The sequence below is a fragment of the Bos indicus x Bos taurus genome, chromosome 10, assembly GCF_003369695.1.
Source record: "Bos indicus x Bos taurus breed Angus x Brahman F1 hybrid chromosome 10, Bos_hybrid_MaternalHap_v2.0, whole genome shotgun sequence".
NCBI lineage: Eukaryota > Metazoa > Chordata > Mammalia > Artiodactyla > Bovidae > Bos > Bos indicus x Bos taurus.
The window spans coordinates 37,849,508-37,993,686 of NC_040085.1; the positions used below are offsets into that span (position 1 = coordinate 37,849,508).

The following is a 144,179-nucleotide window of genomic DNA, read 5'->3' on the forward strand; positions in this document are numbered from 1 at the left end:
AGATAAATAGTGAACAACAGCAGGACAAGACATCTCTCCCCAGTTGCTATCAGTAGTAATTAAAACTAAAAATTATATCAAGTGAAAACAAAATAAAGATGGGGTGAAAAAAGTCCTCTAGGTAAATGGCTTTTCCAGCCATTTTTGATTTTTTTTTTCTTGAATCATCACCTTATTTGATTATCTCTACATTTTAAAAAGATCCCCAGAGCTGCCCTTGAGGTTAAGCACATTGTTTACACCACTGGGCCAGTTGACAGGTGCCCTGTCTTAAGGGGAGGCGAGGAGGGGGTTGGGAACAAGGAGAAAAAGCTACAAGCTGTAGCCTCTGACCCAAGGCAACATGGCTTTTCAACCCTGGGGAGACTCCCTCAGTGACTGATTAAGGGCTATGTTAGAAATGTTCAGAGAACAGAGGAAGAATTCAGTCCAGTTTAGTCTCTCCCCACTGAGCCAGAAGGGTCTCCAGTGCCTCTCCCTCCCACAAGCCAAGTCTCACCTTACATGCCCTGTTTCTTCTCATGTTAGATGCAGCTTGCCTGCAGATGCCTGAAGAACCACCCTCAGTGGGCATTGCAGGACTCTCACCATGCCTCCGTCAGCTGGAACCACATCACAGCTTGGATGTTATGGGAAAAGCAACCGCATTCATTGAGGTCCACCTCACAGCCCTCAGATGACAGAAGCAGCAGTTCCGAGGCACCGCCTCCTGTTCACCAGGAATCAATTCCAAGCCCAGCAACAATGTCCTGCAGGCAATTCTGCATACCTGCAGTGGCTGGAGTAATAGACAACCCGCTGTCCATGTGAGTGGCTTCTCCTGGTGGACCGCAGACCAGGTCTTGAGCCAGGTTATTCCCTTTGTAGGAGTCTGTGATGTGCTGGGGTTGAAATTTGCAGAGGATGGGGCAAATAGCCAGTGGGGGTATGCTGAGGTGGTGGTAGCCTCTGAAAACCCGGTCCACAAAATTATTGGAAACTCTTTCCAGAAAAGTACTTAATGGAGAAAAAGTGGACGTGGGGTTAGCCACCTGGCAGACCTGTCATAATTTGAGGCAGAGGCTCAGAATGTGAATGTGTTTAAGTCTCAAGAGTGGAAATAGGTATAAAGGACTAACACAGTATTCTAGTAATTCTTCTGATGGCCATACATTGAGAACCTTGTACTCACACCTGCCTAAAAGGATAAGCCCTGCCATGTGCTGCCTGACTTCAATCGCTCTCCTCCAGTCCTTCACCTGATGAGTCTGGTCTCAGGCCCAATTCTATCCCTACCGCCTCTCTCCTCAACATTTGGAGTCTTCCTCTTCCTTCTGGCATCTCCCACGAGCATCTCCTGCCCCTCCATTACCTCCTTTTGTAGCTATACTTCTCCCTGGGCCATTCCACCTGCCCTTTACCTCAATCCAGCCTTATTTCCTTCACCAAATGCTACAGTAGGGCCTCCATCAGATATTTACATGAAGGCCTTTGACCCCTCTATCCACCTTGGCAGACAAGGTTTAGGCTTTCGACCCTCAATGGTGAATGAAGCTGAATTTGGAGAGATCATGAAGCAAACCAGAGCAATGCCAACTTCAAAGTGATTTCTGGAGCTGGCACAGGGGACTCCAGTGACTCGACTGAGATGCTGCACACAGCTATTGCTGTTATCAAACAGTCTCAGGTCACCAGTGATGAGTGTTGCTATGTCCTCATCTCCCTTAAGTGGTTCATGGCACTGAAGCCAAGTCCTACAGTGTGGGTGCCAGCAGGAGCTCTTCCAGAAAAAGACATCTGTTCTGGGAGAAATCGTCTAGCTAGTCCCAAGAGAGCAGCAGGACAGCAGGAGGCATCAGGACCTGCTTCTTAATAAGGATCAGCATGATGGTTATTTCCAAGAAAGGAACCAGGAGCACGAGAGACACCAGAATAGAGAATGGGGCTGCACCTCGGAGAAAGGAGTCTGGCTGGAAGCATTTTTGTTTTTTTTTAATGGACTTGTATCGCTTCACCTTCATCAGGCATGTTTTGTGGATGCACCTGAGAATTTCAAAGCCCTGGATTCCTCTAAGTGGGAAGAAATACTCCCCTCCATCTTCCTAGAGAAGAGAAGCTCCTCTTTGCCAACAGAGGACACAAGGCTTCACCTGAGGTAGATGGACGATGATTCTTGTCCTTTTCAAGATTAATCCCACCTTCCATCATTGCCATCAGACTTTTTAATTGAAGCATAGTTGATTTACAATGATGTGTTAGTTTCAGGTGTATGGAAAAGTGATTGAGTTACACATATACACATATTCTTTTACAGATTCTTTTTCATGATATATTATCATAAGATATTGAATATATTGATAGTTCCCTGCGCTATACAGTATGTCCTTATGGTTTGTCTATTTTATTTATACTGGTGTATATCTGTTAATCTCAATCTCTGACTTTATCCCTCCCCCAACTCCGTTTCCCCTTCGGTAACCATACATTTGTTTTCTATATCTGTGAATCTATTTCTGCTTTGTAAATAAATTCATTTGTATCATTTTTTTGGGTTCCACAAATAAGTGATATCATATGATAATTTGTCCTTTTCTGTCTGACTTACTTCACTTAGTATGATCATTTCTAGGTACATCCATGCTGCTTCTTTTTTACGGCTGAGTAATATTCCATTATATATATATATATATATATATACACATACATACACACACACACACACATACACACACCACATCTTCTTTATCAGTTTATCTGTTAATGAAAATTTAGGTTGTTTAGAGTTACCATCTGACCCAGCAAGCTCACTTCTTGACACATAACTGGAAAAGATAAATCTCTTTTTACAAAAGATACAAGACCCTAATATTCAGAGCAGCATTATTTACAATAGTCAAGACATGGATATCACCAGATTTTAATAATTTGGGTCAGGTCTCTGCATAGCCCAAGCAGTACTGTGGCAGCAACAGACATCTTTCTTACTGGAAGAACTTCAGGATCTCACTAAAATGTACTGACAGGAACATGTGTGGGAGTGGATCTTGAGTGTGTTGGATTGAGGGAGGTAGAGTATGAAGGGGAGCATGGTATAGGGAGCATTTATCAACCCAGGACCACCGTCCCAGGGCTCAAGATCTAATTTCCTGGCAAGGACACTTAATAGGTTGCTGGCTGGGTTCTTTGTTGGTTGGACAGAAAAAATAGCTTACAACAAATGAGGCAGAGGTGCCACAGCTGCCTGGGTGAAGTGTGGAGAGAAAAGTCAGAGGGCTTGTTAGCACTGGTTTATGACAGGACACCGAGACCCTAACCAGTGACTGTGTTCCCTAGGAAGAGGGTCCAGAAGACAGCCCCACGACTGAGGCAACAAGGAACACACTAGCGAGAGAGGCAGTGGAAGAGGCAGCAACGAAAAGTCAAGGCACTGTCCTCCGTAGGCCTAACTGAACCCCTGGCTCATCTGGCTCCAGCGCAGACCTCGGCAGGGGACCCTGGAGCTGGTCAGTGGACAGTCCCTCTGAGTGACATGTCTCACCTCAGGCACATGCCTGGCCATCTCTCTGCTTTCTGCCTTGGGACTTTCTCCAAAGTCTGCTTGGTCCACATGGACGTGATGTAGAAGTGTGGGAGTGTTAACGCCTTAGGGGAGGAACTTTGGAGAATGAGGAACACGCAGTGAGTGAATGACCCCTGCCCCCCGCCACACTGTCCTTCAGTGGGACAATCCTGGGACACACTGGCCACAGTTCCTCTGAGGACCTGTGATGAGACAAGTCCCTGATGTCCACAGCGGTAAAAACTCTCCCTGTATTGACCTCAAATACAGGCTGCTCTAATGTCAAAAAGTCACCGTGTATTATTCTTTCTCGTATTCTGTCTCCTTCTCTCAGCAGCCACACTACTGCTCCTTGGGGCCACCTCCCAATTCAACTCGACACCCCAGCCTGTGTCTCATGCTTTGTTTTCCGGGGAGCCCTATCTAAGGTTCTTCTTCTGTGCTTAAACTTGGGAACCAGTTAGCATATTATTATTATGTTGAAACATCCTCATTTGGAAAACATATCCCAGCTTAGCATTAACTGATTATTGGTGATACTGCCAATCTAAGAGCTACATTTCACTTTCTCCACTCCAAGTTCATTTAGGGGAGAAGCAGTGTTTTTCCCATACCCCTCACGCTGTCCTTGATGGCAAAGCCAGGTAAAGCTCACAATACATTATGTGTGAGCAAAGAGGCAGAACTACTGTATTTTATAAAGAGCAGTTATTATTAAAAGCAATAAGTGAGCCTAATTAGGTCCAGCACATCTGAAAGTAATTGCATTGCCTCCTGTAAGCATTTTAGTGTGTCCAAGTGCTTAGCCTTAATTCTCCACACTAACTCTCACTGATTGTTTGCTCTGCCATTTGCTAAGACCTGCCTTTCCTAAGTTATCATCGCTATTTATTCTGAATCTGTATTTTCAATCTGTAAAACATTAGATGGCTCTGCTTCCACCTTTATCAGGAAAAAGAATCTTTCCTGATTTAGATCCCAGATCTTGAAATGTTCTCTCTCTGGCAGACCCCAAGCCTCACCACTGCAATTTGAAAAGCTTCCAGAATCCCATTTCCTTCACAGATTTCCCTCTGAGGAACATAATATTGCACTGGCTCCAGCCTCTGGAAACCTGGAATTACCCAGAACCTCTCTTTCCTGAACTCCCCAAGCGGCCCTCAGCACCTGGCAGGCACTGAGACCCAGATGGGTTGTTAGATGCTCCTTTGTCTTCAGTGTCATGGTTTTTAAACTAGAAATTCCTTGACATCAAGAATAACATTTTTGTAACTCAGTTCCTAGTACAAGGTCATGAACCGTGAAACACAATACAGTCTTTTTTTAATGAAGGTAGAGTCAAGGGTAAGTTCAGGGAACACAAAAGAAAAAATTAATATCTAGCAAGTGAACAACATTTTGATCGGGTTAATATTAGAAGGCTCAGTGAGTTGGTTCACAGAGCTATAATATAGTTCTTAATACTTAGAAGCCTAAAGTAATTTAAAAACAGACAGAAATAAGTTGTATGTGCTGGAGAGAACGGCGTCACAGAGCCAACACATTCCTATATAATTCTGAGTGTTCTCTATGGTATAAAGACAATATAGTAACAGCCTGGATGCATCATTATCATTGTGTACGTTTGTGTCTTACAGCCCTAAAGGGTATAAGGAAAATTATAGAACCAGAGAGGAGCTAAGTCCACTAATCGAATATTTAAGAAATATTAAGTATGGATGGAAAGATGGGATTATCTCATTCAACTCCCTGATTTTATACGTTGGTATTGTCAGAAGGATACAGGCCCAGCAATGAGCCTTTGGTATCCTTCTAACATGAATGCGGGAAGAAAGCTTGTTGATTCTCCTCATCTGCAGGTTTATCAGGAAGCCAGGAAAGGCTTTTAGGGATCTATATAGAAAGGAAAAAAAAAAACACCAAACTGTAAACTAAAGCTTTATGAACACATACATTCATCATAGGCTGTTTATAATAGCTGGGAAATTAGAAATTACCTGAATTCGAATAGTAAGGTAAGAGTGAAGTAAATCATAAGATAATGTACAATGGAATATTGTGTAGATATTAAAAGTGTTTCATAAAAAAATTAATACCATGGGAAAGAGCAGGATACTAAATTTATATAGAGAGTATTATCTCACCTGTGTAGATATCAATGCCTGGATAGAAAAAAATACAGACAAAAGCATCCAAAATGGTAACTCTGGATAGCGTGTATCTTTGGATGCTGGGATGCTGGTGATTTTAATTTTTTAAAATAATGTTCTGTACTTTTCATAATGATTTTCTAACGGGAAAAATTTTTTAAGCAGGAACACGTAAAATTATTTAAAATATATTAGTTAATATAAACTATAAATTTTTACATGAAAGATAGTTTTCAATATCTCTGCATCAATCTTTTAAAAAATTTCTTATTGGAGTATAGTTGCTTTACAATATTGTGGTAGTTTCTGCTGTAGCAAAGTGGATCAGCTGTATGTATATACATAACCCCTCTTTTTTAGATTTCCTTCCCATTTAGGTCACCACAGAGCACTGAGTAGAATTCCCTGTGCTATACACTAGGTCTTCATTAGTTATATATTCTGTATCAGTCTTCGAATAAGAGAGGGTACATGTAGGGAGAAGCAAGACTTTTTCTCATAGTATCATGCTGCTGTGGGTAGTTCTGACATGCAAAATACAAAGAGAAGTAACATCACAAAATTTTACAGTGAATTTGTGACTCCGATAAGAAAACTATTAAAGTTCTAGATTTGGGTGTTTTGTTTTGTTACTCTAGGCACAGCTTCAGGTTTTCTTGATTTTGTTTTGGGTGATAGTGTAAAATCAAGGTCATTGTGAGTTCAAGTCCTCCAAGAAGTAGATGTCAAGATGGGGTAAGATGAGGTACAAGAGAGGTGCAAGAGAGGGTAACAGCTGTAAGCACAAATGGAGAGAGAGCAGGAGAAGGGAGAGAGAGCTTTCAGATGGAAGCAAAGTCTGACTCTCGTGGAAAGAGAATGGGTAGGAAGGTTGGGTGGTAAAAGTCTCAGACTGGGTGTGGCTCCCAAAGAGGTTCAGCCAAGCCAATGGGAAGTTCTCAAACTAAGTTAGCCATTGAAGTTGTCTTTGGATGAAGCACAAGCTGGACTCAAGATTGCCGGAAGAAATATTAATAAACTCAGATATGCAAAAGACACCACCCTTATGGCAGAAAGTGAAAAGGAACCAAAGAGCCTCTTGATGAAGGTGAAAGAAGAGAGTGAAAAAACTGGTTTAAAACTCAACATTCAAAAAACTAAGATCATGGCATCTGGTCCCATTACTTCATGGCAAATAGATGAGGAAAAAATGGAAACAGTGAAAGACATTATTTTCTTGGGCTCCAAAATCACTGTGGACAGTGATTACAGCCATAAAATTAAAAGATTCTTGCTCCTTGGAAGAAAAGCTATGACAAACATAGACAGCATATTAAAAAGCAGAGACATCACTTTGCTGACAAAGGTCCATAAAGTCAAAGCTTTGGTTTTGCCAGTAGTCATGTATGGATGTGAGAGTTGGACCAAAAATAAGGCTGACTGTTGAATAATTGATGCTTTTGAACTATGGCATTAAAGAAGACTCTTGCGAGTCCCTTGGACTGCAAGGAGATCAAACCAGTCAATCCTAAAGGAAATCAACCCTGAATATTCATTGGAAGGACTGATGCTGAAGCTAAAGCTCCGATACTTTGGCCAACTGATGCAAAGAGCCGACTCATTGGAAAAGTCCCTGATGCTGGGAAAGATAGAAAGCAGAATAAGAAGTGGGTAACAGAGGACAAGATGGTTGAATGGCATTACTTACTCAATGGACATGAATTTGGACAAGCTTTGGGAGATGGTGATGGACAGAGAAGCCTGGTGTGCTGTAGTCTGTGGGGTCACAAAGAGTTGGATATGACTGAGCGACTGAACAACAACGTGTTTCTTAGGAACAGAACACATTTGATCTTCATCATGTTCATTCAGTCACTAGAAGCAGCCTGTGGGAATTGTGGTGGTGGTGGTTTAGCCACTAAGTCATGTCCAACTCTTGCAACTCCATGGACTGTAGCCCAATAGGCTCCTCTGCCCATGGGATTTCCCAAGCAAAGAATACTGGAGTAGGTTGCCATTTCCTTCTCCAGTGGGAATTGTGACCTTGGCACAAATGCAGTGGTACATTCAGAGGGGCAGCTAGTAGGGCAATAGTCAACTATGCTCATCACAGCAGATATCTGAGCAGCACAAGTTCGGGGCCACCACAGTCATTAAGATGCACTTAGAAGATGCACAGTCATTAAGAAGGAATAGTTCCCTAAGTCTTTAAACACAGAATGAGTGACCATGATGTTTTCTTTAAGTTCATCACTATAAACAGATGTGCCAAGAGGCATTTGTGGGCTTTTAATGACTATTACTTTCTAAGTGCCTCACAGATATAGAAATACTGTGTTTATATTCAACTTCTCTAGATGAACTTTGGTTGGGTACAAGCAGCTCATCTATTCTGCTTTACCTGTGGCTTTGTTTTTGCTAATTCCCTATTTCAGGTAAATATAATAAAGATAATAATATATTGTAAATGAAACACCAATTCAGAACATTTCACAGCATTTCCTTTGGAAATATTGGCTCAACGGAGACTATAATTACTGGAAAGCAGAAATGCAATGCTGTCATACAAACTGAAGTGTTTCTACTATATCTCAGAGGCATTTAATCAATTCAGCCAAAGCAATCAACAAAACCAGTTGTTTATTGTTGGAATTCCAAATCACCTAATGAAAAACTGGGTTTCTTCAGATTTAATTGACTAGATGTTGAACTGCTGTGACAACATAAATCAGCATGCCCAAATGGTCTTAAGGTGGCAAGATGGCAGAAAATGCACTATAGCTGATATTAATGAGTAAAACTCCTTCCAATTATTTTACACTTGAAACAAAACACTATTGCATTGTAAAATGGTCAAAGTAGCCAGGAAGTGTGAATGATGTAATAAGTGTTTATTAATTTTAAAAATCCCCTTGCTATGATAACTGAGAGGTAATTGTATATTAAATCTTTGTCTCTGGGATCTTCTTTACCAGCGTGCCTTTGCATTTCTGGGACAGAACAATTCCTATATGCCCTGCTCATGCTATGAGTTCAATGACAAGTTCAATGACTACTTTTTTGTTTGTTTTCTTTTATCGTGGTAAGAATATTTCATATGAGATATACCCTCTTAATAAAACATTCTCATTGACTATAGTTAAAGTGTCGATCTCTAGAGCTTATTCATCTTGTTTAACTACGACTTTATGCCCATAGATTAGTAAGTCTCTATTTCTCCTTCTTCCCATTCCCTAGAAACCACCATTCTATTCTTGGATTCTATTAATTTGATTACTTTTGATACCTCATACAAGCAGATTCATGCAATATTTATCTTCTATGACTGGCTTATTTTACTTAGCATAATGTCCTCCATGTTGTCACATATTGCAGAATTTCCTTCTTTTTTAAGGCTGAATTCAATTATATGTATATACCATATTTTCTTTATCCTTTCATTTGTCAATGGATATTTAGGTTGTTTCCATATCTTGGCTATTGTGAATAGTGCTGCTCACCCATAAGTTCTAATAGGTCTTTGAGATTCTGATTTCAGTTCTTTTGGATAAACACACAGAAATGGGGCTTCTGGTTTATACAGTAGCTCTATTTTTAATTTTTTGAGTTATCTCCATGAAATGGGGGCTGCACCATTTTACATTCCTACCAACAGTGTGCAAGGGTTAAAGTTTGTCTACATCCTTGTCAAAACATGTTGTCTTCATAATAGCCATCCTAAATATATGAAGTGAAATCTCCCTGTGGTTTTGATTTTCATTTCCCTGATGTGTAATGTCATCGAGCATTTTTTCATACACCTGTTGGCCATTTACATGTCTTCTCTATGAGAAAGGTCTATTCAACTCCTTAGCTTATTTTTAAAATTGGTATATTAGGAATTTTTTCTATTGAATTGTAGGAGTTCCTTACATTTTTTGGAGAGTAACCACTTATCAGATATGTAGTTTGTAAATATTTTTTCCTATTCCATACATTGTCTTTCTGTTGGTGGTTTGGGGTGTACAGAAGATTTTCAGTTTGATGTAGTCCCACTTGTCTATTTTCATTTTTGTTGCCTGTGCTTTTGATGTCATATTTATGGAGCATTGCATAGACCAATGTCATGAAACTTTTCCTATATGTCTTTTCCTAGGAATTTTATAGTTTCAGGTCTTTCATTGGAGTCTGTATTCCATGTTGAGCTGATTTTTGTGTGGTATAAGAGTCCAATTTCATTCTTTTGTCTGTAGATATCCAGTTTTCCCAGCACCAATTGTTGAAGAGACTAACCTTTCCCTATTCTGTATTTTTGGTGTTCTTGTTGAAGATCAGTTGGCCATATATGTGTGGATTTATTTCTGGGATCTCTATTCTGTTTCGTTAGTCCATAGGTCTGTCTTTATACTGGTACTACATTGTTTTGATTATGATAGTTTTGTAATATATTTTAAAACCAGCAAGTGTGATGGCATGAATTTTGTTCCATTTCAAGATTAATTTGACTCTTTATGGTCTTTTATGCACCCACGTGAGTTTTAGAATTGCTTTTCTATCTCTGTAAAACATGTCAATGGAATTTTGATAGTGATTTCTTTGAATTTGTAGATTGCTCTGGATAACATGAGGATTTTAACATAATTACATCTTTTAATCCATGAACATAGAGTGACTCTCAATTTGTGTCTTCTTTCATTTATTTCATCAATGTTTTGTAGTTTCACTATACAAATAATTTCCTTCATTAAATTTATTTCTAAATATTTGTTTTTGGTGCTGTTGTAAATGAAATTTTTTTCTTAATTTCCTTTTCAGATTGATTATTATTAGTGTATGGAAACATAACTGAATTTTGTATGTTAATTTTACATCCTGCAACTTAACTGAATTAGTTTATTAATTCTAAGAGTCTTCTTGTGGAATCTTTAGGGTTTTCTACATATAAGGTTGCCGGGAGCCGGCATATTGCATATTGAGTGCATATTGCATATTGAGTGCAGCACTTTCCACAGCATCATCTTTCAGGATCTAGAATAGCTCAACTGGAATTCTGTCACTGCCGGTAGCCAGTGTGAGGAACTCCGCCCATGACAAAGGTCATGAGGAAGGAGGCTTGGCATACGCAAAGGCGGGATTGAGCTTCAGGAGTCCCCCTGGAAATTCTCGAGCATATACCCCCAAAACCAGAGTCTGCCTACTTTCTGCTTTGTGCTTTCACCTACACCTCTGACTTTACGGGGGGCTGTCCCCCACTACCTCTCTCTGAAAAAAGAGTTAGCTTACAGTTCCAGTTAATAATTCCTGGGTGTGACAGTGTTTAACCTACAAACTCCTTTGGAAATCCTCTAGCCTGCCTGAATAGGTTTTTCCGGCCACATGTGATTGTTCAGAGCCTCCCAACTGTGAGAGGCAGGAGATGTTCTAAACTGTCTAAACACAGATTCTTTTGAGTAGTTAAAAGATTGATTAGAAATTGTATTGGTGAAGGGATTTTCACTTGTTGGGCCAATGTTTGCTGCTAAGTTTCCATATCCCTTACCTGCTGTGTCCCTGGCAGTGTATTGATTAATATAATTGGTGTAAGTAGTAGCTTTAATGTTTGTAACCTGGGACCCTTGAGTTAATTCTTTTTCTTGTTATAGCCCACCACACCTTTGCTCCGTAGGAATGCAACTTTATCTAATGCTTTTGGAGGGTGGCTCCTGACCAATCACCTTTAGAGAAAAATAAGTTTTCTGAAGCAAAGGTCTTAAAATGTTAACAGGCCTCCGGGCCAGAAGATGATGCAAATCACCTAAGCTTTTGATATGATAAGTTTGCAGGAAGAAAGCCTGGCTTGCTGCATGACTCTACCCCTTCCCCCATTATCCTCTATGCATAATTTAAGGTATAAAAACTACTTTGGAAAATAAAGTGCGGGCCTTGTTCACCGAAACTTGGTCTCACCATGTCGTTCTTTCTCTTACCTTCTGGCTGAATTATTCAGCCTCTTTTCTCCACTGAATTTCCTCACTGAGCTATCCTTATTTCAGCCTCTTTTCTCCACTGAATTTCCTCACTGAGCTATCCTCATTCTATTACTCTTTATATCCTTAATTAACGTTTAATTAAGCAATTGTTTCCTGATCTTCGCCTACGCCGTCTCTCCTTCGAATACCCTGGATCAGCCGGGGCTGGTCCCCGGCATAAGGTCATGTCATCTGCAAATTGGGACAGTTAAACTTCTTCCTTCCTGATTTGCATGTGTTTTATTTCTTTCTCTTGTCTAATTGCTCTGGCTAAAACTTTTAGTACTATATTGAACAGAAGTGTCAAGAGTGTACATCCTTGCCTTATTCCTTATTTTAGAGGAAAACCTTTCAGTTTTTCACCATTAAGTATGATGTTTAAATGTGGCTTTTCATATTTGGTCTTTATTTCAGTGACTACTTCTTGATCTGATTTGTGTTACTCTAGGATTCTAAAGGAAATCAACCCTGAATATTCATTGGACGGACTGATCCTGAAGCTCAAGCTCCAGTACTTTGGCCACCTGATGCAAAGAGCCAACACATAGGAAAAGACTCTGATGCTGGGAACAATTGAAGGCAGGAGGAGAAGGGGATAACAGAGGACGAGATGATTGGATGACATCACCGACTCAATGGACAAGAGTTTGAGCAAGCTCCAGGAGTTCGTGAAGGATAGGGAAATCTGGCATGCATTTCATGGGGTCGCAGAGTCGGACATGACTAAGCAACTGAACAACAAAAACTCTATGAAAAGAAGGAAGGAACCAGACCATTTCTGTCTGTGATTCACTTTCAAAGTGTGGTTCCTGGACCCAGCAACATCAGCATGTGCCCAGGAACTCATCAAAATGCAAATCCTCAGGCCCACCCCAGACTTACTGAATCTGAAACTTTGAGAGTGGGGCCAGTAATTTGTGTTCCAACAAGCCATCTGGGTGATTACAATGCATGCTTGGAGGATGTCTGACTAACACCATTTCCCATGGTGTAGTATTCAGATAAGTATCAAAGACATATTAACATGTGTTATGCAACAGAAGATTCCTTATTTGAATAAGGTTGGGAAATCTGGGGCTAAAAAGGTTAAGTAGAGCCCATGGGCCGTGCCCCTCACAGAAGTCCCTACAGGTCACTCCTCCAGACCTGCCACTGTGTACATGTGCCTATTTATGCCCCACAAATAGCGCATCCCTTGTTCTTTCTCCAAGAGCCCAGTTCCCCATCTCTCTTAGCCACACACACACACACACACACACAGAGAGAGAGAGAGAGAGAGAGAGAGAGAGAGAGAGAGAGATCCCTTTCCCTTGCTTCAAAGCCCAACTTTCTTTTTTCCACCCCAGTATGACAGACAGGAAGGAATCTCAGTGTGGACTGATGCCCCACTCCCTGCACTGCAAGGCACTCACAATAACAGTCAATATATTAACCAAAGTGTAGATTGTGGTGCCTGCACGTAGTCGTGTCTAACTTTTGCAATCCTGTGAACTGTAGCCCGCAGGCTCCTCTGTCCATGGGATTTTTCAGGCAAGGATACTGGAGTGGGTTGCTATTTCCTCTTTCAGGGGATCTTCCCAACCCAGGGATCGAAACTGCATTGGCCTGCATCTCCTGCATTGCAGGTGGATTCTTTACCAGCTAAGCCATTGGGGAAGCCTAAAGTGTAGGTTGTTCAGTCCTAAATAACTATTCTTTGGGGACACATTCAGTGCAGTTCAAATATATATTTAGAAAAAAGACACTTTTTTACTGAAAGGACACAGTCTTGCTAAGGACATATCCAATTCCTATTTCTAAACTGAATGAAAATATTTCAGTCTGAGGCATCTATATTTGTATTATTTCAGTGGTTCAGGGCTTGCTTTTCCAAAATTAATCTGGGATTATTTGCTTTACATCTATCCACAATGCAAAATGCTTGCCTGCAGAATAGCTTCTGTTTCCATTTTAATATGCACAAATTAGTTATGAACCCCGAAATAGTTTTCAGTTTGGGCAACCTAAAATTCAAAATTTACCTCTAGCAACAGGAAGAAACTGCAGGCAACTTAAATTACTGGTTTTTCTCTGAAATTGTGGCTACTCAGTAGGACTAAAGGAGAGAGTCCAAATTACTTTTTCATCTACTAAAAAAACTAAAATACCCCAAAGCTTTAAAATTTTACTTTGTTACATTGTTGGGTCATCATTGTAAGCCAAAGAACAGGAGAACAAGCATGCAGAAAAAGGGACTACTCCAGCCTCTAAAAAAAACAATATTGCATTTCTTGCCTGCTTTTGCATCAATCAAGAAATATCCCCACAGGATGCGCTAACTACAAATGTCTAGTGGTGATGTGTGGAAGAAATCTTCCAAAGCCTGGATCTTGAAGAAAGCGGATAAAATCTGGGCAACACAGAACTTGGAGATTAACTCAAGTGTGATTTGAGATTCAAAACCTCTGAAAGGAACATGCCAGATCATGCCAAGTTGCTCACGCCTGCTCATAATGAGACCAATTTGGTTCTGAAGGAGAAAAGGCGTTAATATAAGGGTTGCTGGCAGGGCAAACAATAGATGACGTCTCATCCCATTATATCCTATAATAAGTGTGTGTCATCCTAGCCTTTCCTCTAGTTCCTCTGACTCAAATTCATGCATTGTTAAAAACTTATTAAAATGCATTGAATCAGAGCTCGGTAGACAACAAAAATAGAGGGAGTTTTTGATGCCAAGCCAAATAATTTTGGCTTTTCTTCCCAATGTTCATGTAAACAAACTGCCAAACACCCATACATATGAATGGAAAATTATTCATGAAAGGGGATGTTGACTGAAATTCTCAGATGAGATACGACAGGGAACTAACTAACGCACTGACATGTTGTCTGTGGAGGGCTGTTCCTTCACTTAGTGTCATATCTCATGAGCAGATATTTCACTTCACACTGTCCACCATTAAACACAAAACTCATGTGTAAATTACACTTATTAAAATTCAAGTCTTTCTAAGTAAAAATATAAAGACTTTCCCAAGTCCTGATTCTTCTTTCTCTATGAGAGAAAAAAAGAGAAAGATGTGTGGAATAATTGTTCTGAAAGTTTGGAGGTCAGATCTTAGAAACTGATCACTGATAAACCAATCACATCTATTTCACATGGAGCAACAAAAACTCCCACGGGAGTTTGATGACCCGGAATCTAGCAAGATGACAGCAGTAAAAACATAACTAGATTTTGTGCTAAATAAATATATGCTAACAGTTGTGTTTTCATTGGATGAGGGGTTATAGATTCTAATTAACTTTTGAAGCAAGTCAGGAAATAAAACTTTAGTTGCTGAAGAGACTTCTAAATGCCTCCCATCGTCCACCCTCCCCATTTTCTACAGTCATAGAATTTGAAGCTGGGCACATGGTTTTCCCCTTGTGGCTCAGGTGATAAATATCCCCCTGCAGTGCGGGAGACCTGGGTTCCATCTCTGGGTTGGGAAGATCCCCTGGAGAAGGGAAAGGCTATCCACTCCAGTATTCTGGCCTGGAGAATTCCATGGACTGTATAGTCCTCGGGGTCGCAGAGTTAAACACAACTGAGTGACTTTCACTTTCACAGGGTCTCCCAGTTTGTCTACATATCCCAGGCTCCCTTATAAGCCAGGTGTGACCTATGGCAAATTTCTAATCAAAAAGCAGGGAGAAGTGATTTGTGCATCTTCAGAGCTGTGCCCTTAAAGAAAAGGGGCATGCTCTCCACTTCCTGTGCCCCCTCTCCACTGGCTGAAGTGTGGATGAGCATGTAGGTTCAGGTGAGGGCAACACCTTAGTCACCAGGACTAACAAGATAGAATCCTGGGTCCTCAAACTGTGGTGTTGCCCAAGCAGCCCCTGACTGCTCATATACAATTAGAGAAATAAAACTATCTTGTTTTGCGCTTTCCTGGTGGCTCAGACAGTAAAGAATCTTCCTCCAGTGTGGAGACCTGGGTTCGATCCCTGGGTCAGGAAGATCCCGTGGAGAAGGGAATGGTATTCATTTCAATAGTCTTGCCTGGAAAAATCCCATGGACAGAGGAGCCTGGTGGGCTGCAATCCATGGGGTCACAAAGAGTCAGACAACTCTGACTGAGTGACTAACACACAACACAACACATTTATATGATCTTTCACAGAAGTTAAATGTATATTCTAATAAACGCAAACTATGTTTGTTAATAATGAAGAATGTAGAACTTCCAATCCTCTACAAACAGGGTTAGTAAATTTCAGGCACAGGCCAAGTCTGGCCTGCTGCTTGTTTTGTAAACAAAGTTTTATTGAAACACAGCCAGGTTTATTCATTTGGGTATTGTCTCTGGCTGCTTCACACTCTAACATCAGAATTGAGGAGCTGTGACAGAGACCATATGGCCGACAGGGACTAAAGTATCTATTATCTGGTCCATAACAGAAAAATTATCCTTGATATAGAGGGAAAGAAAAAGAAGACTTCATTCAGAATAAGTCAAGAAAGAGGGACAAACAAATCAAATAGAAAAACATGAAAAGAGAATTTATAAAGTCAAAAATATGACTAAATATACTGGTGGTTAAAATAAATGTGAGTGGGCTAAAGTCCTCCACTAAATATGTTAACATTTGTCAGGTAAGACAATGAGTCAAGCCTAGAATTGTTACAGAATTTGGGGCATTTAAATAAAGAGTGGGAGAATATCAAAAGAGCAACAACAGAAGAGATCTGGTGTGGGTAAAATCTTCCCCGGAAAGGGAGGACTTGACTTTCAAGAAATTGTACAAAATTCCAGGTAGCTGTTAGGAATCTGACTATGAGAATCAGAAATCAATTCAGCTAAGAAGGAAGAGTCCAAGAGAAGGCAGCCTTGGGCCAAAGAGCACATGATGAAACATCCTCAGAGCCACGTGGTTATAGGAGAGGTAGGGGTGGCCTACAGGCTTCCCAGGTGGCGCTAGTGGTAAAGAACCTGACTGCCAGTGCAGGAGACATAAGAGACCTGGGTTTGATCCCTGGGTCCGGAAGATCCCCTGGAGAAAGGAATGGCAAACCACTCCCCAGGACATTGGGAATCCAGTGGACAGAGGACCGTGGCAGGCTATACAAGTCCATGGGGTCACAAAGAGTAGGACATGACTATAGCGACTTAGCAAACACAGGTGACCTAAAAGTAGAGTCCACCAAAGAACACATGCCAAATTCAACTGAATGGGTCCAAGTGCTTGTAAGTCATCTGATTAGTATATACTGTAGACTCTACCATTCCCTTACATTTAATACAAAACTGTATGCTTCAGTATCTTATGGATACTGAGAAGGATATTAGAGAATTATAGAGAAGGACCCATGATTCCAGTGATAAGTAAAGGAGAAACGTCCATTCTCTGGTTCTGTGAGGAAGCCCTCGGTCTTTGAGCTTCTCTGAGCTTGTTCCACTTTTGTGCTGCCGGAAGGAACATGCCAGCATTCTTGTCACTCACTCCCGTCTGCCATGCCTTCTTTCTGGGGCCGCTTGGCCGGACTTCCTTCTAATGCCAGCACCTGTTATGATGTCATCTCCCCGGCCTGAACCACTTCTACCAGAAAAGATTACACAAACTCCCCAATTATCCACAGAACTAAATAAGAGGATGCTGACATGAGCTGAGCAGCTGCTGAGGAAGGCATAGTGAGGGGGATGGGGATGCAGAGATGAGACTTCACCTCCTCTCTTATGTCCCTGTTAGAGCAAAACTCTTCAAATCCAGTGCCAGGGTGAAATTTTTTCTGGGGTGTTAGAGGTTATACTTTGAGGAAATGGTCTTATTATCAGTTCATTCAATATGTCCTAAGTGTCACCTGTATGTAAGCTATTGTGTTTGGTACTGGGGATCGAAACATGGATAAAAAGTGTCCCCTGTCTTTGATGAATCTACATCTAACGGAGAGAAAAAAAAAACTTCAAGGGTAAAATGTATTTTGACTGTAATATGTTTTATTGCACTACCTTGGTAGCTTCACTGAGTCTTACTTTGAGGTTATAACCTTAGATTTTATCAAAGGTCAATATTATAAAATGGTTCTGGGGTGAATGATTTTGTATCTTTTCATAAATTACTGTTGAAAAAAGTTCATTCCTCTGTTTCTTACATAGAAGTATCTCTTTTAAGAATTTAGTATCAGAAAAATATCTTCTGACAAACTGGTATCTTTTTACAGGGGTCTCCTGCATTGCAGGCAGACGCTTTTACTGTCTGAGCCACCAGGGAAGCCCCTGATAACTATATAATGAATCATAATTTAAAAACTCATTTGACTTCGAGAAACTTGTAGTTCAATCAATGTTTAAGCATAGTCTATGATTGGGGCATGTTTATTTTTTCTTTTCTGTGGCCTCTATATTAATGGTCTTAGGATAAATGTCTTTTTTAAAATTATGGACCACATAATGTTTTCCTAGAAGCAAACAGAATATAAAATACGACTTTGATTAGAACATCTTATTCCTCCCAGAAGTATAAGTAATTTCCTAGAATCAGATGGAAGCAAATGACAACACAAAGCAGGGGTTATTATGATACTCTGGGACAGGAAATAGCCTTGGAGTAGATTATTTTGGTTGGGTGGTCTTTCGGAGTCCACTGAAGATCACTCTCAGGGCACAGCTTTTACAGGCCTACCCGTTGGCCTGGCCAGGGGTCTCTATCTGTTTTGACTGTGTTAGGAAGACAGAATTTGGTGAAAATCTCCTAGAAGCTTGGATAGTTATTCAAGATAAACATGAAAAGTATGTCATTTTATAATCTTGTCTAGCCTGGAAGGTTATGCAGGCTAGACCCCATAAGAAGAGGGGAAAGGAGGACTTATCAACAAATACCCTGGATATAAATATTCAAACCTAGTTTTCATTGGTCTAAATGTTATTTCTGTATCTAAAATGATGCCCTGAGGGAAAAAAAATCAGGGCAACTAGGGCATGCCTGTGAACACCTGGGACTTTATAAGCGTTCTAGGTCTAACTAAAGGTTCTGTTTCTTTATTCACCCACCCACCTCCCAACCTAATTCCTGGCTGGTTCCCACTTAACTTAGAAGAAAATCTGCACTTAAAAAGCACCTTCACTTTGGATCTCCTTTACATGATGTAAAATGGCCTCTTTTAGGATTTAATTCTTGCACAGCTGGACAAGCAAGGGGTGGGGCGTGATGCAGGTTGCCACAGAAACTGCTGTTGGTGCTAGGATTCTTTATACTTTGCTCCTAAAAATAAGATGTAAAATGTACCGAGGGTGTGATTAGCGCAGCACAGAAGGGAATTTCTAAAAGGAGAGCCAAACCTCCCGCCCCCACGGGAACGGGGGTGTCTTCATAGCTGGAGGCCAGGACAGAAAACTGGGAACAGATGCCCAACATGGTTCTTCCCTCAAAAGGTGCAGGGAAAGACAAATGGTAAAACTGGCTTTTGAAGAAGAAAACAGTCCTCAATCAGGCATAATTCATATAAATTTCAAGGTTGAGATGTCCTGAGATTACCCAGGAAATAAATAGAACTGTTCTCTGTAAGCTACATAAAAGCTATAGAGCTGCACATAAAAGCCAAGAAACAGGGTGAGACATTGTAGTCTGGTGTCTTGCCCAGAAGAAGATGCTGTCACATGCGACCTTTGTCAGGTGGTCCCCCAGTCAGCTTGGACACGTTCAGTGATCTTTACTTCCTTTGGAGACATCTGACAACTGGACTTCTCTCTCTAAATGTTGTTGCACTCTGCCTTTCTGTAACTTCCACCCATTTGCTTTTGTTTACCTTCTGCAGCAACCAAGAAGTCAGCTGCCACTTTTTTTTTTTTTTGTCTTCATATGATAATTCTTCATTTACTACTAAATGGAGCAATCAGCCCAATGGTCCACTCACAGCTAAGGTAGGCTGACTAAGCTGACAAATCAGTCCACTTCATAGATCTTGGTGCAAAATGAAATGTCATTAAAACTAGCAACTCATGGTCACATACAGAAAATGTGTATGTGTTTCTAAGCACATTCAACAGCTACGACGGGCCAGGCACCAGGCTAAGTGCACATATCATCTCATTTCATCCAGTTATACGAGGTAAGTAGCTTTATCATCCCTGCTTCATAGAGAAAATCCAGTTTAGTCTGAATGGCAGCAGCCTCATGGGTGTGTGCAGAGTAGAGTGGAGGGCACAGACTTCAGAGTCAGAGGGGGTTGAGCTTGAACACAGTTCCTCCACTTGCTATATTTGTAATATCCTGGAGAAGTTATGTAACCTCTTTAAACTGGGTTGCTCATCTTTGAAAACTAGGATAATAAAATGTCATGACTTAGTAAATGGAAAGAAAATTATATGCTTAAAATGTTAAGCACACAGTGGGGGCTCAATAAACCCTAGTTTTCCTTTCTTTCCCCTGCAATCCTGGAGGTCTCTACTACTGTGGTACAGAAGGGCTGTCAATCAAAAGTCACCATATACAATCAAGCCTGGAGAAGCAGCCTGTATAGGTATTCAATCGTCAGACTGAGCAAATGAACCATTAGATGACTAAATCCTTTGTAAGCAGAACATCGTGAAATGATATGAGCTGTTAACATATAAGAACTACCTCCCTCAAATAGATGATAGAGAGATCTCATTGACTAATAAAATGGAGGGAAAAATAAATATGTACATACTATCAAGGCAAAGGCTTAAATGGTTTTTATGCTTGGTCCAAAATACCCTGTTGTGACTGCTATTTCTCATCTTTCTGTCTTTCTCAGTCTTCCCTGTGCTGTGTCTGTTGTTTATATCCCTAGAGGGACAGAGAGCTGGTGCCTGGGCTCAAAGCTCCTTGGTCCTTCTGTCCTCACTTTATTCCTTCCCGGCTGGACCCCATGAAAAGCCTGTTCAGTGAGACTTAGACTCCTTCTCTCATGATCACTTCCTTGGACCCCAACTCTAGAGACAGTGTCACAAACCTCCTACTCCCCTGATGGACTCATTTCCCTGTTAATAAGAGGATAAGGGAAGCCTGGGATAGAAAGTCCCCCTCCTGACCTTCAAGGGAACCTAATAAATGTAAATTCTCAGGGATGACAATATCAGTTAGGACCTTGCTATTTTTATGTAAGTGTGAAATTTGTCTAAATAAAAAGACATTTAAAATTTGAAATTTACACATCATTCTATTGTAGACAGACTGGGTTAAATCCTAATTCTAACACCTTGAGTGTAGCCTTGGGTCAACTGCTTCATCTATCTAGGCTTCAATGTCTTCACATAAAAAAAAATGAGTCTAATGCTAGCAAAATGTATACAGTGTTTAAATAGTACCTTTAAGCCAGGAACTGTTCTAAGCTCAGGTTGAAAATATGTATATCTAATCCTTGTGATTACTAAAGCCAGAGTTGCTGTGATAAAGAGCCACAATGATGCAGAAGCTTAAAAAATAAAGACACTATGATGGTTAATTTTATGTGTTGATTGAGTTAAGGGATGTTCACAAACATTATTTCTAGGTGTGTCTATCAGAGTGTTTCTAGAAGAGATTAACATTTGAATCAATAGACTGAATAAAGAAAATCTGACCTCCCCAATATGGGTGTGCATCATCTAATCCTTTGAGGGCAAATTCTGTACAGGGAAAATTCTTTCCTTCCCTTCTTGAACTGGAATGTTTGTCTTCTGCCCTCCCACACAGCAGCCCATAATTCTCAGCTCCTGTACTTATACCAGTGTGATCCCTCATCACCTCTCATCTCCCAGCCCCTATTCTAAGGTCTTCAGATTTGGACAGAATTACTGCAAACTGGTTCTCTGCTTTGCAAACAGTGAAACTGAGCATTCTGCAGAACCCTCCTGGGTATGAAAGCCCTGCTATGTCCCCCATTTCTTGCTAATAGAAAAAGGCTTTACTTTTGGAACTTACTGATAATTAATGATGAAATTTTGTAAAGAAATGAAAAGCTAATTCACCTACAAATAATGATATTAGTACAGAAAACTATTACACGCTAGTGCATTTCCTGTATGCCTTCTCTGGCCCTTCAGTGCCAAGTCTTTTACACTATACATATCTACAGTCTTAATTCTTTGGGGCATCATTGTCATGTAGGATCATCTTGAACTATTCATATTTATGGAGAAAAGTCTGAAAGCCATTCACATGATACTACAGCCTTCCTCCTCAGAGTCTTGCTAATATCTAATCAGATCAGATCAGATCAGTCACTCAGTCACGTCCGACTCTTTGCAACCCCATGAATCGCAGCACGCCAGGCCTCCTTGTCCATCACCAACTCCTGGAGTTCACCCAGACTCACGTCCATAGAGTCAGTGATGCCATTCAGCCATCTCATCCTCTGTCATCCCCTTCTCCTCTTGCCCCCAATCCCTCCCAGCATCAGAGTCTTTTCCAGTGAGTCAACTCTTCTCATGAGGTGGCCAAAGTACTGGAGTTTCAGCTTTAGCATCATTCCTTCCAAAGAAATCCCAGGGCTGATCTCCTTCAGAATGGACTGGTTGGATCTCCTTGCAGTCCAAGGGACTCTCAAGAGTCTTCTCCAACACCACAGTTCAAAAGCATCAATTCGGCACTCAGCTTTCTTCACAGTCCAACTCTCACATCCATACATGACCACAGGAAAAACCACAGCCTTGACTAGACGAACCTCTGTTGGCAAAGTAATGTCTCTGCTTTTGAATATGCTGTCTAGGTTGGTCATAGCTTTCCTTCCAAGGAGTAAGCGTCTTTTAATTTCATGGCTGCAGTCACCATCTGCAGTGATTTTGGAGCCCAGAAAAATAAAGTCTGACACTGTTTCCACTGTTTCCTCATCTAGTTCCCATAAAGTGATGGGACTGGATGCCATGATCTTCGTTTTCTGAATGTTGAGCTTTAAGCCAACTTTTTCACTCTCCACTTTCACTTTCATCAAGAGGCTTTTGAGTTCCTCTTCACTTTCTGCCATAAGGGTGGTGTCATCTGCATATCTGAGGTTATTGATATTTCTCCTGGCAATCTTGATTCCAGCTTGTGTTTCTTCCAGTCCAGCATTTCTCATGATGTACTCTGCATATAAGTTAAATAAACAGGGTGACAATATACAACCTTGACGTACTCCTTTTCCTATTTGGAACCAGTCTGTTGTTCCATGTCCAGTTCTAACTCTTGCTTCCTGACCTGCATACAAATTTCTCAAGAGGCAGATCAGGTGGTCTGGTATTCCCATCTCTTTCAGAATTTTCCACAGTTTATTGTGATCCACACAGTCAAAGGCTTTGGCATAGTCAAGAAAGCAGAAATAGATGTTTTTCTGAAACTCTCTTGCTTTTTCCATGATCCAGCAGATGTTGGCAATTTGATCTCTGGTTCCTCTGCCTTTTCTAAAACCAGCTTGAACATCAGGAAGTTCACGGTTCACATATTGCTGAAGCCTGGCTTGGAGAATTTTGATAGGCAACAAATTGTTAAAAAGGCAATAAGGAAAAAAAGATAAAAAGGTTTTAATCGCCCAGGTCTTCCCTGAGTTCCAAAGAACAGACACAAGTACTTACTAATTAGGGAAGTGAGGGAATGCAAGCAAAAATAAGAACAATCAAGCAAGAAAAGCAATGAGAGTTCAAACAATTTCAGCAATAAAGCAGAATCACAGGACCCCTAGTTTCTCCTCAAGGGATATCTATAACAACCTGAAACATATCTTTGAATTGTTCTGCAGAAATGAAGACCTCTACCCAGGTGGATGGTAGTGAGTACATACCGACCATGAGCATGTAGACTTCAGACTGCTTGGGAGCATAAGGATGATGATTAAGACACCTAAAACACACCAGTTACCTCACCACCAACCAACCAGAAGAAAGTCTACAAGTTTATCATGCATGCTGCAACCCTCACTCCTAATGTTGCCTTTAAAAGTCTTGCCCTGAAAGTAGCTGGGGATTTTGCATCTTTTGATCATAAGCTTCCCATTCTCCTTGCTTGGCATCTGTAATAAATGCTGCCTTTCCTTCACCACATCCTGGTGTCAGAAGACTGGCTTTGCTGTGTGGCAGGTAAATGGACCCATGCTTGGTTCAGTAACAATAGCATTTGTCAGTCTCCATAATTGTGTGAGCCAATCCCCACAGGAAATTTCCTTTAACATATCTCTCTCTCTATGTATGTATGTATGTATCTTTCTGTCAGTCTATATATCTGTATCTCCTACTGGCTCTGTTTCTCTAGAGAACCTTGACTGATACAGACACTGATTTCTCTTACAACACTGCAATGATAGTAGAATGGTTGTTGTGCTCTGCAGAGTCACCCATGAACCCAGGTGAGCAGGATGGCCCATCCTCAACCTTAAATTTCACCATCACCTTTCATCACCTGTAATCACCATTTTCAAACAAGAGTAAAGGGAATAAAGAGTATAAGTCCAGAATAAGGAATTTCTTTTTAACCCAGTAAAGCCAGGGTAGTGCACATTGTTTCTGCTCTCATTCCAATGGTTAACACTTAGTGACATAACTGCATTGAGTTATTTCTAAGGGAGGTTGAACATATAATCTTTAGTTGATTGACCATGTGTCCAAAAAGGAGAGAATGGATGTAGGAAAATAATCAGGACTCTCCACAATAAAACCCTATATGATAGTCATATTATTATCTCCATTTTACAGATAAAAAATCTGAGGCACAGAGAAGTTAAGTAATCTGTCTAGTGAAACAAAGTTAACAACGGTGGGGCCGTGATTTGAACCCCAGGCAGTGTGGCTCCAAAGGGTATGCTCTTACCTGAAATACTCATCTGCCTTCTCAGAGTCTGCTGTACATTGCGGTCCTTTACTTTTTTTTTTCTTTCCACTGTACTGCATAAACTCCTTGAGGAAAAGATTCCATTCATCTTTAAATTTCCTGCACTGTAGCTTTGCATATTTTAAAGGGTATGTCAGCTAGTTTTTAGTTGCAAGCCACAGTTTCAAACCCTAGCTTGTTTAAGCAGAAAAGAAATGTAGCAAGTGATTTTGGTAGCACAAAGCCCCTTCCAAGGGACCAGATAATCAGCTCTGAGTTACATAGCTAAGAATGAAACAGGAGGGAAAGCGGGCAGGATACAACCTTTAAAAGAATGACATAGCTGTTGAGGATACCACATAAACTTCCTGTAGACCTTGAGCCTCTTTATATGCTCATTGTGATACATTGCTACTGCTGCTAAGTCACTTCAGTCGTGTCCGACTCTGTGCGACCCCATAGACGGCAGCCCACCAGGCTCCCCTGTCCCTGGGATTCTCCAGGCAAGAACACTGGAGTGGGTTGCCATTTCCTTCTCCAATGCATGAAAGTGAAAAGTGAAAGGGAAGTCGCTCAGTCGTGTCCAACTCTTAGGGACCCCGTGGACTGCAGCCTACCAGGCTCCTCCATCCATGGGATTTTCGAGGCAAGAGAACTGGAGTGGGGTGCCATTGCCTTCTCTGTGTGATACATTAGCATATGCTAAATAACATATTCACAGGCACCCTGACAGTTCTGAGGCTGACCATAAAAGGTTAAAAAGTGGACATTTTTCTCAGATTCCTGGAAATCTCTTCCCCTTTCCCTGAAATAGATGGAATAATCCTCCCACTCAGTAGCCTATGAAATTACCCAGCCCATAAAAACTAACCACCCCTTATTTCAGGGCCGCTCTTGCTTTCTGATATGGACCGCATGGCCTATATTTGTATCTCTCTCAATAAATCTACTTCTAACCTATCACTTTGCCTCTCACTGAATTCCCTTTATGCGGAGACATAAAAAACCTGATTTTCATTAAGTCCTAAGACCAGATGTGTGATCTCAATTAGAAGGCAGTGAGTCTCAGCCCACGGGTTCAAGTCCCAAACCAAGTTTTGGCCGGGTTCAAGCCCCATCTGAGGTGTCCAGTCTCAGGTGTGTATGTGTGTGCTCAGTTGCCAGTTGTGTCCTACTCTTTGCGACCCATGGACTGTAGCCCACCAGGCTCCTCTGACCATGGGATTTCCCAGGCAAGAATACTGGAGGGGGTTGCCATTCCCTACTGCAGGGTTCTTCCCAACCCAGGGATTGCACCTGTGTCTCCCCCATCTCCTGCATCGGCAGGCAAGTTTTTACCACTGTGCCACCTGGAAAGCCCCTGTGGTCTCAGGTTGTTCAGTCATTCAGTCATGTCTAACTTTGCAACCCCATGACTGCAGCATGCCAGGCTTCCCTGTCCTTCACTATCTCCCTGAGTTTGCTCAAACTCATGTGCATTGAGTCAGTGATGCCATTCAACCATCTCATCCTCTGTCACCCCCTTCTCCTCTTACCTTCAATCTTTTCCAGCACTGGGGTCTTGTCCAGTAAGTCAGCTCTTTGCATCAGGTGGCAAAAGTATTGCCACCTTGGCATCAGGTGGCCAAGTTGTGGTCTCAGGAGCAACATGTAATCCTAACACAGGATGGTCCTGTGGCATCACCAGGTGGAGGCAAGACCACAGGCCCTGGAAAACAAGCTGTAGCTTGCAGCTGAACCTCAGTTCTGGCTGCCACTGGAAGTCCATGTCTTTGTAATTTACTTTCCCTGGAATGAATCTGTGTAGCACTAGCTCAGGTGGTCACCAGTTTCTGAACTGAGGTGTTGCATGAATGTGTCTGGTTAGGGTGGCCTCTATCACATGCTGGTGCCTAGTTACATGGGAGGTGGGAAAGAGTTTCTGGTTTCTGTCATGAGAAGGACAGGACTCAAAAGATGAAGAATTTCCCAGCGTAGGAAGGGTGATCCAGGAATAGGGTATCCCAAAATATATCAACTCTCTACCCCATGGGGGCTTAAATAAAGTGTCTCTTGCCTTCTAAATTTCTTAAATCCTTTCTTGCCTGAGAAGTAGAGTGCCTGAAACACTGAAATGACTTTCCTGAGGCTTCTTAAGAAGAAATGTTTAGAATTCAAAGAAAGCTCTGAACTTTTAAAATCTAGAGTTTTCAGACATTGATTTAGTAGGTCTCCTAGTCCATTTAGCTGCTATAGGAAGTAATGAGCAACTTAAATGATGCCAGTGTGTTTAGATGGACTTCATTCTCTTCCATGTCTGCCTCATCTCACCATTTTTTTTTTAAAGCACTTATGTTTTTATTCTTGTTTTATTTTAAAGGCCTAGTGATGGACGTGAGTCTGAGTGAACTCCGGGAGTTGGTGATGGACAGAGAGGCCTGGCGTGCTGCGATTCATGGGGTCGCAAAGAGTCCGACACGACTGAGTGACTGAACTGAACTGAACTGATCACTATCTACTGATAGTAAAGTTTCACTTTTTTTTCAAATTGGAAGATAATCACTTTACAATGCTTTGTGTTTTCCTGCCATACAATGAAGTGAATCAGCTATATGTATACATATATCCCCTCTCCTCCCCTCCCCCTCCAATCCCACCTGTTTAGGTCATCAGAGAGCATCAAGCTGAACTTCCCATGTTTCCCACCAGCTATCTATTTTACATATGGTAGTGTATATGTGCATGCATACTAAGTCACTTCAGTTGTGTCTGCCTCTTTGCGACCCTATGGACTATAGCCCGCTAGGCTCCTCTGTCCAAAGGATTCTCCAAGTGTATATATGTCAATCCTAATCTCACAATTTGTCCCACCCTCCCCTTTTCCCCCTGTGTCCACAGTCTATTCTCTACATCTGTGTCTTTATTTCTGCCCCGGAGACAGGTTCATCTGTACCACTTTTATAGATTATTTTGCTAATTCACAGATTCATCTAAAAGAGAAAATATGAATGGATGAAAGAATATTGAATTGGCAATATATACATATATTAATATATACATTATTTGAAAACATTGTCATGCAAATAGCAATTACTATTATTATATACAACAGTATATAATCAAAGTACAATAAAATGCTATTTATTAACCAGATGCACTCTAATAATCTACTGCATTGATCAGAAATTTGGAGATACAACAGACTTCTAGAAATCTGACTGCGTTAGTTTGGGTTCCCTAATAGCAAATGATGAATCAAATGAAGATAGTTGATTTGGGAGGTGAAAAGGCAGAGCACTGATAAAAGAGTAAAGAAGTGCAACGAAGAAGGAAAAGTAGCCAATAGGAGGTGCTGTCTAGCCAGCTCTCCATGTAAATGGTGCTGTCCTCTCCTCTGTGGCTCATCTTCATTCTCCTAGTAGTTTCTTTCCCTCCTCTTCTGTTCTCTTCCTTTCTTGTTCTCTTTTCTCTTTCTTGTATTTCCCTCTGCCTTAGTTCCCCCCTCTTTCAATCTTTCTATCTCTTTGAGGGTTGGGATAGTCCCCAAATCTGTTTCTTTAATTTTTTCCAGTTAATTTCAATCCTGGTAAATACCTGGGAGAACTCCCAGCTAAGTGCCAGTTGTTTTATCTGGGTTATATTCTCTTTATTGAGTAAAGCTGTTGAGATTATTCCATAGCTTTAGAAAAACAGATAGATTCAAATTTTGGGGCTTCTCTTCTCATCTTGGGTTGCTAGATATAGCAGATAAACATACAGAACACGCTGTTAAATTTAAATATCAGATAAACAGCAAATAAGTTTTTAGTATAAGTACATATCCCGTTTAATATCTGGGACATACTTGTGCTGAAAGTATCCACTGCTTATCTGAAACGCAAATGTAACTGGACAGCCTGTATTTTATTTGGTGACCTAGTCTTAACTCACTTCAAAATTTGCTCTTGCTTTTATTCCATGACTGACCTAGCAGCAATAATTGCAGTTCAATGTTCATTTCCAGCTCTTAAGGCCAAGGAGATATAGGCATGATTTCATCATTTATGGTGACAACAATTATTACAAGAAGTACTTCATTTGAGAAACTTTCCCTCTGTCTTTGTCTTTTGAAACTGAAGCATTTCCAGGATTACATGGAATAATAAAATTAAGAGTACAATTATGATGTTGTTAAGTGGTAGACAGAAATTAAAAACCTGTTACTCAAGGCAATTCTCATCTACTGCACATGGCCTTTGTGATTACCTGGTAATTTGTTAATGTGAATATTTTGACATGCATTCAGGGAGTTCTGTATAGTGTCTGTTGCAATAAAGAGAATTCATATGTCTCATACACTGGCATACAACAATACATCTATATTTTTGCATTTTTATCTTGATATCTTTATCACTTTTGGGGCCTAATTTTGAAACTTAATAGTTGAGGGTACTGGAATTCTCCAGTTCTCCCCTGCTAACCATCCTGTCCTCTGGCCTTGTTCCTCTCATGGGTGAGTCTAGAGAGGGATTTACACAAAGAAAAAAAATAATGAACAACAAGGTAAAACAACAAGGTAATACTATCTCGTTACCCGAACCAATGTCCCCACTGTCAACCTCTGGGACATTAAATTGACTAGCTTCTCTATCTGATACGCATCTCATCATGATTACTTTCTGAATTGGTCAGACTCTTAATAGTGTGTCCTATTTGATCGTACACAGTGTGGAGACGCTAGAAACCATGTAGGGCACAGCAACAAAATCGACTACAGTGCAAACAGTGCGATCTGTGTGTGTGGAAAAGATTTCTTGAGGGGAGAGGAGTATTTTTTTCAGGGAGAAGATTTTTTGACATTGTTTAGAGTTGTCAATGAGTGGTGAATGATGATAACAAAAAGTAGACTGATTTTTATTCAGTTTTATGATTGTTTAAAAAATGTCTACAGAAAGCACAACTTCCTATTGAGTGCATCCAGGTGGTACGTTCCCATCTCTCTGTTCTTAGAAGGACAGTGATGCACACACAGGGAAAAACTCTGAGGTAGGGTAACAAGAATTATTTGAGAACAGTGCTGTGCAAGGTAGGCATGGGCTATGTACTGAGACTGATTTGTGACAAGTACAGAAATTGACCCAAGCCTTAGATTTTTTTTTAATAGCAACTTAATTTTGCTGATATCCAGGAGAAGGCAATGGCATCCCACTCCAGTACTCTTGCCTGGAAAATCCCATGGATGGAGGAGCCTGGTAGGCTGTAGTCCATGGGGTCGCTAAGAGTTGGACACGACTGAGTGACTTCAGTTTGACTTTTCACTTTCATGCATTGGAGAAGGAAATGGCAACCTGCCGGGAGCCGGTGAGGCATTCTGCTCATGACAAAGGTCATGAGGAAGGAGGCTCGGCATACGCAAAGGCGGGATCGAGCCTCAGGAGTCCGCCCGGATATTCTCGAGCATTTTCCCCCAAAAAACCAGAGTCTGCCTACTTTATTGCTTTGTGCTCTCACCTCTGACTTTACTGGGGGCTGTCCCCTACCACCATCTCTCTCTCTCTCTGTCAAAGAGTTAACTTACAGCTCCAATTAATAAAGTTCCTGGGCAATTAGGAGTGTTTAAATCCAAACCCCTCAGATGGCTCTCTAACTCGCCTGACAAGTTTACCCGGACTCCTGCAGCTATGCATACGATTGTTTACAGTCTCCTAGCCTCCAGAGGCATGGGAAGCTTAAGATATTCAAATAGCTTAGAGCCTCTCAGAGAGTTAAAAACTGTCAGAATAAACTAGTAAAGGATTTCATTGATGAGTCAATGCTTGTTGCCAAGTTTTCACATCCCCTGAATTGTATCCTTGAATGTGTATTAATTAATAGTTGGTATATAGAAAAAATAAGTAGTGGCCTTGGTGTTAGTAACTTTAGACCCTTAAGGTAATAAATTCTTTTCTTTGTTGTAAGCCCATTACACATCCGCCCTATAGGAATGCAATTTTATCTTTGGAAGATGGTGCCAAACCTTAAAATAATTACTCTTAGAGAAAATAAGTCTTTGTTGATAAGTCCTTGTCAAGAGTCATAAAATGTTAGTAGGCCTTCTGGCCAGAAGATGATGTAAATCACTTAAACCATTTGTATACGATAAATTTGCAAGAAAGAAACCTTGGTTTTTGATAAAGATCAAAGACTGCTGACTTTGCATCCCCTATTATCCTCTATGTGTAACTTAGGGTATAAAAGCCCCTGTTGAAAATAAAGCTACGGGCTTTGCTCACCAACGCTTGGTCTCCCCATGTCATTCTTTCTTTTAACTTCCAGCTGAGTCTCCATCTGGAGCGCGGAACCCACCACGCTTACTAATTATGCCTGGGCTTCTAAGACCCACTCGAGAAGGTGTCTAGGGTGAGGCACCCTCCGCTATTCTAGAGGGCGCCTGCGGCCTACGTAAGTGGTGCAAACTTCTTGTCTTGAAGTTTTATTGGTCTCCCGCGTAAACCAAGCTACTCAGCTTCTTTTCTCCACTGAATTTTCCTACTGAGCTATCCTCATTCTATTGTTCTCTATATCTCTAATTAGCATATAAATAGTCGCCTAGGCCGTCTCTCCTTCGAATACCCTGGATCAGCTGGGGCTGGTCCCCAGCAGCAACCCACTCCAGTGTTCTTGCCTGGAGAATCCCAGGGACGGGGAGCCTGGTGGGCTGCCGTCTAAGGGGTCGCACAGAGTCAGACATGACTGAAGAGACTTAGCAGCAGCAGTATCATTTTCTAGTAATTAATTTTCATTGTACTTCACCAAAAAGTTGGCCTGTGACAGTGGGGAAATTTTTAAAAAATCATCATTCACCACAGATACTTTGAGAAACACTAGTTTATAAGCTTCCTGTTGAATTACAGGATACACTTGAAAGTCTTGATTAAATAAGATGGTGAATGAATTGATGAATCTGAAAACATACCAAATGCCTCAGCTTGAGGAAGGAATGAACTAGAAGCTGCCAAAGCTGATTATACTAGAATATAACACGCTGTGGTAGGGCACTTTTAAACATCAGATTCTATCCTGGAACAAACTTGATATGGTTCTCCAAGTGTAAAGCTTGTTAACATGGAGAAGATCAAGATATATTTAGATGGGTGCTTTCATTATTTACTTGTTGTTCAGTTGCTAAGTTGTGCCTGACTCTTTGTTGTTAGGTCGTTAAGTTGAGCCTGAGCCCATGGACTGCAGCATGCCAGGATTCCCTGTCATCCACTATCTCCCAGAGTTTGCTCAAACTCATGTCCATTGAGTCGGTGATGGCATCCAACCCTCTCATCTCATTATTTCCTTACCTGAAGGTAACTTATACGCAGAGTACATCATGAGAAATGCTGGGCTGGAAGAAGCACAAGCTGGAATCAAGATTGCCAGGAGAAATATCAATAACCTCAGATATGCAGATGACACCACACTTATGGCAGAAAGTGAAGAAGAACTAAAGAGCCTCTTGATGAAAGTGAAAGAGGAGAGTGAAAAAGTTGGCTTAAAGCTCAACATTCAGAAAACGAAGATCATGGCATCCAGTCCCATCACTTTATGGGAAATAGATGGGGAAACAGTGGAAACAGTGTCAGACTTTATTTTTCTGGGCTCCAAAATCACTGCAGATGGTGACTGCAGCCATGAAATTAAAAGACACTTACTCCTTGGAAGGAAAGTTATGACCAACCTAGACAGCATATTAAAAAGCAGAGACATTACTTTGTCAACAAAGGTTCGTCTAGTCAAGGCTGTGGTTTTTCCTGTGGTCTTGTATGGATGTGAGAGTTGGACTGTGAAGAAAGCTGAGCACCAAAGAATTGATGCTTTTGAACTGTGGTGTTGGAGAAGACTCTTGAGAGTCCCTTGGACTGCAAGGATGTCCAACCAGTCCATCCTAAAGGAGATCAGTCCTGGGTGTTCATTGGAAGGACTAATGTTGAAGCTGAAACTCCAGTACTTTGGCCACCTCATGGGAAGAGCTGACTCAATGGAAAAGACGCTGATGCTGGGAAAGATTTAGGGCAGGAGGAGAAGGGAACAACAGAGGATGAGATGGTTGGATGGCATCATCGACTCAATGGACATGGGTTTGGGTGGACTCCGTGTGTTGGTGATGGGCAGGGAGGCCTGGAGTGCTGCGGTTCATGGGGTCCCAAAGAGTCGGACACAACTGAGTGACTGAACTGACTGAAGGTAACAGACTAGAACCAGATCACCCCTTGGGAACAGTGCTAACCTTATATTCCTTTTATGGCGCAGAATATAACTAATTGGAAAGCTATCAGGAATAAAATTAGTATTATACGGATGGCTGTATGCAGAAAAGAGTAGGAGGGACTCAGGAATCAATCCCAGAGCAGTGGTAACTGGGGTGACTTCAGTTCAGTTCAGTTCAGTCGCTCAGTCATGTCCGACTCTTTGCGACCCCATGAATCCCAGCATGCCAGGCCTCCCTGTCCATCACCAACTCCTGGAGTTCACTCAGACTCATGTCCATAGAGTCGGTGATGCCATCCAACCATCTCATCCTCTGTTGTCTCCTTCTCCTCCTGCCCTCAATCTTTCCCAGCATCAGCGTTTTTTCCAATGAGTCAGCTCTTCCCATGAGGTGGCCAAAGTACTGGAGTTTCAGCTTTAGCATCATTCCAACCAAAGAACACCCAGGACTGATCTCCTTTAGGATGGACTGGTTGGATCTCCTTGCAATCCAAGGGACTCTCAAGAGTCTTTTCCAACACCACAGTTCAAAAGCATCAATTCTTCGGTGCTCAGCTTTCTTTACAGTCCAAATCTTAGGCAGTGTATAATTGAATGCATTTTTGACTGAATTAGAAGATGAATGAAAGCGTCAATCTCTAAGTAGCAGGGATTTCTTTCTGCCCCAGTTTTAGTTCTGATTCTCCCTCAATTCTTCTGTTGTTGAAATCTTAAAATGGTTTGGCATTTCCTTTTCAAAAATGCCACCATTCATGATTCAAGTAGCAGCTTAACTCCAAAATGCTAACTTTCTCTATGTTAGAACACAGAGTAGAAAGAAAAAATATTTATCTCAGGGGATTTTAAACCTGTGACTTTTATCATTTCAAATGTAGATATCATGAGTTATATTATTAGTTATCTTCATTATTCATCCATTCACTTCATACTTTATGGTGTATTAGGAAATAATCCTTTGGCAAATGAATGGACTAGATGGATAGAAAGTAGATTGGTATATATTTAATTCTGAGGAATGCAAGATGTTCTTGCCTGTGGGAAAGGGGGGATTTTTCCCCCCTCCTTGAATCTATTATGCTTGGAAACATCCATTGTTTCACCTGAGAAATCCATTGTTCTGGGTATTCCAGTAGTCAATGGGCTAAAAAATGTAGGTATTTTGGGGTCCAAATGCTTTATGTTTACAATGTTTCTTATGAACACAGTCATGTTTTACTGGTTTTTTGAAAAAGACAAATCAGAGATATTTCTTACATAATCATAGGCACTATAGAAAACATTTTGAACTGATAATCCATTATCCAACATTCTGCCTTAGTCAAATTGCTACTGTGTCATAAAGCAGACTGCAATATTTTAAATAGAAGTCATATTAAGAAAAAATCTTATTAGGTAGCTATCTCATGACCTTGCTCAACATCCAGATCCAGTGTATAATCAATCCTGCCTCCATGAAATTCTTTCCATGTCTAGCTTGAATTTTTCCAGTAATTATCAAATCCCTCTTTAGCTTCTTTCAAGAATTACTTTGGTAAAACATGGCTGTAGGACAGCATGTGGGACCCACATTCACAACCATTTGATAGTTTTTTGATTGAACTTGAAATTTGGACTTTTCTTACCCATTTGTATGATACAGGAGGCAAAGTAGGACTTTCTTGATGGGAGCAAAGCAGAACCTGAGGGAAGAGACAGAAGGAAATAAAGATGGTGGAGGCGGCTGTGCCTCCTGGAGTTTAGATCGCAGGGAAGGTTTTACATCTCCAAGGTTTCCTATCCGTAATCCCCATACTTGCCTGGAGCTAATCACTTCTGCCTATTTATCATGTATTATTTCCAGAGGGAACATTGCTCTAAATAAATTCCAAAATTTACTAAAAGAAAGACCCAGCAAAAATGGTGGGTGAATGTAGAACTTATTAATTACTCCTGGTGAGGTGAACTGTGGGTGAGCTTAATGAAGTCTTTCAACACAACATTTCAAATGGCTGATAGACTTCCACAGGCTCTGTGAACACAAATGCACAGAGTATTTTCGCTGATCATAACTCATGGAGCTCAACTTTGAAAAGCACGCAACGCAATCCACTGACCATAAAACAGGCTCCTTTCTTCCCATGAACTAAGTTAGAGCTCTTTTACGCACATAACCTTAATAAAGTATTCTAATTTTGTGACATGAAGTGGAACAATAAGCTATTATACAATTTTCCTTCTCTTCCCAAAAGACATTGAATGTTAAGGTTTACCAATATTATTGATAGTTGTCACCAGTGAACTGTTGGTTTGAGGCTCTACAAAACAATTTATGTGAGATTTCTCTCCTTACATTTCAAGAAAAAAAATTATAGGTTCAAACATTAGTGTAGTAGAAAGTTTGATTTTTGGCTTTTGTGACCAGGGAGACTGGAATTCCTAAATATGTGTGTGTGTTTGCTCAGTTGTGTCCAGCTCTTTGCAACCCCATGGACTATATATGGTCCACCAGGCTCCTCTGTCCCTGGGATTTCCCAGGCAAGAATACTGGAGCGGGTTACCATTTCCTTCTCCAGGGGATCTTCCCGACCCATGGATCAGACTCCTGCATTGGCAGGTGGATTCTTTACCACTAACCCACCTGGGAAGCAGAATTCCTAAATAACTGTTCTCAATTTTGACATGTAAAATCTTATTTAATCTTTATTTTGTGTTATTACTACTTTGTTACCTCTATTTTTGTTCTTGAAAATTCAACCTTTGAGTCCCCTGTGTACTTGGATTAAAACAATATGTAAATATTATATTTTACTAAAGATATAATATTTTAAATGGTATCTTACTAAAGGATGATTACCATACTTATATTTCTTTTGATAAATTTAACTGCTGTCTGTCACTATTCGTATTTTGTAATACTTAAGTATAGAGATATTATTTGTTGTATTTATAGAAAATGGTGCCATTTGTATTAGAAACTTTTGAAAATTTTAATGAAATGCATTTATAAAATACAAAATAAATGTCACTTCTCTATGAAAATTCCAAACAGAAAGAAGTATCAGTGAAAACTAAGTTTAATCTGGATAGATTTCCTGTGTCATTAAAAAAAAATAATGTCATTTAAGAAAAATAAGTCCATGCATTTATCACACTTGAAGTCTGGTGCTTTTTTCCATAATGAGAAAAAATAGTACTTATTTTTCTTGGCTAAACAATTTTGAATACAGTACTCCTTTAAAAAAAAATACCAGAAAGGCTGGCTTCATGGGCCTGCCAAGCCTCTGGGTGGGCAGCTTATAGCTACCTGTATGTGTTCCCTAGTTTCAATGCCATTTGACCTCAGCGGTCCCCTTTCAGTGGAAATATGGAAAAGTGAAAACTTCTTAAAGCCATGGAGGGAAAAATGTGCATCTCTCCTGGGATGAAAACCTCCAGGCATCCAGCACACATGACAGAGGGCTGGGAGGCCCAGAGTCACCTGCTGCCTTGGTCCAGCCAGTCTCCCTCAGAAGGAGCTTTGCCAAAGGCAGCTCAAAAGTAGGGCCAGATCCTATGGCAAAAGCAGCTTTGTTCCATTCTCTGCTGGAGCTAGTTCCTTCTTATTCTTTGCTGTTTTTTAATCAAGTTAACATATGCTACACCAGTGGCTACATGGGCTGGTGGTAGCAGAGGAGAAGGCTGAGACAAGGGAAGATGAGTGAAGTGATGATGAAGGATTACATGTCCACTCTGTCCAGGAACGGTGTCTCCAGCGCCCTAACTCAAAAAACAGGGATAGGCTCTGCATTTCCTGCTAAACTGCTGATGCAAGATCAGAGACAGAACTCTGTGCTGCCCCAGAACTGAGTGCCAAGGGATGGTATCTCTTTGATCTCAGAATCCAAATTCCAGATTAAAAAAAATTACCATGTCCTTGAATCAATTTACATGACTCAATTTACATGTTTGCAAACTTGAAAGTTCCAGGTGGCTCAGAGACCTCCTTTGAGTGAGTGAATTTTTTTAATTGTTTTTCTTAAATATATTGAAAACATACAAAGACAATATAACTTTAAGTTTAGGTCATTGGTGGAATTTATGTATGTTGGGAAAATAAAAGGGTAGAGATTTAATTAGTTATGGTCATCTGAATACAAAGAGCCTGAGATGAGTATCGAGGACTTTAAGGTATCTTACCTATTCATCTTTTGCTAATGTTTCATTTGAATTGGTCTGGTTCCTGAATTTTAATAGTCACCATTTTCAGCTGTTTCATTGATTGTCTCTCATTTGTTTTCCAGAAGCCATGTTTTCTTCAAAAGCACCTCATAAATCACTTTTTCCCATTCTCCTTTCAAGCAGGGTATGATCTTTTCTACCCATATTGTGGTACCATTTGTTCTGAATCCAAATGATATAAAATAGGCTGTAAGCCACTGCTAAAATTTCTATTTTTGTATCTGCCCCTGCTTTTTGTAAAAGATACCTCCTTTGAACACAGCTCAGATTTCTGTTCTTAGTTAGATTCATGCAACATCTTAAGCTTAATTTTTTTGTTGTTGTTGGAAGTAATTTTAGTTTATCTAATTTTCATAATCCTTGCATTTCATCAGGGTGAACCAGAAGTCTGCAGAATCACATTACTTAACAAAGGAGTAGCTAACAAACCCTTAAAATGTTATTTTACTTCTTACGGAATGATAATTATCTTCAACGCTGATTGTCATCATAGGCTGATGCCACAAGAGGAAGCCCACTGATGCACTGGCAGACTGTTGCACTTTATAAAGATGAGCAGGTCTTGAGTTTGGGAGTTCGGGTTTTAATTTATGCAGGGAGTGGCTAATGTGCCAACATCCATTCTATATACCTGGCCAGTAAGAACTGCCCTTCCCTCCTGTGTGGGATCAGGATGGACTCTTGCCTTGGATGGTGGCTGCTTGGCCCACGCTACCTGCCTCCTCCTTTTCCTTCTCTCTCTACACCTCAGCTGCTGTTCCCTGAAGGCCCAGACCAACTGTGTCTTGTAGCGGTGGTGGTTTACTCACTAAGTTGTGTCCAACTCTTGCAACCCTATGGACTGTAGCCCGCCAGGCTCCTCTGTCCATGGGATTTTCCAGGCAAGATCACTGGAGAGGATCTTCCTGACCCAGGAATTGAACCCAGGTCTCCTGCATTGCAGGCAGATTCTTTACTGACTGATCTATGAGGGAAGCCCAACTGTGTCTTGAGGCCCATACTAATCAGATTGGAGCCCACAAAGCATTTAAATAGATGGACAAAATACTCTTCTCAGTTTGCCAGAACCCCAGGGGTCTAATCCCAGTTTCTAAGCCCTTTGCTAGGGGGAGAAGAGCTCCAGACTATGACTTGAATTTTGAGATGGAACTTGCAATAGATGTTCGCAAACCAACAGTGTAACTAATGATGCTTCTGGGGTCCAGGACTATGAGCACATTACTACAATTTATCTGTGTAATTCCTATGACAACTGGAGAGATCTGACAATGGAAAACACAGAAAACTGTGCTCTGTTTTCATGGAAGACTTCTATCATGAAGAAATTTTCTAATCACACTGAGGATTACCAAAAGCTGTCAATGTATTACAGATCCAGTTGCTCCTAAGCTCAATTTATATTTCCCAGCCTATTTCCTATGTCTAAATGGTATTTTCCCTTCAGAAAGAAAAATTATAATCCAATTATAAGATTTTCTCTGATATTTGTAAGGTGTTTCCTTCAGTTTCTGTCACCTGTATTTCAAGATGGAGAGAGCTACTAGTAATTTTCCAGCCTGTTTGAAAGACATAAGAGTAGCAGACAGATCACTCAGATAACACACAACATACTTCAAAAGCTATATAAAGGCTGCAAATGGTTCTACACCTACTCCTTTCAAAAATATGAACAAGAACTTCTATGAAACAGAAATGTCATTCAAAGGAAGTCAAGACAAAGTAATACACTTTATATATATACTACATTCATGAAAGAATATTAAGCTCTGGTAATAATACTCTTAAAAAATTCTGGATTAGGATGGAAGAATCTTTTACTAATGAGATAATCTAATCTTTGGGAGATGTGATTTTGAGTAGAATATTGTCTGACTGCATTATATTTTGTAGAGAAGATATTTTACATTTTGAAAGGTTCATTCCATTGGATCTTATTGGTATAAAAGAAGAAGTAGCAGGTTTTATAGTTTTACTAAGTGAATGAAAAGCTTATTGTACTCCCAAATATAATATACTTAAATCTCACATTAGACTACACCAAGCAGAACAAACAAGTTACAGACCTTCGATTTTAATTTCAGCTTCATACCACACTGGGTACCATTCCCTACAAGCATGGTGTTAATGTATTTTATGTGAGGTATTCATCAATGACACCCTGATGTGTCAGGCTTCCAGTTACACCCAGCAGGTTCCTATAGCCTAACAGATGGCCCACTATTCAAACACATCGGAACACCTGTTCTTTAGGGGACTTCTCACCCAGGCTTTCTCCCTAAACTTGAAGAAAACTTTTTTCAACACTTGTAGAAGTCATTCCATTATCTTTTATTACACAAAAAGATAGTTTATATTTCAGATCTCTGTTGGTTTGGGGAGGCAGAGCTGGAAGAGCATGTGCTTGAGCCCCCAGTAGGTTTTCATTTGTTTCTGATTCTGAAAGCTTCAGAGAGTTGTGTTGTGGCCTGTAAGCAGATGAAACCATGGAGTGGGTCCCCAACAGCTACCCTCTGCTCACTGCACCATCTGCTCTGCAGCTGGGACAATATCAGGGGAGGCTTAGACAATTAACTTATGCTGCCGAAGGCCACCTTTAACCTAAAAAGCAACTACTAAATTGCCCCAGATGGTGAATTAATGCCAGTCCATGGCCTATTTAAGATGATATGGGCAGCAAAATCTTGAGATAAAGTGTTTAATTGATTTTTTGGAAAAAAAAATAACTTTTAAGGGACTAGTCATTAAAGGTCTTACTTTAGAGTTTCATTTTTAATCTGCAATTATTTGAAGATACAACTGTACATATTTAGATAAAGTATTCCCAGTGGCATAGAAAAAAGAGCCAGTCATAGAACCTTAAATTATTTTGATCATGAGGAGCACTAGAAAGATCACTGTGGGTTGTGGCAAAAGTCAGGCATAAAAATCCCTTGGAGGAAAAAGTAATCCCTTGGATGGTTCTCTAAAATTCAGACTCTATAACTGACTCTGTTTTCCAAAAGTATAATCATAGGCAGTAATTATTTCATTGGTGTAGCAAATTAGTATTTTTACATGTTCAACTGCAACTCAAAATTCAGGTGTTACTGGTAGTTTGCATTAGGGCAAAATGGTAACCTATACTTTAAAATAGAATGCAGCCAAGACATGGTAAAACTAAATCTCAAAGTTCGTCACTAAAAGGCAAATTAATGAAAACAGAATTAGGCCATGAGGCAGAGGGATATCTAATTGTAAAATGAACCAAAGCAGGTCATTAAATTGACAAACAGGATGAATATCTGGTTCTCTAAACCAGAGCCCATTTGACAACAATCACTACATAGGAAAGCTCTTGACTAGGCATATAAAATAGAGGACAAAGGGCAAAAACGAAGCTTCCAGAACTGGGGACAAATTAAAATCTTAGTAACATTATTATCTGCATACTTCTTCACAGAATAGTCTACTGCTGTTTACAGCTGCTTGAGCTCACTTAATCAAATATATTCTCTAAAAAATGTTCTAAATCCTTGTAGTGGATCGTAGGAGTGGTCTGAGAAGGGCAACAGTGTTGAAGAGCAGCAGTCTGTAGCTGTAGCTTTGACTTTCTAGAACCAAATGGGTCATGAGAGAGTCAAAGTGAACATAAGGAAGACTGCAAATATACGGGGTTCTGGGGAACCAGTATTAAGTCAGATGTATCTAGTCAGTGACGTCGTGGGGGTAAGGCCTAAAGTCAAGTCAATAGAGATGAAAGGAAAAGAAAAAGAAGCTAGAATGGTTTCCAGTTATTGTCATTCAGTTCAGTTCAGTCGCTCAGTTGTGTCTGACTCTTTGTGACCCCATGAACCGCAGCACGCCAGGCCTCCCTGTCCATCACCAACTCCTGGAGTTCACTCAAACTCAAGTCCATCGAGTGGGTGATGCCATCCAGTCATCTCATCCTCTGTCGTCCCCTTCCCCTCCTGCCCCCAATCCCTCCCAGCATCAGAGTCTTTTCCAAAGGAGTCAACTCTTCGAATGAGGTGGCCAAACTACTGGAGTTTCAGCTTTAGCATCATTCCTTCCAAAAAGAAGTCCCAGGGCTGATCTCCTTCAGAATGGACTGGTTGGATCTCCTTGCAGTCCAAGGGACTCTCAAGAGTCTTCTCCAACACCACAGTTCAAAAGCATCAATTCTTTGGTGCTCAGCTTTCTTCACAGTTCAACTCTCACATCCACACATGACCATTGGAAAAACCATAGCCTTGACTAGACAGACCTTTGTTGGCAAAGTAATGTCTCTGCTTTTGAATATGCTATCTAGGTTGGTCATAACTTTCCTTCCAAGGAGTAAGCTTCTTTTAATTTCATGGCTGCAATCACCATCTGAAGTGATTTTGGAGCCCCCCAAAATAAAGTCTGACATTGTTTCCACTGTTTCCCCATCTATTTCCCATGAAGTGATGGGACCAGATGCCATGATCTTCATTTTCTGAATGTTGAGCTTTAAGCCAACTTTTTCACTCTCTTCTTTCACTTTCATCAAGAGGCTTTTTAGTTCTTCACTTTCTGCCATAAAGGTGGTGTCATCTGCATATCTGAGGTTATTGATACTTCTCCCAACAATCTTGATTCCAGCTTGTGCTTCTTCCAGCCCAGTGTTTCTCATGATGTACTCTGCATATAAGTTAAATAAGCAGTGTGACAATATACAGCCTTGACGTACTCCTTTTCCTATTTGGAACCAGTCTGTTGTTCCATGTCCAGTTCGAACTGTTGCTTCCTGACCTGCATACAGGTTTCTCAAGAGGCAGGTCAGGTGGTCTGGTATTATTGTCATATCTCCCCATAAACCCTACTTTGGGTTTGGGAGTAGGGGAAGGGAAAGAGGGAGGAGAAAAAGAAATAGAACTCAAGGAGAAAGGGAGGAAAGAATATACATGTGAAAAATGAAATAAACACACCTCAGAAATACTAATGGCTAACACATTTTGAGAACTTACAGTGCCAACTATGCTATTTTGGTTTTAAATATGTACACACATATTTAACACACTTACATAAATATATAATATATTATAAATTGAACTTATTCTTTAGGATGACAAATCGTAAAAACAATATGAACTGGTGATGTACCGGTGTACTAATTAATGTTTAACACCCAACACTCAAGAAAAAAAGGCCTGAGTTGTACTGTTTGCCTATTTCCACATGTACATACACTCCACCATAGCCAATTTCAAGCTACCAATCTGATATTACTGAATATGGGACTTGGTCAGAAATTCACAGGTCAGTTCAGTCGTTCAGTCATGTCCGACTCTTTGTGACCCCATGAATTGCAGCATGCCACGCCTCCCTGTCCATCACCAGCTCCCAGAGTTTACCCAAACTCATGTCCATTGAGTCGGTGATGCCATCCAGCCATCTCATCCTCTGTCATCCCCTTCTCCTCCTGCCTCCAATCCCTCCCAGCATCAGAGTCTTTTCCAATGAGTCAACTCTTCGCATCAGGTGGCCAAAGTATTGGAGTTTCAGCCTCAGCATCAGTCCTTCCAATGAACACCCAGGACTGATCTCCTTTAGGATGGACTGGTTAAATCTCCTTACAGTCCACGGGACTCTCAAGAGTCTTCTCCAACACCACAGTTCAAAAGCATCAATTCTTTGGCGCTCAGCTTTCTTCACAGTCCAACTTTCACATCCAAACATGACCACTGGAAAAACCATAGCCTTGACTAGACGGACCTTTGTTGGCAAAGTTATGTCTCTGCTTTTCAATATGCTATCTAGGTTGGTCATAACTTTCCTTCCAAGAAGTAAGCGTCTTTTAATTTCATGGCTGCAATCACCATCTGCAGTGATTTTGGAGCCCCCCAAAATAAAGTCTGACACTGTTTCCACTGTTTCCTCATCTATTTCCCATGAAGTGATGGGACCAAATGCCATGATCTTCATTTTCTGAATGTTGAGCTTTAAGCCAACTTTTTCACTCTCCTCTTCACTTTCATCAAGAGGCTTTTTAGTTCCTGATCACTTTCTGCCATGAGGGTGGTGTCATCTGCATATCTGAGGTTATTGATATTTCTCCCAGCAATCTTGATTCCAGCTTGTGCTTCTTCCAGCCCAGCATTTCTCATGATGTATTCTGCATATAAGTTAAATAAGCAGTGTGACAATATATAGCTTTGATGTACTCCTTTTCCTATTTGGAACCAGTCTGTTGCTCCATGTCCAGTTCGAACTGTTGCTTCCTGACCTGCATACAGGTTTCTCAAGAGGCAGGTCAGGTGGTCTGGTATTTCCATCTCTTTCAGAATTTTCCACAGTTTATTGTGATCCACACAGTCAAAGGCTTTGGCAGAGTCAATAAAGCAGAAATAGATGTTTTTCTGGAACTCTCTTGCTTTTTCCATGATCCAGCGAATGTTGGCAATTTGATCTCTGGTTCCTCTGCCTTTTCTAAAACCAGCTTGAACATCTGGAAGTTCACAGTAGCCCACCCTTATGTGCTATTTGCTCCATATAGATTAAATAACTGTAAATAATCTCAGAATTACAAATAAATGTAAAACTTAGTAAAATAATTAAAAATAAGTTTTGAGTATTTGCTACCATTGATTTAATGTTATTTATTAAATTATATAAAAAATTTTAATATAGGCTGTCTTTAACAATGACTTGCAAAATTTCTGGAAATGTAACAGTTGGCTTTTTCACACCCTTGCTTATGAAAGAAGTATTTTTATTATCCCTGCTTTACGTTAATAGGAAAATGAGGCGGAGAGAAGTTTAGCGATTTGTCCAAGTTTCCATAATTTGTGAATGACTGAGCTGAGAGGTAACAAACTGGCTCCAATGCTTTTCTGCTTCTCTGATGGGGAAAATATGACAAAACAGCCCCCAGTGGCCCCAAATCATCTCTATGTGCATGCTAATTACTGGTTGTGGGAAAAATTATTTTGTAGCTCTCTAGTGGGGAGGGCAGTTTTAAGAAGGGTTGGATGACTCTCCAGCTTGGATGATTAGAAGGTTTGTGAGAGGGAATCCCCAAGTAGCTAAAAAGGACTGCTTCTTTCCTCTGCCCCCAGGAACAGGCTGCATCTGAACCCAAGCTATGATGCAGAATATTGTTGACTATTCTTTGAGGAGAGTAGCAAAGTAAACTTACTTTTCTTTTTAAATTAACATAAACATGCGATGTCATTTCTGGCTAAGATGAACGAATTTATTGAATTATAACAGTGTTTTGGGCTAAAGCCACATTTTCTCCAGAATCCACAGAGATTTCTGAGGTCATAATTCTCAATGAGAAAGACACAAAATTTAGGGGTGAGTAAGGAAATGTTACCATTCAAACAAAGAGTTTGTTATGAGAATTAAGTAAACATAGATGATCATCACTATTACCAACAGTAAACTGACAACAGTAAATTACTTTCATTCATGACTTTTGATGATTCTCATTTTGTGTATATATTTTGAAATTATAATTATTATTTCAAAATTTAGAACAGAATAATATATATCTTATAGAATAAATCAAATACTTTAGAACAGAGCTCTAATATTAAGCTTGATATTATGTATAAGATTTTCTTTTCATTATAACTGCAAATTTTAATGATCTGTAGCTCATAAAAGCAATTTACATTATTAAACTGTTTTTTTGCTATGACATTTTGTGATGAACTAATTAATAACTTTAGACTCATAAAGTGAATATCTCAGTGAATTAATTTTATATGTATAACCTATGATCCTAGGCTGCATATTTATGAAACTTAAGCAAGTAAAAAAATCCATATTCATTTTTTGACAAAAATATAATCACTTCAAAAATTATTTGAAGTGAATACCTACATAACAACATTCATTGCTTGAAGGATAATTCATTTGCATTATGAATTTATGAAGATTGTGCCTCCTGTGGTTTCCATGGTAACAATAATAAAACAAGTTAACTGAAAGAGGTTTCTCTTAATCTCCATAAAAGGGGTTAAGGACCTTTTACAACATATTCAAGTTTGAAGCCATCAAATCAAATTTACATTCAGTCAGCTTCAAAGATTAAAAAGGTGATCAATACACTTGATTTTCAATAACCAAACAACACAATTATCAAAATCAGCACTAGGCATGTGTCCTTCATAGTATAAGGATAAAAAACAATGTTGTAATCTATTTCAAATATCACTAAACTATTCACTAATACAGTTGCTTAATGAGCCTATAGCCTCATTAATTTTCTTATTCAGGTTGTCAGTTTTCATTCTACTAATGAATATTGGCCACATTGATTGATCATGAGTTCTCTGGCTGCCAGAGGTGGAGGCCAGGTCGTGCTAAAGGCAATGGAAAGTGAACTCAAAGGAGAGTTGTAAAGATGGCAGAAGAGCTCTCATCGCGGGATCTAGGCAGTGCTATCAGTGGACTCAGGTAAACCTTAGCCCCTGCTTCAGCTACTATATGTCCATTTTTCCTCTTTCATGCCCACCCACAGCCAGTGTCTGCTCTAAAGCCTTACAGAGCCACATAACATTTTAGATGTCTCAGTAACAGAATTCACTAGCCAGGCAAGGACTGTTTCATGATCAATAAAACGTTTTCCTTTACCTCCTGGTCACATGGCTAAGCCACAGTTCCCCATTTCCCTTGCACATGACTGAGCTATGGCCGAAAGAGGGCAAAACCATGCTGACCATTTCTAGGCCTGACCTGCAAACTTTCTATGTGATCATCTATACACATTTCCATATCAACAGAGAAATCAGATCCTAGTGAGTCATAGCCACATGGGGGAAGCAGACCCTGGATGACCACACTGAAGGCCATCTTCCAATCCAGAATGCCCTCATTAGGTTTTACAAGAGAGCAAAAATAAACTTTTATTGTGTTAAGCCATTGACATTTTGAAATTTGACTGTCATAGTAGTTAGCCTTATTTACTCTACTGCAATGGGGAAGGGGAAGTAGTTTTATACAGTATGAAATTTTTTATTCTTGATGCCTTTGGCAAGGCTGCCCCCTTTTTGTTAAAGCCACATTACTGTTTTCAGTGGAGTGATGACCCATGACACTTAGCTAACCAATAGCTATTTTTAGTAGGAAAACAAAAAATATTACAAAGGCCCAGTGAATTGGAAAAAAGTAAAGATAAAAATACAAAACATCTGACTTTTAAGATTGCATTGCATAATAATACATATAAAAATCATGAAAAACATAAAAATACAGGCAGCAATCTCTTTTTAAATAATGAGCAGATAAATAGAATTCAACATTTAACTGGTGAAATTTCCACACAGAAGTTGCTGCGATGAGTTCATTCACACTCCTTTCCAGGGCCGAATATACCATCTAACTCACAAGATTCTTGAGAGTCCCTTGGACTGCAAGGAGATCAAACCAATCAATCCTAAAAGGAAATCAAGACTGAATATTCATTGGTTGGACTGAGGATGAAGCTGAAGCTCCAATACTTTGGCCATCTGATGTGAAGAACTGACTGATTTAAAAAGACCCTGATGCTGGGAAAGACTGAAGGCAGGAGAAGAAGGGGACGACAGAGGATGAGATGGTTGGATGGCATCATCGACTCAATGGACATGAGTTTGAGTTTGAGCAAAATGGCATCATTTTCTGATAGTGAAGGACAGGGAAGCCTGGCATACTGCAGTCCATGAGGTTGCAAAGAGTCAGACAAGACTTAGCAACTGAACAACAGAATATAGAAAGGAAACACAAGTAACAAGATACTTAGGAAAACTTTATCAGTTAGGAGGTCCAGCCCTATGAGATTTTCTAAGAATCATGGAGTCCTGTGATATTTCCACATGATCACTGCCCCATTTCAGATATATATATAAAAGTCATACACTGCCACAAAGCTTAACATTAACCAGTATTGCCTCCATAATCTCTCACTTTTCCCATTATATCTTTCAGACTATTTTTAAGTTTTTTTTTTGTTTTTTTGAAATAAGGAAAAATGCTTCTTTGTTAGGATGGATGTCTTCTGCTACTTTGAGGCTTTAAATAATGGCATCATTTTCTGAAGATGAGCACTTTGGATTGCAAAAACTGATTTTTTAATGACATTTGATTTCACTTTATTTTCTACACATGTACTTTGACACCATTATAATATTATTCTTGTCAATTACACAGCAGCAGGGGACTTAATTTTCTTTTGACTAGAGAAAAGTGTATAAAACACTGGTGAAAATTTGGCTTTCATTCATAAATTATCTTTTCTTGAAAAACAGGCATAATGGAAAGAAGGTTTTGAGAGAATGGATTAAACATGATAATTTGGAATTAGGTTCAAATGGTGACTAAATGGGGAAAGGGATAAGAGATTGGGCCAATACATCTGTTAAGTCCTTAATAAACTATTTCATAAGGCCTATAAGGACTAAGCTCATAGATATTATAATAACATCTAAACCATGATATCATAGAGTGGTTAATTCTTCTAAAAAAATTAAACATCTTCCCAGTTCTGACAGTCTGTAGAATGAAGTTGTTAATCCCCAGGTGCTAAAATCCATCAGACCTGGTTTGAATCTGGTTTCTGCTGCTTATCTGTGTCTTGGGCATTTTGTTTCTTCTCTTTCCAAGACTCAGATTTTTCTTCTGCAAAAAGATTAACAGTGTTTGCTTCCTCTGGCTGCTGTGAAAATTAAACAGCAAAATATCGGGACACCTCTTCATCTGATGCCTTGTGCACAGTTATCATACAATAAATAGCTGTGGTTTTGATATTATTATTATTGTTGTTATTGTTACTATAATATAGGCAATAGGCCAAAATTGCTACCTGCAGGGCCATTGGATACTAGCGTAACATATTAACCTATGAAGTGAAGCTTTTTATGTCTTCTAAAACCTGTTTCCAACTGAAAATATTTTTCAGGCTTTCTCATTGTGATAAAAAGAAGCATCCTCTGCCACCTAGTGGCTCTTTATGACCAGTCAAGAAAAAAACATAAAAAGACACCCTCCAATCCCCACAAGAGCCACCATATTTATTTTAACAAAGGAATCGTGCTGTTAAATCGCGCTGTTCTTTTAAGATTTTCAAAAGAAGAAAAACATAGTAGAAAAAATATATTAAGTTGAATTTATTGAATATATTATTTTTTCTTAATAATTTTCTATTGATCAAACTGTGTTTCATTATTTAATTACTAACAGCATCCCTGCAGAATGACTGGGAGCCTTTATGGCTTATAGGGGCACAAGTAAATTCCCTGGTTTCTTCATGATAGAGGTGGTACATAAACATAAGGATTTCATCTTCAATGCTTTTAAAATACAAATATCACAAATGCTGATTTTTTTCTTAAAATGTGGAGATTTCAGGGGCCTTCTATTTCTAAACCTGTAAGAACATGTTTTTTTAATTATTATTCTTTAACTAAATGTATCTGTTTTACATAAGAATGATAGTTCACTGGCAAAGGAAACAAGAAGAGTCATCTAGGGAGAGGGGACGCTGGAAGCAAAGGCAGTATATGTGTCACAGCAAGTTCTGGAAACTGCAAGTAGTTCTACATGTTTGGGCTGTAAGGTTCATGGTGAAAGCAGTGGGTTGAAAGGTAGGTGAGGCCAGATTCCCAAAGGCCTGGCATGTGATGTATCTGGATTTACATCTGTGGGATATTAAGATGCCACCACAGATCTTTACAATAGAAATTGTTCTTGTTGTTTAGTTGCTAAGTTGTGTCTGACTTTTTGTGACTCCATGGACTGTAGCACTCCAGGTGCCTCTGTCCATGGAATTTTCTGGGCAGAGTGGATTGCCATTTCCTTCTGCAGGGGCTCTTCCAGAATCAGGAATTGAATCCACGTTTCCTGGTTGGCAGGTAGATTCTTTACCACTGAGCCAGCTGGGAAGCCCCACAACAGAAATTAGCCCCACAATAGAAAATATTGATAAAGACAAAAACTACCAGTGAATAACTGCCTCCTGTATACCAGACCCTTTTTATTCTAAATGTTGTCTCAATCCTTAAAATAACCCTTGAAACTCTCCCCCTCCACTCATTTTGCTTTGTGGAAAACTGAGGCCCATGGAAGTTAAGTAACTTACTTGAGATCACACAGTCAATAAGAGGAAGTTTGAATTGAAAGATAACCTATCGCTAAAGAATGAGTCCATTCTAGTGAACTAGAATATGCCATGCATCCTGAATGTGGTCACATTTGTTTTAGGACAGTAATTAGTGTTCTCTTAGTTTGATTGACTTTTTGAAAATTGGGGAATATACTTTTAAGGTGAGGGTAGTGTCTTTAAATGTGTTTGTCCACCAGTGAACACAGTAACTGTTCAAATGCTTGCTGGATGACTCAATACTAGTCTCTAACTCTAGAAAGGGCAAGTGGAAGGCATGAGAGAAGCATTCTCAGATGTTACTATATTTTCACCCAGTTGCTCATAAATGTACAAGGAGGCATTGTTTGAACAAACTTCCTAGGTTTTCTGCCCCCCTCATATAATAAATCATGTGTTTTGAGTATGTATGCATATATTAACTCATATAAACCTCACAATAGCCCAAGACTGAAGCACTGAGAGATTGTATAACTTGCCTAAGGTCTCAGGTCACTGACTGGTAGAGATAGGATTCAAGGTCAGAAATCCTGTCTTTCAAACCCTAACTCTTAAGCACCTTGCTATGCAGTCCCCACTGTGCTAGACTGCCTCTCAGTCAAGACTTGTTCTACTTAATAGGATTCAGCAGGACAGTTGTCTCCCAGAAGGACAGCAGAAACATGGGTGGCCTGTGGGCAGCACAAAGGAGGCAAAGACTCCCACTGCTCACCACTGTGCTCCAGGGTTTCCAGCCAAAGGCTGAGTGAGGCTCAAATTCACCTTGCGTCCTGCAGAACATAAGACCCCACTGTCTCTGCCAAGTCGAGACCCCTGCAGGGCTTCCTCTCCCAGGAGGAAAGGTTTCCTTCTCCTAATTTACAAGAAAGCACCAGACAGGGCAGCAGGCCAGCAGGCCAGCATGAGGATCTGACTTGCCAGGGAACAGGGGGTGTGGATAGAGGTAGAGTGTGTGGAAGAAATGACTAAACTTCCAGGAGAATTCCAAAAGTTGAAAAGTCATAAAACCTGATCCTCTGCTTCAAATTTGGACTAGAAAGATCCAGGGCACTGCTCAACCATTAAAGGCTCTTTAAAAGTCAAATCTTGAATGAGCTTAATATGACTAGTTTATAATACATTCATCTGTCCTGGGGAAAGCCTACTCATTTGGTGGGGAAAGACCAATTTTCAGGTAGGGCCCTTTGGAAAAAAAAAAAAGTCATTTATAGGTGAAAAATCCTCCCCTTGCACTTCCCAGTTGCATTACTTGTCAGAGCATTTCAATTATAGCTTCACAATTATAGCTTTGCTTTAAAGTATTACTGCCTATTTCCTATAAATGACAAAAGAATTTGAGAAGAGTCAAGTACCATATTCCAGGTGGCGCTGTGGTGAAGAATCTGCCTGCCAACGCGATGATGCAAGAGACCTGGGTCAGGAAGATCGCCTGGAACAGGAAATGGCAACCTGCTCCAGTATTCTTGCCTGGAAAATTCCACGGACAGAGAAGCCTAGCAGGCTACAGTCTAGGAGGTCACAAAGAATCAGACATGACTGAGGGGCTGAGCACACACACACAAAGTCCCATATACACGTGAGATATTAAGGTGGTCAAGGATGATGGGAAGGATGTAGATGATGATGAGATTGACATCAACTAAGATTTATTGAACTCATGATGTGGTGGATCAAGCAATGTGCTGAGTAACTTGCATGTATTCTTTACTTTTTAAACAAATATTTATGAAACACGTACTCTAAGCCAGGCAGACTTCTAAGCACTAAGGATAAGGTAGTAAATGAAATATAGTATTTATGGACTCATATACTAATGAACGAGAGCCACATAAATCAAAATAGGCAAACAAATATATAATAAAATGTCAAGTAGGGATAAGTGCTATGAACAGAAAAATAAAGAAGGACAAAGGAATGAAAGGAATGGCCAGGAAGGTCTCTGGGGAGGTAACATTCAGGTAGGGAACCTCAATGAAGTGAATGAATGATCCATGAAAACATACAGGGAAAAGATGTTCCACGTAGAGGTAACAGCAAGTGCAAAGGCTCTGAGATAGGAGAGAACTTAACATGGGTGAGCAGAAAGGAGGCCAGTGGATAGAGTGGAGTGAGGAAGGGAGACAAAGAAACCAGATCAGAGCTAGATTAGGTAGTGGTGGTGGTGGTGGCAGCAGTAGTGGCTAAGTCAGTTAGTAGCTAGGTCTAGATCTGATAGACTAGTTAAATTCCAAGTCTATGGGAAGCCCCTGGAAGACTTTAAGTTATAAAATGACATGATCTGACAGAAAGGACTATTATATGGTCATTAATTCATTTAATGCTCATAACAAACCTATGAGATGGATCTACCATTTCCATATAACAGATGAGGAAACAGAGGATTAGAAAGAGTATGTAGGTAGACAGTGCAATTAAAAAGAGAGTGCTTGTGTATCCAACCCCAGAACCAGGTTCTTAACCATGAGATTTAAGCCATTATGACCATGAAAGTGGAGCTATTAGGTATGGTAGTCAGCCTCCACAATGGCCCCCAGTGATCCTTGTCTATGTGTATCACTGTCTTGTATGATTCTCTCTCACTATGAATAGGTCTGTCCTTTAAGACCAGTGGTATATTGCAGAAGCAACCGATGGTTAATGGTCTCTGAGGCTAGGTCATATAAGGCATCACTGGTTCTGGCTTGCCTTCTTGGATGGCTTGCTCTGGAGTCATGAGTTTATAGAGAGACTTAGGTGGAAAAATGCTAAAGCCCCCCACCAGGCAGCACCAACTTGCCAGTATATGAGACCCACTTGCGAAGTGGCTCTTTCAGCACCACTTAAAACTTTCAGATGACTACCATGGTCAACAGGTTGTCAACAACCTTATGAAAGACTGAGCCAGAACCACCAGGAATTAAGCCACTTATGAATTCTGAAACTGTGAGACATATACAGAAACTGTGAGAGATCATGTTTATTTAAGTTACTAGTTCAGTTCAGTAGCTCAGTCGTGTCCAACTCTTTGTGACCCCATGAACCGTAGCATGCCAGGTCTCCCTGTTCATCACCAACTCCCAGAGTTTATCCAAACTCATGTCCATTGAGTTAGTGATGCCATCCAACCATCTCATTCTGTATCGCCCCCCTTCTCCTCCTGCCCTCAATCTTTCCCAGCATCAGGGTCTTTTCAAATGAGTCAGCTCTTCGCATCAGGTGGCCAAAGTATTGAGTTTCAGCTTCAACATCAGTCCCTCCAATGAACACCCAGGACTTATCTCCTTTAGGATGGACTGGTTGGATCTCCTTGCAGTCCAAGGGACTCTCAAGAGTCTTATTCAATAACACAGTTCAAAAGCATCAATTCTTCGGCGCTCAGCCTTCTTCACAGTCCAACTCTCACATTCATACATGACTACTGGAAAAACCACAGCCTTGACTAGATGGACCTTTGTTGGCAAAGTAATGGCTCTGTTTTTTAATATGCTATCTAGGTTGGTCATAACTTTTCTGTCAAAGATTAGTGTCTTTTAATTTCATGGCCACAGTCACCATCTGCAGTGATTCTGGAGTCCCCCAAAATAAGGTCAGCTGCTGTTTCCACTGTTTCCCCCTCTATTTGCCATGAAGTGATGGGGCCGGGTGCCATAATCTTAGTTTTCTGAATGTTGAGCTTTAAGTCAACTTTTTCATTCTCCTCTTTCACTTTCATCAAGAAGCTCTTTAGTTCTTTACTTTCTGCCATAAGGGTGGTGTCATCTGCGTATCTGAGGTTATTGATATTTCTCCCGGCAATCTTGATTCCAGCTTGTGCTTCTTCCAGCTCGGCGTTTCTCATCATGTACTCTGCATATAAGTTAAATAAGCAGGGTGACAATATACAGCCTTGACGTACTCCTTTTCCTATTTGGAACCAGTCTGTTGTTCCATGTCCAATTCGAACTGTTGCTTCCTGACCTGCATACAGATTTCTCAGGAGGCAGGTCAGGTGGTCTGGTATTCCCATCTCTTTCAGAATTTTCCACAGTTTATTGTGATCCACACAGTCAAAGGCTTTGGCATAGTCAATAAAGCAGAAATAGATGTTTTTCTGGAACTCTTGTGCTTTTTGACGATCCAGTGGATGTTGGCAATTTGATCTCTGGTTCCTCTGCCTTTTCTAAAACCAGCTTGAACATCTGGAAGTTCATGGTTCACGTATTGCTAAAGCCTGACTTGGAGAATTTTGAGCATTACTTTACTAGCGTGTGAGATGAGTGCAATTGTGCAGTAGTTTAAGTATTCTTTGGCATTACCTTTCTTTGGGATTGGAATGAAAACTGACCTTTTCCAGTCCTGTGGCCACTGCTGAGTTTTCCAAATGTGCTGACATACTGAGTGCAGCACTTTCACAGCATCATCTTTTAGCATTTGAAATAGCTCAACTGGAATTCCATCACCTCTGCTAGCTTTGTTCGTAGTGATGCTTCCTAAGGCCCACTTGACTTCACATTCCAGAATGTCTGGCTCTAGGTTAGTGATCACACCATCGTGGTTATCCGGGTCATGAAAATCATTTTTGTACAGTTCTTCTGTGTATTCTTGCCACCTCTTCTTAATATCTTCTGCTTCTGTTAGGTTTATACCATTTCTGTCCTTTATTGAGCCCATCTTTATATGAAATATTCCCTTGATATCTCTAATTTTCTTGAAGAGATCTCTAGTCTTTCCCATTCTGTTGTTTTCCTCTATTTCTTTGCATTGATCGCTGAGGAAGGCTTTCTTATCTCTTCTTGCTATTCTTTGGAACTCTGCATTCAGATGCTTATATCTTTCCTTTTCTCCTTTGCTTTTCACTTCTCTTCTTTTCACAGCTATTTGTAAGGCCTCCTCAGACAGCCATTTTGCTTTTTTTGCATTTCTTTTTTTGGGGGATGGTCTTGATCCCTGTCTCCCATACAATGTCACAAACTTCTGTCCACAGTTCATCAGGCACTCTATCAGATCTAGTCCCTAAAATCTATTTCTTACTTCCACTGTATAATAATAATGGACTTGATTTAGGTCATACCTGAATGGTCTAGTGGTTTTCCCCACTTTCTTCAATTTAAGTCTGAATTTGGCAATAAGGAGTTCATGATCTGAGCCATAGTCAGCTCCTCGTCTTGTTAAACCTTAGGTAATTTGAGGCAGCAACAGATAACTAATATATTAGAAAAAGTCAGGGCACAGCCAAAAATAAAACTAAAACAAAGCAAAACAAAACAAAACAGATACTTCTATGCTATTGGGTCCAAATATTATCTAGAATGGAAAAAGAAAAGCATATTGGCATACTGACTTAATTTTTTTTTTTTAAATGACAGTCCTAGTCTATTCAGGCTGCTGTAACAGAACACCACAGACTTGACTTAAATATTAGATATTTCTTTCTCACTGTTCTAGAGATAGGGAAGTCTAAGATTAAGATGCCAGCAGTTTGGATTCTTCGTAAGGACTCTCTTCCTGGTTTGCAGATGGTTGCCTTCTTGCTGTTATCCTCACATGACAGAGAAAACAAGTTTCAGTCTCTCTTCTTCTTCTTATAAGGGCACTAATTCCATCAAGGGGGAGTTCCATCTCCATGATCTGACTTAAACCACTTATTTCACAAAGGCTCCACTGGTGGGTGGGGCAGAGTAGGGTGGGTTAGTGCTTCAACATATGAACTTTGGGGAGACACACTCAGTCCATAATAACAACCAGTGGTCGTTTCCCATAGTTACTGAATTTCAGAGTGAGATTTACATGTAAGTATGATATTTCTGTGTACACATATGAAATTTGATACTTAACCTACTATAAATAATATAATAGGTAAAAATAAGTTAAGAAGCAATGTTGCTCTATATTAACTGCCAACTCTCATGGGCAGGGCAACTGTGAGATCCATGGTATGCTCAAATAACCATTTCTTTCCTGGTTTAGTTCAAGCATTTCTTGTTGTCCAGAACTGCATTATTTATGATCCTTTCTATGCCTTGAGCCATCTATTTGGGAAAAGCTGCTACTTGTGTCAGAGATTTTCATGCCAAGTGAACACACTTCTCTTTTTCCTCCTCAAATTAGCCAGACTTCAGAATTTAATTCTGGTTATCTATAGCTTTAGTGTTCCTTGTGCTTTTGGACAATTGCAATAGCATATATTAAGCTAACCTTGAGCTACAAATACTCTGTGACTTGCCAAGTAATTATGTCAGTGATTAGTAACTCCTTAGGTGGCCAGATCTTCATTTGTTAACTCTAATTTAGGGTTTCACATGATAGTACCCCTTTGAAAAGCTAGAATTTTCTCTAGCTAGATTGAAACATTTTATGCATGAACATTATAAAATATTTAATAAGCTTCTTTAAAGTTAAATTTTAAAGCCAACCTCATAAATTTAGAATAATCTGTACTTTTGCCTTTCTGTATCCTGATGGGAGAGGAGAATAATTAATCTTCTTAATCTTCACTTAAAGAGCTGTCAGACCATCTGAGGATGTTAGCTCACTGTTAATGTATCAGTAGTTGTTGGAGAGTTTGGCTAAGCTACTCTATAATATGCTGCCTTGGCATCCATTTTGTGTGACCCAGCAGCCTTCAGGGGCCTTGAACTAACACTAGCCCCTCCTGTGAATGTATGCCATAGATAATAACCCTGAGGGTCACAAGTGAATGTAAGTTACTGATATGACCCCCCTCCCAGTGGCCCTTGTGATAAATAGTCCGCCTCATCCTCTCAAGGGCTTCACTGTGTACCTCTTAGATAAGACCCCTGTGAAGCTTACCAAAACCCTGCTCTTCCTAGTTCAAATTGCCCAGGAATTCCAAAGCACTCTACCCACTGACCCTACTAAAATCATGTGCCCCAAGTCCTCCTTCTCTCTGCCTGCACCCTGCCTCACCCTTCCTGTGCAGGCCCTCAAGGCATGTTGCATACTTCCTTCAGGACTTGTGAGTAATAAACTTCTCTATTTCCATTTCCCTAATGGTCTTTGGTTGCACAGCAGCTATCCATCCAACACCCCAGAACTCTAGTAACAAAATCACAGCAAGTGGCTCTACTAATATTAGACAAAACAGACTATATAAGAATGTTGGTAGATATAAAGAGGAAAGTTTTATAAAAGAGTCAATCCATCAGAAATACATAACAATTATTAAGATATAGAAAACAGGCCCACAAACACATGAAATACAACTCTCAGAATTGAGGAGACAATAGTTGGAGACTTTAATACCCCACTTTCAGTAACAGAAAGAACACTATTAGGCAGAAGGTCAGCAAAGAATTAAAAGACCTGAACAACATTATATACCATCTTGACCTAATAGACATCTGTGGAGCACTCTGCCCAATCACAGAAAAATGCAAATTCTTTTCAAGGGCTAGAACATTCTCTGGAATAGATCATATACTAGGCCATAAACCAAGTGTCAATAAATTAGAAAGAAGTGAAATTACACAACTATGCTTTTTGATCATAATGGAGTGAAACTGTAAATTAATAACAAAAAAAATTGGGGAAATTCAAAAATATATGGAAAAGAACAACAAACTTCTACATAAACAACAAAGAGATATCAAAAGGAAAATCAGTAAATAGTTTGACATGAATAACATGAGGGACATAATATAACAAACCTAACAAAAGTTATGGGATGCAGTTAAAGAAGTGTTGAGAGGAACTCAGAGGTTCAAAGCCTACATTAAAAAAAGAAGAAACATTGCAAATCAATAACCTAGTCTTCTACTTTAAAATACTTTAGGGAAAGAGGAAAAGCAAAAAAAAAATTGAAAGCATGCAAAAAGAAGAAAATAATGAAAAACAGAATTTTAAAAAATAGAGAAAACCAACAAAACTAAAAGTTGGTTCTTTGAAAACATCAACAAAATTGACAAACTTTTAGCTAAACTGACCAAGAAAAAAGAGAAAAAGCTCACATTACTAAAATTAGGAATGAAAGAAGAGACATTAATATTGACCTTGCAGATATTAAAAGGATTATAAAGGAATACTATGATCACTTATAGGCCAACAAATTAGAAAATTCAGATGAACTAGATATAGTCCTAGAAAGATACAAACTATCAAAACTGACTCAAGAATAAATAGAATATCTGAGAAAATTAATGAGATAATCCACAATGAAAAACCCAGCTCTAGATGACTTCACTGCATAATTCTACCAAACATTTAAAGAGGAAGACAACAGAAATTCTTCATGAATACTTTCAAAGAATAAAAAAGGAGGGAACATTTCTCACCTCATTCTGTGAAGCTAGTATTAGCCTGATAACAAAATGAAATTAAGACATCACAAGACATCACAATGAAAACTACAAATCAGTATCTTTTGTGAATACAGATATAATGATTTTCAACAAAATGCTAGCAAACTGGATCTAGCAAAATACACACACACATATCCCCAAACCCCTAAATACCATAACCTATAATAGAGATGAAGAAATCTGACTCCATATTGGATCTGCCTCTTTAATCTTTGTATTCTATTGCTTTTGCTACAAGTTAATCACTAAAGGGATTTTGCTGATAGCTTAAAGTAGAAATAATGGCCCATCTTCAGGGACTGAACCTCCCATGCCTGAAGGTCAAGCTAAAATTCCTTTTTTTAAGCTCACAGTAAACATGCTAACCAGACCCAACTGTGAATGACTGTGGGAAGTTCAGTTCAGTCACTCAGTCATGTCCAACTCTTTGTGAACCCATGGACTGCAGCAAACCAGGTTTCCCTGTCCATCACCAACTCCCGGAGCTTGCTCAAACTCAGGTCCACTGAGATGGTGATGCCATCCAACCATTTCATCCTCTGTTGTCCCCTTCTCCTCCTGCCCTCAATCTTTCCCATCATCAGGGTCTTTCCCAATGAGTCAGCTCTTTGCATCAGGTGGCCAAAGTATTGGAGCTTCAGCTTCAGCATCAGTCCTTCCAATGAATATTCAGGACTGATTTCCTTTAGGATTGATTGGTTGGATCTCCTTGCTGTCCAAGGGACTCTCAAGAGTCTTCTCCAACACCACAGTTCAAAAGCATCAATTCTTTGGTGCTCAGCTTCCTTTATAGTCCAACTCTCACATACTGGAAAAACCATAGCTTTGACTAGATGGAACTTTGTTGGCAAAGTAATGTCTCTGCTTCTTAATATGCTATCTAGGTTGGTCACAATTTTTCTTCCAAGGAGCAAGCATCTTTTAATTTCATGGCTGCAGTCACCAACTGCAGTGATTTTGGAGCCCCCCAAAATAAAGCCTGTCACTGTTTCCAGTGTTTCCCCATCTATTTGCCATGAAGAAATGGGACCACATGCCATGATCTTAGTTTTTTGAAAGTTGAGTTTTAAGCCAGTTTTTTCACTCTCCTCTTTCACTTTCATCAAGAGGCTCTTCAGTTCTTTACTTTCTGCCATAAGGGTGGTGTCATCTGCATATCTGAGGTTACTGATATTTCTCCCAGCAATCTTGATTCCAACTTGTGCTTCATCCAGCCTGCCATTTTGCATGATGTACTCTACACATAAGTTAAATAAGCAGGTGACAATATACACCCTTGACATACTCCTTTCCCAATTTGGAACCAATCCATTGTTCTATGTCTGGTTCTAAATGTTGCTTCTTGACCTGCATACAGATTTCTCAGGAGGCAGTCAGGTGGTCTGGTTTTCCCATCTCTTTAAGATTTTTCCACAGTTTGTTGTGATCCACACAGTCAAAGTCTTTGACATAGTCAATACAGCAGAAGTAGACGTTTTTCTGGAACTCTCTCTCGCTTTTTCTATGATCCAACGGATGTTGGCAATTTGATCTCTGGTTGTTCTGCCTTTTCTAAATCCAGCTTGAACATCTGGAAGTTCACAGTTCATGTACTGTTGACACCTGAGTTGGAGAACTTTGAGCATTCCTTTGCTAGCGTGTGAGATGAGTGCAATTGTGCGGTAGTCTGAACATTCCTTAGCATTGCCTTTCTTTGAGATTGGAATGAAAACTGATCTTTTCCAGTCCTGTGGCCACTGCTGAGTTTTCCAAATCTGCTGGCGTATTGAGTGAAGCACTTTCACAGCATCATCTTTTAGGATTTGAAATAGCTCAAATGGAATTCCATCACCTTCACTAGCTTTATTTGTAGTGATGCTTCCTAAGGCCCAGTTGACTTCACATTCCAGGATGTCTGGCTCTAGGTGAGTGATCACACCATTGTGGCTATCTAAGTTATGACAATTTTTTTGTATAGTTCTTTTTGTGTATTTTTGCCACCTCTTCTTAATATCTTCTGCTTCTGTTAGGTCCATACCATTTCTGTCCTTTCTTGAGCCCATCTTTGCATGAAACGTTCCCTTGGTATCTCTAATTTTCTTGAAGAGATCTCTAGTCTTTCCCATTCTATTGTTTTCCTCTATTTCTTTGCATTAATTGCTGAGGAAGACTTTCTTATCTCTCCTTGGTATTCTTTGGAACTCTGCATTCATATAGGTGTATCTTTCCTTTTCTACTTTGCCTTTAGCTGCAGGAAAGAAGTTAACACATTTCCTCTGGAGTCCAGGTGGGCCCAGGAAATATTTACAACTTATTTGTATTATCTTTTTTTTTTTTCTTTTAAGTTTACTTCCTTACCTCCCAGTTTTTGTTTTATAAGAGAAATTAGCATTCAAACCTGGGCAAGATAGTTCTTAGGGGCACTAGTTCACCATCTTCTTGGTCTGCTGGCTTTCCAAATAAGTCACTATTCCTTGCTTCAACAATGCATCTCGAAGTTTACTAGCCTATCATGTGGCAAGCAGTATGAGCTTGGACTCAATGGGATTGATATAAAAAATGCAAGGTTGGTTTAACATTCAAAAATCAATTAATAAACCACATCAATAGAATTGAACTCCAGTACTTTGGCCACCTCATGCGAAGAGCTGACTCATTGGAAAAGACTCTGATGCTGGGAGGGATTGGGGACAGGAGGAGAAGGGGATGACAGAGGATGAGATGGTTTGGACGGCATCACCGACTCGATGGATGTGAGTCTGAGTGAACTCTGGGAGTTGGTGATGGACGGGGAGGCCTGGCGTGCTGCAATTCATGGGGTCGCAAAGAGTCGGACACGACTGACAACTGAACTGAACTGAACTGATCAGTAGAATAAGGACAAAACTACAGGATCATCAGAATAAATGCAGAAAAAGCATGTGATAAAATTCAACATTCCTTCAGGATAAAAATACACAACCACCTAGAACAGAAGGAAACTTCCTCAACCTATAAAGGGGATCTTTAAAAAACCCACACTCACATCATACATGTCACATTCATCATACAATAAAAGGCTAAATGCTTACCCCCTAACTGTAGGAACAAGACAAGGATGTCTTCTCTTGCTGCTTCTATTTCACATTGTATTGGAGGGTCTAGCTAGGGAAATTATGTACATGTGTGTGTGTGTGTGTTTTAGTCACAGTCGCCTCTGACTCTTTGGGACCCAATGAACTGTGGCCCATCATGTTCCTCTGTTCATGGAGTTTTCCAGGCAAGAGTACAGGAGTGGGCAGCCATTTCCCTCTTCAAGGGATCTTCCTGACCCAGGAATCAAACCAAGGTCTCCTTCATTTCAGGTGAATTTTTTACTTTTTTTTTTTTTTACTTTTTTTTTTTACAACAATTTTCTTTATTGTCTGAACCACAGGGAAATTAAATAAGAAAATTAAATAGAAGGCATCCAGATTGGAAAAAAAAAAAAGTAAAACTATCTCTACTTGTAGATCACATAATCTCATATATAAAAAATCCTAAAGAATCCACTAAAAATTATCTAATTATTTATTAGAACTAATAAACACATTCAGCAAAGTTGCAGGATACAAATGAGTACCAAATTCTATTGTATTCTATACAGCACCAATGAACAAAACAAAAATAAAGAAAACAATTCCACTCACATTAGCATCAAAAAGAATACTTAAGAATAAATTTAATAAAAGAGGTGCAAAACTTAGAACTTGAAAACTATAAAATATTGCTGAAAAAAATTAAGAAGACCTAAATAAATGATAATACTTCCCCTGTTCACAGGCTGGAAGGCTTAATAGTGTTGAGGGCAGGATTCCCTAATTTGTTCTACAGACTGCAAAACCCCAGCATGCTTTTTAATAGAAATTGACATGCTGATTAAGAAATTTATATGGTCAGAGATCCCAGAATAGTAAAAAAAATCCTGAAAAAGAACATAGTTGGAAGACTCACACTTCCTAATTTCAAAACTTAAAGTAATGAAGAAAGTGTGCTATTGGCATTGAGAGACACACAGATCAATGGAATAGAACTGAAAATTCAGGGGAAAATTAAATCTCCTCGGACATCTATGGTCAATTTTTGACAGGGGTGTCAAGACCATTCAATGGTGAAATAATAGTCTTCTCAAAAACAGTATTGGGACAACCAGTTATGCACATGCTATGGAGTGAAGCTGGACGCCCATCCCACACCATATATAAAAAGTAACTAAAAATGGGTCAAAGCACAAATGTATGAGCTAAAACTTTAAAACTCATATGAAAACATAGGTTACCCTGGATTAGGCAATGGTTTCTTAGATATTGCACCACAAGCATTTCCATTTCAAGGTGAGAGCCCACGAGAACATTATGTCCCAACAAGAATTTGTATATGAATGTTGACAGTAGCATTACTCATTATAGCCAAAGAGTAGAACAAAGCAAATGTTCATCAATTAATGAATTGATAAACAGATATATTCATAAAATGGAATGTGACTCAGCAATCAACAGAAATAAAGTACTGATACATACTACAACATGGATGAACTTTGAATACATTATGCTAAATAAAAGAAGTTAGTCACAAAGGATCACATATTAAAATATTCTATTCATATGATGTGAAATATCTAGAGTACACAAACCAGAGGCAGAAAGTAGCTTGGTGGTTGCTTAAACCTGGGGAAACTGGTGGTTGGGTAGAAATGGGGAGTGACTGCTCATGAATATGGGTTTCTGTTTAGGTGATGAATATGTTCTAAATTTGATTTGGTTGCACAACTCTATGAACATACTAAAAACTGTTGAATTGCACTCTTTAAGTAGGTGTCCTTATGGTATATGAGTTATATACCAATAATGATGTTACAAAAAAAAAAATAAAGAAACTCTACAGACTCCAGGAAAAAAAAAAGATGATGACATATATCCAAGCTGTTATAACAGATATGAGATCAGTTTAGGAGTTAGCATGCACAGGACTTGATGACTTAGTTGATTAGTTAGGAGGGTTAATCTGATTTTAGTGACTCAAATTTGATAATATTTCCTTGAGGGCTTTTTTCATGGTAAGATGGAGTAATGAAGGTAGATCATCAGTGGCTCCTCCCCCTAAACCTAATGAAATAAAACAATGAAAAACTAGTTGGCAGAGATAGTTATTCGGTTACATTGTGATAATAAAGTTACACCAGTTGCTAAAATACTGAAATACTTCCATGATGGTTGGTGAGTAACTGCTACCTGGAGCCACCTACTTCCTCCCTCCACATCTCAGCTCCTATGAAATGTGAGCTCATTAGTGTGTGATTTTTAAAGAGTAGTTTATGTGCATAGAAAGTTCTGAAATTATACAAAAGAAAATGTTAACAGCAATTGCTTAAGAGGTGCAGAATCTGGCAGGAGATCTAAACAGAATCTAGAAGATATTTCTTTTCACTTTCCAACCTTTTGTACTTTGCACTTTTTAGTGATAAGGCTGCATTTCTTTTGTAATATAAATGAAATATTGAAATAGTCATAATAAATTTTCATGAATGACTTAGTGTAAAAAGAATATTCATGAACATAATTCATTTTATCATTTTACCAACTCCATGAGATATAAATGGCAGGTATTGCTCCATATTACATATAAGAATATATTTATGTCCTTTTACCAATGCAGCCCATACATTACAGTAAAAGCACAGCATATCTATAATTATAATTTTCCTCATTCATTCATTAAACAAATATTTATTGGACATTTATTATGTGACAGGTTCTAATGTGGCTTGGCATTAAACCTTGTAGATTACAGTAATGAACAAAACAGAAGTTTCACATTTTATTGGGTGAGAAAAGAAAATAGAGAATAAACACAGATGCAAATCAGTTTAATACTACATAGAGAATTAGCATGGACAAATATGATGGATAATGTGATTCACAGGCTGATCAGTTAAAAATCTATTATTGAGGCAAGAGATGATAGAAACTTGAACCAGGCTGTGGAGATGTAAAGTAGAGAAGGTACAGTTCATCAGACTTGCTGATGGAGTACATAAAGAACATGTGAAAAGAGAGAACAATAATAAAGAATTAAAATGCAAATTTTTGTCTTGCACAACCAGGTGGACCTTGGGGCTCTTAACTGAAATGTAAAACTAGGAGGAGAACTAGAATTTTACTTTTTGTTCCTGTTATATTTAAGCTACATATTAGATATCCAAAGATGTCCAGCAAAGAGTTGAATACTGTTGAAAAAGAAATGTCTCAAAATGGAGTTATTTGTCCCCCATGACAGCAATCCAGACTTGAAGAGGCAATCTCACGATAAAAACCTTGCCAGTTCTTTTCCCCTCAAAAAGGCCTGAAAAATAATACTTTCTTTACTTTTGCTAATAACTCTCTCCTCTCACCCTTCTTCCTACAAAAGCCTTCCATTTTGTACAACCTGAAGTAGAGCTCTTCTAGCTGCTGGATGGGATGCTGATTCAAGAATCACCTAATAAAGACAGGTGGATCTTTAAATTTATTTGGTTGAATTTTGTCTTTTAACAGTATACATGTCTGAAGTTCCAAGAAAGGTGAGAGCTGGAATGACAGGCATATTGATGGCTTTTAAAGCCAGAATTAAGGTTATCTGGAAGAGTGTGTGGATATAAAAGGGAGGGGGCCAGTACAGCATCCCAGAGCAAGCCAGTGTCTGGAAGTCAAGTACAGAAGGACTGCCAAGAAGTTTCAGCAGGAGCAGCTATGAGAAAAGGAGGGGGGAAGAAAAAAAAGCAAATGAGGCACCACATTGCACCTTTCAAGAAAACTATGTGACAGAATGCTGCTGGCAGTCAAGTAAATTACTAGTGTCCTACAAAGGGCCTTGCACGGAAAGGGTGGGGAAATTAGCCAAATGAATTGAGTTTATGAGAGAATGTGAGGCCAGGAGGTGTAATGGCAATTATTCAATTATTTTCATTTGACTGATTAATACTTTTTAAAGACAGCGCTTATTTTGATTTGCAGTTGTATTTACAAGTGCTTGGGAAAAAATCTTAAGTATTTGTTACAAACCTATGTGTCTTGTCCCATTTTGAATTTCTGATCTAGTTATTTCTGTAACTAATGATTTACAAAAAACTGAGGGATAACATACATCCTAAAGTGCATACAAGTGCATGAAACATGTACAGGTCGATGGTTTTTTAACATATGTGTAAACCCGTGTAACTACTTTTCAGACCAAGATATACAATATAAAGGGAACCCAGATCTGATGAAGTCTCCCTTATGCTCCTCCAGTCTCTCTAATCCTCCAGAAGTAAACCAATATTCTGACTCATATAAACATCCATTAGCTTTCTTACGAAAATTTTCAAATGAAACAAAAGAAAACTCTGACGAGCATTTAACTGTAAACTGCTTTAGTGTAAACTTACCAACTGTATTCAGGAAGTATAAATGTCAAACATTTGGCGCCAAAATCCTGATGCAAATTTTTAAGCCTTTCCTCTCCAAAGTCCCGCCCCATTTTGTACACCACGCCCTCGGTTCATTCTTCCTGCAAAACGGCTCTGGGGCAAAGCAGAAAGAAGGAAGAGAAGGTTCTCGTCATGCGCACTAGGGGCGCTCCCTTTTTCTTTCCTCAACCAATCCACTAGTATCCAGCTTTGTCCTGCGCATTGCGCGTCCTCAAGGCGCGCGCGCGCGCGAGCCCTGCCGCGCTCATGCGCACAAACTGATCAGCGGGCGCGGGCGGAAGTGAGGAGCTGCTGCGCGGAGGTGGGGGCCGCCTCGCTTGTTGTGGGTGGGCGAAACGGCTGACATGGCGCCCTCCGGGAGTCTCCGGATCCCGGTGGCAGTGCTGCTACTGTTGCTTTGGGGAGCTCCCTGGGCCCACGGGAAGCGGAGCGACGTGCGCATCATCACGGACGAAAACTGGAGAGAGTTGCTGGAAGGAGAGTGGATGATAGAATTGTGAGTGGGGGGCTGTGGTCTTGGGGCCCCTCGGTGGGCTGAGGTCCTAGATCCAAGTCTGGACCCCCCGGTATCATCCTCATTCCTCTCATGCGGATCCCAGGCTGCCCGGGACTGCGACTCTGAGTTGTGGGGCGGGAGCCCCCCGACTCCTCGAGATTTCCTGACTCCTGTTGGGATCCTCCACCGCCTTGGTCTTACTCTCTCCTCATTTCTTACCGGGGAATGCTCTTAAATTTCCCCTAAAGTGTGCATCCTAGTTTGATTGCTAGGGCTGAGGTGCGCCTGTGAGGTTACGTTCAGCTTTGAATTCTTTCAACTTTTCCTGGCCTTGGGGTTGAGGGAGGTGGGTCTTTCTACTTCCTATACAATTATTTATTTGAGAATGAGTCTTCAGAGACTCACAGACTTATTTCACCAAACTCTACAAAAGAGGGAAATTAACTGAAGTCTCCTCTCCTTTTCTCTAATTACCCTTAAAAAGTAGTCCACTTAGAATGTTACAGTTGGAAACTTTTATTTAAAATTTTATTTTATGAATTAGGCATATTTTAAATGCCAAATAAATTCAACTTGGGTTATTTTTTAAAAATCCTCTTTTTTTGGTTGTTGTTGCTTTTCTCTGCCCACATCTCATTTTTTCCTTTCGGTGTGTGTTTTTGCGACGTACTGAATGTTATGGGTTGCTACTCTTACGTTTCCTAAGTGGTATTGCAAAACACGCTGTTTGAATAAAGTCATGTCTGTGCTAATTCCATTATAATAATGTCCCTTTTGTATCGGTAGATAATAAACTATTTGCGTTTGTTCTTGTCGCTAAATTGGTGGTGGCAGTATTACTGATATTAGTGATATTAGTAGAAAACACCCATTTTGAGTGTTAACTGGTGATGGACAGGGAAGCGTGGCCTGTTGCAGTCCATGGGGCCGGGAAGAGTGGGACATGACCCAGTGACTGAACCAAACTGAAACACTTCTAAGCACTTACATACATTATCATATTAAATTCTTTACAGATTCTATAAGATAGGTCTTATTTCCTGGATTTTACATATGCGAGACATAGCTTTAATTAATATGTTCAGGTATTGCCATAGTGGCTTTCTTTTTGTCTCCAGAAACTAACACAGTGTACACATGCAAAGGTTATTAGAACAACCCTTTTCCTTAACAAGATTCAGGTGGGTGTTTTCCCTGTATGGTTGGGTTGCCAGTTAAGGAGGAAGGTGGAGGTGGACAGCTCCAAGGGAGAACCCAGAAGGCCAGATCAATAACTCCAGTCATAAAATCAAACAAGGCATAGAACATTAGGGGAAATGTTTATATAGTATGCATATAGTTTGTAACTCAGCGAAACAATTTTCAGAAAGTGTTGAAGATGCAGGGGTGAGGAAATAGAACCAGGGACAGCATTTGGTTTTCATTGTCCTCAGTAACTTGTTTTAGATTGTGCCTATAAAATACTCAACGATTTCATAAATAATGTGTTGAGCAATCGTGATTATGAATTCATATGCAAATTACAGTCCAGTATTACTCAAGGAGATTTTTTTATCAATATAAGAAAAATTGATCCAACTAATCAATATAGCAGTCAAAAGTGAAATATTAGGGAATTGGAATTAGAGCATCTGTATGAAATTAAGAATACATATACCATAGTATTTTTTCCCTTAGCTTACTGAATATGAAGTTAAACCTTATAAAAAGCACCTAAGAAACAAAAGAAACTTGAAAAGGGTCTAGTATTTCTAATAATAGGCTGCTTCTATTACAAGTTAGTTATCTACGTTAAATCTATTTTAATCAGGAATTGTGTTACAGAGATACTTTGATTGTAATTCAATTTATTGTTGTGGACTTTGGCTTTTGTGTGTGGTACTAGTCTTTTTCCACAATGCCGATTACTTTTAGAAGTTTTATTTTCATAAAATAAGTCAAGAAAACAGAAAATGAAGTACAGAAACTGTATTATGTTTAACAGGTATACATTTTATTCTACCTGGTTCCATTAAAAAAAAACCGCGGTAAATTATGAGATAATATACAGTATGGGAAAAGTTGAAAGATTCAGGGCCTTTCAAGGGAATACCAGAAGAGTAATTAAAATGCTTAGTATGCTTGGCCACAGATTTGAAAACCCGAGGTTGACCAAGGTCTGGCCAAAGAATTTCATTTGGCCTGCCTAGTGTTTGTGTCTGGGTTAAGTTTTGGGGTAGCATTTTTACATAAAAATGAGGATTTTCAGCTCCTTTTAAATTAGAATAGCCTGCAGTCCTGGGCCAGCTTCCCTGGGGCCAGCTGTTCCCCTGACAGTCAAACTGGGTAGTGTTTCCCTCTCTAAAATGAGGCATGCGTGTCCTATTCACCGTAGCACTGGGTGCTTCCTTTTTTTCATATTGGCCCTTTGCATTTGTGACTCTTGCACATAAAATTATTAAAACTGATGCACCCCAAATTCGGCTTTGAGCTTTCTGGCCCCATTATATAGAGAAATCCAAAGGTTTTTAAAGAGCTGTTTTGCACATAAAAAAGTCCCCTTGTGTCTTAAGAACTTATTCCCAGAATTACTTTTCTGTGATTAGCATTATCATTTCATAGTTCTTGATTTCCAGAGTGTTAGATTCATACTTAAAACCTTTTTGTCTTCACAAAGTTAAACCACTTTGCTATCTTGTTTTTAAAAGATGTTCTTTACAAATTATACATTTTAGAATTTTTATCCCTAAATGCTTATATTAGAGTGTTCTAACTTTTCTTTTTAAACTGTATTTCTTAGTTATGCTCCATGGTGTCCTGCTTGTCAGAATCTTCAACCAGAATGGGAAAGTTTTGCCGAATGGGGAGAAGATCTTGAGGTTAATGTCGCAAAAGTTGATGTCACAGAGCAGCCAGGTAGTTTAAGTCTCTGGTTCATTTTGCAGGTTGGGATGTGTGTTGATCCTGTTTTCCGCATTACATGGTCTTAATTCTGCCTTTCACTGGGTTTTATGAACAGCTGGTTAAGCTGATTTACCCACCTCCTTAATGAGGGTTCAGTGTGAAGTGTGTTCCCTAGTTGTGTATGGCAGCTTAATTCTTTTCTGTATTTCTGTAAGGGAACTTGGAGGCATCTCCCTCCCCTCACTGTTCCCCATGTAACTTCCTCTCATCTTTTTTCCTTAGCATCCCAGGCCCCAGACAAGTATGTAAGACATCTGTGAGAAGCCATAGAACCTTATGGCTCAAGTGGACATTGGTCACCCCAGTATTTACATATGTACCAAGCTTAGAATAAGGAGCATGTGGTTGAAGTTCTTTGTAGAGTCCAGGTCACGTTCCCTGACAAATTATCTAAGTCTCTGCAGTTGGGTTCCAAATTTAATCCGTTAATAATGATTTGAGGATATGGGCTCTTAATTACAGAGCCCTTATGGTTGTGGCCTCCTGACTTGGCTCCCTGGACAGGTGTCAAGCCCTGCGCTTACGTAATGCTTATTACCTGTTCTTGGCCACGGTAAACTTGGATTCTTGGCTCTGCCCCTATCCCAAATGGGAATAATGTCTAGTATTTGGTGAGCACTCACTACTCTTACAGGTACTGCTCCAAGTGTTTTGCATTTATTTTGTAGTCCTTACACAACCTTGTGGGATAGATAGTATCCCAGTTTTACAGATGTGAAAGCTGAGCCATAGATTGGTGTTCATCATTTTCATGTTTAACACATGGTTAATGTTAGCTGATATTGTTACTGCCCACCTTTTGAAAGAGTCAATTCCATTTTTAACAATACTTTAGAAACTCTGTGCTTGTTTTTTGATTATCAAATGCAATTCCCTTTGGTTTTAGACATAAGACTACAGTTATATCGTGCTGTCCCATGACTCATGCTAGTAATCTTAGGGTGGTATGATTGACCAAATGTTTATATGTATATATGTTCACAAATGTCTTCAATATTCAGATTTTATGTACTTTTAAATTAATATATAGTCTTTTTTTTAAGTTGCTTTAAGTATGTAAATGAAATTTCTTTCATTGTTTGTGTTATACAGATAAACTCTTTTTAGGTCTAATTTCATATTCTTTGCCTATTAGTATTTAAATAATAGCGTCAACCTTTAAGTAGTAAAAGATCGGCTCATGTAAAACTTGTATGTTCTTTCTTGTATTTAGTTCTAATCTTTCTCATTTGTAGGACTAAGTGGACGATTTATCATAACTGCTCTTCCTACTATTTATCAGTAAGTATTTGAAGATTCTGTGGTTATGAGGGATGCATCATAACATAATCAGAACAGTAGCCTCTAGCCTTGATCATGTGTAAAGAGCATTATATTCAGTAAGTTTATTAGAAGGTTTGTTTTGCTTAGTGCTATCTTAGGTGCCTTTAGCTGGATGAATGAGGTATGAAATAATCCCTGATCTCCGGGATTTCTAATTGCCTTAGAAAATGACGTGCACGAGAAATAGTGGCATAAGTGATCATGAGCCCAGAGTTGTGGTAAGTACTGCAGGAAATTTGGTAGGGGGGAAAATCACTGCACTGGACTGGTTCCTGAGAATATGGAGATTAAACTCAACCTTGGAAGTAGAATTATTAGGAGTGCAGAGTTAAGTGTTCCATCTGAGGATTGTCTCATAAACAGTCATAAGTAGGAGCATGGAATGTCTACACATTAGCTCAGAAAGTGCTCTAGCTCAGCCTTGGGAACAGTGGTGGATGAAACAGTTAAGTTAGAATAAACACCATTATGTAGTCTTCAGTGTAGGCTCTTTAGTTTGTCTTTATCTTCTAAATTAGCCATAAGAAATCTCTGTATCTGCCCTGAACCTTAAGCTGATGTGTTGACTGACAGGAGGCACTTGTCTCCTGAAACAAGAATTCAGCGATTCTGTGTGTATCTTGACATTCCTTGTCTTTTCTTTCATGTTCATATGTTTCCCCTTTTTATTTCCCCTTTGTATCTGTTTAAATTCATGTTCCCTATAAGTGCTTCTCACCCTTTTCATGCAGTCCTGTTCTCCACATGCCCCTTATTAGTCTCCCAGCTTTTTCAACACTCCCTGAAATTTTCTAGAATTTCCTGCCCTTTTCTTTTAATCTTATTGTTTATCATGCCCATTCCCCTAAGTTTTGCCTGTTGAAATCGTACTTATCCTTCAAAACTAGCTCAAATGCCATTTTCTCCAAAAATCTTTGGTTTTTTGAGTGGGAGCTAACCTGTAATTTTTTGGATGGATAAAGGGTCCTGTAATCTTACTGTAAGTAGTGGGGAGTTTTTGCCTGTAAGTGATCAAAATAGAAGTGTTAAGTAAGTAGGCCTAGACTGGCAATATTACTTAAGGTAGATTGGAAATGATGAAGATACGGGAACAGGGAGAGCACTTATGATCCTATGGCAGAGCTCCATATGTTGGAGAGGAGGAGGAGGTGGGTGTCAGGAAGCAGACTGTAAAATAGAATCACTGCACTGCACCAGATGCCTCCAGTGACTTAAAGCTTGATGGCTGAGATGATGTGATTATGATCGAAAAGACCAGAAAAATGCCTCAAATTGTTCACTTCTAGTTTAATAGTAGCTAATAAATAATAAATGTTAGACACTATTCTAACCACTTTTTCGTGAAGTCGTCTTTTTAATGTGTGTATTGTGGCTTAAAAGTAATTTTCTGATATGTATCTACATACCGGATTTCTTTTTCTCCTCAGTTTTTTACTGAGATGTAATTGATGTAATTACACTGAGATGTACTGCTGAGCCACCAGAGATTACAAGAATCTGCCTGCCAGTACAGGAGATGAGGGTTTGTTCCCTGGTTTGGGAAGATCCCCTGGAGGAGGAAATGGCAACCCACTCCAGTGTTCTTGCCTGGGAAATCCCATGGATGAAGGAGCCTGGCAGGCTGCAGTCCATGGGGTTACAAAAGTTGAATACAACCTGGTGACTAAACGACAACAAATTGACATGTAACTATTAATATAACTAAATTAATATAACTAAAACTTATTCTACAGTTTTATTGTTTAGAAGAATATAATAAAGTCTGAAAGCTTATGACTGTTTAAAAATATAACCTCAGTGGTTAATGAAATACGGGGCTAAGAAGTTAAGGGTAGGTAATTAGTGTAATTTGCTACTTGTGTATTGCTCATTGCTGATTTTGAGTACAAGATTGATCGTAAAATGAGATTATAGAAATAGCAAAACAAGGTTTATGTATTCAGTGCTAATATTTGCTTCTGATCTTCATTAGTTGTAAAGATGGTGAATTTAGGCGATATCAGGGTCCAAGAACTAAGAAGGACTTCATAAACTTTATAAGTGACAAAGAGTGGAAAAGTATTGAACCCGTGTCATCATGGTTTGGTCCAGGTTCTATTTTGTAAGTATAAAGGGTTTTTCTCTTTATTTCACAATTAAGTGGATCATGTATTTCATGTAAATAAAGCATTTATATTTCGTTTTAATTCTAGGACTGTTAACAATATGTTCAGATTTACTCTGTGATATTTTTAGTTTAGACTTTTATCTTCTAAGTCCAACAGATAGTGTGGTCCTTTTTTAAGGTAGAGAGAGGCATTCTATAGAATTGAGCTGAAAGTCTTGTTAGGAATATTTTAGCTCTGTAAATATGGTCATTTGTATCATCAAAATAATTCCTCTAGAAGTGACATAATGGGTAAAGCTATCATTCGAGCTTAATATTGAATGAGAAGCCTCAACCATATACTGACTTGTGCAACTTTTAGATTTCTCTCCTTGTTTTAATGTGACTGAATTATTCCACCTGTTGTAACTTTTTTGTGTGAATAGTATGGATGAGCATTGTCTATGGGGCAGTAAGGATTGGGCATAGCAAGAAGGTTTTTTGTTACTTTCTTGGGGAGCAGGGCCTCACAGGTCATTTGAGAGACCTCTGGGAATACTGAGTTTTTCTGAGGCCATCGCGGACTCATCCTAGTCTAGCTAAGTTATCTCTTCCTGTCCTCTTACCAGTTGTGTCTTTGGAGGATGGAGAATTGGAAATACCAGTATATAAGAGAATGCTCTGGATTCTGGGAGTGCAGGAAAGTTTATCCCTAAACAGTGTTTTAAAATAGAAGTTTATCTGTAGGACCTTTTCCTTATATCTCTGAATTGAACTGTTAGAATTCCCCCACTGAACCACCATGCCCACCAAACCCAAGTAAGGGACCTAATGTTCCTGACAGAATCTAAGTAGCACAGGCTGCAGTGAGCCTGCACGGTGATTTATGTTTTGGTTCCTTGTTCCTGTTCCCATTTTGTGTTTTAAACAGAAGCAACATGATTAAAGTACCTTTCTTTGTTGGAGTGAAAATGTAACTGATTTTATTTGAAATCTCGTGTTGTAAATGATTCTTGCTCTTTCTGATGGAAGAAGTGGGGGTTGCTTGGAAGTCTCTGTTGACTCCTCAGGGCAGCAGTTCATACCTTTCTTGTTAGACTGAATAGAGGGTACTCCTAGGGTTGGCTTGGCAGGGGCACCCGCCCCCCCACCCAGAGACTGGTGATTGGATTAGGTCATTCTGAGTACAGGTGCTCTGGCTTATGTGTGAATTAGTTTGTGTTGGTGGATGCCACTTATGCTAGAGAGAACCCACAAACCTAATTTGGGGAGCATACCTTTTTTCTGACTGCCTGTCAAAACTACTTGGGTTTAAAAAAAAAAAAAAAAACTACTTGGGTTTAATTATGTGAAAATAGTTATTTTTACTTCTGTGGTGACTTATTTCTTAGGTAATTATTTTGTTGTTATTAAACTGTATCAAACTAATACTGTTGTAAGTTCTATTTAATTTTAATATGAAAGGAGGGTAATTCTTAGGTGAGAAGGATTGACTCAGCAAGTGCTCCCAGTCTTCCTTCAGGTTCCCTTCCTTATGTGTTCTTTGGAGGATTTTAAGGGTGAATAAGTTTCCATTTGCTTATAGTGTGCCTAACGTCAAACTAGCTGGTTCCATAGAGCTCATCCCATATTCACAGTACATTGGAGAAACCATCAAGTGAAAGGTTAAAGGCAAAACAACAGGAGAAAAGGAAAAAAGATCAAGCGTTTTGTTTGAGGGTATTACATACTGGCAAAAATTCTGAAACTGTTGATTTTTGCTAATAAGCCTTCTTATGGGCCTGAAATCACTGTTGTTTCACTAATCTTGAGTAATATCACCAATAAAATCTGTTGTGTTGGAAATTATAGAGTCAAAAATAGAAAATATAGATAATATACACGTCTTCTACTTCAGAGCTGTGTATATGACTTGGTTTTTCTTTTTATTTTAGGATGAGTAGTATGTCAGCACTCTTTCAGCTCTCTATGTGGATCAGGGTAAGGGCTCAAATTTATTTCTATTTTAAACATTTTGACACTGTCAACTTTTTTAAGAAATGGCTATGACTTTTAGTTTATTTTTTGTTCTTTTGATTTTAGACTTGCCATAACTATTTTATTGAAGACCTTGGATTACCGATTTGGGGATCATATACAGTGTTTGCTTTAGCAACTCTGCTTTCAGGACTGTTATTAGGACTTGTAAGTTCTTCATTTTTGGAGTACTAGGAAGAAAAATATTTTAGAATTTTGTGATTTAATATAATTGCTCTAGCTTTTTATTATACATTCAGATTCTTATGTTTATTTTTGCAGTTCATGATATTTGTGGCGGATTGTCTGTGTCCTTCAAAAAGGCGCAGACCCCAGCCATACCCTTCCAGTAAGTATATTTTAAAATTTTTTTGTTTACTGTAATCCCATTCATTTCTGTAATAAACACACTCACACACACAACAGGTTGCCTTTCTAACTAGGGTTTCTAAATTCAGAGTAGTGTCAGAAGAGAGACACATATTTCATGTAAGAATGACATGGCAGCCCAGTGCATTTAGGAACATAATAGTCATTATTTTGGCTTTTATAGTGTAGAGAATTTCAACACTGCATGTACCTTAACAGATGTTTGATAACCATTGACCTGATGTCAATTTGTTTGAAAATTCCATAATATTCAGGGATCCATATGAGTATATTTGGGTCCAAAAAAGTTGAATATATTCCAGTCTTGAAGTCATCTCATTGGTATAGTGACCACATTTGAGGCTTTTTCTTTGTATATGAGTCAAGTTTTTCTGTTAGGATATTGGGAAAAGCAATTCCTGTCATTGCTTTAGGAGTCTCATTAGCTGTATATTTTACTACAAGATGGGAATTAGAATATTCACTGCTATTTGTCTTAATATAATTTTACCTACCTATCATTTATTTTTAATTTTGAAAATTATGCTGTTATGAAGGCCTTCTTACTGTCTGTAAAGAACTTCCACTTTCTGTCATCCCGTTTGCTTTTCAGCAGCTCTTTAAAGTAGACTGCATAAGTGATACTCTTCCCATTTTGTGATTGAGTAAACTAAAGCTCCGAGAGATGAACTGTGTTTCCAGGTTTACGCAAAAATGAGAGCTGAGAGTAGAACCTAAATTGAACTCTTAGCCTGATATTTCTGTTTTGCTGCCTTCGTGACTTAGGACTTACTGAGGTCAAAACTTCTGAAATGAAATGGAGCAAGTGCAAAGTCAGAGAGAACTGAGCAATTTAGAAACATTTCAGTGAAGATGGCAGTTAAGTATTCATTGTTGAAGAACTGATAGGGTTTTAAAAAATTTCTTAGATAGTTGCATCGATATCAAAAGTTACATGCATGGAGGGGAGGGAATAATTTTATCCACCAAGGGACACTGATCTGTCGGAAAAGTGTAATAAGCGCAGATTACTTATTGGACAGTTAAGTCAGCAAATGTATGTTTTTTTATATTTTTTGCTTAGAAAACCTTAAACCTAACAACAGATTTGTCTTAGGTAATCTGTTACACTGCTGATGTTAATCCATACTTGAATGTAATATTGCCCCTTCTATACCAGGCTTCTGGATTTGAGTTGTTTTCCATTTTGTGTTTTTGGCTTAGATTTTAAGTTGCTGGGAAAAGACCCAACTAAGTCAAATTTGAAGCAAAATAGGAATTTATTGGTTCATGTAGTGAGGAAGCCAGAGGACAGAGTTGACTAAATCCTGGGGCTCAAATGTTTCTGAATTGCTCAGTTCTCTATGACTTTGTGCTTGTTCCATTTGGGGCTCTTTTTAGTCCTGAGCATAGAATAACTACAGAAAGCTGTAGCTCATAATTCCAGAGTAAGAAGGAAATATACTTCTCCCTATACTCACCTGTCTTTTGAAAAAATTCTGGTGTACTCTGTGTAGAGTACTTGTGTAGAGGGCTCACTTTTTTTTTTTTTTTTAAACTGTAAATCAGAATTTCTCAGCATTGGCTCTGTTGGTCTTTTGAGCTGGTTAATTCTTGTGACAAGCTCTCTTTTGTACATTATTGAATCTCTAGCATCATCCCCCTGGTTGCCCCAGCACTGCCCCTATCACTTGTAGCAATCAGAAATATCTCCAGACGTTGCCAAGTGTTCCAGCAGAATCGCCCCTGGTGGAGAAGCACTGCTCTCAGCTCTTGTTTGTACTCAGCTACAGCTGCGTGGGATGGGGCGTAGGGAAGGAGTTAACCCAGTAGAAAGAGATATGCCAGACAGATCAAACAACAGATTGTCCACTGTATGGGAATTCCTGTGGTCTCTTCTACCTTATCCCCCTTTTCTTCCTGCTCCGTTCTGTATTGCCTAGAATTAGGGACGGTCTTGGACCACTGAACAGAGAAAAGCTCATTAGCCAGAGTCTGTGTTCTGTATCTCTGTAACATGGTATGTTCTAAGTGTTCTAAGTTTAAGTTAACTTGCAATAGTTCCTATTAAAACTGGGGTGGGGGAGGATAGTGTGCGTATGTACATACTAAAAAAGTGATTGAGCTATATACTTAAGATAGGTATATTATGTTGTTTGTAATTATGCCTCAGTAAAATTACATATATGGAGAGGAGGAGGCACATTTATGACTCCACTTAAAAAAGAATCATGTCTAGGAAAATAGCTTTCGTCTGATTCCTGTTTGCCTGGGAGCTGAAACAAGGGTACTATTGAAGTTTGTCTTAGTATCTTTATTAGCTAGAAGATTTAATAGTAAATGTAGTTTTATTTAATGCAGTCTGTTTTCTTATAGACATCCATATTCACAGCATTAATTCTGATTCATTAATTTCAGTTCAGTTCATGAATAGGTGGGTAATAAGAATGAATTCGGTAAGTAAAATGGACCTTCCAAACCAGTTATTTTTATAGTGTCATTTGTTCTTGAATACAGCTTTTTCCTTTTGGAAATCCAAACATGATTGATAAATCATTGCCAAAGCAGTTTATGGGCATATGAATTGTATCTTGATTGTATTAGAATACATCAACAACAAAACACTTCTGGTTGTTATCTTTAAGGAAAATTACTACCAGAATCTTCCCAACCTTTGAAAAAAGTGGAGGAAGAACAAGAGGCTGATGTAGAAGATGTTTCAGAAGAGGAATCTGAAAGCAAAGAAGGAGCAAACAAAGACTTTGCACAGAATGCTGTAAGACAACGTTCTGTGGGTCCTTCACTGGCCACAGATAAATCCTAGTTAATTTTTACAAGTATTTTCATATGATATTGGCAGAAACAGAAGATCGAGCATTTGTTTTGGTTTGAAGTGAACTGTGACTTGCTTGTACATTGCAAGGTTCAGCCTGGATTGTCATTAGGTTGAACATTCTACCTTTGGAAAATAAACGTAGCACTGTGAAAAAATAGGATTTGAAAACAGTATGGTGGTTCAAACAGTTCTTTATTTTTGGAAAATCTGGTGCCAAGCAATAAGATTTCTGTATGTTTGTTTCATAATAACTTTCAAGTCTGAGTTGAAAAATTACATTTCCCAAGTATTGCATTATTGAGGTATTTAAGGAGATTACTTTAGAGAAGAAGATTTCTCATTTGATATAATTTTTGTCAGTTTCACTGTGTGAAGAGAACATATTTCCCATTAATGGGAACTTTGCCCATTGTCTCAAGAAATGTGTATTTCAGTAACAACTCTGAAACCCTTTATCTCCTTTAAAGTCCAAAATTTATTCATACTTTAAGATTATGCGACTAATAAAAACTACCTTACTTTAATTACAGTTTTCTACCCATGATAATACAGGATATGTTTAGAAAGTTTATAAAGGTTGGTTGCCTTTTTTGTTCTCCTGTGTTCAGTGTATGATTTGTATTTTTCTTACCATGGGTTACATTTTTTATTTTCCAAATTGGATAATTTCCTAGAAATGTCTTTCATGTTTTAATAAATTGTTTCAAACTGAAGTTTACTGAAGAATACTTAAAGTGAAGAGCCATCTGATAACTTAAAATTTTGGCTACTTGTTTCAGATTTTACATCATTTTTGTTGAACCTATACTTGAACTTCTTTTTTTTGGATGTGAAGGCAAACATTCCTGATTTTTATTTGATTTTGTGGAAAAGCCTTGGTATTTTCTATTTTGAAAATTCACAGAAGCTTAATATGATATAAAGTTAGTATTCTACTCAGGAAAAAGCATCTTACAGTGTGTGTTTTCAGTGTATATTTGTCCTCATCCAAAAAGTTCTTAGTTGATAGTACAAAGTCAACGTATGTTAGATGATTTAAACTCATAAAGTTTTATGTTTTTGAAAAGACAAACTGTATTCTCTACTTTCTATTGTGGTATTTCACAGATGGGTATCAGCAAGATGGGACATTTAATATATTTTTTACTCCTTAAAGAGAATAGTTTTCACCTTACAGCAAGAGGAAGTGGGTGGAGTTGTGGGGCAGCAGTAAAGAAATGTATTAGCTGCAGTAAAAGGAAAAAACATAGATACTCTGAATGGATCACTTCTCTGTTATGGTAATAGACAATTTCTATAATGTCCCCTTTAAAGGCCTCTTCTTTAGAATATTAAATATTCTACCACTGAAGAGTTTGGATGTGTAATAATTTTGTGATGCTTTAGAAAAATCTAAGCACAAAATAAACTTTTCTAAGTGCTTCACTGAAGCTGAAGGCAAGTGTGATTTCTAATTGATGCTTAATTAATACTTAATATTTAAATATTTAATTGATGCTTAATATGTATTTAACAGTGTTCAAGTGAATAGTGGTGTCACTGTATACATACTTGATACATGTAATCAAAAGGCTAGAGTCATATATATCTCTGTTATCTGAGATGATCAAGAAATGCTGCTCATTAATTAAGCATTCTATTTTTCTAGTCTTATACATCATATATTTTTAAGTATTTAAGTGATTAAAAAATGTAGTATGTACACAAAGTTACAGGTAGACTGAACATGTAAACTCGATATTTCAGAAAAGATATGTATCTTGTATTTCTTCAGGATTGTCACTGTAGATACCTGAATAGTCCATTTTTTCTCACACCAGAGGCTTACTTACAGAAACTATGGGGATCATTTTACATTTAACAGACCCCCTTTTGTTTCTGCATTGGTTTAAAAGGACTCCACATGGCAACTTAGCTCCAGATCATCTCACGAGTGAATAAGATGCAGGATCAGCATCCTGGGGAACCCTGCTTCCCTCCCTACCCCAGGCATTCAGCTCCATCATTGAAGTATTGAAATCTGATCACTAGAAAATACAGCATTTACTATGTACTGCCTAAATACTTAAATGAGTGAGACGGACAAAAGTTTAATGATTCCATAGGTAACATTTTTCATTCATTGAGTATTGGAGTGGTGCTATTTTTCTGTGATTATTTAATCTACTGCAGTATGTGATAGCTGAGCCTTATATGTGATTCAGTTGAAGGCTCAGAGAACTGGCAGAAATAGGTAAAATTTGAATCTACAAGATTTCAAGTGCTGTGCTTTTCTTCAGTGTGAGTACTGCACGTCTAGCAATTTATATATGAAAATACAATTTAGAATTTTACTCCTATCAGAAGATTGCAACAAATGCTATTAAGAAATAACCAGAACTCAGTACTTGCAGTCCTGTGTTATTGGGTAATATATAAAGAAGGTTATTACAGTAAATGATGCTCTTGAAAGAAATTTTCTCTCAAGGCACTTGTGTCTTTATTGAACCCAGTGCATAAAAATGCATAGTTTTGGACTTGTGATGAGAGACATTTTTGAATGAACATTTTAACTCATTTTAGAGTTACCTAGGATATTCTGATTTATCGTGGTAGTTAGAATTCTTTCAGTAAATTTTCCCCCCAGCTTTATTGAGGTATGATTGACAAATTACTTTTGATATGAATCTTTTATTCATAATTGTTAGGGTTTGGAATTTAAATGAATGGTCATATTGAGTATAATTGTAAAGTCCTAAAAGTAAATTTTAAATTGACTATCCTACTGCAGTTTTAGATATGTTGGTATTGCACACCCAGCAACTTTTGTACCTGTTTAAAACTACTGACACTAGAAAAACATTTAAGTTTAAATCGGAACTTTGATAATCTGTAGGTAGTATGATTTAGTTACACACTTGAACTAACATCTAAACTGTTCCTTTTCCTTTAATGATTTTTTTTTGTTTGTTTATGTTGATTTATTCATTACAAATGGTGATAATATTAGTACCGGATTGTGGCCATTAATGGAATCAGCTGTCCTTCCTTAGTACCCATTGGACTATGTGTGACATTACTTATAAGCTTGTTTTCATCATAATATCACAGCTCAGACAGGTTGAATCTTGAAAATGAAATGGGTTGACCAAGATTTGATATATCTAAAACTTCTTTTAAATCAAAGCATAATTGAGAAAGTCCTGTTTTAAATTCATTGAAAGTATGCTTCACTTTGAAGAATAACTTTTTTTTTTTTAACTTTCTAAGCTTCAGTGTTTTAATAAAGTATATAGTAGAAATAAGGTTGTTAGTGGATTAGACTATATCAACTGAAGTAAGTACTTAAAGTTTCAACATACTGCTACCAAGGCATTCCTAAGAAGCTTTCTTCTGTGTCACCCGAATCAAGTATATACTTGGTTGAAAATTTTATATGCTCTTAACTCTGTCTCTCCTGCCCCAACCCAGCTGATGTTCCTGAAACTACCTGAACAAGTGAAGCTATTGTTCTGTGAGGCTATATCTCATTATGTGTTAGTTCAAGAGTCAGCTCAAATCCTGTGAGTCCTTTCTGGCCCACGGTCATTTCTTTCATAAATAAGCTATTTTGCAATTTTTCCCATTTTAAATGCCATACTACTTTCTAGTATTTCTTCTCTTGGATTTATTTATAGCAATTAACTGACATTGAATAAATCATAATACATCTCTAGGCCTCAGTTTATGAGTAAAGTGATTTCTGAGGTTCTCTACCTTCAACAAGATAAACATTGCTGTCATTGGGGGTGAATCTCTTTTTTAATAACCAGCATCTTAAAAAGTATTAGACTATTTAAAAAGTTATTTATTTTGCTAACTGGTCTTAATTGGGCTTTGAGTTGAGAGTTAGAACCCTTACTGTATCCAAAGCACTAAAATCATGGTCCACCCTCAAAGCATGTGTGTGTGTCAGATCACTTTGTTGTCTTAAAAACCTGATTGTTACCTCTTTGAGGCCTGACACTTAGTGTGAGACAAAATATAGTGTTGTGGGGAGACTTCTGGGCAGAGGTCAAGGGACCTGGCTCCAGATCTTTTCTCTGCTCCACATCATCAAGGGATGTGACTGCTGCCTCTCTGGACATTGATTTTCATGTTAGTGAAATGAAGGTGAGTTGAGTAGTCTAGTATTCCCATAAATGACTTGGGGAAATTCTTGAACATTGACGTTATTTGTAACTTTATCTTCCTGGGCAAGTTTCCTAGAATATTAATGCCATTTGAATGAAGACAGTCAAGTAGTAAAGCTGTTAATGTTGACTGTAAGCTATGTGAGTGTCACTAGGAGCTAACTTGGGTCCTTAGTCTACTGAGATGGGGGAGCAGGAAAAGAGAAGACTCCCCTGCCTTTTTACTCTCACGGTTAACACTGATGTCATCCTTCACACCAGAGCCCAGATTTTAAATTCTCCATTTCTTGGCATCCCTGTTCTTTAGAGGAAGCAACTTCAGCCTCACGATGGGCAAATTTAAATCCTATTTTATTTGGATTTTATATTTAGTGAGCAAATTCTTAAATGTCATTTTTGACAGCAACTTGAGTCTTCTACTGAGAATGGGAGCAGTGTAAGTATGAAAGTGATGAAAAAGAATTACCTGGGTTTCCCTGGTGGTTCAGACAATAGGGAATCCACCTGCCATGCAGGAGACAATACAGCCTTGACGTACTCCTTTCCCGATTTGGAACCAGTCTGTTGTTCTTTCTAGTATGTTGTTAAAATATAATATTGTTATTAATAACCAGTCTGTTGTTAGTATAATAACTTTTCCTTTATCATGCTACTCTAGTATGGAATTTTTTTTTGTATGATACCTTATAATTTAAGCTTCCTACTCTATTGTCCTATGCTTGCTCCCTGAAAATATACCAGAATCATCCTATTGATAAACCAAAACTGAGTTTATTGCTACTATATTTGGTAAAGACAGTCATTACATTGATAAGTCTTAGTAGTGTCTCAGATAGACTCAGGTTATGGCGTTCTTTGGGGATTCTCTTTAAGGTGTTTATTTTATGTTTTATTTGAGGGCTTCTTTATGATTGGACATATTAGGGTCAAAGTGAAAAATCATCCCAAGTAAACAGTCATTCAGTGCCATTTATTGTTTTCAGAAGGAAGTATATGGTTTGCTGAGGGTAAGTTGAGTAGTCTAACATTCAGATAAATGACATTGAGAAAGTTCTTGAACAATAAAGCTGTTTACAACTTTAGCTTCCTGGGCAAGTTTCCTAGAATAGTAATACTATGTGAATGAAGACAGTCGAATAATAAAGCTGTTGATGGTTAACAGTAAGTTAACTGTTGGTTTCAGTTCTCAGTATGGTCCCCTCATTGCCATTCTTTGGCCTGAATTGAAGGGTTCACAACTGGGAATGTGATCTCATGATCTTAACAGCAGAACTTCAAAACTATTTGTAGCATCATGGTCATGTGTCAAGTTCCCCACATGGTTGTTTCAATATCCATAAGTGTTAGATTTTTTTGTTCTTTTTACTTGATCATTTTTAAATCATGTGGATGACAGCTGCACGTCATCTATTTCATAGATAAAACTTGTAGTCTGTAAAACTTGTCACCCATCTGAGCCACTATATAACGAAAACCAAGGAAAGGGTTAATGACCAGAATTTGTAGTTCTAATGCATGAGCTACATGCTTGCTTCAGCAGCATATATCCCAATGCATGACCCAAAAGTGCCCCAAATTAAGCTGGAAGAACAGATGTCATTTCTGATGTAATGAGCCTGCAGTACCAGATATGGGATTATTAGCCAAATTACCCAATTTTGTAATTTTTTCATTAGTTTACCAGATCTCTTAGGTAGTAATAGTGATGCCAGAAAGTTTTACATGGATATAAGCTGCTGTTGTGCCCTGCCTGCGCCAAAAAGGACTTGCTCCTCCTCAAGACACCAGTTATGTATATCTGAGGGGCTCATTCCATTCAATTTTCTGAACCTTTTGGATGATGAGTACCTTGGTGGAACTTTATAGCCTTGGTGGCTTTGTTTAGCTCACCTGTGTCTGCTTTTCTCTGAACCATAGCATTTAAGGTGTCTCCCTACTTCTAGGCCTTTTAGAAGATGAGGTAAAGAGTCAAGAGGAGAAAAAAAGCAATCCAGAATTCCCCAGGAGTTGTTAGGGTTTCAGTTCTCCAGTCAAGGCCCGATTCTCCTCTTGATTAAGTTATCTAATCTCTAAGAGGGAAATTGATGAGTCAGAATGAACCCTGCATGATGTCAGGCTATCCTTAGGGCAGGCTTCCATTTACCAAGGTAACTATCCCCATCCATAGAATGCAGGTTGTGGCCAATAGGCTTTTGTGTTTAAGAAGTAATTGTGTTACAAATTGAATTCTGTGTTACAAATCTAGCCATTGGTCGGGCTACCCAGTCATCTGTTTTTGGTCAAAATACCCCTATGAGTTGTCAAATAGTTTTTTATGGTTTGGAGGCCACCTAAGAAGGCAGTGGCACCCCACTCCAGTACTCTCGCTGGAAAATCCCATGGATGGAGGAGCCTGGTGGGCTACAGTCCATGGGGTCACTAAGAGTTGGACACGACTGAGCGACTTCATTTTCACTTTTCACTTTCATGCATTGGAGAAGGAAATGGCAACCCACTCCAGTATTCTTGCCTGGAGAATCCCAGGGACGGGGGAGCCTGGTGGGCTTCTGTCTATGGGGTCACACAGAGTCGGACACGACTGAAGCGACTTAGCAGCAGCAACATGAAGACTAGTCTGGCTCCAGGTGATGTAAGGGTCAATAGCTTTTTCTTTTTCACTTAAAGAAGATCCTTTAACACTTCAAGTAAGGTCAGTATCAATAAACTCTTGTTTGAGAAGCTCTTTATCTTTCCTTCAATTCTGAACGATAACCTTGCTGGGTAGAGTATCTCTAGTTATAGGTGTTATTCCTTCAGCACTTTAAATATATCATGCCACTCCCTTTTGGCCTGCAAAGTTTCTGCAGAAAAATCAGCTGATAGACTTACGAGGGGGTCCCTTATATGTGACTCTTTGTTTTTCTCTTGCTGCCTTTAGAACTCTCTTTAACTTTTGCTATTTTAATTATGTATGTGCTTCCTGTACCTGGGTATCTGTTTCCTTCAGGTTTGAGAAATTTTCAGCCATAATTTAATCAAATACATTTTTGACCTTTTTCTCCTTTTCGACCCCTATATAATGCAAATGTTAGTATGCTTGATGTTGTCACAGAGGTCCCTTAAAGTTTGTTTTTCTCTTTGCTGTTCTGATTGGATTGCTTATGCCTTCTGTATCACCTAATTTGCTATTAATTCCCTCTAGTGTATTTTTCATTTCAGTTATTGTACTCTTTAATTCTGACCAGTTCTTTTGTTTTCTAGTTCTTTGTTAAAATTCTCACTGTGTTCATCTACTGAAGTAAAATTATCATTTTTATTACATTTGCTTTGAACACTTTATTACGGAAATTATCTCTGCTTCATTAACTTTTTTTTCCCCTGAGTTTTTTTCCTTATTGTTTTGCTTGAAACATATTCCTCTGTTTTCTCATTTGAACTTTTCTGTCTCTATAAAATTAGTTAAAACCATTGCATACCCCAGTCTTGATGGCACGTCCTTGTGTGGAACCTCCCTCTGTAGTCTTCGCATGCCCAGTGGCTTTAGTGAGGGAGCTGAACCTGGAATGAACACTGACTGCATCTCTTCCTAGGTTGTGGTGGCAGCCACAGTCTTGGTGGGAGGTAGGGCTAGAGTTGGAGGAGCTAGAACGAGAGCCAGGTGCAAGCTGGGATTTCTCCTAGGCCATCACCATCCTGTGGAGGAAGGGGGACTGATCGGGCCTGAGGTTCCAGAGCAGGAGCCCCGAGGGAGTTGGGTTTCTCCCAGGTGTGCTGGCAGTGTCTGCCGTGGTTAGGGGCGTGACGGGCCCTGAGGGCTTGGGTCTGCATTTCTGTGCTGGTTTCCTTTCCCCTCCAGTGAACGTGCCTTGGTTAGAAGCCAGACTGGGGCTGGAGGGGTTGGTACTACATTACTGAGCTGGTTTCACTCCCTCCCAAGTATATTCACTGATGCACACACTGGCAATGGCTGCTTCCGTCCTGGTCAGAGGCAGGGCTGGGGCCCAAGCAAGCTTCATTTTCTTCAACTGTACACACTCTCCCTGGCAGCCCCCACCTTAGTGGGAAGCAGCACAGGAGCAAGAGGGGCTGGAGTAGCAGCCTGGTGTGGACGGGGTATGATAGGGTGGTCCTGGGAAGCAGGCGAGAGAGCCCCAGGCGGTTTTTAGTTTCTCGCATCCACACTGACTGTGAATAACCAAGTCTGTGCACATGCCCTTGTGGAGTCTTGGTTTTTTACCGTCCTCCAGTAAGTCCCACTCATTTTCTAAGGGGCTTGTCTTCCTGGGGTTGGACCTTGTGGCTGGGATGCCTAATTCGTGGATCGAACTTCTCACCATCCCCCACCCCACCAGGGAGGATCCTTGAGCCCGTGATATCTCTCTCCTTTCCTATGTCCTGTACTAGGGGTATGGGTCTCAACCAGACCCCTTGCCCTTCCTACGAGACTCTGTGTAGATCTTTCTTTACAGCCTAGGTGGTAGAAAAGCTGTCCTGCTGATCCCCAGGTAGATTTCAGTGAGAGTCCCTCTATATGTAGTTTTGAGGTGTTTGTGAGAGGAGGTGAACCCAGCGTCTTCCTACTCCACCATCTTGGTCTCTCCTATAACTATACGTGTTCTACTGGTTCTGTTTCTTTGGAGGACTCTGACTAAGTCCAGTGGCCACAGTGGCCAATATTTTCTTACTGTGGTGAGTAATTTCATGTAAACTTTACAACATTCCATGCTGGGGATACCAGAGATGATCCTTAGTTCAGTTCAGTTCAGTTCAGTCACTCAGTTGTGTCTGACTCTTTGTGACCCCATGGACTGCAGCACACCAGACTTCCCTGTCCATCACCAACTCCCGGAGCCTACTCAAACTCATGTCCGTTGAGTTGGTGATGCCATCCAACCATCTCATCCTCTGTCATCACCTTCTCCTCCCACCTTCAATCTTTCCCAGCATCAGGGTCTTTTCAAATGAATCAGTTCTTCCCATCAGGTGGCCAAAGTATTGGAGTTGCAGCTTCAGCATAGGTCCTTCCAATGAATATTCAGGACTGATTTCCTTTAGGATTGACTGATTTCCTTTAGGATTGACTGATTTGATCTCCTTGCGGTCCAAGGAACTTTCAAGAGTCTTCTCCAACACCACAGTTCAAAAGCATCAATTCTTTGGCTTACAGCTTTCTTTATAGTCCATCTTTCACATCCATACATGACTCCTGGAAGAACCATAGCTTTGACTAGACACACCTTTGTCGGTAATGTTTCTGCTTTTTAATATGCTGTCTATGGTGGTCATAACTTTTCTTCCAAAGAGCAAGTGTCTTTTAGTTTCATGGCTGTAGCCACAAAATCTGCAGTGATTTTGGAACCCAAGGAAATAAAGTCTGTCACTGTTTTTCCATTTATTTGCCATGAAGTGATGGGACCGGATGCCATGATCTTAGTTTTCTGAATGTTGAGTTTTAAGTCAGCTTTTTCACTCTGCTCTTTCACTTTCATCAAGAGGCTCTTTAGTTCTCCACTTTCTGCTCTAAGTGTGGTGTCATTTGCATATCTGAGGTTATTGATATTTCTCCTGGCAATCTTGATTCCAGTTTGTGCTTCAACCTTACGTGATTTGTGTCCAGATTTCTCCCAGCACCTCTTTTCAACTCTGGATCTAATTGCTGGCATTCTGTAAAAGCCTTTTTGAGCTGCTCCAAAAATTGGGTCTTTGGGGATTTCATGGATGCTAGGATCTTAGCAGGAGATGCCTGTGTCACATACTGGCCAGCTGGGGCGTTTTGTTGAGGGTTAGTCATTTTGGAGATGGGCCCCACCTTTTTTAATTACCAGCACCTTAAGTTTTAGACCACTTAAAAAGTTACTTATTTTGCTAACTGATCTTAACTGGATTTTGGTCTGAGGCCAAGAACCTTTATTGTATCCAAAGCACTCTGAAACATGGTCTACCCTCAGAGCATGTGTGTGTGTTCAGTCGTGTCTGACTCTGCAATCCTTAAAGCATATCTGCTGTCAGTTTATATATCAATGCTCTTATCTTTAAATAACCAACAAGCCCTGGTGAGTGTAATGAGTTCTGCCATCTAGGCAAATTTTGTCTCTTGCAAGGGGTCATATTCTAGAGACGAAGTGAGACCTGTTATCGTGTATCTCCGTTGGTGTTTTGTTTTTTTTTTTTTAATGTAAGTCTTAAGATATGATCCATCAACACAGAAAGTTTGTTTGGATTTTCTAATGAATTAATTTGGAGAATAGATAGTTCACACACAGAGATTAAATGGTCATAAATCTTTCCTTCTCCAGGTAATAGAAGAGTTGTGTTGTTGTTCAGTTGCTAAGTTGCAGCCTCATAGACTGTAACATGCCAGGCTCCTCTGTCCTTCATTATCTCCCAGAATTTGCACAGATTCGTGTCCGTTGAGTAGGTGATGCTATTTAACCATCTCATCCTCTGCCATCCCCTTCTCCTTTTAGTAAAAGGCATCAGGATCTAGCATCAGGATCTTTTCCAATGAGTTGGCTCTTCACATCAAGTGGTCAAAGTATTGGAGCTTCAGCTTTAGCTTCAGTCCTTCCAATGAATATTTGGGGTTGATTCCTTTAGGATTAACTGGTTTGATCTTGCAGTCCAAGAAAATAAGAGCAGCATCATTTAAAATATTATAACAATGAATGGAACATGTGGAAGAGAAAATAATAGGATTTCATATGGAGTAAGCCCACTTGCTCAGAAATGTGTGTTTTCAGCAAGCAACAAAGATTATGCAGCATAAGACACATCACGAGGCTTCAATAGTACATGAACTGAGAACTTCCAGATGTTCAAGCTGGATTTAGAAAAGGCAGAGGAACCAGAGAGTAAATTGCTAACATCCGTTGGATCATCAGAAAAGCAAGAGAGACCCAGAAAAACATCTACTTCTGCTTTATTGACTATGCCAAAGTCTTTGACTGTGTGGATCACAACAAACTGTGGAAAATTCTTCAAGAGGTGGGAATACCAGACCACCTTACCTGCCTCCTGAGAAATCTGTATGGAGGTCAAGAAGCAATAATTAGAACCAGACATAGAACAATGGACTGGCTCCAAATTGGGAAAGGAGTACGTCAAGGCTATATATTGTCACCCTATGCTAATGCTATGCTAAGTCACTTCAGTCGTGTCCGACTCTGTGCGACCCCATAGACGGCAGCCCACCAGGCTCCCCCATCCCTGGGATTCTCCAGGCAAGAACACTGGAGAGGGTTGCCATTTCCTTCTCCAATGCATGAAAGTGAAAAGTAAAAGCGAAGTCGCTCAGTCGTGTCCGACCCTCAGCGACCCCATGGACTGCAGCCCACCAGGCTCCTCCATCCATGGGATTTTCCAGGCAAGAGTACTGGAGTGGGGTGCCATCGCCTTCTCCGCTATTGTCACCCTACTTTTAACTTATGTGCAGAGTACATCATACAAAATGCTGGGCTGGATGAAGCACAAGCTACAATCAAGATTTCCGGGAGAAATATCAATAACCTCAGATATGCAGATGATACCACCCTTATGGCAGAAAGTAAAAAAGAACTAAAGAGCCTCTTGATGAAAGTAAAAGAGGAGAGTGAAAAAGCTGACTTAAAACTCAACTTCAACTCATGGCGTCAGGTCCGATCACTTCATGGCAAATAAATGGAGAAACAATGACAGACTTTATTTTCTTGGGCTCCAAAATCACTGCAAATGATGACTGCAGCCATGAAATTGAAAGATGCTTGCTCCTTGGAAGAAAAGCTATGACCACCCTGAAGAAGTGAAGTTGCTCAGTCATGTCCAACTCTTTGCGATCCGGTGGACTGTAGCCCACCAGGCTCCTCTGTCCATGGGATTCTCCAGGCAAGAACACTGGAGTGGGTTGCCATTTCCTTCTCCAGGGGATCTTCCTGACCCAGGGATCGAACCCAGGTCTCCCGCATTGCAGGCAGACACTTTAACCTCTAAGCCACCAGGGAAGCCCCTAGATATGACCACCCTAGACAGCATATTAAAAAGCAGAGACTACTTTACCAACAAAGGTGCATCTAGTCAAAGCTATGGTTTTTCCAGTAGTCATGTATGGATGTGAGAATTGGACTATAAAGAAAGCTGAGCACTGAAGAATTGATGCTTTTGAACTGTGGTGTTGGAGAAGACTCTTGAGAGTCCCTTGGACAGCAAGAAGATCAAATCAGTCAATCCAAAAGGAAATCAGTCCTGAATATTCATTGGAAGGACTGATACTGAAGCTCCAATACTTTGGCCACCTGATGGGAAGAACTGACTCATTTGAAAAGACCCTGATGCTGGGAAAGATTGAAGACAGGAGGAGAAGGGAATGAGAGGATAAGATGGTTGGATGTCATCACTGACTCGATGGGCATGAGTTTGAGCAAGCTTCAGGAGTTGGTGATGGACAGGGAAGCCTGGCGTGCTGCAGTCCATGGGGTCACAAAGAGTTGGACACCACTGAGCGACTGAACTGAACTGAAGACACATCATATTTAAAGGAGACCGTGAAACAAAATTCACAGAAGCCTTCACTGGGTTAAATGCTGTAACTATCAGAGCAGTAGGTTTTGCCACTAGGTCAAAAAGAAGATTGTGGTAAACCTTTGACCTCTTGATTCCCATGAAATTAAGTCAAGAACATTAAAAGCTTGTACACATGGCTATTGTACAAATAGGCAGAGAGATTTATTAGTAACTAGGAAAACCTAGAGTTAGACACTGTCAAAGAGTTCAACTTTGCTGTTGTAGCACAAAGACAGCCTTGGACAATGTATAAAGCAAGTTGTGTAACTGCATTCCAGTAGTGCAGTATTTATAAAACAGATGCCTAGATAAGGACCTTTTACTGGAGAATATAGTCCTTTAATATTTATTGTTGTTACTGATATATTTGGATTTCTTTCTACCAATTTATTTTGTGCTTTGTAAGTGTCCTGCCTTCTTTTTTTAAACGAATAAACTTTTATTTTTTTTAATTTAAATTTATTTATTTTAGTTGGAAGCTAATTACTTTGCAATATTGTATTGGTTTTGCCATACATCAACATGAATCCGCCATGAGTGTACACGTGTTCCCCATCCTGAACCCCCCTCCCACATCCCTCCCTGTACTATCCCTCTGGATGTCCTGCCTTTTATATACATATTTTCTCTTTTCTTTTGGATTGATAGAGATTTAAGAATTAAAAAAAAAAAATTCCGTCTTTCTTCTTTGTTGAATTTGGTGCTGTTTTAATTTTTTGTGGTCCTAACAAGCATGTTTAACTTAACAAATTCGAAATCACTATTTTTGCCCACCTCCCAAATTATATAATTAAAAAATTTTAGTTCTCTATATTTAACCCCACAATTTAGATATTACTGTTGTTGCTCTCTTATACAGTCAATGTTAATTTAGGTTTCTCCATATAGGTTCCATTTATTTTGCCCACCGTTGGGTTTTGCATTATGTACCATGATTTTGGGCCTATTTTACTTCTTCCTGAATTTTAGAAGCTAGTTATTGGACTAATTTTTTAAAGGTAACTTGTCTTTTTTCCTCTGACTGCATATATGACCTGCCTTTTGTTGTTCTGTGGTGTTTAGGTGTGAATCTCTTTAAGCTTTTTAGAATTCATCCAGATTCTTAAATCTGAGGATTTGTGCATTTTATCATTTTTGGAAAATCTTCAGCTGTTCTATCTTTATATATTGCTTCATCCCTATATTATCTATTAGCTCATTCGTACACTGTTATTAGAGATATGTTAAGCATTCTCCCTTTGTTCTCAATGTCTATTAAATTCCCTCTTAATTTTTTTGTCTCTTTATATTCTTTCCTTATTCAAGTGTAATTTTTTCAGACCTATCTCCAGTAGTAATTCTTTCTTCAATCATGTCTAATCTTCTATTTCATCTCTTCATTGAGTTTCTAAATTCAGTTATGTTTTCATTTCTATACACTTATGAAATCTGCCTGTTCATATTTTAAGTACTATCTTTTGAATATATTCAGTGTAATTATTTCCAGTCATTGTGAGTCGGATGTGCTTGTAATCTGTTGAGTGTCAGTCGTGCATGCTAACTTGTTTCCTTCTGTGCCTAAGAATTTTTGATCTGAAGGTCTTATTTATCTGTAAATCTTTGGAGGCCTGGCTTTAAGATATGTTCCTCTAGGATTTGCCTTTATTCCTGCCAGTCAGTTGGGGTGTTTAAGCTACATTCTCATCATGGATTTTTTTCCTACGTAAGGGAAGTACAGATTTTTGTCTTTGTGTGCAGGGCCAACATGTGGATGGAAAGTTCCAGAGAAGACTTTTCCTTTCCCGCAGAGTGAAGGTAAAATAGACACATTTTCTCATCATGTCTGTGTTCATCTTATCTCTGAGGGAGTTGTTGGCAAGTCTCGTCTCATCTGACCTGCCATCTTAGGGTTTTTCTCTGGTGCCCCTGTTTTTATAAGGAACAAAATACTGGAAATCAGACCTCCCCAAGGTGGGCAGAGTCTTCAGTGGCAGTTGTTAGCTGTAGCACCTAGCTGTCTCATGGATTCAAGTCTTTGCTTTATGTTTGGCCTGCGGAGCATTTCTCCTTAAATGCTCAGCCATAAATTTAAAGAAATAAAAAACATTTTGTCTGGATATTTTAGATAACTGTCTTGGGAGTTTTTCTCAAGTTATGCACTCCACTGAATTGTGTAAAACAGAAGTATTCTCCTATTCTTTTTGATATTTTGTAGATTTACACTTAAAAAAATCTCAAAGTAGTCACCATTACTTTAGCCGTGTTTTGAGAAAATTAAAGATGAATAAAAATGTTTTATTGTGGAAGATCATTTAATTATAATATTTGGCGCCATCTTTATGCTGAAGCATAAGGGTGATGTCACAAACAACAGAACTGAATAGTTTAAATTTATAGATGCATCTATAACTGTGTGATGCATTAGTGTGATGCTTTTGTTCTTCCCTTTCATTGTTAAATATATTATTAAATCAGTTGGGTTTGACAGATGAATGTACATATCTAAGGAAATGTTGCTGCACCATTTCACTCAGTTAAGCTGTGATAACTGATAGTTTCAAATGATAAATTCTACTCATTTTAGTGAAACTTTAAAATCATGCAAAGTAGGTATTAGACCATGGGCTCACAAAGAGTCGGGCACGACTTAGCAACTGAACAACAACAAATGCTTTCTATTATATTAGCTCTTTATTAAATTTATAAAGGTCACAGAGTGATCTTTCATGAGATAGAAGAGAAATTGTAGAGAGAATACTTGGAAGTTATTGTGTTAAAATCTTATTTAGATAAAAATCTATGTTTTGCAGCAGAGGATGAAATAATTAATTAACTTGGTAAAGATAAATTTTGTTTTCCCTTGAAGAACACACATTTGTAATTAATTTTGTGCCTCAGGTTGGATTGACTCAGCAACAAATTGTCAATCCCCATTGTTTGATGCAAACCTCATTTATTTGAATAGAAATGAATAAAGCAAGGATTCTAAACTTGTGATATGGGCCTCAGAAAGTTTGAGAGCCCCTGAAATTACAAACAGTTTGTACATATATATTCCTACAATTTCCTGGGGCCAGCAACCCCTTCGTTGGCCCTCACATCCCTCTGGTGCATTTGTGCAGTGCAAGCTGCATAACTGTATGTGGTGGTTAGATTTCCTAAAAGCTTGCATCCTGTAGTTTGAGAAACTGAAATAGATAAATGAAAGCAACATGATTTGACGTAGTGAGGAAAGTTTGTCTCATGGGGATGATAAATCACGTCTAAAGTTTAAGTTTCCAAATCAAACTTACACGTTATCTTCATCAGGTGTGTTAAATATGGAGATGATAAGAGTAAACTCTCAGAGTAAAACATCATTTTTTAAAAAAGGTATAGTTAATTTACAACGTTGTGTTAGTTTCAAGTGTACAACAAAGCTCCCTGTGCTATATAGTAGGTCCTTGTGTTTACCTCTTTATATATAGTAGTATGTATATGTTAATCCCAAACTCCTAATGTTTTATTATGATGTATAAATAATGTATAATATGCATTATTTTTTGTTTATACTAAACTCCTTTGTGCATGTGTTTACCTCACCTGGGAGGAGCTATTCATCCCAGGAGAAGTAGCTGTTTTACAAATCTTTCAAACCTTGCCGGATTTCTTGACCAGGTTTAAGATACACTATGTTGAGTAGCAAATAGGAAAAGGAGTATGTCAAGGCTGTATATTGTCACCCTGTTTATTTAACTTATATGCAGAGTACATCATGAGAAACGCTGGACTGGAAGAAACACAAGCTGGAATCAAGATTGCCAGGAGAAATATCAATAACCTCAGATATGCAGATGACACCACCCTTATGGCAGAAAGTGAAGAGGAACTCAAAAGCCTCTTGAGGAAAGTGAAAGTGGAGAGTGAAAAAGTTGGCTTAAAGCTCAACATTCAGAAAATGAACATCATGGCATCCGGTCCCATCACTTCATGGGAACTAGATGGGGAAACAGTGGAAACAGTGTCAGACTTTATTTTTCTGGGCTCCAAAATCACTGCAGATGGTGACTGCAGCCATGAAATTAAAAGATGCTTGCTCCTTGGAAGGAAAGTTATGACCAACCTAGATTGCATATTGAAAAGCAGAGACATTACTTTGCCAACAAAGGTCCATCTAGTCAAGGCTATGGTTTTTCCAGTGGTCATGTATGGATGTGAGAGTTGGACTGTGAAGAAGGCTGAGTGCCAAAGAATTGATGCTTTTGAACTGTGGTGTTGGAGAAGACTCTTGAGAGTCCCTTGGACTGCAAGGAGATCCAACCAGTCCATTCTGAAGGAGATCAGCCCTGGGATTTCTTTGGAAGGAATGATGCTAAAGCTGAAACTCCAGTACTTTGGCCACCTCATGCGAAGAGTTGACTCATTGGAAAAGACTCTGATGCTGGGAGGGATTGGGGGCAAGAGGAGAAGGGGACGACAGAGGATGAGATGGCTGGATGGCATCACTGACTTGATGGACGTGAGTCTGAGTGAACTCTGGGAGTTGGTGATGGATAGGGAGGCCTGGCGTGCTGCGATTCATGGGGTTGTAAAGAGTCGGACGTGACTGAGCAACGATCTGATCTGATCTGATGTTGAGTAGCTGACTATTTTTCCAGCTGAAATTTCAGATTGGCAAAGAATGTGGTTACTGGCTGACCACAGTCTTACTTCACAATTCCTCTTGTTTCTTCTCAAGGGGAGTAGCTAATACATCTTTTAAAGAAAGCAAGCTAATGTATTACCCTAAAGAAAGGAAATTCAGGGAGAGAAGAGCAACAAAAGTTTTGTGTTCCAAATATAGAATAATGTGACTGTAATTGGCATAAATTGATAGCTAGCTGTTTTGTTTAAAAAAATTGTTTTAGTATCTATATGGCTGAATTTATTTTTTTTAACAGGTTGGATGGAAACTTTGCTAAACTGTATTTCTTTTAGGATCCTCTAATTTTTTTGTTCCTGCGTAAAAAAACCAAGTATTTCTTATCTGGTATTTCATGAAAGAAACCCCTCCCTTTAAAAACTTGTAGGACTTATATAAACAAGTCGGAAAATTACATCTTTTTCCTACCCAGGTCAAAATGTTCTCATTTTTCGTCTTTGCTGGCTAATAGTGGACTTCTTTCAGAGCTCATGTACATAAAAAGTCCTTGAGCAGTGGTGGTGAAGCCTTTTGACAGTCTTGTTTTCCATGTGGCAAAAAGAAAACCGGTTCCTGAGTTGTCTCTCCTTGAATGAGGAATGCCCTCTGCTTATTCTATCACTCTCTCAAAAAGTTATTACTCCTTCAGGGATCAGTTCACAGCTTCCCTCCATCTGGAACAGATTGTTCACTGGGTAAAATTCTCATTGTGGACGTCTTTATGACTGTTTTATGTACTTGGTAATATACTCCCACTGATTGGTGTCCATTTCATACTTGTGTCTGCAGTTTATACTTAAAGGTAAGCCCATAACTTTCTTAGCTTGTGTCTCTACCATCCATTCCTCCACGCTCCCTTTCACCCTGTTCTCTCTGACCCCCAAAAGCAGAGCTCAGGACAAAACCTGATGAGTAAGTAATTTGTTTGGAAGTGATCCCATTGAGCAAGGATGAGGAATCAGGGGAATTGAATAGGAAGGGAGGGAAAACTAATACAGTGAAACATTATCAAATTTTCCATTCTTGTGGGTCAATGGTGCTCAGTATTAATAGGAGATTTAAACGTGTCTCTGAACTATTTGCCTGGGAAGCAAAAGGGGGAAGCATTTGTTCACTGGTTTCTGCCTCCTGTTGGTTGAGGCTGACCCATGCAAGTGTTAACTCCATAAGGTGGGACCAAAAGGATTTACATCAGTGCATAAGAAGTGTTCATTAAAAATTCACAAACCTAACAGGCCCCAACTCAGTTTTGAGTGCATAGCATGCACTAGTGACTGCTGGGTTATATTTCTGAAAACATGGAAATAGCACAAATAACTCCTAGTTATTATTCCTAGTTCCCCAAATCTGCTAAATAAACAAATAGGCTCCATTTTATTTTGTGATGTTTTAAACAAAGTATTGTTCTGCTGATGTTTTCTCTGGTGTCCAGTATTTTTCCTACAGAATTTACAAATTATTATCTGCAGAGCAATTTAAGGTCAGTAATTATGAAAAGGTGTTACACATGTAATACTCTTCAGAAATGTGCCACACAGGCATGTTTTCACTTTACAGCATCACTTCTTAATCATTTAAAAAGATTTTTATTTTTGAAGAAAGTATAAAGTGAAGTGAAGTCGCTCAGTCGTATCCAACTCTTTGCGACCCCATGGACTGTAGCCTACTATGCTCCTCCGGATCATCCACAGGATTTTCCAGGCAAGAGTACTGGAGTGGGTTGCCATTTCCTTCTCCAGAGGATCTTCCTGACCCAGGGATCGAACCCAAGTCTCCCGCACTATAGGCAGACGCTTTACTGTCTGAGCCACCAAAAAGACTTGTAAAAATAATACAGAATGTTCCCATATACCTTCATCCAGCTTTCTCTCAGGTTTACACTTAAACAAAAAAATTAGGAAATTAACATTGACACTCTGCTATCAACTAATCTATAAACCTTATTCACATTCAATAATGTTCCCATTAATGTTGAAGAAATTGTTCTGGTCCTGGATCTATCTAGTCCAGGATCATGCATTGTATTCAATTGTCATGTTTCTATTATCTCTCTAATAGTCTTTCATGACCTTGACACTTTTGTAGAATGTCCCTCGTTTGGGTTTGTCTAATGATGTCTCACATTTGGACCGAGATTTTGCAGTTTTTGCTAAGAATATTGAGAAGTTATGCTGTGCCCTTCTAACTGCATTCCATCGGGGTGCATGATGTCGCCATGTCTTGTTACTGGTGACGTTCACGTTGATCGCCTGATTAGGATGTTGTATTGATGCTTTTGAACTGTGGTGTTGGAGAAGACTCTTGAGAGTCCCTTGGACTGCAAGGAGATCCAACCAGTCCATTCTGAAGGAGATCAGCCCTGGGATTTCTTTGGAAGGAATGATGCTAAAGCTAAAACTCCAGTACTTTGGCCACCTCATGTGAAGAGTTGACTCATTGAAAAAGACTCGGACGCTGGGAGGGATTGGGGGCAGGAGGAGAAGGGGACGACAGAGGATGAGATGGCTGGATGGCATCACTGACTCGATGGACGTGAGTCTGGGTGAACTCCGGGAGTTGGTGATGGACAGGGAGGCCTGGTGTGCTGCGATTCATGGGGTCGCAGAGAGTCGGACATGACTGAGTGACTGATCTGATCTGATCTGATCTGATGCCAGGTCTCTGCGCTGTCAGGTGGCTGTTTCTTCCTTTGTAATCCTTAAGTATCTTGTAGGGAGATACTTTGAGACTATGGCAAAACCATGTTTCTCATAATACTTTTTGTCTACTAATTTTATTATCCATTGATGATGATTCTCTGGAACAGTTACTAGGTACGGTGTTTGCCTAACCCTGATTCTCTGTTTCCATCACTTCTTCTGCATTTATTAATCGGAAGGCTGATTTTCATCAATTGGAGTATAATCAATCACTATCATATGGATTGTTGCGCAAATATCAAAATGTACGTTGTTCCTATCTTAAGCTCCTTCCACTTGGCTCCTGTATCCTTTCAGCACACCCCTATCATTCTTTGAGCACTCCTTCCTTTCTGGCACCAGGAAATGTTTGAGGTGCATCTATTTTTCCTGTCCCAGTCTGGGATCCTGCCATTTCTCCAAGGGGCTTTGGTTCCATTTATTGGAGAGTGGTATTTAGAAACCAAAATTGTGGAGTGAGGTGTGCTCATTCATTGCTTCTAGGCCCTCTCAGAGGATAGAGCTGGAAAATATATGTATGTATATTAACCCATGCACACACATACATTTTCATGTGTTAATATTTTCATAGCTATCCATCTGTACACATATTAAAAAGTATGAGTTCATATGCTGCTGCTAAGTTGCTTCAGTCGTGTCTGACTCTGTGTGACCCCTTGACACCTCCAATTCCAATCCAGTACCATAGGATTCATTTCAGCACTTTACCTCCACTTCCTTATTTGCAATGTCTTTCTTTGATAACAAGAAACCTGGCTCCTATTCATAATATATTTACTTGTTTGTTCACAACCAGTATTTACAACTTGACTAAGTAGAGTACAATATTTGTGCATATTTCTTTTTACTTCTTTTTTAATAGATAGTCAAAATACTGCATCTGAGGATAGTTCTTCCTTTTCCACCTCCTTCAAATGGACACGTTATCCATCTGTAATCCTGTTAAGTTCATTTGTTATTGCTCATTCCATTTGGGTTCTCCCCACCTCCTAGTTTAATCATTTATTTATTTTGGGGTGTGTGAAACATTACATTGTTTTAAATATCAGAGTTATTTAAATCAAAGTATACTCAGAATACTTCCACTCCTCCCATCACTACCCTGTTTCTCTTTCCCCATTTGTTTCTGCCCTGTTCCCAATCACTGTAGGTAACCAATATCACTAATTTAGAGCTTGTTTTTTTGACATTTTCTTTGTACAAATGAATAGATACTGAATTCTATATATGAGTATTTTATATATGTATATATCTTCTTTTCTTTCATGAGATGAGATAAAGGTGTTATGTGTGTGCATGCTCAGTCGTGTCTGACTCTTTGATTCTCCAGGCAAGAATACTGGAGTGGGTTGCCATTTCTTCCTCTCCAGGGGCTCTTCACAACCCAGGGATCGAACCTGCATCTCCTGCAGCTCCTGCATTGGCAGGTGTGGTCTTTACCGCTCAGCCACCGGAAGCCCTAAAAGTCAGTTATTCAATTTGGATGAATTTTTCAAAGAGAGTGCTCATGTTTGCTCAGTTGTGTCTGAGTCTTTGCAACCCCATGGATTGTATTCCACCAGGCTTCTCTATCCATGGAATTTTCCAAGCAAGAATACTGGAATGGGTTGCCATTTCCTATTCCGGGGGATCTTCCAACCAAGGGATTGAACCCGTGTCTCTTGACAGGTGGATTCTTTACACTGCATCACCTGGGAAGCATATATATATATATATATATATATATATATATATATATATATACACACACACATACTACACACACATAGCTGATATATATATATATATTTTTTTTTACATATTCCCATCTGTCTTGTATGAAAGATAGCATACTATAGATATTCTTGCATTTTGCTTTTTAAATTTGTTTTTTCTGTGTGTCCTGGAAAGAAATCAGTCCATATAAATTGGTCTTTATTCTTTTTTATAGCTGCTTAGTACTTCATTGTATGGATATATCATAGTTTATCCATAGGAGATTTTAGCCACCCTCTGATGTATGGCATTGAGCTCGGTTGCTTCTAATATTTTGCAATAGTGTTGCAGTGAAAAACCTTGTAAACATTCATTTTGTATTCTTGGAGAGTTATCTTCTTCAGAAGATTTATCTATCAGTAGATTCCATTAAGTACATCTATAGATTTTGTTAAGTATTATCCAATTTCCTTCTAGAAGAGTTGTACTAATCTTCATTTTCACCAGCAATGAGTCTTGCCAACCTAATGTATTACCATATTTTCTTCTTTTTTCCAGTCTTATAGATAAGAATTTGAGTCTTGTTTTAATTTCTCTAACTATAATTTTTTCATACATATAAGGACTGTTTTATATTTTTTGGGTAAATTGTCCTTTCTCCCTTGATTTTTAAAGAGCTCTTTACACGTTAGGGGTGTGTCTGTTGCAAGGATTTTCTCCCATTTTGTTAGTTGTCTTTCACCTGTGTTTATGGGGTGGTATTTTCCCCCACGCTTTATATTTATTTTTATGTGGTCAGATTATCTATCTTTTCTTTTACTGCCTCTGTATTTTAGGTCGTTGTCTCAACACTGAGATCGAAGAGGAATTTACTTACTTATTTCTAGTACTTGTATAGTTTTATCTTTTACATTTATATAAATCTGATACATTTAGAGTTTATTCTTTTGTATGACATGAAATAGATCTAACTGTACCATTTTTTTTTCTAAATGGTTACCCATTTGTCCTGACACCATTAATTAAAAAGTCCATCTCTGCCTCAGTGAATTAAGACATCACTTTTATCGTATAATAAATTGCTCAGTGTCTCCTTTAAAAAATTAGTTTTTGTTCTTTTTGTTCTTTGTTGTGGTGTGGCTTGTCTTATGCTGTCTGTTCATTGCCTGTGGCCACAAATAGCATCCCAGATTGGTGTTTGTTCTTCTGAAAGTATAGTTAATTGTTAATTATTGCACCAGTAATCTTGAAAGCTAGAGAAATGTACCCTCTGGCTATGTATTTATAAAACACTGTTACCCAAATTGAACCCAAAGCTATGAGACGTTGCTCCTTCTGTCCATATGTTATCAGTATCTGTTATAATGTAAAATCATGAGGCTGAAATGAAGCTTTCTAAAATTACTCTCGGTGCTACTTTGGAAGCGCTGTCTTGAAACCTTGAAGAATGACCTCAGGAGCACCAGCTTTATTAGGGTTCGTTGTCTTTGGCTCCTTGACTTGTTTTCTTAATTCAGCTGCTGGATCTAGGTAGACAAACTGTAATACTGCGATTACTGCCAGAGTAGAGTCATTAGAATTATGAGGTCATTTAACTTTTGTGTGCACCTGCATCTGGAATCCAAAGTTGCCTGGCAACAATGATATCCTTGTTAAAATACAGAAGACCTGGAACAAAATCCAGACATTGTCCTTCCAGAATGACTTTAACATTGAAGTGAGGAAGAATGCCATCTGACAGACTCCTCCTGTTTTCAAAATAGTGAACAGTTTGGAGAAATAGATTTGTGAAGGCTGTTGCAATATAACCTTTCCCCATTTTCTAAGGTGTTTAATTAGTACTGTAGGTCTGGCTTTGCTTACAAAGCACCCTGAATTCTTGGTCTTCAAATTTCAGAGTGTGAAGAAAGTGCTGGAAAGCCAGAGGAGCCTTAATTTCTTGTCTTTGTGTTGTTCTTTTGATACTGACTTCTTTATTTTTTTTCCCTCTGTGTTTTGGCCACACAGCATGCAGGACCTTAGTTCCTCAACCAGGGATGGAACCTGTTCCCCCTGCAGTGGGAGCACAGAGTCTTAACCACTGGGCCGCCGGGGAAGTCCCGATACTGACTTAAAGTGAAGAAGAAAGGCGCAGTGAAAAATGAAGCCCTGGCGCTAGTACAGTGAATTTTCTTTTACAGGCATGTTATTCATGATCTTGACCTCCAGAGGGAGCAAGAGGGTTATAGTTAAGTAATACTAATTCCTGAAAAAAAAAGAAGAGTTCCTCTTTCTCCTTGCCTCCCATCCTCTCCCTCCTCTCTTTTTCATTTTTCTCTTCCCTTTGTCTTTTCCTTCCACCCTGCATTTTGAAGAATGATGTGCTCCTCACCAGTTTCTATTTTCCTGGTACTTTAACGTGACATTCACGTAGGTTTCCCTAAATCTTTATTAAGCCTGTCTGTCTCCAGGTTGTCAGACATCCACTTCCTGATGATGGAGATCTCTTACTATTTCAGGAGAGTGATTCTAAAGGAATCTAGATGGAAATGGGTTTCCGTAGGTGGGGTTATTTCTTTGGAAGTAGTATATTCATCCTTTCACCCCCATCCCTCCACTCTGCCACCTCCCCTTATTTAGTGAGAGGAGGCCTATGCATTCTTCTCCCCTTGCTCCTACCCAGCAACAAAAACGTCTGAGTGTATGGTGAAAAACCAGACCCAGAGCTTAGGTCTTTTTCAACAGTTAGACAACCCAGCCTCCAGGTAGCTTCTGGCTGAGAGGTTGGTCCATAACCAGCTCCTTTTTGAGAATAAAGGGAGGACGTGCTTTGTTGCTTGTTGGTCTCCTGCTTGCGCAGAGCATTTGCTCCGTGATGATAGGTCCCAAATGTATTTGTTGCTTTCTCTGGTATAGAAGTCTACAGAATGCATGGCCTAGTTCCAACATACACATGCTCGCTCTCCTCTGTGGTTATCACTAAAATCAAGTGGGTTTGTGTTGCCTGCATCTGCACCTTAAATCTTATGCTGCCTCTGAGAGCTTGCCTTGAGAGAGGTTTGGATTGGGTCAGGATTTCTCCTCCCTGTCCTGACATGGCTTGGCCTACAGAAGCTTCCAGCCCTGGTACAGTCGTGCATGGACCGAGCCTTTTTTCATCCCAAGGTTGGGCTTTATGTACCATCTGTATGTTGGTGATTTCCAAATTATTATTATCACTTCTGACCCCCCATTCTTAGTGGCCTGTTGAACATTATCCCTTGGATGTCTAACTGAAATTTCAAATTAACTAGATGCAAAACAACATCTTTGACTTATCCTACCCCAAACCTGTTTCTTCCCCAGGATTCTCCATTCCAGAAGAGTGGACCACTGTCTGTCTGTTACTCACATAGGAGTCATTCTTGGTTTCCCATTGTCTTCACCCCTTACCTTCTAATCCATCAGCCAATTCTATTAGTTCTCCTTCTGAAATATTTTCCACACCTGCCTACTTTTCTCCCCCTTTCCTGCTCTCTCCTCCACTTCCACTAGGTAGCAAGCTGTACTTACCTCTCAGCTAGACTGTTAAGATAGCTGCTCAACAATGGAATGTAACGATTGGCTCTCTGCATTCCCTTGAGTCTCAGCTAAGATGTCACCTCCTCAGGGAGGCCTTCCCTGACTGCCCACCATGCACTGCCCACGCCTGCATCCTGCCTCCTGCCTTTGACTCTTTGTTGTTTTTGTTTAGTCACGAAGTTGTGTCTGGTTCTTTGCAACCCCATGGACTGTAGCCTTCCAGGCTCCTCTGTCCACGGGATTTCCCAGACAAGAATGCTGCAGTGGGTTGCCATTTCCTTCTCTAGGGGATCTTCCCAATCCAGCGATCAAACCCGCGTTTCTTGCATTGCAGGCAGATTCTTTACCACTGAGCCACCTGGGAAACCCACCTTCCACTCTTTATCACGACGTATTTTTAATTTCTTACATTACAGTGACCATAGTCCAACACTGTCTTTTGTTGTTTCGTGTTTGTCTCTTCTAACTAGGTTTTAAGCCAAGAGCAGAAGGAATCTTGTCTGTTTTATGCCTCACTGTGTCCCTAGCACCCAGAACAGAGCTTTTATGTAGTAGGCAGACAATAAATGTTTTTTTTGAGAAATGAATGAACTGATTTTTCTGGCTCCTGAGAAGCCTGGATGTCAGGGTGACATGTGTGTGGAGGTGCCACCAGCAAATCAGGAAGTTGTCTCCTTTCCTTAAACCTTCATTACATCAGGTGCCAAGAATATTTCTGAGGTACTATTTGTTAACTAGCTCAACCACCAATACAGGAAGTAGAAAAGATAATAATTGTGTTTCAGATTAAGCTCTTTTCATGCAATCATGGAAATGCATCCTCTCCCTCTGTTGCCTTTAGCCTAGTTCAGGTGTATCCAATCTCAGCTGAATAAGGAAAGCTGGTTTGTGTTTCTTTTAAATCCTGAGCCCATGGAACTGGGGGTGGTGCCAAAAGAATATAAAAAAGCTTCTTTCATGCCAGAAAATGGAGAGTGGGCTCTGAGAGGGCTATGTTGGAATGCTCAGGCTGCATAAAAATACTAAGATGAGTGCTAGGCAGTGGAGTTCTCACCATCAGCTGATGGTCTGAATCACTTGTGGAACTTAACATGGCTCTTGGGCTGCTTCCCAGGCCTGTTGAGTCATACATTCCAAGAGCTGGGTTCAGGAATCTGTACCTTTTAAGTTCTTTAGATACTTGTGGGACAAAGCCAAGTAAGAGCCTCTGGACTGGTGCAGAGGATGAGCTCTTTATCTCATGTTAGTCACTCAGTTGTGTCCAACTGTATGTGACCCCATGGACTGTAGCCCTTCTGGCTCCTCTGTACGTGGAATTCTCCAGGCAAGAATACTGGAGTGGGTTGCCATTTCTTTCTCCAGGGGGTTTTTCTAACCCAGGGATCCAACCTGGGTCTCCTGCATTGCCGGCAGTCTTTACCATCTGGGCCACCAACTTAGTTCCATAATTTCAAGGAGCTAATTGTGTTTTTTATCCTAGCTTCTAAGTTTTTAAAAATTGGAGTACAGCTGATTTACAATATTGTGTTAGTTTCTGCTGTGCAGCAAAATGAATCAGCTATACATACACATATATCCACTCTTTTTTTAGATTCTGTTTCCATATAAGTCATTACAGAGTACTGAATATAGTTCCTTATGCTATACAGTAGGTTCTTAATAGTTATCTGTTTTATATATAGTAGTGTATCTATATCAGTCCCAATCTCCCAGTTTATCCTACTCCCTACCTCCTTGGTAACCATAAGTTTGTTTTCTACATCTGTGACTCTATTTATGTTTTGTAAATAACTTCATTTGTACCATTTTTAAGATTCTACATATAAGCAATATCATATATTACTTGTCTTTCTCTGTCTGACTCACTTCACTTAGTATGATAACCTCCAAGTCCATCCATGTTGAAAGAATGAGTTGATCTATATAAACTTGGAGAGATTCTTCTTAATATTTTGTTGCTGTTATTGTTTCTATTGTCCTTAGGTGGGGAGATGAAGATGCAGATAAATATCTGTGGTAGATTCTATTTTCATTAAAGGAATGTTAAACATACTGCTCTCTGACTTCCAGTTTGGTCTGGACAAACTGCAGCAGTTCAGGAGATCAGCAGGTGGGAGGAGCGAGAGGTCAGGGGGTCGCTCCCACACCCCTGCCCACGCCCTCCGTGCTTGGCCCTGGTTTGGGCAGCTGGTCACAGCTCCCTCGAGGCAGCCTCTCTCTCACAGCCATGAGCCTGATATAACGCCATTCCTTCCTCTTGCCCCTTAGGCTTCAGGGTGGTAAACGTCTCCTGCTATTTCCAGTTGCTGGTTGTCTTACCATTCCCTTAACCCTGCCCACACCTTTGTGAAACCACACCATTGATAAGCTAATAATGCTCAACCACTAACCACCCTATACCCTGCTTTTTGGTGCTGGGCTGTGACTTTGCAAATTACACCCTTATTTGGGACTGCTCCCCACCGGTTCTATACCTGTGGGGTGCAACAGGGAGCCTTCAGGGGCCGAGGGACCTGGTCCTCCCCTAGCTTACTCTTCTTGTTCCGGGGCCTCACGACAGCCTGTCGCCCCGCAGCGGGGTCCAGCCTTCTGCCTTTTTCTGCCACTCCTAGGACTGTCCTCGGTGCTTTGAAGTGCTGGGTTATAACAACCCCAGGCTTTTCCCTTTATTCCCTGGCCCCAGGAGTGTCAGCTGCTTTTTATAGTTACTTTTCTGTGTTACCTCACAGAGTCCTTTCACATATTCAGATCTCTAGCCCTTTTTTCATGAGAAGGAGACGGCAACCCACTCCAGTATTCTTGCCTGGAGAATCCCATGGATGGAGGAACCTGGTGGGCTACAGTCCATGGGGTTGCAAAGAGTCGGACACGACTGAACGACTTCACATTCATTCATTCATTCATAAAACACAGAAAATCTATTGTCTTAAACATTTTTTTTCCATCTTAAACATTTTTAAGTGTCCAGTTCAGTGGCATGAAGTGATCTGTTTCCCATTGTTGGAAAACACATCTCCAGAACTTCTTGATCTTTAAAAACTGAAACTCTGCGTCCATTAACCAATAACTCCCCTACCCTACTCCCCCAACCCTGCAACCACCCCTCTACTTTCTGTCTGGATGAATTTGACTACTATAGATACTTCATGTAAAGATTTCTGACTCTTTAAATATTCTCTTTATTAAAATATTTGGCCTTGCTTCTGTTTTCCTGATTGGACTCAGATATATCTCTGTAAATGGTTCCTTCTTTAAATAATTTTCAATTAAACTTGTTAAGGGTTTCCCAGATGGCGCAGTGGTAAAGAATCCATTGCCAATGCAGAAAACGCAGATTCTATCCCTGGGTTGGGAATATCCCCAGGAGAAGGAAATGGCAATCCACTGCAGTATTCTTGCCTGGAAAACTCCATGGATAGGGGAGCCTGGTGGGCTACAGTGTATGGGGCTGCAAAGAGTCGTATATGACTGTGCACACATGCACAGACTCCTTAAATGAGTCCGCTGATTCCTCCTGGGATCCTGACTGATATATTTTCATGGTTAGATAACAGTTGTTAAAATAACAGTAAAGGTGAAAGCACTTTTTAAAGTAAAAAGTACTGTGTGCTAAGTTGCTTCAATTGTGTCAGACTCTGCAACCCTATGAACTATAGCCCTCCAGACTCCTCTGTCCATGGGATTCTCTAGGCAAGAATACTGGGGTGGGTTGCCATGCCCTCCTCCAGGGGATCTTCTCCACCCAGGGATCAAACCTGTGTCTCTGAGGTCTCCTGCATTGGCAGGCAGGTTCTTTGCCACTAGCGTCACCTGGGAAGCTCCCCAAACACTGTGTATTATTACTAGTACTAGCAGGGGTAATAGTTCAAAAGAGGCTTCTGCAGTGTCCCTTGAAGCACCAGCATGCAGGGAAGAATGATGACAAACACTAGAACATGACTGCAGTCTCAGTTTCGACAGACACTTCATGGCTCTAGGCCTGAAGGTCAGAATGAAAAGCCAAGATAGGAACTCTGTCCCCTTTCCTGAGAGGGTGTGGGGAACATAACAGAAGTTTCATATTTATACTCACAAATTAATGTGAGGAAGAAGCTGGAGCGTCTGTGTCCTTAAGTGATATTGAGGCTCTGGCTTCAATCAAGGCAAGGCTCTGATCCCAGATGTTGGTCCCCAGCGATTCAGTGACACTTCAACATCCTGACTTAAAATGAACAGTCTGGTTGCTTTTCCAGGGTAATAAATGACTGGAAAATCCCCAAACACCAGCCAACTCACAAAGACCAGAAAATCCTGTAGCCATATCCCTGGCCAGAGATTTCCCTTCAGGGCCAGGTCCCCCAGCCTCTTTAAGAGGAACCCTCCTTTCTGCTTGGGTCAGCTGCTACAATGAGGCTACAGTGTCTCCCAGGGGCTGTAAAGGGATGAGGAGGCTGGGCCAGGAGGTATTGTGGGCCAGTCCAGTGAGGAGAGCCTTGGCTTCCTAGACTAGAGTGCCCTGGCTGGCTGGAATACAGTCATCCCCTGCCAGGAAAGAGGGCCTCAAAATACCAAGTCGGAGGGAGAAGAGTGAGGCGTTTCTGGAGCAGCAGTTAATCAAGAAAACCTGGGCAGCAAGGGCAGGCTCTTGCTTTCTTCTGTAACTGTATGACTGGCTTGGTTGGTCTCTTTGTACTTGGATGGGGTAACCGTGAGAAAAAGCTCATATATGTGAGTTTTGTGGCCGGATGGTACAGGACACCCACACGAGCTACTCCTCCAAAGTCCAGGAGTTCTGTTGTTGCTGCTGTTGTGCTCAGTCGCTCAGTTGTGTCCTACTGTTCACAGCCCCCTGGACTGTAGCCCACCAGGCTCCTCTGTCCATGGAATTTTCCAAGCAAGAATACCAGAGTGGGTTGCCTTTCCTTCTCCAGGGGATCTTCCTGACCCAGGGGTCAAATCCACGTCTCCGGCGTCTCCTGCATTGGCAGACCTATTCTTTACCACTGAACCACCTGGGAAGCCCCAGGGCCTATAAGCCCCCAAAATTATTTGCAAAATTGTGTGTGTGTGTGTGTGTGAGTGTGCGCGCATGAGGATTTGGAACAATTTTCTGGGGCCTGTAAATGTCATCTGATTCACAAAAGGGTCAGTGTTGCCTCTTTGCCTCTTTTCCCCAACCCCAGGTTGAGAACAGTCCTAGATTAGAGTCCCTGGAGGGCAGGCCCGTGACTTTCGTCCTTGAATCTCAAACAGCATCCAGCGTGGTATGATCTGTGCATAGTCTTTTTGTGTTTTTGTTTTAAAAATAAAATACAGATTTTATTTGCCTCTGGAAATCTTAGTATTTTTGTATTTCTTTTTTCCCTGGAATTGTTAGCTATATATAAAATTGAAAAATGTTATTTTTATGGAAAATCGTATGGGCAATTGCAAGCACTTTTGTTTATCATTTAAAATTTATTTAAATTTTTTAATTGAAGTATACTTGGTTTACAATGTTGTGATAGTTTCAGGTGTATTGCAAAGTGACTCCGTTTTTTCAGGTCCTTAACTTGTGCAGTCTTTTAGTGAGTATTTGCTAAATTGAGCGTATTTTAGCAAACTTCAACTTCTAAGGAATTCACAATAAATACTTTTCACCTTGAGGGTGGACCTGTGATGGGAGACCCTTTCCAGGGTCACAATAACAGGTTCTTCTGTCTGTGGAGTGACTGATCCAACATGAGTCAGCATCAGAGGAGATAAACCCTAGTGTGAGAGACTGAATGCTAGTACTGGCTTCTCCACCAATACTCTATGCTTTTAGTTTTTCCTACTTTCTCATCTGAAAAATCATAGTCTCTTCCTCAATCAAGTTTTATGAGGAATCATGATAAAAATGAGAGGAAGGAATTTTATTTTAAATTCAAAGTCATGGTACTAGCCTAAATAGATGACATAGAAGTCGGGTACTTGCTTTCACTTCCAGGTTATCAGATCAGAGAGGGAAAAAAAAAAAGACAAATTGAGGGAGGAAAAAGAGATGTAGTGAGATGATGTCACTAAGACAATTATAAAGTAACATGAGATAGTGTAGGTGAGTAGGAAAGAAAGGTAGCTTTTCCCTCACTTTAAGATAAAACAGTAGAAATGAGTCAGAACAGTGAAAAGACTATATATATCTTAACAATTATCATCTTCTTGCCTGGAGTTATTTTCTTCCTCATTTTAGTTATGACTCCTGGTATAAGTGAGAAGTTAAGATGATGGGATGGGATAGGAAGTGGGTACCATATTTCATTGATTCTAAAAGGCACATTTTCTACCTTCTAGCATCTCTGGGGATCAGTTGATGGTGTCAGCTGGGCTCAGTGGAGATGCAGTTGTAAATAGTGCTCCATCTTGGACATAGTTGCTGATGTTGCCATTCATTCAGTCTAATTAAGTTCAGTATTGTTACTGAAGGTGTTGAGTTGCCATTTAAAAGGTCCTTAAAAAGATTACACTATGACTTGGCATTGAAATGAAAAATTACCATGTGTGCAAAAATTTGTGGAAACAGAGCAGCAGGTCTTCGATATGGGTGAAGCAGATATGCATGGTTGGAGGAATGAACACAAACTCATGGTTTTTGCAAAGCACCCACTGAGCACTTTCTGGATGCTAGGAGAGGAAGAGCCATCCCTGAAATAGAAGACAGTGGTGCTGAGATCCATGATAGGGTTGCCATCACAAGCTCAGCTGAGCAACAGGAGAGAATGTCAACCCTTCTTGAAGGAAAAAAAAATGTCAAAGCAAAGAGAGGTTTGCATTAACTGTGGAGTCTATCGTCAAGCCATAGTTGAATGGACAGTGTGTTTTCTTTCGTGGTACATAAGGAAATGTGTGTCTTAGAATCAATGGTAAATGGTACAAATACATGCTTAGGATGTTCAGGGAGTCACTATCATTTTACAGAAAAGGAAGACAGAGCCCCAGTGCCCTTTGCTGGTGGGCTCGCTCTTTGGAGATTTGACACAGAGATGGGAGACTGTTGGCCATGACTGTGAGAGTCAGGGCATCTGTATGTGTGTGACAGTCCAGGTGGCTAATGAACAGGAGGTAGCATGGGTCTCAAGTACGGAGGGCAAAGAACCAGTCCTCCTCTTAGACATGTGACCTTGAGACAGATGAGGGATTAAAAAAAAAGGCATGGATTTTTATTTAAAGAAAATGTTAATAATTCTGGGGGTACTTAAAGTAAAAATTAAACCTAACCACTTAAAACAGTGTAGTAGTTTCATACCCCACCACAAATATAAAATATTTTCAAGTCAATTCAACTAGTAAATATTGTTTTGAAGATTATGCTTTTAAATTTGCCAAGCACAATTATGTATGTGTGTGTGCATGCTAAGTTGCTTCAGTTGTGCCCAACTCTGTTTAAACCTAAGGACTGCTGCCCGCCAGACTCCTCTGTCCGGGGGATTCTCCAGGCAAGAATACTGGAGTGGGTTGCCATGCCCTCCTCCAAGGGATCTTTCCAACCCAGGGATTGGATCTATGTTTCTTATGTCTAACCTGCATTGGCAGGTGGGTTCTTTACCATGAGCGCCACCTGGGAAGCCCATGATTTATGTATAAGCAGGTTAAATTTTATATAGTTAGTCCATGATTAATATCCCCAAAATAACAAAGTCACTTCAGATTAATAAAAGCACAAGAAAATTAATTATTGCACATATCTACATTTCTGCCAAATGTCTATTAGCAAACAGAACATGAACAAAAAGAATAGAGACTTGTGTCCTTATCCATCAAAAAACCCATCCCCACCTTGACTTTCCTCACATGTGGATGAGAAAGCCTCGACAATTCTGGTTCTTAATCCTCTGTCATGTTTATGATAGTTTTAAGCTGCAACTCAAGAGCAGAGGTCCATGGATGGGCTCCAGTGAGCCTGTGTGCCTCTGAAATTATATGAAAAATCCTGAGTATTATGTGCATTTTGTTGGTAGTGAGTAGAGGGATTCTGGTTGTCATCAATTTCTCAAAAGTGTCCATTTTTTAAAAAAGAATAAAAGAATTCATGAACTGGTCAGCATTGTGGGTCAGTTGTGACCTGGCCCTGGGCCCCTCTTGACTAAGGGCACTTTGGCATGAGTTTTGACTCAGCAGGAGGCTGGGTGAGACCCAACAGCATCTGAGGGTGCCTGTTGAGACACAAGACACCTGGAAGACGAGCTTTGTGATTCTGTCTTGATTTAGGGAATTTGGCTGCTCAGATGTCCCAGCTCTTCCTCAAAATAAACAAAGACAAAACACTGCATTCCTGTGCCATCCAGGTCTAATCTGGTACTTTGAGCTATTTTAAGTGACAAAAACCAGGTCCTAATCCTTTATTTTTCCTCTGGCAGGTCAGAGATACCCTGACTGTGATAAGGAGAAGCTTGTGGGTGCTGAAGGGGCAGAGATCCAGGCCACTTGCCAGGGGTGGTGACTTTTATGCTCCAATTTGAAAATGTAAAAAGGTTAGTTTGGATGGATTCTCATTGAGTCCCATGGAATTCCTCTGTCTCCTGGGCCTGGTCTGGCTTACACTGATGCTCAGCTTCTGAAAGTTCCAGGTTAAGAGGGCGCTTGAGAGCTAAGACTGACCCACACTTAACCCAATGTCAGAAATTATTGAAGAGCTGGTTTAAAACACAGATTTCTTGAATCACCCCTAGAGATTCTGCTTTAGTAGGGTGTCCTGGAATTGTTACATTTGTTTTATATATATATATATATGTTTTTAAAAGTTTATCTGTTTTTGTCTGCGCTGGGTCTTTTGCTGCTGCATGCAGGCGCTCTCCAGTTGGTGGCAAGCAGGGGCTACTCTTTGGTTGTGGGCATCTCGCTGTGGTGGCTTCTCTTGTTGTAGAGCATGGGCTTTAGGGCTCGTGGGCTTTAGAAGCTACAGCTCGCAGGCTGTAGGGCACAGGCTTAGCAGTTGTGTACATGGCTTAGTTGTTGCCGGGGTGGGATCTTTCCAGACCAGGGATTGAACCTGTGTCCCCTGCATTGACAAGTGGATTCTGAACCCCTGGACAACCAGGGAAGTCCTTATGTTTGTTTTTAAAATTAGTATCTCCAAGGGATTTTGAGAAAGGGACCCTGAAGGGTTTTATTCTTCCAAATGTTGTGAGCTGAAATGAAGAGAAGGATATCTGGGCCCTCAAGCATTCGGTCCTTCTTTGATTCTGTTGGGTCTGGGAGCTCTTCTGCTTGTCTTCAGAGAAGGGAGCCCAGGGCCTATTTCTGCCTCCTTCCAGATCTGATGTGAAAGCCAGGATGGCATAGGTCCTGGGGCCATGGCTCCTGCAGGCTCTGCAGCTGGGAAGCTCCTGCTCGGCCCTGCCACCTCCAAGATTTCAGCTCTTCTTGCCACAGAGAGAATGCCTCCCCAGGAAGGGTGCTGAGTATAACGTGAAACATCGTGGCTAAATCCATAACCAAGATTTGTCTGATGGGGGCTGCCTTTTTCCATCCCTGGATCCCACCACGGCTGTGCACTGAAGACTGAAGAAGAGAATGTCCTAATCAGCAGTTCCTGTGGAAAAGCACCAGTTGCAGGGTACTGTTATTCATTCATTCATTCACTGAACAAATACTTAATTGTGTTAGATTCTGAGATTCAGGGGTGAACATGATGTCGTCCATGCCTCCATGGAGTGTTTACCCCAACAGTGTGGAAGACACTGAAAGACATCTCTGAAGTTTCTCCAGGGGCAGGGGCTTCAACCTGATTTTAAGAGAGAAAGGGAGTGGCGTAGAGATACATCTTGAAGATGATTTTGCGTTGCAAAATGACTGGTCTCCTCTCACGTTGTCTGTTTATTTGGGGTAGGTGGAGAGGAAAAAGCTGATGGGGACTGCCAAGTGGCCCCCTTCCCCAACATAACACTGAGCCAGCATCGGAGATTATCTAATTTATTTAATCATTCATTCAATCAATCACTTGGTTAGTTAATGACAGTTGTTAAGTGCTAAGAAGTATCCAGCATTGTGGGAATTCTAAGGAAAAACACCAATACAGTATACTAACACATATATATGGAATTTAGAAAGATGATAACAATAACCCTGTGTACGAGACAGCAAAAGAGACACTGATGTATGGAACAGTCTTATGGACTCTGTGGGAGAGGGAGAGGGTGGGAAGATTTGGGAGAATGGCATTGAAACATGTAAAATATCATGTATGAAACGAGATGCCAGTCCAGGTTCAATGCACGATACTGGATGCTTGGGGCTAGTGCACTGGGACGACCCAGAGGGATGGTATGGGGAGGGAGGAGGGAGGAGGGTTCAGGATGGGGAGCACATGTATACCTGTGATGGATTCATTTTGATATTTGGCAAAACTAATACAATTATATAAAGTTTAAAAATAAAATAAAATTAAAAAAAAAAAAGGAATCCTAAGTCTGGGATAGGACTCAAGGTAAAGAATTCTTCAACAGCTAACTTTTAACCTGAGACCAGAAATAAGAGGTATGAAATGGAACAGATTGGGTGGTATGCTGGGGCCTGGCCAAAGGGGCTAAAGCTGATGTAACACGAGGGCTAGGGTCACTGTGAGGTTAGGGAGAAGCAGGGTAAGATCCTGCAGGGGCCTCTGGAGTTTTGTCTTTCTACTTGTTGGTATGTGATCTTGAGAAAGTTTCCTACTTTCTCATCTGGAAAATGGGGGACACATTCAACCTGGCAAGGCTGCAGCAAGGATGGAAAGCTGCCTTGTAAAAAGTAGCTTTCCAAAAACAAAATGGTACGAGTCCTCAGGATCTGACAGGTCAGTGTACTCACTTGAACGCGACAGACTGTTTGGGCAGGAGCCCAGATGGGCCCCTCCTTCACTCGGACCCTCCTTCACTCCCAAAGCCTTTCTGTGTCAGGGAAGGAGGCAAGCCTGCCCTGTCCCCTCAACCCTGGCCCATGTCTGCTCAGGATCATCCCTGGGCTCAACCAGAGGTGGCATTTCCTCCAAGAGGCTGACCAGCCTTTGGAAGTTTCCCTTGTTTCTGGGTGTGCTATCACTTTCATTTACTTTTGTGATTTCTCTGACTTAAGAAGATTGTAACTCATTCATTTTGTTGATTTTTAAAAAGTAAGTTTGGGTAAACAACAAGGACCTGCTGTATAGCATAGGGAACTATATTTGATACCTTGTAGTAAATTATTATCGAAAAGAGTCTGAAAAAGAATACACACACACACACACACACATGTATTTATCTGAATCACTTTGCTGTACACCTGCAACCAAGACTGTAAATTAACCATGTGTTCTTTGAAAAAATGGTTAAAAAAAGTAAGTTTGGGAATAACCTGTGGTTAAACAAGCCTGCATTTTTTATAACTCAGTAAATCCATATTAATGGAATCTGTGGACATTGATGAAGCAACATGACATTTGTGGCATCATGGAGCAGGAATGGAACCTAGCATTTATTTAAATTTTATGTATTAAATACCACATGGAATACAAATGGTCAGTGGAAATGCTTTGATGAAATGAGGATCTGTCTGCTCTTCACTCTCTCTCTCTCTTTAAAGATTGGGTAAACACACACATGCAGAATTTCTAGATTGGACCTGATTGTCTACCCTGAAGATCTTGTCAACTTTATGAGGGTTTATATAACATCTCTCTTCCATGAACAGGTGTACCCTCCCATTAGCAATTCTACTTCTTGATTCCATATGTATTTACTAAGATTTAGTCAGGAAGGAGATTTCTCTGCCTTAATGACGAAGGGGTCATAGGAAAAAAAAATCTCGGCTGAGTCAGGGACCCTGAGTCCTAATGTTGGCTTAGCCACCTGTGTGTATGTGATACCACTGGGATGCAATTGAGAGCAAGCAACAGAAAACTCTTCAAGGAGCATCTTACACAAGATTAATTTTTTCCCCGTAACGAGAAGGCTAAAAGGAAGAAGTAACTGCTCAATTCAGCTGCCAGCTGAATGATGTCTTCCAGGTACCCCATGTATTTCCTTTATACAGTCCTTAGCATGTGGACCTTTTATTTTAAAATGAATGCTTCAGATTTTAAACATTTTCTAGCAAGTCAAATTTACTTTTATTTATTTATTTTATTTTATTTTTTTATTTTGTTTTTTAACTTTATAATATTGTATTGGCTTTGCCATATATCAACATGAATCCACCACACCCCATACCATCCCTCTGGGTTGTCCCAGTGCACCAGCCCCAAGCATCAATTCCAGAAAAATAAATGATCCAATCAAAAAATGGGCCAAAGAACTAAATAGACATTTCTTCAAAGAAGACATACAAATGGCTAACAAACACATGAAAAGATGCTTAACATCACTCATTATCAGAGAAATGCAAATCAAAACCACGATGAGGTACCATTTCACACCAGTCAGAATGGCTACGATCCAAAAGTCTACAAGCAACAAATGCTGGGGAGGGTGTGGAGAAAAGGGAACCCTCTTACACTGTTGGTAGGAATGCAAACTAGTACAGCCACTATGGAGAACAGTGTGGAGACTCCTTAAAAAACTGGAAATAGAACTGCCTTATGACCCAGCAATCCCACTGCTGGGCATACACACTGAGGAAACCAGAATTGAAAGAGACACATGTACCCCAATGTTCATCACAGCACTGTTTATAATAGCCAGGACATGGAAGCAACCTAGATGTCCATCAGCAGATGAATGGATAAGAAAGCTGTGGTACATATACATAATGGAGTATTATTCAGCCATTAAAAAGAATACATTTGAATCAGTTCTAATGAGGTGGATGAAACTGGAGCCTATTATACAGAGTGAAGTAAGCCAGAAAGAAAAACACCAATACAGTATACTAACACATATATATGGAATTTAGAAAGATGGTAACAATAACCCTGTATCAGATCAGATCAGTCCCTCAGTGGTGTCCGACTCTTTGCGACCCCATGAATCGCAGCACGCCAGGCCTCCCTGTCCATCACCAACTCCCGGAGTTCACCCAGACTCACGTCCATCGAGTCAGTGATGCCATCCAGCCATCTCATCCTCTGTCGTCCCCTTCTTATCCTGCCCTCAATCCCTCCCAGCATCAGAGTCTTTTCCAATGAGTCAACTCTTCGCATGAGGTGGCCAAAGTACTGGAGTTTCAGCTTTAGCATCATTCCTTCCAAAGAAATCCCAGGGCTGATCTCCTTCAGAATGGACTGGTTGGATCTCCTTGCAGTCCAAGGGATCTCAAGAGTCTTCTCCAACACCACGGTTCAAAAGCATCAATTCTTTGGCACTCAGCCTTCTTCACAGTCCAACTCTCACATCCATACATGACCACAGGAAAAACCATAGCCTTGACTAGATAGACCTTTGTTGGCAAAGTAATGTCTCTGCTTTTCAATATGCTATCTAGGTTGGTCATAACTTTCCTTCCAAGAAGTAAGCGTCTTTTAATTTCATGGCTGCAGTCACCATCTGTAGTGATTTTGGAGCCCAGAAAAATAAAGTCTGACACTGTTTCCACTGTTTCCCCATCTATTTCCCATGAAGTGGTGGGACCGGATGCCATGATCTTCATTTTCTGAATGTTGAGCTTTAAGCCAACTTTTTCACTCTCCACTTTCACTTTCATCAAGAGGCTTTTTAGTTCCTCTTCACTTTCTGCCATAAGGGTGGTATCATCTGCATATCTGAGGTTATTGATATTTCTTCCGGCAGTCGTGATTCCAGCTTGTGTTTCTTCCAGTCCAGCGTTTCTCATAATGTACTCTGCATATAAGTTAAATAAACAGGGTGACAATATACAGCCTTGACAAACTCCTTTTCCTATTTGGAACCAGTCTGTTGTTCCATGTCCAGTTCTAACTGTTGCTTCCTGACCTGCATACAAATTTCTCAAGAGGCAGATCAGGTGGTCTGGTATTCCCATCTCTTTCAGAATTTTCCACAGTTTGTTGTGATCCACACAGTCAAAGGCTTTGGGATAGTCAATAAAGCAGAAATAGATGTTTTTCTGGAACTCTCTTGCTTTTTCGATGATCCAGAGGATGTTGGCAATTTGATCTCTGGTACCTCTGCCTTTTCTAAAACCAGCTTGAACATCAAGAAGTTCACGGTTCACATATTGCTGAAGCCTGGCTTGGAGAATTTTGAGCATGACTTTACTAGCGTGTGAGATGAGTGCAATTGTGTGGTAGTTTGAGCATTCTTTGGCATTGCCTTTCTTTGGGATTGGAATGAAAACTGACCTTTTCCAGTCCTGTGGCCACTGCTGAGTTTTCCAAATTTGCTGGCATATTGAGTGTAGCACTTTCACAGCATCATCTTTCAGGATTTGGAATAGCTCAACTGGAATTCCATCACCTCCACTAGCTTTGTTCGTAGTGATGCTTTCTAAGGCCCACTTGACTTCACATTCCAGGATGTCTGGCTCTAGGTCAGTGATCACACCATTGTGATTATCTGGGTCGTGAAGATCTTTTTTGTACAGTTCTTCTGTGTATTCTTGCCATCTGTTCTTAATATCTTCTGCTTCTGTTACGAGACAGCAAAAGAGACACTGATGTATAGAACAGTCTTTTGGACTCTGTGGGAGAGGGAGAGGGTGGGATGATTTGGGAGAATGGCATTGAAACATGTATAATATCATATATCAAATTTACTTTTAAAAAATTTAATTTTAATTGGAGGATACTTGCTTTACAAGGTAGTGTTGGTTTCTGCTGTACAACAATGTAAGTGAGCAGTGTGGGGACTTTTAATCTTCATGCTTGTAGCTTTATTATTACAAGATGCCCACCCCCGCACTAGACTACTCAGGCAGAATAAACAGAGAATCTAGTGTCTGGTTTACATTCCCAAGAAAACAGTTTTCCAAGAAACCCTCCTGGTAGATGCCACTGATCAGAACTGCCAGATAGAGACTCAGCTGCAAGGGAGACTGGGAAAATGTTTAATTGTTTCATCTTGTAAAGTGGAAATATCAAGGGATGAGGGGGCTGTATAGGATTAGTCAAGGGGCAGCCTCTGCCCTGGTGTCCTTGGACAATTTATGTCATTTTGGACACTGACTTTCTCAGCTATAAAATGAGGTGGTTAACCAGGATCTAGGTGATCCCTGGGGCTCCTTTTAGTTCAAAAGCAGGAATTCTCAAACTTTAATGTGCATTCAAATCACCTGGAGATCTTGTTAAACTTCTGGTTCCAGGGGTGGGGTTGGGGAGGGTAGGGTACCCAAGACTCTGCATTTCTAAAAGGCTCTCCCTCAGGTGATGGCTGGATCACACTTTGATTTGCAGTGTTCTGTGAATCCTTAGATATCTTTCTGCTTTCCTTAGTAGACAAACTAGCTTAAGGCAAAGACCATACAAATTCCTTAAGTTGCCTAGAGTGACTGAATTCTCGAACTGTGTGTGCACGTTCCTCCTGTTTTTCTCCCCTAGCGTTTCTAGATACAGAAGAAGTGAAAGAACTAGAGCCTCCACCTTAAAGACAGTATAAGTAGTTAGAGACTGGGGCAGGGGAAAGAGCTTTTCTAATTGAATTTTCACAATAACCCTGTGAGGTCAGTGTCATTGCTCTCATCTCACACATGAAGAATCAGAGACTCAGAGTAAATTACTTTCTTAAGATTGTGCAGCTGGTTTGGATTCTAACTCAGGTCTTTGACTCCAAGGCCATGTTCGTACATTTCACTAGGCAACTTCTTACAGAGGCCCATGTGTGAGAGACAAGGATGAATACAAGTGTGCTGCCAGTCAATTTGGAGAAGGCAATAGCACCCCACTCCAGTACTCTTACCTGGAAAATCCCATGACAAACCTGTCTGTGCTGCTTAGTCTCAATTTTTCTCTCCAGCCCCATTCTCTACCATCCTCTGCCTATCTGGGGAGACTGACCTACTGCCTGGTGGCCTCCAGTTGGGACTGACCAGCAGAATCACCTCCAAGAGACTGGAGTATGGAAGAGAAGGAGGTTGAGATATATTTGTTCGTCCCTTACCCCGTGGTTTGGCAGTCACTCGTTTTCAACTTTAAAGCCACAACTTGGGTGCCCACTTTGTGCCTCTCACTGGTTCCTAGTAAGTACTCCCTGCCTCATGCCCTCGGGCCTGGGGGGTACCTGCTTCCCCCTCCTGATGGTCCCCGGGTGCCTCACTGTCCCTTCGCCCTGCCCACTCCTCTGTAACTGGTCCCTTGATTGCCTTTTTGAGGTGCTGCTTGTTTTCTGATGACATCGTGATTCACTGACTCATTTCCCAAAAATGTCCAGGTAGTGGTGTGTGTGTTTGTGTGTGTGTGTGCTTATTCAGGTCCAACTCTTTGAGAGCCCCTGCACTGTAGCCTGCCCTGGAACCCTGGAATTTTCCAGACAGAAATACTGGAGTTGGTTGCCATTTCCTACTCTAGGAGATCTTCATGATGCAGATATCCAACTTGCATCTCCTGCATTGGCAGACAGATTCTTTACCACTACACTGCCTGGGAAGCCCCAGGTAGTGGTAGAGATGGTCAAATATTTACTAGAGACAGTAGCAGGAGATTTGGGAGGCTGCAACAGGCAGACCTTGGGGAGAAGTCAGGGCTTCCCCTAGGTGGTGACAGGTGGGGAGGATTTGTAGAAACAATGGAGACAGAATATTTGAGAAGAGTATCAGGCAAAGGCAAGGATTAAAGGGGCCTGGGGAGCTGCCTGCATTTGAGGATCAGTTGTATAGTAAGTTGCCTGGGGTGAAACCAAATATGAGTGGCTTATGGTAATAAGAATGCTAACATTCTGCAGAGCTGTGTGTCACTGTGTTCAAAGTGCTTTCCTTGAACTCCCTCATCTCCAGCAGTCCTGGATTAGCCTTGTTTTTAGAGAGAGGGGGAAGTGAGCCACAGAGAGGTTAAGAACCAGTCCAGGGTCACCCAGTTCCAGGATTAACTTTGGTGGTCCGGCTGCAAGCCTGCCCTTGGAAGCACTAGGCTGCGGAAAGCACAGATGGCATCGACTGTTTTGCAGCAGGGCTGAAAGCTGAAGGGAGCCCTGTCTAAGAGAGGGAACCAGGGCGTGCTGGGGAGCTGTGCTCTCCCCTTCCCAGAGGGGAGTTTCCGCAGAGCCTTCAAGTGTCAGGGCAGCTGGCTCTGGGTCGCGTGGCAATCAGATTGGTTAATGCTTTTCATCCTGCCGGTTTCTGTATGTGATGACAGAAGTCTATCTCTCCTTTCCACGTGCCCCAGGTCAGAATACTGTTCCTTTACCTCCATGGCAGGGACAGGGCCTGGAGGAAGATGATGCCCCAGTCCTGGCAGAGCTCCTGTGTCTGCTTTGTGGGGATTTAGAGACAGCCTATTAGGTATTAGCATAATTGCTTTTGTTTTTAATCTGCTCGGAAATGAATTTCTTTAGCAGCCTAAATAGCTGCAATTGGCCAATTTGTTCTCTTTCTAGTTTCCATGTGGGAAAGTAGATTTAACCCGAGTCTAATTTTCTTTGTCTGTAAAATGGTGGCAGTAACACGCACCTGCTGGTCACATGAGTGCACGTGAAGGCCACGTTGCAGAGGCTGCCCCAAGGGAGGAGTTCACAGATGTTGGTGTTAAGTTCTGCCCCAATCCACCTTCTTTCTTTCCATTTAGTCATTGTGAAATGTTAGGAAAGGTATTGGAGGGTAGTTTCTCTCCCTTCCTTCCATCCTCTCCTTCCTTGACACTCCTCATTGGTGAAAACTTTCAAATATACCTAAATATAAGGAGACAGTGAAATGTACCTTCCTTATTATCTAAATTTAATGATATTCAGTGGCTTGCAACTTTTGCTTATCTAGTTCACTTTTGTGAAAGTATTTAAAAAACAATCTCAAATGGCATACATTTCACTTTAAATATATCAGCATGCATTTCTAAAAAAGATTATTTTCTTAACATAATGCCATTAATACACCTGACAAAATGGAACAATAATCCCTTAATAGCAAGTCATACCCAGACTGTATTCAAATATCTCCCGTTGTCTCGTAGTTGAACTAATTGCCTCAGGATCCCAACAAGGCAGGGCACAGAGGAGAGAGCAACCAGTGACACGGGGCCCTGTTTACAGTTCTGAGAACTTAGGAATTTCTTTGCATTTTGCACAATGACTCAGCGTTGCTGGTAAAGTGCACCCTAACATTTGTGGTTTTGACTGTCTGGAAACAACTGCAGATGTCCATGACATTTAGCAGTGTCTGTCCAGGCATAAATGTTAGTCCTAGACCCTTGTGGGACTGTGCCTGGAGGGAGTGTCCAGTGAGAGTGTGCCTAGTTGGGAGCTGGCAGTTGGCTTTTTAGTGATGCTCTGGTCTCACTTTTTGCTCTTTCCTGATTTAGGATTTCACAGATTGTGCCATTGAAAAAAGATTGGAGTCATACATAGAATGATTGGGTTTTTATTTTGCCAAGTAAGGATATTAAAAATGATCTCCTATCACCCATTATTTCATAAAAGAAAGGGCCTTCGAATACTAAAAGAGCAGGACTGATATTATCTCAAAGTGTTGTCTTCTCTGGGAAATGATAGTTGGCCACCTGCTGTTGAGATATATGTATTATATATACATATGTCTGGGTGTGCAATGTGTGAACCACACATTCCATGGTTCTGGTTTTCCCATTTTGCATTAACTGGTGAGGACTTTCTCATAGTTTGGTATTTGGGAAACATTCTTCCACTCAAAAGTTAGAAGAATGGATAGTAAAAACTGGTAAAATGATAAAAATGTCATTCTTATTTGAAAAGTAGTCCTTGAATGGGAGATGAAACTTTAGTAAAAGTTGAATACAAAGTAAGCTTGCAATGTGGGGCAGGCACAGGAGAGATGCCACTTTTTTCAACTATGGTTTGGGAAGCATGTTGGAGCCAGGTGTAAACATTTCCATATTCTCCAATAATTCTGGTGTTGGATCAAGGGCTGCCAAGAATTATTTTCCTAAATCATTATACTTCTTTTGGCTCACAAACATTCTTGTTGATCTTGCTCACATTTGCCAAACCTACATTCCCATCCTAGTTCTGTAATACACACTCCTTGTCCATTGCGTGAGACCCCAGCAATTTCCTACAGCCTGACACTGGCACTCACTGTGTATCTCTCAGCTACTCTGATCTGAGCTTCAGACCAATGATTCCACTTGCCCTTCCTCCTCTCCACACAGAGCTCCTGCTCAGCTGCCTCAGTCTGGCTCCCCTTCTTTGCTTCTGCATAAAGTGGAGAAGTTGCTCCTGCCGTAACCTGGGAGTTCTTTCTGACACATCCATCACCCCATATCTCCCCTATTACCGAGTCCTGAAGCATTTACTTCCAAATATATTCCCAGTTGAGTTGGTTATGCTGTGACCACTGCTACCACCTCAGTCTTGGTCACTGTTACCTCTTGCCCAGGTTACTGCAACTGTTCCTGTTGACCTCAAATCCCATCAGTCCATTCTTCACACAGTAGCCGGAATAACGTTCTTAAAATGGAAATTACATCATGATGCACTCCCTGTCCAGAACTCTTAGGAAATCTGGGACAAAATGAGAAAAAGATATCCCTAACATGAGCTACACAGCCCAAGTGGTCTAACTAGCTCCCAACTCTAACCTCATCTCAAACTGCCTTCCTCTCCATTTATCGTGTTTAATTGACACCTGGTGGATGTTGATTGCCTTGAACACTCAAGGCACTTTCCCGCTCCTTTCAAAGTTTCCCACACCCTCCCCACTCTCTGCTCTTGGCCCTCTGCACTGTGCTTCCTGAGGGCAGACCCTTGACTCTTCCTCTCAGTAACGAATAGCCAACATTCAGCATAGTCCTAGGCAGGGGGTGCTTGGCAAATCTCTGTTGACTAAGTGAATGACTCCGCCAATTAATACCAAAATTCTTCCCTCCCTGTAAAACGACAGAAAGGAGATGCTGAATATATTTTAAAAAGAAAAAACCCATATCTTTGCTAGATCGACCAAATTGGTATTGGGCCTTGAGTATTCAGACCAGTATTTATTTTTATAGTTATAATAATGGATCTTTTTGTAAAATAAATCATATTTTAAGTGAGTGCTAAGTTCAGTTCCATTTAATCAGCATTCCCCAAATTGCCAAGGTTCCTGTAAAGCTCCTGTAAAGGATTACCTCTCTGTCTTTAATAGGGTGCTGAATCTATTCATTTCTCTGAGAGACAGAGACCTATAATACATCCATTTAAAAAATCAGAGTGCCTTATTAGTACTGGTTATTGAGAAGGCTAAAATCAAACATACTTAAAATGGCCCTGTAACTTAGGTTCACACTTCTATTACAGTTTTAAAAGAGAAGACTCAGCATATTTGTAGAACCATTTTCTAGAGTATTTTTCAATAGATTATATAATTTAAAGTTTTCTTTGATATATCAGAAATGAGATGTCCTCTGAGGACTTTAGGTCCACATTGAACTCCCCCTTTTCTAATTCCCTTTTAACACTTTGTCTGAGTGGCTCCCTTTTAGTACCATATCTTGTTTGCTGATTATCTCTACTTTCCGATTCAGCTTTTCACTACACGCTACTCTGGTCCCCATTTTTATTTTGTGGGTATGATTTATCTCCTCAACTATATTATAGGCGTCTTGTAAATAAGAAATCGGTGTCTCTTTCTCCTTATGCATCCCCAGAATAACAGTCAGGGCAGGCTAAGACATGTAGCGGTAACGAAACGTTCCCAAATCTCAGGGGACTTATTTCCTACTCCATTTGCAGTCTAGCGTGGGCCACAGGGAGCTTCAGATGATGTGGGTCATGGGTCTCTCAGGGACCCAGGCTCATGAAAGGCTTCATCTTGACACTTGCCTGATGAAAACATAAGAAACCATACTGCTGGCTTTTAAAGCTTCTATCAGGATATAGGACGTATCATTCCATAAGCATGTCATTGGCTAAAGCAAGTCACGAAGCCTTGCACGCCTAACTTCAAAAGGGGTAGGCGAGTGAAACCCGACTGTGCGCCTGGGAAGAGCAGACTCAGGAACACCAGAGGAGCTGCACTCAGTACCTGCAGAGCCCTGCTCAGTTCCAGGCTCATGGTGGAAATTATTTGTGTTTGACTGAAGATTGAAAACATCTGAATATATGTGAGTACAGATAAAGGAGAAGCCAGTTGCTAGCTGAAAATGATGGAAGTATTGTTTCAGTGTATCCCTTCTCCTAGTTTTAACTCCCCTCTTAACATCTGGAAATAAAGAAAAGCCCTGGGGAATATCTCAAAATAAAGAACCCAAGCGAATACCTGTCATTATGCAGCCAATAGCCACGTACTGGCAAGTGATCTGGTCTGCCCCCTAACCTTGTACACTTCTCTGCCAATGATTTGAAGGACTGCAGATGCTGACACAGAAAACACTTGCCAGCAAACACCATGAATCTGGGAGGGGAGTGAGGGATTTGGTGAAAGAATTATGATCTAAAACTGGACTCATGGGTTAGAATAATGGGTTCATTCTAAGGGATCATTGTGTGATGTTTGGGTCTAAAGACTAGTTTTGCATAACTACAGGATGGCAGAGCTTTGAACAACAGCATGTGTGAAAAATCTCCAAGGCTTTCTGTTGACATGAATTGTACTGTTATTCATAGTGGAATGGGGTTGCCAAATGAGCCAATGGAATGTCAGTTTGTTGGCAGGGACAGGACAGGGCAGGGACTCAAGGATTCTGCACAGCTAGAGTGTGGAGGCTTGAGCTCAGTTTGGGATGTCACCATTTGAGTAACCTTGGCAGATGAGCTTGCCCAGTGAAGAGTAATGGGGTTGCCATTGGAACAGGAACACTCAAGGACTGGATGGAAAAACTGGATCAAGTTAACCTAGAAAACAGATTGGATTGGGGAAGTACAGGATGAGGGAAGGCGAGGACTACCAAGGAGAAGAGGGAATATACTTTTGTTTTGCTGCTGAAGACAGAATAAGGGTAGGCTATAGGGACACAGATTTGACTTATGATTGGGAAAAGAACCCTGTGAAAGTTAAATCTCTTGTAGGTTATATCCTTGAGGAGAAGTATGGATCCAAAGAGAGGAGTGAATGGCTATCCCAGCTTGCCCAAGACTCAGATTTTCAGTGTTAAAATCAGAAAAAAATCCAAGGCAAACCTGGATGAAGAGATCACCCTACCAAAGAGGATCACCCTTAATGTCATCTCAGGTCTCTTTCCTCTTAGAGGTTTTGTAATTTCTGGGATAGATACTATGTTGATTTTCCCAGAAGAATTTCAGGCAGAGCAATGAAATACAGTATTTTTGGTTTCTAATCTCTGATTAACTTAATCACATAGGACTTTTTCGTGCTCACTGAACAATAGTCCCACACTTGTATTTAAGATTTAATTATTGCTGCTCAGTTCATGCCCTAAAATTGCATCACATAATCAGGTGAACATTTCCCTGCAAGTTCAAGGTCATTCATTACATAAGTGAGCGTTTCAGAAACAAAGAGCTGCACCTTTCTTAGGAAATCACAGTGGATAATTTCCTGATTGTTTGAATTGTTATTCTTAGAAAAAGCATGAAGGAGGTGAAAGGAAGTGCAGGAAGTTAAATATTTCCATTATAATAAAATTTTACTTAGCTTATGCACAGTGAAAGAGCTGTGTGTATTTAACACATCCAAGTAAAAGGTTTATTCTTTTAATCATTTATTGTTATTTGTGCTTCTAGGATAAGTTTGTGAAATCAAATTGCAAACTTGCAGTTTCTTTATTCTTTGGGGTTCAGTGTTTGTGCATTTAGAACCAAGAACTCTGCCAAGAGGTTCTGTAGGTTTCTTGTGTTATTCTTCTTAATGATGTGTTACCTACCCGTTCTAGCTGTTTAACTTCAATAAAATCGTAAGTGATAGTTACCAAGGTGAGCCAACTTTCCTAAGTCTTTTCCCTTTTAACTTACTTGATAACGCTCTGTAAATAGAACCCTTTGAGAAGAGAAGAGTAACTGGTGAATGGGCTCTATTTTCACCTGTTTGGTGATTTATGGAGAAGAGGAGTCCTTTCAAGTTCCTGGCTTTGCACCCAAACCCGGAACAGAAACCCACGGAGGTGAGAGGATCATGGAAAGACTCTTGATGTGGCTTAAGGGAAGTGGTGATTAAAAGAAGAGAGGAGAGTAGTGGGAGACCAGCTGCTCATTGAAACCCATCCCACCACATGCTCCCTCCTGCTTTGGTTTGGCATCATGCCTTCTAGGAATTCTCCTTGAGTATGCACCTTACTCTTCTCCCTGCCTCTTGAACACATAGCACCCTCTTTTCTTGGACTTGGTGCTGTTCATTGTAGGTTTTAGTAAGTTTTAGACTACAGAGCCAGGAAAAAAGTCTTGTCATTCATGATAACAAAGGCAATAATGGTGAGTATGGTCTTGGATATTCTACTCCTTTAGGTGTCATCCATGCAAGTGAGGCACACACCATCTTCTTTGTGTAGCACTGTGTATACTGTGACTCTAGAGCCCCTGAAACTCTAGTTGGTAATATCACCTGAGTAATGCAGTGAAGAAGGACAGTCATGCATCCCCTGGAAGGCCTCATGGAGCAGAGATGCATTTGTTACTAGAATCTTCAACCCTACTCACAGTCTCAGCAATCTGTTATTGTAGTTCAGTCTCTCAGTCATGTCCAACTCTCTGTGACCCCATGGACTGCAGCACACCAGGCTTCCCTGTCCTTCACTATCTCCCTTGAGTTCAAACTCAAGTCCATTGAGTCAGTGATGCCATCCAACCATTTCATCCTCTGTTGCCCCCTTCTCCTCTAGATCTCGATCTTTTCCAGCATCAGGGTTTTTTCTAATGAGTGTCAAGTGGCCAAATTATTGGAGTTTCAGCTTCAGCATCAGTCCTTCCAACGAATATTCAGGACTGATTTCCTTAGGATGGACTGGTTTGATCTTCTTGTAGTCCAAGGCACTCTCAAGAGTCTTTTCCAACATCACAGTTCAAAAGCACCAATTCTTTGATGCTCAGCCTTCTTTATGGTCCAACTCTCACATCCATACATGTCTACTGGAAAAAACATAGCTTTGACTCTATGGACCTTTGTCGGCAATCTGCAATCTGTTAAATTCTCACAAAGAGCATTCTGGAATATCAAACTGGGCACAGAATTCTATGCTTACCTTGTGCAGACTTCCCATTGATTTGTAAAGAAAGTCAAGACTGAAACTTTTGAGTGAATTCTGCCCTTTTGATCCAACATCTCTCTGAACTTTTTATAAATCAACCTAATTATAGATTTTGGAAATTCAGAAAAAGGCTCACTAAAGGTAAATAGTGTGTTCATCAGTGATCATTAGCTCTAGTTTGTTCTGCAGTATTTCAGCCATTTTTAAACACTCATGAGAATGTGATTGCCCTTTTCCTGGTATGTCTCTGAAGTTGTCTTAATGCAATAAATGTGGATTCCACCCCACCCCACCCCCATTTCAAGTGATTGCTCACTTCTTCTCTCTTTTCTCTACTCATTTCTCCCTGGATTAACATCCTTGTTTCATACGCTTCATGCTGAGGGAAAGTGAATTTCTTCTCCCCATTTCCCTTGATTGGGATGGAGATGACATGTGGTTGTGTCAGTTGAATGGAAACCTGCTTTCCAGAGTGGTAACCCAAAGTGTGAAAAGTTGAGAAATAATTTGTGGGATAAAAGAGGATGAGAGAGACTTCTGAATTTGGGGTCTGAAGACACAGGATGCGGAGGATGATGTGGATGAAGTGACTCCATATCACAGGACGGAGCAGGAAGGTGGTGTGTCTCTTGCGGCAGGCCCTTCTGTGGACCCTTTGTGGTGGGCTGTCACTAACCACCTATCTGTGATCCTCATGTCTCTTCTCATAATGGATACAACATGATCTCAGATTTACTGTGATTATACTTTTCAAAGAACAGTGTTTTAAATTTATGAATTTATTATGAAAGACAATGGATTGAAATTTATACCACCCATTGGGAAATTCTCCTTCACTACTATAAATAAAATAGATACCTAATGAGAACCTACATATAGCACAGGGAACTTGACTCAATGCTCTGAGGTGACCTAAATGGGAAAAGAATCTAAAAAAGAGTGGATATATGTATACGTATAACTGATTCACATTAGTGTACAGCAGAAACTAACACAATATTGTAAAGCAACTCTGTGCTAAATCACTTCAGTTTTATCCAACTCTTTGCGACGCTATGGACTGTAGCCAGCCAGCTCCTCTGTCCATGGGATTCTCACAGTGAGAATACTGGAGTGGGTTTGCCGTGCCCTCCTCCAGGGGATCTTCTTGACCCAGGGATTGAACCTGTGTCTCTTATGTCTCCTGCATTGACAGGCGGGTTCTTTACCACTAGCATCACCTGGAAGCCCTGAAGCAACTATACTCCAATATAAATTAAAAACAAAAATTCTCCTTCCCAAAGATGCAGGGCATCACAGAGCTCAGTTATCTCCATGCCTAACTCCTTTCATATCTGCAGTGTTTTCCTATAGGCTACCTGTCAGTGTGATGCTCACATACCACCTGTCCTGTCATCTTTAATCTATCCCATGCCTGAATTGCACTATCAGATTATAAATCCATCCAAAGTTTCTTGTTTTATTCAAACTGGCATCAAGGCAGAATTATCCAAAGACAGCCAAGCTGCTCTTCCTTTTCTTGTTTTCAAAAAGCTTTATAATATAATAACATGCATGGTGTATAAATTTAGTTATTCTAGGAGAAACAATCTCCAAGTTATTGTTTGTTTTATAACCTTTTCCCTCACAGCATTATCAGATGCCTGAAATAAAGAGCTAACAGCAGCCTGCCCTTTTATTTCTACCCTTTTATTTCCTATGTGATTTTGTCTGTGTTTCCTATATGATTCTCAAGCACTTAAAACAAGTTCAGGCCCCATCTGTCATTTTCATTAAACCTACAAAATCACTGTGGGCGGCGTTTTCTCTTGTACACTAAAGTTTTAAATGAGCTATTAGGTCCAGTGTCTGAGGCAGTCAACACAACCATGCTGATTCCTTTTTTTAAAAAATGCCTGCAGACTGCACAAAGATCAGCCTCTCATCTCATTTGTATTTATCATTACACAAGAAGGTTTTGCCAGAGACAGCAAAATTTGCTTAACACTATCTCTTTGGTTCAGAGAATGAGTGTGTGTGTGTATTTTAACATAAAGAGAAAAAGTAGTAATGAGAAAATTTTCACCAAAATCATTTGGAATGTAGCAAGCCAGTAGTGTTCCTTAACATAAAGCCAAACTACTCTGATATGCTGTTTTCCTACCACATCCTACAATGGCTGGGTTGTAAACTGGGATTATGTTCTATTGATTTTGTGATCATTGTTAGACCCTTATGCTGATAATTAGCATTCTCTTTATGTGTTTGTGGATTACAGCTTTAACCCTGGACATATTTCTCTTCAGATGAATTACTTTGGGGTATACAGAAGAATTTCTGTGATTATGTATGTTAAAACCTGTTCTGCCATCACTTTTCTTTTTAACTAGCAAGTACTTATTGAGCTTACTCTTGCACATACGAATGTAACATATGAGGAGAATCTAAAACCCATGATTTGTGGTGTGCTCATGAACTCTTGCCTGGCAAATCCCATGGATGGAGGAGCCTGGTAGGCTGCAGTCCATGGGGTTGCTAGGAGTCGGACACGACTGAGCGACTTCACTTTCACTTTTCACTTTTCACTTTCATGCATTGGAGGAGGAAATGGCAGCCCACTCCAGTGTTCTTGCCTGGAGAATCCCAGGGACAGGGGAGCCTGGTGGGCAGACACGACTGAAGCGACTTAGCAGCAGCAGCAGCAGCAGCATGAAGTTTCCACATGGGTTCACATATGGATTAGAGGCACGAATATGAGATTATTAAAAAGAGGTATTTTTAAACCTGTCAGTGAAATGTTTCTGCTTCCTGTGAACAAGGACAAAAACAGGCACTGCCAATGAATAAGTTAAATAAATGTATTTAGTTAGGTTAAGGTCATGAAAAGTTTGATTGTGCATATTCCTTGTACAAACACACATATGTGCATATATACATGCACACACACACACTTATTTAGATCAGTAGCTTTCAAACATATTTTATCTCTTAAAGTAGTAAAGACTGGCTGAAGGGAGGGCAGCAGAAGTCTTACCCTTTAAGCTCTTTATGCCACTTCCTGTCTACATCAAGTAGCCTGAGCTTAAACTAAAAAGCCCTGGCTTGGACTGTTAAATATACAAACATTTATCTTAAAATGTTAAATTACTACAGGAACTTCCCTGGCATCCAGTGGATAAGACTCTGCACACTTCCAATGCAGGGGGCAGTGGTTTGATCCCTAGTTGGGGAACTAAGAAACCACATGCTGTCTGGCCAAAAAAAAATGTACATTAAACTATTACAGTTGCGATTGATTTACACAAAGATGATTCAGTACACAGACTTGAAGTAGTCCTAGTGGTTGATCACTGTGTTGCTTAAGTAATCTTGTTCTAACGTATTTGCTGCTCCTCCTTAATTCAAACCTTCCACTTCATTCAGCCTATTTGGTCTTCAAATTCTGCTGTCTCTGACAGTTGATGTTTTGGGAGCACAGCAGTGATGATGCTTTGATCCCTGAATTTCCATTAACAGCTATTGTAACCTACTCTTATCTCTTTGATTTTGGCTCTTTCCTCACCTATCTATTAAATGTTTTAAAACTTTTCTTTTTAAACTTTTTCATGGAGTCAAAAATATTTGCTGTCAGAAGTAGGATCCTTTTGTAATTTTATTAAAATTGCCAGCTGTTCTCCACTGTGTGAGAAAACTCTAGCAGAGAGCTTGGCACAGTGGCTAGTATCTTTGCCAAACCTGATTGTAAATGGGAAGTTATAGGTTGTAAGAGAAGTAGCTTCAGTGGAACTTGGAAGGTGAGAAGAAAGAGTGGTCTAACTTTGTAAAGGGCATGAAGGTAGAATTGTTGTATTTTCAATGTATTTCATTATAAAATACTCATTGTGGAAAATGTGAAATATACCAAGAAGTGGATAAATAAAAAGAGATGTAAAAATCATATAGCCCTACCACATAATCAACTACTTTTACATTTTGGTTAGTCTTGATGGGAGAGTAGAGGGCATGTGACAGATGAACACTGTCAATAAAAGTTGACTTGGGTGGAGAAGAAGGTGAGGTATCTGTGATGGGAGTTTGAGACTCTGGCCCAATATCTATTGGGCCAGACAATGTAAGGCAATGTAAGGCAAGATTGGGAAGGAAGTTACCATTATAGTTTAGAGGATTCATGGGCTCAAGATGATAAGTGAAGTGGCTGGGATTTTAAAGCCCAGGGCAGGGCACTCCTCTGGTGGTCCAGTGGTTAAGAATCCTCCTTGCAATGCAGGGTGTTCAGGTTCGATCCCTGGTCAGGGAACTAAGAGCCAATAAACATGCCATGGAGTAAGTAAGCCCAAGAGAGCCCATGTGCCAGAACAGAAGATATCACCTGCTGCAACCAAGACCCAAATGCAGCCAAATACATAAATAATAAAAAAATAAATGCATGCCAGGGCACTGAACCAGGGCTGAGGAGAGTAAGGAATTTGAGCAGAAGAAGCTGATTTGGAAGCAGGCTTGGATCCAGGACAGGAATATCTCCTCCACAGAATTTCTGTGGCCAGAAAGGGGGGATTCAGGTAACAGTAAGACAAAAATATCATATAAAAAAGGCTGACCTCGAGGCCCAGAGAGAAGAGGCAGTTTCTTCTCCGATGACCCAAAGTATGGCCTCCAAGGTGCAAGATGGTGAACTCATCTGGGGGGAAAAGAGGACTCCAAGGAATGGTGTCTAAAGCAGGACATTCGGACTAGAAATTCAGGGAGTTGGAAGAGGGGAGTAACTCTAGGTCTCTATAATTTATCATCCAAATTAGGACATTCTTGAGAACAAACGAGTGCTGTTAATAATTGTATCAGGACAACCAGTGAAACCTGGGGCTGTCACCTTAGACACTTATTTTGTCAGTTAAGTACCTCAACAATATACAGTTTATGACATCACTATATAAAGTTTTGTAACCAAATTGTCTTTCGGACGATACATACCTAATTAATTTTTCCTAATAAATAACTGTGCTCAGTTCAAGATCTTATCATTTTTTCTTCTGAGCTTTTAGAAGAACCTCTGAACTAGCTTTCCATTCCCTAAGCTGATAGGTAAAGCCATTCTCTTACTCTTTGTTACCAGAGGGCTATATCTAAATCATTAGTCATGTCTTGTTCCTGTCTGCTTAAAATTTAGTGCTTTGCATAGTCCTTGAGATAAAGTTCAAACTTAGCATGGTATGCAGTTCAATGCGTTCGGTTCCGGGTGACATTCAGAACTCAGGAACCATGTTCGAGACTGCAGCCCTTCCTCTGACCTCTTCTCCCTGCTCATCCCTTTGTGTGTGTGGAGTGATGTTTTCCAGCCTCCATGCCTTGGTACGAGCTGTTCCTTCTGCCTGGCACAGCCTCCCACATGCTTGGCTCATTCTATCTTTTTTTTTTCTTTTAAAAACTCAGCTTAAGTTTCACTTTTTTTTTTTTTAAAAGAATCATTTCCTGATTATTCCCAGGCTAAGGGTACTTCCTCTGTGTTCTCCCTCTCCATTGAAATATGTGCCAGCATATATTTTTTGTTAGAACTGTATTGCACTGATTAGTAACAATTTTCTGTCTTCTCAAAAAAAATGTATCCCTTTGAGGCTGGGGCTATTTCCTGTTTATGTTTTCCCCCCCCTCTTTATTATACCATCTAGCAAGATGACTCTTCTATATATTTTATTTTTTTAGAAAAGTATGAGCTTGAACCTATCTCAGTATTAATCTCTGAGAGATTCCCTTTGTTATTAACTGAATGTTTGTGCTTCGAAATTCACATGTTGAAGCCCTAATCCTCATGTGATAGTGTTTGGAGATGGGGCCTTTGGGAGGTCATCATGATTAGATGAAGCCATAAGGCCCCTGTGATGGGATTAGAGTTTTATAAGAAGAAAAACCAGATCGCTGTTCTGTCTCCATGAGCAAGGAAACACCATGTGAGAATCAGGGAGAGGGTGGCTGTCTGTAGGCCAGGGAGGACCTGCACTGGAACTCAGCCATGCTGACACCCTGAATCCCTCCTTAGCCTCCAGAACTGTGAGAAATTAAATTTCTGTTGTTTAAACCACCTGGTCTCTGGTATTTTGTTATGGCAACTGAGCAGACTAATACATCTTCAGAGGAAAATTCTGTTTTACCATTTTGTTTGCTGTCTTGCTGTAGGAAACATTTCTTTTAGTTCCATGATAACCCAATATGTAAAAACATTTTTTTTCTTAATTAAAAAAGTAATATATGCTCAATGCACAACATTTAGAACATACACATTTACACACACAGAGGTGTCTACACACCCCACAAAGGAAAGATCCCCCAGAATCCAGTACATAGAATAACTTAATATTTTGGGGTTTCCTGAAACTCCTAGAGGAAAACATAGAAACAGAGGTCCTTGGTGTATCTTGGAAATGATATGGGGATATGATACCTAAATCACAAGCAGCAAAATAAAAAATAAACAAGGGCAACTGCTTCAAACTAAAAAGCTTCTGCACAGCAAGAGAAACCATCAACAAAGTGAAAACACAACCTATAGAATGGAAAAAATATGCAAACCATATATTTGTTAAGGGGTTTATATCCATAACATAAAAAGAAATCATAAAACTCAATAGCAAAAACACCAACCCAATTAAAAATGGGCAAAGGACCAGAATAGACATCTTTCCAAAGAAGGTGTATAAACGGCCAACAGGTACATGGAAAGATGCTCAATATCACTAATCATTAAGAAGATGCAAATGGATACCACAATAAGATATAGCTCACATTTCTTAGAATCACCATCATCAAAAAGACAAGAGATAAATGCTGGTGAAGATATGGAGAAAAGGGAACCCTTGTGCACTGTTGGTGAGATTGTAAATTGGTACAGCCACTATGGAAAAGAGTATGGAAGAGCCTCAAAAAGGTAAAAGTAGAACTACCATCAGTCAGTTCAGTAGAGTCACTCAGTTGAGTCCAACTCTTTGTGACCCCATGGACTGCAGCATGCCAGGCCTCCCTGTCCATCACCAACTCCCAGAGTTTACTCAAACTCATGCTATCCAACCATCTGATCTTCTGTCGTCCCCTTCTCCTCTCACTTTCAATCCTTCCCAGCATCAGGGTCTTTTCCAGTGAGTCAGTTCTTCGCATCAGGTGGCCAAATTATTGAATTTCAGCTTCAAAATCAATGAATATTCTTCCAATGAATATTTAGGACTGATTTCCTTTAGGATGGACTGGTTGGATCTCCCTGCACTCCAAGGGACTCTCAAGAGTCTTCTCCAACACCACAGTTCAGAAGCATCAATTCTTCAGCACTCAGCTTTCTTTATAGTCCAACTCTCACATCCATACACGACTACTGGAAAAACCATTGCCTTGACTAGACAGACCTTTGTTGACAAAGTAATGTCTCTGCTTTTTAATATGCTGTCCAAGTTGGTCATAACTTTTCTTGAAAGGAGCAAGCATCTTTTAATTTCAAGGCTGTAGTCACCATCTGCAGTGATTTTGGAGCCCCCCAAAATAAAATCTGTCACTGTTTCCCCATCTATTTGCCATGAAGTGATGGGACCAGATGCCATGATCTTAGTTTTCTGAATGTTGAGTTTTAAGCCAACTTTTTCACTCTCTTCTTTCACTTTCATCAAGAGACTCTTTAGTTCTTCACTTTCTGCCAACAGGGTGGTGTCATCTGCATATCTGAGGTTATTGATATTTCTCCCGGCAATCTTGATTCCAGCTTGTGCTTCATCCAGTCCAGTATTTCTCATGATGTACTCTGTATATAAGTTAAATAAACAAGGTGACAATATACAGCCTTGACACACTCCTTTCCCTATTTGGAATCAGTCTGCTATTACATGTCCAGTTCTAACTGTTGCTTCCTGACCTGCATATAGATTCTCAAGAGGCAGGTCAGGTGGTCTGGTATTCCCATCAGACTTTATTTTTTTGGGCTCCAAAATCACTGCAGATGGTGACTGCAGCCATGAAATTAAAAGACGCTTACTCCTTGGAAGAAAAGTTATGACCAACCTAGATAGCATATTCAAAAGCAGAGACATTGCTTTGCCAACAAAGGTCTGTCTAGTCAAGGCTATGGTTTTTCCTGTGGTCATGTATGGATGTGAGACTTGGACTGTGAAGAAAGCTGAGTGCCAAAGAATTGATGCTTTTGAACTGTGGTGTTGGAGAAGACTCCTGAGAGTCCCTTGGACTGCAAGGAGATCCAACCAGTCCATTCTAAAGGAGATCAGCCCTGGGTGTTCTTTGGAAGGAATGATGCTAAAGCTGAAACTCCAGTACTTTGGCCACCTCATGCGAAGAGTTGACTCATTGGAAAAGACTCCGATGCTGGGAGGGATTGGGGGCAGGAGGAGAAGGGGACGACAGAGGATGAGATGGCTGGATGGCATTACCCACTCGATGGACATGAGTTTGAGTGAACTCTGGGAGTTGGTGATGGACAGGGAGGTCTGGCATGCTGCGATTCATGGGGTCACAAAGAGTCGGACATGACTGAGCGACTGAACTGAACTAAACTGAAGAATTTTCCAAAGTTTGTTTTGGTCCACACAGTCAAAGGCTTTGGCATAGTCAATACAGCAGAAGTAGATGTTTTTCTGGAACTCTCTTGCCTTTTCGATGGTCCAATGGATGTTGGAAATTTGACCTCTGGTTCCTCTGCCTTTTCTAAATCCAGCTTGAACATCTGGAAGTTCACAGTTCATGTACTGTTGAAGCCTGGCTTGGAGAATTTTGAGCATTACTTTACTGGCGTGTGAGAAGAGTGCAATTGTGCGGTAGTTTGAGCATTCTTTGGCATTGCCTTTCTTTGGGATTGGAATGAAAACTGACCTTTTCCAGTCCTGTGGCCACTGCTGTTTTCCAGGTTTGCTGGTGTATTGAGTGTAGCACTTTCACAGCACCATCTTTCAGGATTTGAAATAGCTCAACTGGAATTCCGTCACCTCCACTAGCTTTGTTCATAGTAATGCTTCCTAAGGCCCACTTGACTTCACATTCCAGGATGTCTGGCTCTAGGTAAGTGATCACACCATCGTGATTACCTGGGTCATGAAGATCTTTTTTGTATAGTTCTTTGCATGAAGTGTTCCCTTGGTATCTCTAATTTTCTTGAAGAGATTTCCAGTCTTTCCCATTGTATTGTCTTCCTCTATTTCTTTGCATTGATCACTGAGGAAGGCTTTCTCATCTCTCTTTGCTATTCTTTGTAACTCTGCATTCAAAGGTGTATATCTTTCCTTTTCTCCTTTGCCTTTGGCCTCTCTTCTATTCACAGCTATTTGTAAGGCCTCCTGAGAGAACCTTTTTTCCTTTTTGCATTTCTTTTCCTTGGGGATGGTCTTGATCCCTGTCTTCTGTATAAAATGTCATGAACCTCCATCCATAGTTCTTCAGGCACTCTGTCTATCAGATCTAATCCCTTGAATCTATTGGTCACTTCCACTGTATAATTGTATGGGATTTGATTTAGGTCATACCTGAATGGTCTAGTTGTTTTCCCTACCATAAAATTCAGCAATTACACTTCTGAGAATACATCCAAAAGTAACAAAAAGACTAATGAGAAAAGATATCTGCACCCCACTCATTCCGTCACTATTTACAATAGCCAAGACATGGAAACAATATGAGTGTCCATCAGTGGATAAATAAACAAGTTGTGCTATATCTATATCTATATATATACAATGGAATATCATTAACCAGTAAAAAATGAGGAAATCTTACCATTTGCAACAACACACATAGAACTTGAAGGTGCTATGCTCAGTGAAATAAGTCAGACAAAGACAAATAGTATATGATCTCATATGTGGAATCTAAACAGTAAAAATATAACTCATGGAAAAAGAGATCAGACTGTGGTTACCAGAGGCGGGGGAGGGGCGGGCAGTGGAGGGGCAACATGAGGAAGGCAGACAAAAGGACAAACTTCCACTTATAAAGTAAATGCCAGGGATGCAACGTACAGTCCGCAGTCAGCACTACTGTATGATATGTAGTGAAGTTGAGAGTAAATCCTAAGAGATCCTATTACAAGGAAAAAAAATCTTTCCCTTTATTCTTTCTTTTTATTGTGGCTAGATGAAAGATGGATGTTATCTGAACCTACTGTTGTAATCATTTCACAATATACGTAAACCAAAGCATCATGCTGTATACTTTGAACATATACAGTAATATAGATCAATTATTTCTCAATAAAACTGATGTTTGGTTTCTAATATTGCATCATTATACATATGTTATATATTATAAACTTATGCACATATTCCACAAAAGTGAGATCATTCTCTATTTATCACTTTAGAGACTGCTTTTGATCCATAGTGGATATTCATATTCTTCAGCAACATCATTTTGGCTACACAGTTTTCTATCCGATAAACATGTAACTCAACTTCAGAAATAATTCTTGGTGTATATTCTTCTCTAAAATGATTAGAATTTTGTTGGTTTAGTAGTCCCCCCAATACAATGGGTATTTCTATGCCCATAAAGTTTAGTTTCTACTGGTTTAAGTCTGGCAGTTTTTAGCAAGAGTATTACGGAGAATCTTACAAATAATTTGCTCATTCACTGATTAATATACTGCATAAGTATGGTTGTATTTCTGGAGGAGAAAAATCAGCAGTATGTAGCAAGAATCTTAAAAATATGCATTACTTTTGTTCCAGTTATTGTACTTTTAAAAATTGATTTTAAGGAAATAATCATAGATGTGCAGACAAGATTTATATCATTGCAGCATAGAGAGTGAAAAAATGAATGTGACATAAACCATCAGCAGTGGAGAAATCATTGAAATAATTGTGGTCCATCCATAGGATGCAATAGTTTTCAGCCACTAAAAGCACTGTTTTCAAGAGTATTTAAGGATGTGGCAATTGCTTAAAGTAGAATAAGTTTTAAAAAGTTTACAAAGTTATGCATACAATATGTGATCCTAGTTTTACACAAAACCAAAAGTCTATCATAGAACGTAAGACAAAACACCAAAAGAGTGATAGTGTTTTCTCTAATACCTGGATTCCCACTAGTTTTAATTTTTTTCCTTTATCCTTCTCTGAATTTTCTAGGGTACCCATGGGAAACTGTTTTACTTTTATGATTTAAAAACTTTTAAGTAATTAAAAAACATTCAAGATATTTTATTAATCTTTGAGAAATGGAGCACCTTGTATTAGAATCATTGTTTCATTCTGTCAGATGAAATGCTTCAAAAGCAAATTGAGGACTTGCCTGTATTTATACATCTATTTATATATAAATATATATATACTACACACTTGCCCTTCAAGCTCCAGGTCCCGGGAAATTTTCTCCACACCCTGCCCCAGCACCACAAGCACAAATCCAGTTTAGCCGCCAATCACACTGCATTGCAATGGTATGTTTCTTTTCCTTCCTGGTCTATAGCACTCAGTAAAACATTGAAAGCATGAATGCAGAAATGAGTGACTCATCGAATGCCAGTGTTGCTCAGTCTCTCTTTGAAACACCAGTATCTGAGCAAACCCAAGCTGGCACTTTGGGCTTGGTGGAGTGATATCAGCTTTGCCCAGGAGAAAAGCGACTCAAGGTAGGATAAGGGCTGGATCGTGGCATGACAAGCTCAGTGAATATTTTTCATTCATGCTGTTTATCCTTGCTCTCCCTAGCTCTTGCATTCCCTATATAAGCCTTCACCTTTTAAAAAAAAATTATTTTTATTTTTGGATGCGCTGGGTCTTCCTTGCTGCACGGGCTTTTCTCTAGTTGTGGCGACTGGGGGCTACTCTCTCATTGAAGTGTGAGGGCTTCTTATCGCAGTGGCTTCCTTTGCTGCAGAGCACTGGGCTCTGGGGCTTGCCAGCTTCAGTAATTGTGGCTCCCGGGCTCTAGAGCACAGGTTACATGGTCATGGCACAGAGGCTTAGTTGCTCAGCGGCACATGGGATACTCCCAGTTCAGGGATGGAACCCGTGTCTCTTGCACTGGCCGGCAGATTCTTTATCACTCAGCCACCAGGGAAGCCCAGCCTTCACCTTTCTGAAATAAGAACTGTAAAGCAGAAAGGAAGCTGCCTGCTCTGTTGGTCAGCTTCCTGCATCATTTGGTCTTTGGCCTTGTAGTAGAGCTGCTCTGAGTTCACATACCGAATTGTCATTTCCAAGTGGGTCAGAGGAGGCTGCTGGGGTCCCTCAAAAGCCTAATGAAAGAACAGTCCTAAAGGGACTTCCTTGGTGGCCAGTGGTCAAGTCTTGGCATTTCTAATGCAGGGGACATGGGTTCTATCCCTGGTCAGAGAACTAAGATCTCACAAGCCTTGTGGCCAAAAAAGAAAAAAAAATCAACAAAAAAACAGTCATGTAGTATACACATTGAGAAGAGGGGTTACTGACTAACTTTTTTTTTTTTTTCCTGTGACAGCATAAGATAGGAGTAGGGCCAAGAAGTAGGAACCTTGCTAACAAACAGGGAGCCCTATAGAGCTCTGGCTGCTGCTCTCACGTGAAGAAACAGGAGTCAATGAGCAGATGGCTGGAGCACAGGACTCTTTCTGTTAACTTCAAATTCCATTCCTATGCTGTAGGACTGATTAATAGGACATGGGTCACATTCTGGCTACCAATGCCATGCCCACAACTCCTGCTGCTATCAGTGGGAATGTGGGTTCATAGCTGAGGGCAGTTTGGTTTCCTTGGATGAAAGGAGAGAGAGAGTGAGAGAGAGAGTGTGTGTGTGTGTGTGTGTGTGAGAGAGAGAGAGACTGTATGTATGTGTGTGAGAGAGAGAGACTGTATGTATGTGTGTGAGAGAGTGTGTGTGTGAGAGAGAGAGAGGGAGAGGGAGAGAGAGAAGAAAGGAGGGAGAGAGAGAGAGAGAAATACTGAATATTAGTCTTCTTTAAGAGGAAGGACTAAAAGACATCCCTGTGTGTTTGAGATGGTCCTTTTTTTGCTGTTGTTAATGGCTCTACTAATAGAAAGAATTAACAAATATTCCATCTGTCATAAATCTCATTTAATATTCATGCCTGAGGAACTGAGTTCTTGCCCTAATCTGGCTTGCTGTTACTTCTAAACCCCAGAGGAAGGACCATCCCAAAGGGATCTCTTCCAAATTGGAGAGAAGAGGGTGGGGGTGGAGACAATGAGAAGACTGAGTCTGCCTTCCAAGGAGTTTTAATTAATGCCCCTGCCCTCTAGCCCTGAATTGCTTTGTGGCAAATGGCTCATCTTGGTTTTCTGAAGCTTACCGCCTCCTGTTAACAAAGCCAGTCAAGGTCACCGTGATTGGCCTTCTGTCTCAAATATCTTTCTCTGCCCAGCCAGGGCAATTCTCAACCTCTATTTTGTCTCCTGATAAGGCTGCCTTTCTGCATGGGATTCTGAAAGACTCATATTTGATACTCAACTCTGGCCTGGAGAATTCCATGGAGTATATAAGTCCATGGGGTTGCAAAGAGTCAGACAGGACTGAGCAACTTTCACTTTCACTTTCCAGATAACTGCTGAGAAGCTATTTCCATTGTCCAGACACAGAACTGACTCCTTTTTCTATTTAGTTTAGGAGCTTTTTGTGGAGGGTAGCAGAGAATTCAACTTTATGATTTGGCAAAAACGAACTGACAGTAGATTTGTTATCAGTACCCTGAGGCATTGTAGGGCCTATAAAAGTGGTCCAGGCAAGGTGTCTCCCCTTCCCAAGGTGAACTTTAGTGTCAAGAACTTCCTTTCTTAATTAGTATAACTTGAAAATAAATTTTATCTTATAGGACAGATGCCTTACACCTTGTTTTTCTTCTTTAAAATTGTTTTAGGTATTCTTATTCCTTTATTTTTTTCACATTAATTTTAAAATTGTATTGTCAAATTACAATTAAAATTATTTTGGGTTTTGATTGCACTTTTGTCAAATTTATAGAATAATATGAAAAGAGTTATCCTCTGTAGGATATTAAGCTCTCCTCTTACATGATAGGTTGCTCCATTTACTTAGCCTCCTTTCATATTTTTCAGGAAAAGTTAATAATTTTCTCCATGAGAGTCTTGTACATATTATTCTAGTGAATAATTCAGTACCTGGTACACAGCAGATGCTTAGCAAATTTTTACTGAATGTATATTTTTGATGCTATTGTGAACAGAATGTGTTCAACAACATTTTTGTACTGATCTCGTATCTGGGAATCTTTCGGAAGTGTCAACTCTAATATGGTACATTTTTTTTTGCATTTTTCTATGTATATATTAATATAGTCTGAAAATCAAACGTTTGTTTTCTCTTTTCAATCCTATGTATTTAATTTTTTTCATTGACTTATTTTACTTAATATGATCTCCAGGTCAGTGTTGAATGGAAAAGATGACAGGGAATCTGTTTCTTTTCAGATACTTGGAATGATAATTCCCTCATGTATTGCATCTGTTGGCATTTCGCCTTGGTAGTTTATCCATTCCATTTGTTGACTATAATATTTATTTTGAGCTCATTATCACCAGGGGTGTTTGTTTTTGTGTATGTTTTTTTACGGGACATCTGTGAGCCTAGGCAATTTAAATGTCTTTACAGGGAATAGCTAAAACATGTTTTCAGCAAAGTTATATATTTCTTGAGATGGGTTACCTGGGCCTGGTTACAACAGAGAAGAAAGAGCTCGCAGTAACAGAAAGACAGGTTCCAAGTGAGAGAGGACAAAAATTGATAGAGCAAGATCCTGGAGAAAGTGAGAAGCTAGAAGATGAGGAGCCCAGGTATAACTTTATAGAATATAGTAAGACTACTTCTTTTTTGTAACAGGAGGGAAGATTAAACTGGTGAAAAATAGAGACTTTTTGAGTAAAGAACTTGAGAGAATCTCAAGTTTTCGTAAAAGTAAAACATAAGCTTGTCTTTATAGTTAATCAGTCAAACAGACATATGTCTGGGCAGATGAATGCTATTAGAAGTGACATGTGACAACAGGAAAAGTTAACAAGAAAGACTGTCAGTAGGGGTTAGAACCCAGTCAGGGTTTCAAGAAAGTGGCCACATGGGTCGCTTTGGTGATTTGTCCACATCACTATGAAACAAGGGGAAGAAAAGGTAAGAGTGTTCCAGACTGATGACTGACAGTCCAGCCATAGCTTGGGAAAGAGCAGTCTTCAGGTTCTGGAAAGTATCTTGTTTAAATAATTTTCTCTGGAGTCCAGGATGGATAGAGGGCAAATGGAGCCAGGACACTGATGAATGAGGATGCAGGAGAAGGATCTAGAGAATGGAGGCTCAGAGAAGGCGGGGACAGATGCAGCAGGCATGAGAGAGCTGTCGGATGATAAGTCAAGAAGATTTAGAGCAGGAAGAGGAATTTTTCAGCTTGAGGTTTTGGCGATGGAGTAGGTCACAGTGCTCAGCACACCAACAATCGTTTGTGGTTCCTTTATGTCCTATCCTTGCCATCTGGAGGAAAAGTTAGTTGCTCTGAGCTGCAGTATAGGAGGCTCTCAATTGAAATTTCTTTTTCTGAAAAACGTGGGAATAGCCAGGCTTGCAGAACTACTAGTCTACTTTAAAAAAAAACAAACAAACAGGAAAAACAAAGGTACATGTTAGGTGCACATCAATTTACAAAAATCTCCAAGGATTGTGTCTAAAATCTTCATTTTTAGATTTGGCTCTTCAAGCCCTTGCCCATAATTCCTGGAATCTCTACCTTCTGGTGAGGCGTCGGTTGAGGACATGTGGCAGATGTTACAGCCACTCCCTCAGAGCGGCCCAACCTCGCCTTGCCTCAGCCATGACTGGCTTTTTCCTCAGTGAGCCAGCTGACCCCTCTGCAGCTGCCTTTGGAGCGCTCCTCGAGTGGTGACTGTCATTGGCAACGCTGTGGCTTGGCTGTTGTCAGTGCCCACTGTGGTTGCATCTGCTCTCCTTTTCCATAAGATGTACTGGCTGGTTTGGTGCTTTACCAAATTGCAGTGGGCTCTGTGGGTCCCTGTCAGCATTTCTTTCCTTTTTTTCCTCTTGATCTGCGTTGTTTCTGGGAGGGGATAGAACTTTGTCGCTGAGTCATAGCTGGCTGTGATGCAGGAAGTCAGAACAGTTTTTAACCTTTTCCTGTTAATTTGTAACCCCTACGTTACCTCCCAGTGAAGCTCTGAGGGTGCCTTGAGGGAAAAGATTCATAGGAAGGAATTGATTTAATGAGGAGGATAATAGCTGGGGATGGGATGTAATTCCTCGCAGCGTAGGCTTTCTGCCCAACTTGCAGTGGGGAGGGGTTCATACGTGCTGCTTCACTGGGACTTGCTTTGGCATCAACATAAATAAGATACATGCAGGAAATGCAGAGATGAGATTGCATTCATTCTTGAAAAATTGTTTATTTGTGACTGACCTACTTAGAAAAAAATGGAGTAGAAAAAGAAGGGAATTTTGATGCAGAAAGAAAAATAAGATAATGGAAGGTAGAAATAGAAGACCAGAGTGAAAAGCCAAGCAGATGGGCTGCGTCAGTTTGAAAATGTCCCTGGACAGAACTCCTGCTGGCTGTGCCCTGGGTTTTCCATTCCTGCTGACATTTCCAAGTCATAAGTCAAGGGGACATATTCGAAGAGCCATCTGATTGTGCTGGAATGTGCACGTCCGGGAAAGCCTCTGGGTGGGGTAGGCTTCAAGGTACTGAGATGGCAGCGCGAGAGTGGAACAGCAGGGAGGGGTATTGGACAGGGTGGCCACTGCCTGTGGAGTCCAAGATCTCTCTTGTTTTTTCAAAGAAACTTTGGGGTTTTGGCCCATGAAGGACAGCCTGGTGAGTCACTTCTGCTGAGCTGGGGGTGGGAAACTGCAACTCTGTGCTCCCTTAGGATTCTAAAAGTCTTTAGGAAATTTGCAACCATAGATGTTTTTTATTCCCTCTTTATTTATTTTTTTAAACTTCACAATTAACAAAACTTTCCCCATTCTGTCCCAGGAGGATCAAGTCCTTTTTCTCTCCTTTAACCCACAATAATCCTTAGCACCATCTAGGCACTTTTCAGATGAAGAAGCTGTGGACTGCCCTCAATCCTGCCCTGAAAATCAGTTTTTCCCCCAGTTTAGGACCAATCCCTGATCAACTGCTTCGCAGTTTCAGGGCAGTCATGGGTTCATTTTTGCATGTCCTGATATTTGACATGGATATTCATCAGAAGGGCTTTCTCTCCGGAGCTCCTTAGGACTATTCTTAATTACTTGTTGCCAGGTGGGAATTAATTACGTGATTCCCAGTGGTAAAGAATCCACCTGCCAATGCAGGAGATGCAAGAGATGTGGGTTTGATCCCTGGGTAGGGAAGATCCCCTGGAGTAGTAAATGGCAACCCACTCCAGTATTCTAGAAAATTCTGTAGACTGAGGAGCCAGTTGGGGAGGGGGGAGGTATAGTCCATGGGGCTGCAGAGAGTCAGACATGGCTGAGTACACATACCCAAACGCAGTGTTTTTGATGTGACCATGTGGCATGCTAATCTCTAGATAGCCATAGTTTAATTTTTACACTCTTACAAAGCAGGGATTATTATTATTATTCTCATTTTATAGAGGACTGAAATGAAATTCAACAGTGTCACGAAGGCAACCCAATGTCATGCAGTTTTAAGTGCCCAAGGCAGCCTTTGAACTCAAATCTGTCCTACGCTGAAGCCTAAGGTCCTAACCCCTCTGCGGAAAACTCTCAGTCTAGAGTCTGTGCCTCTGTCTCCCCTAAATTCCATGTGAACTTTTATGTATGTGTTTTTTTTCTGGGAAGAAGGATCATGGCCTATATCAGATTTTCAAAGGGACTGTGGTCCCACAAGGCACTGAATTATTAGAGTTGGTGGATCAGTTAGGATGTTCTTGGTTGCAAACAAAAGATAATCCACCTCAGGCTGGCCATGTGTTAGTTTTCATACACGATTTCATTAGGACTCCTGCTTCATTTCTCTGTTATGCTCTTGGTTCTGCCCTTCTTCATGTGTTGGCTGGGTCCTCTGGCTTCTCTTATTGGTACCAAAATGCCTGCAACAGTTCCAAGTACTGTTCACCACTGGAGCGTCTCTCAATCCCCACCATCCTACACCACTTGTGAACTTCACTCTGATTAGACCTTCTGAGGTCATGTGTCCCTTCTCACCTGTTCACTGGGGTGGACACTGTGCACTAATTTGTTGAGGCCTGTGTTCC

At 40.1% G+C, this 144,179-nt stretch overlaps 1 protein-coding gene, 1 long non-coding RNA gene and 1 pseudogene across 2 annotated transcripts; 2 read left to right on the forward strand and 1 right to left on the reverse strand.

Annotated features, from left to right (window-relative positions):
• Positions 1 to 221: 221 nt before the first annotated feature.
• LOC113899510 lies at positions 222 to 2,232 on the forward strand (annotated as a pseudogene).
• Positions 2,233 to 2,700: 468 nt separating this feature from the next.
• Positions 2,701 to 64,644, reverse strand: LOC113900203. Its single transcript, XR_003513086.1, has 3 exons — positions 64,561 to 64,644; positions 34,223 to 34,279; positions 2,701 to 5,431 (listed from the first exon to the last, which is right to left on the reverse strand). It is a non-coding gene; the product is annotated as an uncharacterized LOC113900203 (long non-coding RNA).
• A 64-nt stretch (positions 64,645 to 64,708) lies between these two features.
• TMX1 (thioredoxin related transmembrane protein 1) lies at positions 64,709 to 78,107 on the forward strand. The gene is made up of 8 exons (XM_027553742.1): positions 64,709 to 65,098; positions 67,878 to 67,993; positions 69,277 to 69,322; positions 71,337 to 71,465; positions 73,385 to 73,430; positions 73,533 to 73,634; positions 73,749 to 73,815; positions 76,481 to 78,107. The coding sequence occupies exons 1-8, from the start codon at positions 64,947 to 64,949 to the stop codon at positions 76,657 to 76,659; spliced, it is 837 nt and encodes a 278-aa protein (XP_027409543.1). The 5' UTR covers positions 64,709 to 64,946; the 3' UTR covers positions 76,660 to 78,107.
• The last annotated feature ends 66,072 nt before the right edge of the window (positions 78,108 to 144,179 follow it).

Coding starts and splice junctions, on each gene's coding strand:
- TMX1 (XM_027553742.1), top strand. CDS start 64,947: ATGGCGCCCTCCGGGAGTCTCCGGATCCCGGTGGCAGTGCTGCTACTG. Junction 69,323..71,336: donor GCTCTTCCTACTATTTATCA/GTAAGTATTTGA, acceptor GATCTTCATTAG/TTGTAAAGATGGTGAATTTA. Junction 73,816..76,480: donor ACCCCAGCCATACCCTTCCA/GTAAGTATATTT, acceptor GTTATCTTTAAG/GAAAATTACTACCAGAATCT.